This window comes from Brienomyrus brachyistius, chromosome 13, assembly GCF_023856365.1.
Source record: "Brienomyrus brachyistius isolate T26 chromosome 13, BBRACH_0.4, whole genome shotgun sequence".
Classification (NCBI taxonomy): domain Eukaryota; kingdom Metazoa; phylum Chordata; class Actinopteri; order Osteoglossiformes; family Mormyridae; genus Brienomyrus; species Brienomyrus brachyistius.
Genome location: NC_064545.1, coordinates 2960659 through 3104837, shown reverse-complemented (window position 1 = coordinate 3104837; position 144179 = coordinate 2960659). Strand labels below are relative to the sequence as shown.

Genomic DNA, 144179 nt, shown 5'->3' with positions numbered 1-144179 from the left:
CGGTATTGTTCCTCTCTCTCATATACCTTTTGTTCCCACCCCCTAGAAAGCCCAAATAGGAAGAGCTGTTGTTTATACAGCCTGTATTACACTTAGGTTATTTTTTTCTTGTTCCTAAACATTCATTCACCTTCTGTTTTGAGAGCAATGTCATTAAGAAAAAAGTTTCTGTTGGTGGACATAATAGAGTGAAATGCTTTCATGCCATGGCTGCATTATTTGACCATGCAACTCTGACACGGGCATAATGATTTTTTTGTCTTTATTTTGAGACTTCTCTTTGGCATAAAAACATTTCTATTCAGACTGTATACAGTTCTGGTCAAAATTATTGCCCCCCATTGAATTTTACATACTTCATGTACAATAACTCCTGAAAAAATTGTGTAGTGGAATGAAGTCTAAACACATTCATATGTTTGATACTAAACAGCACAGGACAGAATGATAATAAACTTAATTAGAGGAATAATTATAAAAAGAGAAACAAACGAAATATTTTCATTCAGCTGTATAAAATGAAATTGGATTCAAAAACTACAAACTGAAAAGTAAACCAAAACCTACTTTTTTTAACATTAAAACAATGTCTTAAGACCACTAACTAAAAAAATATATAATTTTCAAGTAAGAAATAAATGATCTGTCAAATGCACTTCGACTTAGGTCTGCTTAGGTCAACAAGCTCTGTCAATCACCTTCTGTCTTTCACAATGTCCTCAGTTTCTTCCCATTTAATGCATTTAAATGTCCTTTAATGGCCTGATGCCGTATTTTATGTGGTCTGCCTGCTTTTTGTCTTCCTGTTGGTATCCATCATAGTGCTGTCTTTGAGTGGTGTTCTCCAGTGAGACGTAATATGTGTACAGCTAGGCGCGGCTTTCTTTCTATATCCTGCAGACTCTTGAAATCCCTCCTTATTAGAATTTTGTTGTTTGGGATATGATCACGATGCTAGACCCCAAGTACTCATGATAAATATTCATTGGTCAAACGTATTTAGCTTCTGTGCCATTTTCACTGTAATTTTTCACGTTTCACTAGTTGATAATGATGGTCTTATATAGTTGTAGCTTAGTTGCAGATGAGATGTTTTTGGCTGATCAGATAGACTGTCATTGTTGTCAAATACTGCTTACAGTATGCTATAGCTTTGTTTATTGTCTGTGTTTCAAGAAATTCTAATATTGGGACCATACATTGACTATTTCATCACAAAGCTCAAACACAAAGGTAACAGAAACACACCCCCACAGCATTATGTGGTCATTATTAATTTCATTATCTATATCCTGATGAATACAATTAAAATTGGAATCAAAGAACATTCATAAAATAACACAAACTTCCTTTCAAAGGACTTCAAATTTCAGAGTTTGATTCATTACATACACAGTTAGTACAATTTACAGTGAAAGGCATGGTTGCCTAGCTCCAGGCTGTGGAAAATAGCAGACATAAGTTTCAGAGATGAGACACAAACAAGACATCACGTATTACAGATATTACACATTAAATAAAATTAGCACATCTATGGTGTTCAAAATCTGAAGTAAGTCAGTCCGATGTTGTGCAAGAGTTCATAAATAAATAAGCATGTATATGAGTAATTATATTTGTAGATGTGTGGGTTAAGTAGGCTGTAGCATATGTTGGTGTGCAGAACCAAACAATGTCCTCATTAAGGATCTGTACTGTCTGGGGGAAGAAGGTCTTCCTCAGCCTTTCTGTACTGGTCTTCAAGCAGCTGTAGCATTTATCTGACCTCTGCACATTGTTGGCACCATTGTTGGGATGGCTGGGATCATTAATAACCTTCATGGCACTGGACCTGCATCATCTGGTATAAATGTACTGGAGGCCAGGAAGTGCAAGTCTGATTGTGCGCTCAGCTGACCATACAATTCTCTGCCAAGCCTTGCAGTTCTGCTGTGAGCTGTTCTCAGTATTGAGTTGCAGTCTGAAGCATCTAAAATGATATAGACTTTGGTAAGCCTTCCTCATTATGGAGTCAATATGTAGGAATCAGTTCAGGTCCTCGGTTATGGGAACACCGAAGTACCTGAAGCTGCCCACCCTTCTCCATTGAAGCACCATTGATCCTGATGTGGTTGTAGTCCCTGTTATTTCCCCCAAAGTCCACAATCGACTCCTCCATCTTGTTTACAATGAGGAGGATGCTGTTGTCCTGGCACCACAGTGACAGTTTATTCATCTCCTCCATTTAGTTTTGCTCATTGTTATTGTTGAACAGGGATACCATGGCTGTATTTTCTTCAAACTTGTTGTTAGAGTCGAATGTGACCTTGCAGTCGTATACAGCAGAGGGTTCAGGACACAGCTCTAGGGAGCCCCAATGTTGAGGGTGAGGGTCAAGAAGGTGTTTTTTTATTTAACAAACTTTTTAAACTGCTTTGTTAAAGGTTTTTTTTTTTAAGTGTGCACACAATGTGTGCAACACCAATGGGGCCTTGCTTAAGACTGTTATAACTATTCTGGGGGTGCTGAACACGGACTGATGCTGTGATCTGATCCCAGACTTCAGACTCACTTGTCTCACTCAGGAGACAAAGATGGGTGATTTGAAAAAGACAATTTCTAACATGGAGAATAATCAAGTACAACAGTCTGTCTGTGTTTCCATTCCAGGTGTTGGTAGAAATTAGATGTCATGCTAAAAAATATTAAGTGGTACCTTAGGTGGGGGCAGCGTCTATGACGTCATAAGTGGGAAGGGGCGTATACCTTATTCCGATTTGTCGAGGGGTTATGTCCATATATGGTATCATACATGCTTATTCCACGTGTTGCTGGTAATTGGCCATAGGGGTTTTGTCGATATATGGTATCATTGATGCTTATGCCACGTGTTGCTGATGAGGGGCCATATGGTTTGGGGAGGTAAGGGTTGCTGTTAAACTTTAATAGAATAAAAATACATTACATGCATTTATTAATGTGTTATTTTTAATTACATTTTTAAGGAATAACAAAAAATATAGCAGGATGAATGCAAGACAGCGCATACACGCCCAGTGGGCGTTCTGCCCGCAGTTAGGAGTAGCCACAAGCGTCCCTGGCACTTGGCATATTTTAAAATAAGAAAGCACTTAAACTCATTACATTTAACTAACATGTTAAAAGAAGAAGAAAAACTTTAGCAGTATTTTATGAGGCGACATTTTTGTACTTGCCACTTTTTCAACATTTCGTTTTTTCTGACATTTAGCTAGAAGACAATGGTGTTGTGGATCATCAGGTTTTTTTGCTGTGTAGATTATGTTCAAAATTGTTTATCATATGTAAACAACCGGCGGCCGGCCAAACCAGGGCAAGACCCCACCAGGCAACCACCAAGGGTGAGCCAGTACCCACCCGAGCATCCAGCCCCGGACATCGAGAACCACCAACACACCAGTGGCTGGGGGCCCCATCCACCAGCAGGGAGTGTGGCGGGGGGGAATAGAGCCTGAGATGTTATTTCGGGTGGAGTCTAGGACCCAACCTGACACATGCGTATAGACAAACAGGCACACACATATACAAGCATACGTTCCCACCCTCATGCACACATAAACAAATATTTACACATTCACCCAACATTTAGACACACAGAAATGAACGCTGTACACATACTCTCACTCCCCATATATACTCTATGTGGACCCCTATTTTTTCCTCTTGCGAGGAGACCAGAAGACCACCCCGGATCCCGCAGCAGCCGAGAAGCCCACCAACCCAGACCCCGACCAGATGGCCAGCTCTTCCTCTCAGGCCCCAGCTCCAAATGGTGAACAGAGAACGGGGGTGTGAAAAGACTCCATGCCCCCCTTCGCTCGTTCAGATGTGGTGTTGGTGCGTGTTGTTCTAAAGTGCTTTTAAAACAAGGGAAGGGCATGGCGCTAACCACCCCCTGCCGACCAACAGCTGGTGTTAGCTCGGCCCCTCCCCAGAACCCTCAATGTCAGGGACGGATTACGGACTGGGCCAGCGGGGCCACTGCCCAGGGGCCCTTGGGGTGCAGGGGGCCCATGGGGCCCCTAGCCCAAAACAATTTGCAATGCTTATCAACAGTGTATTTTCGTTTGTCTATTTTAGAGGGCCTACATTCTTTGATCCTCTGCCTACAAGGGCCCCTGACCCTATAGGGAGGGCGTTTGGCTGCCAAGGACCCTTGAATTGTAGTGGTTGTGGTGGTGGTGGTGGTGGTGGGGGGGGGTGGGGGGCCCTCTCGAACGTTTTGCCCAGGGGCCCACACAACCCATAATCCGTCCCTGCTCAATGTCTATGTGCGATTTAAAATCTGATACTTATTTTGTTTTTGGAAATCTGCAACAAGAGAGCTCCTATTTTATTTTATAAATCCATTTAACAAGAATCGCACAACATCCTCCTATTTTAGATGCGTTTTTTTGCAGCATTCAAGCTGAACGCTAACACTGCAAATCAGCTTTTTTAGCCATTCAGTGTGAATGCAGTGGCTTCTGCCTGCTGTGACATCATGTGCACACCCTTTGCAATATGAAGAGCTTAAGAACATGAAGCAACAACTACATAGCATTAGTAGCGCAAAGTTTTGAGTGGTGGAAGTACTGTTTGGTGGAAAATCTCACTAAACAAAGAGTATGTGAGAGACAATGCAAGTAGTATGAAAAAAACAATAGTTGATTTGGGAGTCACTAGCTTGGGCTGTTTTGCACACTCGCTACAGCTTGTGATGCACAAAGGGCTGCTATTACAATGAAGTGTAAGCGATGCTGTTGCCAGTGGGAGAAAAATTGTGGGGCATTTTAAGCATTCGCCAGTTGTATATATTCTCTTGGAAGATATTCAAATTGAACTGCAAATGCTTCAAAAACGCTTAAAACAAGATGTACGCTTCTAGTAGCCTAATTAAGAAAGTTTTTTTTGGCAGACATTTTTAAATTTGTAATTTTGCAATTTGTAGAGTTCTGGTATCAGAAGGTGTTGCTGGAAACACATTCAACATACTAACTCATTTGAGACAAATGTGCGTATGACCGCAGCAAAGCAGAAACCACCTCTGCAAGTTAGTCTTCCCATGACATTTAAGGTGCTTTTGCCAAGAAATTCAGGTCAGACTGAAAAAATAATATTGCTGTAGGGGTGTTTATTGTTACATACTTCGTAGTAGAGACCACAGGATTTAGATGGAATATAGTTCATAATGATTTTACGATGCAGTCTTACTTTATAAAATTTATTTCACATCCATCCATCCATCCATCCATTTTCCAAACCGCTTATCCTTACTGGGTCGCGGGGAGTCCGGAGCCCATCCCGGAAGCAATGGGCACGAGGCAGGGCACAACCCTGGATGGGGGATTTATTTCACATATTTATCTTTAAAATGTCCAAATAAGCATCTCTTAGGTTTTTTTTATTCAGATCTGTTGAGAGATACATTGCCTTTGGTTTACAATAGTTCCTGTGGTTATGTTTGCTGTTTTAAAAATAAACAATTTCAAAACAAATTCTGTTTTTCTTGCTATACAAAAGTGTATGGAATTATGAACCCCAAACAGAGGTTTATACCAAACCATGAAACCTTACAGCCCCCTAATCAATGATTTGCAATATTTGCATTTCAGGGTGTTTCTTTTTACTGGATATCTTGCATTGAAACTGCTTACGGTTTTTGTACACCAAATGGATAATTGCTGACTTGGCATAATGAGGATGTGTGTTGACTGTGTGGGTGCCTGCTTAATGTTGAAAAATACTGAAGCTAATAAGAAACAGGCTGCAGACAGACACTGTGGGTGGAGTCGGGAAGGTTTTTCAGAGTCACTAATGTTCCAGTCCCAATCAAGACCAAGACTATTTTAACGATGTAATGCAAAGCATAAAGCGAAATGTGCAACTAACATTTTTGGGATTGTCCAAATTTATTGTGCTATTTTAATGGCAGAAAAAACGTATTTTGCACCAGCACAAGGTGCAAAAAGGTTCTCCCAACTCTCTTACAGTAATTAGTCAGAGGGAGGGTGACCAGATAATCCATGTCAGGGAGGACACATTGAGCTAGGACAGGATTTTTAAAATACCATTTTAATTAAAAGAACCTGGATCTTAGTTAAGCACCGAGTTCATGCTGCATGCTGATTGGTCAGTCTCCTATAATCATGCACATGCCACTAATGTAAATGTCAAAGTCAAAGTAAGTCAAAGTAAACTTTATTGTCATCTCTGCTATATACTGTACAGGTACATAGAGAGACAAGATGATGTGGCTCCAGTTTTTTTCAGTGCAGACGAGAGAAAGACATGTAACAAATAGGCACGTGGTAAACAAAGTAAATAAATATAAGGTATACAAAAAAATATACTATACTTGGAGATAGAAGTAGATTTACAACAGAGGTTACAATAGTTATATATGGAAAATGTGCAAATAAGTGGCAGAAATGCAAAAATGCTTGTAGCAGAGTTCGTGTGTAAAGTGCAGATGTGCAGGAGTCAATTTGTTAGCAGTCCGGGTGTGTGTGGGGGGGTAAGTGTGTTCAGGAGTCTAATGGCTTGTGGGAAAAAGCTATCCCGCAGCCTGGAAGATCGAGTCCTGATGCGACGATAGCGTCTGCCAGATGGGAGGAGTGTGAAGAGTCCGTGTGAAGGATGAGAGGAGTCAAGCATGATGCAGGAGGCCCTCCTGATGCAGCGCTTGTTGAAGATGGGAGAGACGCACTGATGATGTTCCCAGCTGCTTTTACGATCCTTTGAAGCCGTCGGTTATCGGAAACCGTGCTGTTTCCAAACGAGACGGAGATGCAGCTGGTCAGAACGCTCTCTATGGTGCCCCTGTAGAACACAGTGAGGGTGGGAAGCTGTCTCAGGAAGAGGAGACGTTGCTGGGCCTTTTTGGTGATGGAGGTGGTGTTGGTGGTCCAGGTGAGGTCGTCTGAGATGTGAATTCCCAGGAACTTGGTGTTTTTTACCATCTTAACCGCGGGACCGTGGATGCTGAGTGGTGTGTGGCTGGGGCGAGTTCTCCTGAAGTCGACAACCATTTCCTTGGTTTTGTCCACATTCAGCGACAGGTTGTTCTCACTGCACCACGTGGACAGCTGCTGAACCTCGTCTCTGTACGCCGACTCATTGTTGTTGCTGATGAGCCCCACCACCGTCGTGTCGTCTGCGAATTTGATGATGTGGTTTGAGCTGTGTAGGGCAGTGCAGTCATGGGTCAGGAGTGTGAAAAGAAGTGGACTGAGAATGCAGCCCTGAGGAGCACCTGTGCTCAGTCTGATGGTGCTGGAAACGCTGTTGCCGATTCGGACAGACTGAGGCCTCTCTGAGAGAAAATCCAGAATCCAGTTGCAGAGTGAGGTGCTCAGTCCCAATCCGCTCAGTTTCACACACAGTCTTTGTGGAATGATGGTGTTGAAGGCTGAACTAAAGTCAATGAACAGTAGTCGCACGTAAGAGTCTTTATTGTCCAGATGAGAGAGGGAAAGGTGAAGTGCGGTGGATATGGCGTCCTTGGTTGACCTATTTGTGCGATAGGCAAACTGTAGCGGGTCCAGTGATCGGGGGAGGTTGCTCTTCACCTGCGACATGACGAGTCTTTCGAAGCACTTTATGGCGATGGGTGTCAGAGCGATGGGATGGTAGTCATTCAGGCAGGAGACTGAAGACTTCTTTGGCACTGGGATGATGGTGGTGGATTTGAAGCATGCTGGGACGATCATCTGGCTCAGTGATGTGTTGAAGATGTCTGAGAAGACCTCAGCCAGCTGATCAGCACAGTCTCTGAGCACGCGAGCAGGAATGTTGTCTGGACTGGCAGCCTTCCGTGGCTTGACTTTGGCAAAGGTTCTCCTCACGTCGGCTGCAGGCAGAGAGATGATCTTGTCAGTGATGGGAGGCATGGCTTTCGACGTGTGTGTGTTGTTCAGTGCTTCGAATCGTGCATAGAACTTGTTCAACTCCTCAGGAAGTGTGGCATCTCCCTCACAGCTGCTTGGTGCTGGCTTGTATTGAGAGACAGCCTGGATGCCTTGCCATAAACTGCAAGAGTCTTTTGTGTCCCTGAAGTGGTTGTGGATCTTTTGTGTGTGTGCTCGCTTTGCCTGTCAGATGGAGCGAGAGAGGTTTGCTCTGGCTGTTTTAAGAGCAACTTTGTTCCCAGACCTGAAAGCAGCGTCTCTCTCTCTTAGCCATGCACGCACCTGTGCTGTGAACCAGGGTTTATCGTTGGCTCTGGTGGGCATGTTCTTAAGGACAGTAACATCCTCTATGCACTTGCTGATGTAGCAGGTCACAGATTCCGCAAACTCGTCCAGGTTGATGCAACCATTGAGCGTTGCTGCCTCTTTAAAAACATCCCAGTCCGTGCATTCAAAGCAGTCCTGGATTGCTGAGACAGCTCCACTGGGCCAGACTCTGATGGTTTTTTTGGAAGGTCTTGTGCGTTTTAGCAGAGATGAGTATGTGGGTAGTAGCATCACTGTCGTGTGGTCAGAAGAGCCGATGTGTGGGTGCACTGCTGCTTTGTAGGCACCACACACGTTAGTGTAAACTTTGTCCAGGCAGTTCTCCCCCCTCGTAGCAAAGTCCACATGTTGATGGAATGTGGGGAGAACTAACTTCAGGTCTGCGTGGTTGAAGTCGCCAGCGATGATGAGAGAGCCATCTGGGTGCACAGTCTGGTTCGGCTAGTGCCTGGTTAGCATTCACGCTAGGTGGCAGGTACACGGCTATAACTAGCACCATGGAGAATTCTCTCGGCAGGTAGAACGGACGGCACTTTATCACCAAAAACTCTATCTGTGGTGAGCAGTGGTGACTCAATTCAGCAGAGTTTGTGCACCAGAGTTTGTTAATGTAGACGCACACACCGCCTCCGCGGCTCTTACCGGACAATGAGGCTTCTCTATCGGCCCGATAGCATGCTAAGTCCTTTAGCTGGATGCCCGCGTTCAGCCACGTTTCCGTGAAAATAAAGATGAGGCAGGTCTTTATCTCACGTTGGCTTGCCTGCTGGAGCCACAGATAGTCCATCTTGTTGTCCAGTGAGTGGACGTTGGAGAGGAGGATAGATGGAAGTGCCGGTCAGACGGGGTTAGCTTTTAGCTTTCCTCGCTTTTGTTTACGTGAGGAGCGCTTGCATTTCAGCCAGCTGCGCTTCGCTGCCTCGCCTAGGATCTTTAGGATCGCTCTAGGATCTCCAACAGTAGATTTAGTGGTGGAATCGTGCATTTTCTTTCAATTTGGAGCAGGATGTGTCTGTCGTAGGTGATACACATCGTGATTCGATCACAAATAAAACGGAAAGTAGAAAAAAAGTTCAGTAAAACTCTGAATTCACCGGAGCTGTTAGCCGCTGCCTGCTCGTGGCGCCGCCATCTTGATCCCCCATCTTCATGTGTAAGAGCTGGATGAGTTTTTCAATCAAACCAGTCAAAGCACAAGAAGAAGTAAGCTACTTAGCCAAGCTAAGAACAAACATCAATGACAGACAAGGAAAACTGGGGAGACCAGGACTTAAATACACAAGACTGATTGAAAGCAAACGGACACAGCTGGGTACGATCCGGGAAACACACGTGGGTAAGCAGGGGGCGTGGCACACAGGAGGAGCGGACGAGCCGGGCATGACAGAACCCCCCCCCAAAGGCGCGCTTCACCGGGCACGCCAAGGAAGGGGGCGATGGACGGGACGAGGTAAACCAGGACCTGAAAAACAAAAACAGAACCCATCAACTCGGGACCGGGAACAAGACGGAGACACAGAACAAAGCCAGGGACAAGACGTAAGACAGAAGCTGACAAAGGGACGGGAAGGCAGAGAGACAGATCAGGAAGGGAGAAACAGAGGGAACAGGAGGAACAAAAGGAGCGGGAGTGACGGGAGGGAACGACGGGAAACCAGGAGCGGAGCGGGGCAGAACAAAGGGACCAAGAACAGGGGACAGCGGGACAGAGGCAGGAGGAGGGACAAACACTGGCGGGACCGGGGCAGTAAAGGGAGAGAAGGAGGGGGAACTAAGGGGAGCCCGAGGGAGCCCCAGCGGGCGACGGGAGGCAGCCGGAGGGGCCGCAGGCGGCCGGGAGGCCGGAGCCGGAGGGGACCTCGGAGGGGTCGAGGAGGCAGGGCGAGGGACCCGCGGAGGGGCCAGGGAGGGAGCAGGAGGGAGCACCAGGGAAGGGGACGAGGGAGTCGGAGGGGACCCTGGCGAGGGCAAGGCGAGGGGGGGAGCCGTCGTAGGCGGCGACGTCCTCCACCACGCAGGAGCAGGTGGACCCGCAGGTGACAGAGGAGCCGCCATCGGGGAGCCCGCAGGTGACCGACCAGGCCCCGGAGGAGGGAGCGAGGCCGGGCGACGAGGCCTCGGAGGGGGACCCGCAGGCGACGTCCGACCCGGAGGGCCAGGACCCGCAGGCGCCCCCCGAGCCCCAGCGCAGGCGACGGAGGGCGAGCCAGGGGGCAGGGCGGGAGGGACCCTAGTCCGGCATTTGTGTCCCCTCCCCTTAAGGGATCACAGACAGAAAGCCCCGCGGCCGGGGCCGAGCTTGCCGGGGTGAGGGCACCAAAGTCACAAGTAGGGTCCCCGAGGGATCCCATTCAAGCTCCTCCACCTCCAGAGAGGGAGGAGCTAAGATCGAGTCCTCTGGGACCTCCTCGGGTACTAGGGCAGATGGGACAGGAGTGGGGTCAGGGACTTGGGCTGCAGCAGGCGGAGGGACAGGAGCTGGGGCTGCAGCAGGCGGAGGGAGCGCCTCTGGGGCTGCAGCAGGCGGAGGAAGCAGCTGCACAAGCAGTGGCGACTGCGCAGGCGGCTGCGCGGAAGCGGGGTCCACGGGCAGCGGCGGCTGCACCGGAGCGGGATTCGCCGGCAGTAACGGAGGGAGCTCCTCCACACCGGCGATCGCCGGTCTCCTTTTCCTCCTCTTCTGGCGCCTGGTGGAGGCGGGAGGCGGCGCAATGTCTGCAAAAACACACGGCGAAAACACCGGCTCCCGCTCCAGGTAAGGGAAGAGGAAGGGCTCTTCCTCCTCGTCCTCACTTCAGGGCCAGAACATGGATACTGGGCAGGTACCTCACTGGAGCGGCCCCCGGGCTGGAGACCGGATGGGTACCTTCTTTTCCTCCGGAGCGATCCAAAGCCTGGAGAGCGAGCAGGCTCCCAGGCGGATCGGCTTCTTCGGGATCCTCCTCCCTCTCCGCTTACTGTTCTTTTTTGGGTCTGTCATTCTGTCACGGGCGTGTGCAGGACGGGCTGGACGGACGATCGCTCAGGAAGCGCGAGCGATCCAAAAATAGACAGGCAGGCAGGAATCGGGGCGAACGAGGGTTTAATAGGGATAAAGGGGATCTCACGCGAACAAACATCAATGACAGACAAGGAAAACTGGGGAGATCAGGACTTAAATACACAAGACTGATTGAAAGCAAACGGACACAGCTGGGTACGATCTGGGAAACACACGTGGGTAAGCAGGGGGCGTGGCACACAGGAGGAGCGGACGAGCCGGGCATGACAGTTGTCTTTTTTAGTTTTGTTTTAAATAAGATGCCCCCCAGTTTATTTAATTACATTTAATAGCTGTAGGAACTAGTGAGTGGTATTTAGTAACATACATCAAAAACATCTTCAACATTCCAATATGGAAGGTAACCGACAAAGTTTTCAAGCAGATTTCATAAAACAAGGCACCGCAAGGAGTCCGTTCGATTCTGAGATGGCACCATAGCCCTGGCTAGGAACTATAGTGAGCGGTATTTAGCTACATACTTCAAAAACATTTTAAAAACTTTGCAGAATAATACCTTTTAGTTATTTTAATAATTTAAGGGATAAAAAACATTTTGTTGTGTTTGTCAATGTGTTATTTTAAGCAAATTCGTTATTTTCTAACAGCAAAAGCCCTGTCATCATGTTTTAGGTGAGAAATTAAATGATCTAGCATTATATGGACTCCGGGGCAGCAGCCCTGGATAGGAAATATTAAGCAGCATTTCGTAACAAGCATCAAAAACACATTTTTAAACATGTTGACAGAATAAAGACTTAGTTATTTTAATAAACACACTTTATTCAGTAAATGTTTGTTTATGCTCATGTGCACAAACACACACACTGGTGGTCAGGGGGCTTTAGAGTTTAACTTTCGGTCTGTGAAAGTATAGGACTGCAATGTGTATTCAGACCCCCAAAACATACTAACTTAGTTGTTCACTAATTTATCTTGAAAAAAACAGACAGAAATAGACTTGTAAATTTTAAAGAAAAGACATTAACTGTTTTTGTTAATATTTAAAGGTATACAAACTTCATTTGTATCGGACATGCACACAATAATGCACGCAAGGGTTGGCCTTAAGAGTTGGATAATCAAACTCAATCAAAAAACACCAGACATATATAGTTTTATGTTTTTTATTTAAATGTGTAAGGATCGTTTTGTTATAGCAAAATTTGTAATTAGTATGAGTGTGATATAAATCATTTATGCAATAAGAATTGAGGAAGAACCTAAATAGCAGCTAGAAATGACTGACCAGGCAGGCAGAAGTGTGCTTTTCTTATCTCACAAGCCATGGAAGGGTGGGATGGGGGGACACATAAGTGTGGGGTAGGAACTGTGGAATCAGGCAGGGGTGTAAGAATTTAGGATATATTTTTATTTTAAAGAAGGTGGACATGATTATTTAATTACATTTAATAGGAACTAGTAAGCTGTATTTAGCATCATGCAGCAAATACACGTTAAAAACATTAAAGAATAATACCTTAGTTGTTTAAATAAAGACAAGGTGCCCCTGTCATGCCCGGCTCGTATGATCCTCGTATGTGCCACGCCCCCCTGATTATCCACGTGTGCTTCCCTGATTGTACCCAGCTGTACCCTGTTGTCTTGCCTATTTCAGTCCATGTCTTGCCTTAGTTCTTTGTCCTTCATTGATGTTTGTCGAGGTCTGTGCTAGTGCTTTGTCCTGCTCCTTAATAAATCCCCAGTTTCCCCCGACTTGCGGCTCCTTGCCTGCTTCCTGCTCGCTTGCCTGCCCGTGCGATCACCTGCTTTAATCCGTGACCGTGACAGCCCCATGACCCCAGCTTATATCATCTACAAGCTTGATTTGAGATGCTTGCTGGAGTACCATGTTAAGTTGACAATGGTAACTGACCTGCAGCCTGCTTGATAGTTAATGAAACATAGTCCAAATTCAACAGTGTCAGCAGTCATCCGCTATGCAGGGAGACTAGAGAGTGACTATATTATTATTATTATTATTATTATTAATAATAATAATAATAATAATAATAATAATAATAATAATAATAGTAGTAGTAGTAGTAGTAATAATAATAATACATTTTATTTATAATGCCCTTTACATCACAAGATCTCAAAGGGCTACAATTAAAATAAAAGAGACAAAATAAACAGTTTAACGACCCGTTTATCCGCTAGCGTTATTTGTAAGAAATTTGACAGAATAAAGCCTTAGTTATTTTAATAAACATTTACTGAAAAAATTTATTTATTCATGCTTATGTGCACAAACACACACACACACACACCGGTGGTCAGGGGCCATATAATGCTAGACCATGCTCACCTAGTTAGACACAATTGGCAAGATCTCAGTCACCCTTTTTGCAAAACTCGAAACACATTCTCGTTCATCAAAACACATTTTGAGCTATGGTGAACTTTGATGCAAAATGCAAAACACAGGCGACAGAGGTTAAGCGCAGCCAGCACACAGTAGTCATTTAAACTCAATGACTCAAAACTGTTCACACACATTTCTAAACATTTGAAGAAGCCAAAGGGTGACTAGAACATAGAATATGTGCCATAGGTGAATAGGAGCTGAATTTCGACTTCAAGGTACAAATGGGTCACAAAGAGGATTCTTTCTTTCCGTGAATCTGGCTTGGCAGTTGCACAACATTTTACTGTAATATGCCTCTCATTTGTTTATTTTTTGCCTTTGTTCTTTACAGTAACTTTTCTGGAGTACTGAATACGGCAAACGTTACATATTAGTCATCAGTCATAACTGTACAGTATACAAATATTTTTGCTAGACAACCATACTTTTTTATATTATAGTCTTACAGTTTCTAGTTTACATTTCTAGTTTACTATTTTGACTGGTAGTGTTTTCATTTTTTTGTGAGTTTAGTTTGAAATTTAGGGTTTGTGCTTAGTGGATTGATTAAAGGAGAGGAGATTTTAGGAAATGTGTTTTAGCAATTCAGAAAAACTGTAAAATGTCAAGGCATATCAGACTACTGGGTGAAAGGCCTCAGTCTCCAAAGGGTTACAGTAAATACTTATTATGCTATGTTTCTTTAATGTTCCTCTTTTTGAGTCTGGTATTACGACAAAAAACGCCCAATCTATCTATCCAATGCTAATTTATCATTCCATCCTCTTTGTGCAATGTAGTGACGTAAAGTACTGTCAGCAAAACAGCATGATACTACCACCACCCTGCTTGACCATTGGTTCAGTGTTCTTAGGTTATGAAAACAACCTCACCCTGATCCCCTGCAAACATATCTCTTTTCATTGTGGCCAGGCAGAGAAGTTAATGACACATTCACACGTCATTGTCACTGCCCCCCACCCCCACCCCATGAATATGCAGCCATCAGCAGCCTTTCAGACTGTTAGCCAGGCAGAACACACTAAGGAATGTGTCTATTTTATTCAAGCACAGTACAGAACCGTATGTTTTTTTGTTTTTAATTTTCCACTCTGTCCACCTCTATTCTCCACAATCAACCTTATTACTTTGTTTCGGCCTGTAATTAGTCTGTTACACACATCTTGGGTCACTCTCCTCTCCCAAAATAACTCTTGGACACATTGCTGGTTTGTACCTGGCTTGGCCTCCTTGCAGATGAGGTATTTCATCATGTGCCAAACAAGCTCAATGGGCTTTAAATCTGTTTAATTTTCATATACCACACTGTCCCTCATTGCTTGACAATATCAATCTTATTACTTTGTTTAGGTCTGTAATTATACTGCACACATCATCAGTCCGCCTCATCTCCAAAAGGTGAAATAAAATACAAAATTCTAATTTCATCAATAAACTGACTAAAAACACATTTTGCTAGTTTTAGGCCATCTTTGCCTCACAACATAAACAATTTCTTAAATTTCACAGGCCATTTATTACAGTGTAGTCAGTTTATTAATGAAATTGAAATTTTGTCTAAATATAAGAAAATTATACTTGCTTAGATTTTAATTTCTTGCAGTGAAGTTAAGATACCTGAAATCAGGTGTACTACCTGATTTCAGGTAAGTCACTTCAGCTTTCATAATCACTGCTCTCCCTGGTGGATGGATAAATCATTGCAAGTACTTTACACAGAGAGAGGCAAAGGGTGGATCATGCCGGCCCCCTTGCTCATTACATCATCGTGGGGGATCTCATTATAGTCAAGGTCCCACCCAGAACCCAGCAGGGGCCAGCCAAGGACCAGCCAAGGCCCCATCATGGAAACTGGGGAAAATTCAAGTGGCTACATCTGTATTTCCTAAAGGGTTTTATCATAAATATAATTGTCAAGATAATTAACAAAAAAGAAATCTGCCTGGCCAGCATAACTGTGAAACTCATTAATGAGGCTATAATTATCTTTCCTTCTGTTCCTGGTTTGCGACCTATGTCTAGATTCTACATGACAATCAACAGGTGTAATGATGTGTGAAACCTGAGTTATGAACTGATACAATAATAATCATTAATTGATTAAAGCATTTTAACAGTCATGTGGAATAGTATAAGATTCAACAGAATAATATTGTCGCTCCTTTTCCTCTGATCAGCTTTTAAACAAGGAATCAACGCTGATTACAACTTTAGCTAAGCATTCTTATGCTGTGCTGTGAGCTCAGTGTTCATGTTACAAAAGCAGGATATCAGATTAAACAAGGTGAACAAAGGGAATGTAAACAATTAGTAAAATCAGGAAACCTGTGTGATATAGAGTGTACTATAGAGTGTCATAATTACAGTGTACAGGACTTGAAAAGGTACGGACATATTGAAAGGACATTATTTTTATTATTTTAAGTGTGTAAAAGAGGAATAGATGGGTTGATTATGGAAGTTCCCATGATTCCATGCATGAATTATGGACACAACTTCCTCTTTATTGCACTACTGAGCTGGAAACCAGCGTTTTTGAGTGGTTACAAAAGTAAATAATAAACCAACATGTAGGATCAAAGCTTATCAATCATGTAATGTAAGGACATAAAACTTATAGGTCCTGCAGGCCCCAACTCTGATCAGCCTGCATCAGTCTATTTCAGAGCTCCGCTGGCCCAGGCAAGACTGGACTCTACTCGTCAAACCACCCCTTTTAAGGAAGGCAAAGGCCTGCCGGCTCCTGAGAGACTGGATAGGAATAACTGGAGCAACACAGAAAAAGCAAGACCTTTCATCCCCGGAGTGACCGGAGTTCCACAGTCAATCCACAGCAACAACAGCTGTCAGTCTCCATACACTGATACCTTTTCCACTATAAACAGGATAACTCACCACACATAGATGTTAGGGACAAATACACTCACGTTTGGTCTCGTTTGAATAGGCATGAGACGAGGAGTATTATACTCTCATATTTAAGGCAGTATAACTTTCATCAAGGGAAATATAGAAACTTTGGCTAAACCCACCAAAATGAGAGAGCCTCTCACATGGTAGAACAAGGGAATTACGACCACCCCCTAAAGTAATCTGATTGGCTGGGGACTTGAGAACCAAGGTCAGCAATGCCCCTAAAATTAACCATTGACCGAAATCGGTCAGTCTTCAGAGACATGCCATCATCTGGTTGGGATACTTAAGGATGGGCCTCAGAAGAAGTCGGGGAGTCACTCTGTAATCAGAGCTCCCGCAGAGAACTGTGTGAAAGTCCATCTGTAGTCAGATACTTTCCACAGAACTTTGTGCACTCTCAGCTGAGGAATGTGATTGTTTAATATTGTATTTGTCCAAATGTATTTACAAGTATGTGGCCACATGTCAATAATTGTATATTGTAATATGTTTAATAAATGTTGCCTTGATTACTTCATGACTGTCTGATTTGCTAACCTTTTATAAACTTTCCAGATTGGACTTCTATCCTTATTAGGACGAAAGTGGTAAATACTATCTTGCAGCCTCTGGGTTAAATCCCCTTTATCCGGGTCCCAAACTCGACTGCCCAAGTTAAGTTAGGTGGATACCAAAACCACACCTCTGGAGTTCGCACACGCTCAGTTATGGGCCGACTTAACCTCTGAGGTCAACACATGCTTATGAAAGGTACCGGTCTACCCTCTGAGGGGCGTACACACTATGTTCCTAGGCACCGGGTATAGTCCAGGAGACGCTCACATGGTAAGACAATGGGCGGCATCGGCGGAGTCCCTGAGACGAGCCAAAAGTAAACCTCGTACAAACTACCGCAATAAAAGGTGCGTCTTCACAGCCGCTGAGGTTGACACATGTTATGATATGGGCTGCCCCCAGCTGAGCCTCTGAGGTGGACATACATGTGGTTTGGGTAAACATCGGCTTAATCTCCGAGGCACCCACATGCTCAGTAATTGGCAGACACTGAGCCTTTGGGGAATTATATAGGTCGAGGGACCTGAATAATCAGAGGCTGACATTGTCTTAAATGGTGGCGATTTCCGTGCCTTTAAGACAAACCCTGTGGAACAAGCCCACGGATCGCCCTGTCAGCCGAGGCGAATCTGGTGGACTCCTTCGTCAGGGGTAAACTACAGTTGGTAATCTAAAGGAGAGTCTCAAAGTAATCCGAACAACATAAACGTCAAGACAATACACTGAAATAAAGGTCTTTAATAAAATGGAGTCAGATATATGTCTAAAAGAATATCTTGTATATTAAAAAGGGTAAGTAATTCCCAGGAGCACTTGGAAGGACCAACACACATTCACAGCCTTCGGCTGCGCCATTGGATTCCGCCATTGGGCCAGTGGGTGGCTCCCTACAGTAACACAACAATGTTGCCATATCTCTGCCTTCTACGGCTGATGGATGGGAGGATGACATAAAAAGGCCTCAGATACCTTAATATTTTTATTAGTGGTGTAATGGACAACCACTAAATAAAGGACCACCCCAAAGTATGGCAGGCAAGTGAACCGTGGGCTAATTACAAAGTTGTGAAATGCAGTTTTAGTACCGCTATTATATTTTCCATGATAATTGTTCCAAAAAAATGTTCCAAAATCCATGACTCAAAAACCGTGATCCAATCAGGCACATGACTTTTGTGATCCGTCGCACTCCTGATATTTACCTAGCTACTTCATCGAGTTTGTTGCTGCTGACAGTGAGGCGATGAAAAATGTTTAAAGCTCCGAGGCATATCAGTGTCTCCACAGCAAATAGGTTTGACGCATTTTGTTAAAGGACGTGGGAAACAACTTTGCCTCCATCGGTTCCTTTTCAAGAAAATGACATGAACATAAATAGAGCGTTTTTGGTGGTCACATACTGTAATAAATAAGTTAAGCTAAATATGTTGCTTAGACAGCAATGCTTTGATCATGTTCCAAAAATAAATAACTTAAGTTTAGGTGCTTCAGCCAATTTCATCTCAATTCATCATCGTTTTGCATGCAAATTGAGTTGATGGGAAATGTACAAAGATTGACAGAGAACTTCTCTCTTTATTTTTGGAACATGATCAAAGCATTGCCTCACTGATTAATGGAAAGATATGGAGCAATCATAGCTTAGCTAGCAAAATGAATGAATAATATGCGGTACTATGTTCCAAGTGCAAATATTGGTAACGCTGAATACAGCCAGAGTGTTGCATTGCCATTGATTAATCATGAAGTGCCTGCATTGATCAGGTTTTTTTTTTTTAACTAATTGGAGTTAAACATTATGACTGAATTACATGGCTGCAGAGTAGGGATGTAACGATACACTCAACACACGATTCGATATGATTCACGATTCTGAGTTCATGATACGATTTTATCACAATTTTTTTTACAGAATGAGCTGCAGACAAATTTATTCAGAATTATTCCTTTATCTTTCTAAACTGTGCAAAAGGTGTCTACTTCTAAATAGTCCAACTGAATAAAATTCTGTTTAAAAACAATCCCAAATCAAGATAAATAAAACATTCAAATAAATAAACAGTAACGCTTTACATTAATTGCACCTTCATAATGTTTTTATGTTGCATTCATAAAATGTTCAGTACACCATCATAATGTATTCATTAAGTATTCAGAAATCATTCATAAACATTATGCATGTATACCTTTACATCCTAACATCCCTTAACAGTGTTAATATAAATAACAAACATTGTATAATAATAACAAACATTATAATCGTATAATAATGTAATGTTTGTTATTTATGTATATTATGTATGCCCAGGATCGGCAAATCCCAAATACCCACTGTATTATGAAAACTGGACCATTGCCCATTTGGGCAATTCTAAATATGTATTTGTGCCAGGAGTATTTGGTGAACATTTTTATGAGTACTGTGGTTTATTGGCCAGCTGCGAATTTAATTACTTTAAAATTTAAAGTTAAACTGTTTATGTAATTACTTTATTTTATACTTGTCTTCTATATTTTAAAAAAAAACATATTCTATCTACCAAAAACATATCTTGCCTGCAGAATGATATTATGTTTGTTAATCCCCTGTAATTGATCTTTGCAGTGTCTTCTGATATAGTTTTGATATGAACAAGTCTTAAAAAGCCCAGGCATGTGACACAGTCTAGTAAAATGTAACTCCAGGTGATTTGAACACAGGTTAAAATGGACCGGCAAACAGCAGAACAATCCGCTTCAGAGCAGAAAGATGTGCTTTTCCATTCCACCAGTCTGTTATGTTGAGTGCATTGTAGAGGTCACTTGAAGCATCTGTAAAGAGTAATTATGTGAGAAATAAGGAGGAAATAAGAAAACGTTAGATTAACTAATCTCCTACATCTCACTATTCTAAGATGATAAATCCTCATAGCAATGCACTGAAAATTTCTGACTTTGAAATATGTTTTCCCCATGCACAATAACCTTCTTCCTATTCTCTTATGGACCTTTTGCAAAATCCTTGCATGTAAAGCAGCTTGGAAAAAGCTTTTCCAAGTTCTTTTGAAGATATTTCAATCTAAAATATGAATCTGGGAGTAACTTTGTAAGACTCAAAAATCAGGATCATGCCACAAATGTAATTTTTTATAAAATGCAGTTTTAGAGATATGTGGTCATTATTGATAGGTGTTAAAGTATAACTCATATAACCTTTCAGATTTTTTTATTTTATTTTCAGTCAAAGCTAGATTTCCATTAACTTGCATACTTCCTTTGACGACTGAATACATCATGTGATCATTGACATTAACTGAAAGTAAACCAAATGTGCATGATAAATAGGATATTAAGAGCCACAGAAAGGAATGTGAGGTACAGTTATGTGTTTTCCTGATGGCCTGGGGAAAAGCACCATGGGAGGGAAAGTGAAGGGGGAAACAGGAATAAAAATACCTGTTCAGGCTGTGGAACAAAAACGATACATATGTCGACTAAAAGAGAAAGGTTTACATAGTATCTGTAGTGTTCTCTGGTCCAAGTGTTACTACAGAACTGTACATCAATATAAATGGACCCAGAAATAAAGGTCAAGTGAAGTGAGTCAAAATGAATCTGGATGGTCACATGATTTTCATGGATATTTTGGGAAATCAATTTACAAGCATTGTATTAGTTTCTGCAGTTTGCTGTAATACATATATATGACCCTTGTATGCAGAAATATCAATACTCCCACAATGGATGATTCTACTGGTATAGAGAGATGGTATCCTATCTTTTACTCAGACCATATTTCTTAGGAGATTTATGTCTTATTCATTCCTGCCTCAGTAAAATGTCACCTTGAGTTTAGTTTACATACAGTAGAACACTGAAGGAAGTATATCCACTCAGCAGTATGATCCTAATTGATTAACTTTACAATCCACCTTTTCATTGGTTGCTAATATGACCTATATTTAAATATATACTTTTACATTTTTAAAAGTATTAAAGTAACAAAGCGTTCTTCATTCTGTCAAGATGCCAGATATTTTAGCAACATTACATATATGTATTCCTTACTCATTTCTATGCATCAGAATACTCAGGTGTCAGTGAAATCTGTCCTAATTTAGCAAAGGGAATATAGTAAATTATTAATGTTAGCACTTTTGCAATAATACAGTTCCTTGGATTGCACAGATTTTAGCTGCGGAGGACATATTCTTCTGTTCTCTTTAATAAAAAATAACTTGCATGTAATGCATTGGCTTTAGGTGCAGCCTTAGAATTTCAAAACTAGCAATGACACAGACGGGTTAGGCAGATAATACTGTGTCTTATCGACTGTGTCTGGAGGGACTTCCTTTGATGGGAACACAAAGCCCATTCGAAGCAGCCGTCAGCGTCTTCCATGAGATAAATGTAATTCGTGGAGTACCTCAGGTAGCAGCTGGGGCAGTAACCACCCATATTGCTGGCTTTATCCACAAGGGTGTACTTTGGCATTGGGCTCTTGATCACATCGACAAAACACAACCATTGCAATTTCTATACTTACGATTCAAGTGCCTGCATTTGCCAAGGGCTCTTGGTAACATTGACAAAACAAAGTTCTTTTTCTGTGCATCCAAGTTAAAGGTTATTCCATTCATTCAGCCTTTCCAGCAAAGCCATCTGGCTGTCCCCACTTTAACAAATGCAGAACTGACACAAATTAGTTTTCTTTCCCCCCATATCTCATTATCAAATACCCAAATATAAAGTATAATAAAATGACATAAACCATAAGTTCTCAAATTCAAAATTGCCTTCAATGTTGCAATCATCAATTAGCACTGCACTAATGAGTTCATACTACAGTAGCAGTTATGTTACACAACCTGTTACACAATTGTGGTAGTATAATCGTCATTGAAGGTTTATTGCTGCGTTCTTTGATAGCCATTGTGATTTATATCATAAGAAAAGCGCAATGCAATATGTTTTTCATACAACAGCTTGTGGTTTAACAACCATAAGGTTGGTTTCTCCAAGGCTTTTAGCTCTGTGTTGTTTATGACACAAGCTGCCACAATAAACTTAAAAACAAGCTTTTCTTCTCTTTGAAGATGATTCGGAATGCATTACCAAATATTAAAATACGCACAATACATACAAAGTACTTACAGACTATGAAATGCTACATATTTTAAATTGTACATGCATTAGAATATGTAGCACAAAACATCCATTTTGTTGATGAAATTCATTATGCATTTTCAGTACTCATAATGCAGATGATAGCTTGTATGCGCTACTAAAATGGTTTTACAGCTGTATTCCTGTGCATTTATGATATTGTTGACAGAATGCAAAGGAATTCTTGTGTTTACATAAATGTGACTTTGATCTCAAAGGTCTGTCCTTCCAAATATAGATCCATTCATCCATTTTCCAAACTGCTTATCCTACTGGGTTGTGGAGGGTCTGGAGCCTATCCCGGAAGCAATGGGCACGAGGCAGGGAACAACCCAGGATGGGGGGCCAGCCCATCGCAGGGCACATTCACACACCAGACAGTCACACAGGCACACCTATGGGCAATTTAGCAAGTCCAATTAGCCTCAGCATGTTTTTGGACTGTGGGGGGAAACCGGAGTACCCGGAGAAAACCCCACGATGACATGGGGAGAACATGCAAACTCCACACACATGTGACCCAGGCGGAGACGCGAACCTGGGTCCCAAAGGTGTGAGGCAACAGTGCTTCACTACCTATCATATTTATCTAGTTCTGCAATGGGTCAGTGTCCCATCCTGGGTTTTTCACTACCTGGCGCCTACAGATTCCTAGATAAACTCTCTTCGATTCTGTAGTGAACAAATGGGTATAGAAAATGGATGGATGGATGGATACATATTTACCTAGCTATTTTGTGTAAGCACATGGTAAACATGCATGTTTTTTGCACAATGTATGATTTGTGATGCATTGGATTTAGTGTCACAATAATAAGATCCTTTCAATGAAGGGAATATAAAAAGAAACAAATTAACCAATATGTGATATATCTGTTATTGGTAATATCATGAGCACTTAAAATATGGAAGCTATCTTTACAGAGAAAGACAATTCAAATGCAATCTTTAGTCTTACCATTCACCAAAGATTGTGTTACCATGTTAAAACGTGTAAATTTAAAATGTAGTTTTCATTATACATTGGATTATTGCACATTATTTAATACTAATATCAACAAATCAATCAATGTATCAGCATTTATATTAACATTAATATTTAGTATTCATTGTTTAAACATTACTATTGTCAAACATGCTACTTTCACAATAATTTTTCTGGTTTTTAAAACAAATTGCAAAGCTGTCTTTATTATGTTAGTTTATATCCATCCATCCATTTTCCAAACTGCTCATCCTATTGGGTCGCGGGGGGTCCGGAGCCTATCCCGGAATCAATGGGCACGAGGCAGGGAATAACCCAGGATGGGGGGCCAGCCCATCGCAGGGCACACTCACACACCATTCACTCACACACCATTCACTCACACATGCACACCTATGGGCAATTCAGCAACTCCAATTAGCCTCAGCATGTTTTTGGACTGTGGGGGGAAACCGGAGTACCCGGAGGAAACCCCACGACGACACGGGGAGAACATGCAAACTCCGCACACATGTGACCCAGGCGGAGACTCGAACCCGGGTCCCAGAGGTGTGAGGCGACAGTGCTAACCACTGCACCACCATGCCGCCCTAGTTTATGTTAATTTATATTTAATATGTTATACAATACACAGTTAATTAAACTAGTAGCAATCGCATTTGTGAAGTAAATATTTATTGCTATTATAAAGTTATAAAAAACCAAACTGCAGAAGCTACAACTAATCAGAGGCAGTTGTAGAGTGAACAAGAAATATTTCAAGTGTTTTTCAAGTTTGATTTTGTTAAATGGGGCAGCACGATGGTGCAGTAGTTAGCGCTGCTGCCTCACAGCAAGAAGATCCTGGGTTTGGTCTCTGGGTCGGGCGTAGGACTTTTTCTGTGTGGAGTTTGCATGCTTTCCCCATGTTCGCGTGGGTTTCCGCCAGGGGCTCTGCTTTCCTCCCACAGTCCAGAAGTGTGCATGATAGGTTGACTGGTGATTCTAAGTTGGTCCTGTAGTTGTGTATGTGCCCTGTGGTGTGTTGGCAACTGCCCATGGTTGGTTCCTGCCTGTGCCCATTGATCCTGGGATAGGCTCTGGTCCCCCCCCATGACCCCAGTTGGGATTAAGTGATGATGGATGGATTTTGTTAAATACGCTATTTAGCAATAAAAACAATATTAATGGATTTTGACTTTAAATTTAGACTTTTACTGGGGATGGTGAGGTTGGTGGGAAGCTCCATGGGTTACATTAATGTACCTGTGACCCAATAGACAGTGGTTCAAATCCCAAGGTCAGCAGAATGATTTCAACCTAAAGTCCGTTAACCCCAAACTGGACTATCTGATACTGTGTTCGCAAAAAAATAAATGCTGCTTTGGATAAAAGCATCTTCTAAATAAATATAAATAATATATATCTTTTAAATTGGCTAATTTTTCTTTTCTCTGTAAGCCTTCTGTCAAAGAACATGTATTATGATTACAGTATTTTTAGCAGATCATTTTTGTCTCATCATGAAGATTGTACCGTAATCCCCTTTTGCTGTTCATTTACTACAGTGAAAGCATTAACCATTCCTCAGAGGACCCATCACAGTCAGTAAAGCACACGTCATGAGAATGTGTGGCGAATGCCTTTCCTCAGTAGCCATAACAACACACACACATCTTCCCTGCAGTGGCAGTCAGGTGCAGTCTCTGTTGATGTACATTATGGGTTACTATCACACAAAATGAGGTACACTGGTTTTGGCATATCATTCTCAAACTTGTCAAACTGTCAGCTTACATCTCACCATCTTTCCATGGTTTTATCTTTATTGTGATACTTATATAAGAGGGCTATAACTTTCTGAAGGAAAGCCTGAATGTAGGTCAGGTTTTTTTTTTAAGATATTGAAATATTACAGTGTACAATGTACAGGCTATCTATCTATCTATCTATCTATCTATCTATCTATCTATCTATCTATCTATCTATCTATCTATCTATCTATCTATCATGGGTGTATGATGATACAATACACGGAATACTCTTATGTGCACATTTTACTTATGCAGCCTTTGCAACAGGATACTGTTGACAACTACCAAATGTTTGGTCTCTGCACATGCCTTGAATGAATAATCTTGCTTCCTGTCTGGCCTGGACTTGCTTGTAGTGCATCTTCAGAATGCTAAGGTTATGAAAAATTTCTCGTATTAATATTTTTTTCCGGATTCACTCATTTTAAGTTTGTATAATTAATTGAGCTAGACTTGGAAGTTTCTTTGTTTTCTATATTAATGGATAGAAATGGATAGAAATCTCAAATGGGGGGTAGCATGGTGGTGCAGTGGTTAGCACTGTTGCCTCACGCCTCTGGGACCTGGGTTCGAGTCTTCGCCTGGGTCACATGTGTGTGGAGTTTGCATGTTCTCCCCATGTTGTCGTGGGGTTTCCTCTGGGTACTCCGATTTCCCCCCACAGTCCAAAAACATGCTGAGGCTAATTGGACTTGCTAAATTGCCCATAGGAGTGCATGTGTGAGTGAATGGTGTGTGAGTGTGCCCTGTGATGGGCTGACCCCCCATCCTGGGTTGTTCCCTGCCTCGTTCGTATTGCTTCCGGGATAGGCTCTGGACCCCCCGAGACCCAGTAGGATAAGCGGTTTGGAAAATGGATGGATGGATCTCAAATAGATACTTCTGGGCCATAATAATGTGTGCTTTAATTTATGTGTCTGTGGGGAGACAGAGGAGCTAAGAATGGTATAATCTATATTACTTGACCTGTTAGCACCTGGTTGTCTTTGAATAGATTTGGAAAGGAACATACCATTTGGAAGACATACAAAATGGACCATAATTAGACACTGTCTCTCATCCAATTTAACACCTAGGCATTTACCTGCATTACTACATTCTCTTCCTAAACAAATGGGAAAATCACTGAATAGTAGTGAGCCATCCAAATACTGCAGCAGTTTCAGCAAATGGTAAGTGGTAAATGATGTACTTAGCAGCACCGAATGCTCTGTGTCTTTATGGGGAAGATATGATGCAAAGGGGAGCTGTTAAGATGCATTTACAATATTGATAATTTATGTGGTGTGATCGATTGCATTTATACAACTTAATACAGCTCAACTTGAAATCATTTGCAATCATACATTAGAAATTACAAAGTTAAATTTGATTTGGAAAATACATGCAGTTGTATCTGAGTGAGTAAGTAGTTTGATGGTGATTTAAAAAAAAAAATCACACGTAATCCAAGATGAGTTATATTACTTCTGCAATTTATCTTCCGTATGCTTGTGTGCTTGATTTGCTATACATCTGTCTAGTTTGTAAGAGTAAAAATAAGTATATTTACTTAAGTGCGGCACTTTTAACAGATACCTAGGCTCAAAGTCTTATATACATTTCATGGGCAAAAGTATTGGGAGACCTGGCCATTACACAGAGAGGAACCTTTATGACATCCCATTCTAAATCCAAAGGTATCAATATGGAGTTTATCTCCCCTTTGTAGCTATAACAGCTACCACTCTTCTGGGAAGGCTTTCAACCAGATTTTGGAGTGTGTCTCTGGGAATTCTTGGTTAAGACAAACAGTGTCTTTTGTGCACTGGGGTACAATCATCCTGGAACAGAAAAGGGCCTTCTCCAAAGGGTCTTCTCCAAACTGCTCCTACAAAGTTGGAAGCATACTGTACAATCGTCCAAAATTTTGGCAAAATGCAGTCAGGCAGGTAACATTCTACTGGCATTCACCAAACCCAGACTCATCCATCAGACTGCCAGACTGAGAAGCATGATTTATCACTCCACAGAACATGTTTACATCATTCCATGTGATGCTTGGCATTTTGCTTGGTAATGAAAGGCTTGCAGCTGCTTGGCCATGAAATATCATTCGATGAAGCTCTCAGTGCACAGTTTTTGTGCTGGAGTTAATGGCAGAGGAAAGTTGGAGTTATTGAGTCAACAGAGCATTGGCGACTTTTATGCACTATATACGTCAGCACTCGGTAACCCCACTCTGTTACTCAGTGTTGTCTGCCACTTCATGGCTGAGTTTCTGTTGTTCCTAAATGCTTCCACTTTGCAATACCACTTACAGTTCACCATGGAATATTTAGCAGGGAAGAAATTTCATGAACTAACTTATTGAAAAGGTAGCATCCTGTAACAGTAAACCTGACTGGATGGCTAGATGCTTAATGTTATATACATGCATATGAATGAACCACTGAATTCACTGATTAAAATGTGTATTCCAATCATTTTGTCCATATAGTATTGTAAAAGAGGGTCACTTACGGAAAGCTTCCGGGAACAGTTTAATGTGCCAGTCGCAAGTCTGGAGGTCCAGCGTGCTGAACCACATTGACCCAGCGATGTAGTTCAGTGTGTGATCGATGTGTGGCAGCAGAAAGGAGTCTGTTCTCGTCAGCATGTTCAGCCATTGGTAGTTGACGTGGAACCACCATGACCCATCCATTTTGACGATGAGGACAACTCACAGGTTGTCGGACGGCTCTATGACTCCTGCCACTGCCATCTCTCTGATTCTCTGCTCTGCCGCTTGTCGCTTCGCTAGGGGCAGTCTGTGTAGACGCAGGCAAATGGGCGAGTGTCGCCCATGTTGATGTGGTGCTACACCAGCGAAGTGGGTCGGCAATCCTTTTCCCTGGTGGAAAAGATGTCTTGGTACCAGTCTAAAAGAGATTTGAGTTTGTCCCACTGTTCCTCCATCAGGTCCCGGCTGCTACGCTGCCACACCTCCCATACAGCTTGCACTGTCTTGCAATGTTACTTTGTTCTGTGATCGGGAGAGGGCTTGAGGCTGTGTTACTGGTGTTCTTTCCCCAGATGCTGTAGGTTGTTCCCTTCCCACAGCTACTGTCTGCACTGAGGTGGAGGGCTGCTCCTGGCATATGGATGGTGGCCCACAGTTGAGTCAGCAAGTCCAGACCGATGATGCAGAGGTCAACAATGTCAGCGAACCTGATTATCATTTGTCCGGCCAGTTCAAAGTGCAGCTGCCTCTTCCCCCTCATGCTGTGCGCACGCCAGTCATCGACATCAACTACACATCGATTGTCTCCCAGCCGACTGGCACAACTCTGGTGGTACCTGGTAGTAAGCTCGGGCGGATCAGGATGATTGTGGACTCCATGTCCACCAGTGGTCAGAGGTGTGTTTCAGCTACCAGGCAGTCAATGTACAGGCCCGTTGCCTCACCAAGCCAGCCCACTCTAGGTGCAACTGTTGGGGTTAGACTGGAATGCATTGCGAATGGAGTCCCCTGCCCATAGGGCCTCCCGCCCAGCGTTTCCCAGTTGCTGATTGTGGTGAGGGCATTGCACCGGTCTGGGTAGGTGGCATCTCGGCCATGACTCTGTGTGGGTTACGAGCATGCATGCACTATCCCTCCTCACCATCAGAGCACCATCAGTGTGTTTACTTCGGCACACTCTGTCTGAGGGTGAGGCAGGCAGAATGTACTGGAACCATCAGGTCTCCCCAGGAAGGCTTGGTTCCCAGGGTTTCCATCTGTTCTTCTGGTGTTTCCCATCACTACCACGGGAACCCTTGCTCCAGTTATTGGAGATTGTCAAAAGATGACTCCGATCCCACTTCTGACACCAGTGTGAAAGTAGGTCGCCAAACCGTTTGTTTCTTGTAGTAATCAGGCTGAGATGGTTCTGAGTTTAACCACTTGGTGGCTTATATCGTGCCCATGCAATTCATACTCACAACACACTCGCACTGCCCACTGTGCCTGTCTCCCCACTTACTCCTAATATGCTCAGTGGCTTTGCACACACAACTGGAGCAGTTTGCTCATGAGGAGTGGGCCAAAATACTTGCTGAGAAGTGCAGAAGTCTCATTGACAGTTACAGGAATCGTTTGATTGCAGTGATTGCCTCAAAAGGTTGTGCAACAAAATATTAAGTTAGGGGTACCATCATTTTTGTCCAGGCCTGTTTCATGAGTTTTTTTTTATTAATTCTGTTGAAGCACGGTTGAAAATCAATGTCTGACTTTTATTAGTTAAATTTCATAGAATTTTTATTTATTATTACTTTTGTCAGATTAAAGTTATTTCTGTGACCATTGTGAGTTTTTCTTTCATTGACTGAAGGGTACCAACAATTTTGTCCATGTGTCTACTTATGTGTTACACCCTGCATTCCTCCCTCCTCGTTTTCTCCCTAGAATGGCTGTGACGAGCCACACCTGTTGCTTATTTGTCAACCTCTCGTTTCAGCCCTCGTGTGGATCACTATAGCTGCCTCTCATCTGCTCCCTCATTAGTCATCTATAAGAGTATCTCCCTGTCCTGTGCTCTCCACCTTGGTCATTGATGTCATCCTAGTACTGTATGTCCTCCACTGCCTTCCCTTTTGCTAGTTGTGCCTTTTGTTTGACCCTGCATGGTCTGTTTTGTTTGCCCTGTTCAGTCCTGAATAAACCCCTTATTGTTTGCCCTTACTTCTGTTCCTGCCTCCCTTGTGTTTGGTGTTGTGACACATGTAGATGATGTAGGTTACATAGAATCATCCAGCCATCCATTTCCTGAAACGCTTATCCTGTTCAGGGTCACGGGGGGTTTGGAGTATATTCCGGAGGCTACAGGCAGGGAACAACCTTGGATGGGGCATCAATACATAAAATCAGTAAATAAATAAACAAACAGAATTTGTGCGTGCAAGTGCATGTGTCCGGTATTTGATTTTTAACAATGCCTTCTCAAACACTTTCTTTACTTCTACACTTTACTTTACTGCTACTGCTGATTGGTAGAATTTCAGAGGGAATTCTAGAGTGTGCAACACTCCCTTAAGATGGAATATTTAAACCACTCCCTTTTCACTCACCCACTCTTATGTCATGTTTGCCTCCTGAACCGTCAGTGTATTAATACTAAAATATTTTATGTTGCAGTGTGACTGAAATATGCATGATGTTATCCTAGAGAATGGGGATGGAGAACATAGCTCTTTCAGTTCAAGTAGTTGCAGCACTTCAATGAAACAAGCCTGCTTGTGCCCCGCTTCAAATAGGTAAGCAAGTGTGGCAATGATACAGTTTAACAGTGTGCCACGCAGACTCCCTCACATTTGGATTTCTCAGCTCAGACCTGTTATGAATACTTCTGTATTTAAAAAAAATTAATTTAACTGTACTTGTACTTTACCAAATACAAAGGCAAAGTTTGATTTGTAAGGAAATGAAGACTACCATGATAAGCCTGGAGGCTGCATCCTGCCCAATGTTTTTCGTTCTGGTTTGGCTTTTGGACTCTAATTTTTCTTCTGCTCCAACGTCCTTTTCCCATTACTCTATTAGCTTCTATCTTGCATTTCTTAGCTTTTCTTTTTAAGGTAATTTATTACAGCATTTTACAAAAGGTATACAAAAGATATACAAAATATACTGTAGATTTGTTATACCATGTATAAATTCTGGTCATTATTTTCACATGATTTATTTTTATTATTTTTATTATCTTCATTTCTGTGTATCCTTCCTGTTATCCTGCTAAATCAATATAGCTGTAATGATGAGAGAGAGTGCAGCTGTGAAACGAAGATAAATTTCCGAATTGCAATCCAAAAATCAGCTAGGTCCGATCCTGCAGGGTAGAAACCACACTCTAGGGAAACAAAAAAGACAGACGGGAAAGGTTTTGGGTTGGGAGGTATAAACAGGATTACATCGTTGCGAAGGCTGAAGCATCTGATTGGTTACTAAAAAAAAACAAAACGTATACTCATCACGGGGTATGAGGGATAAGGGGAATTAATCAGCACATGACATCACCTCCCAAGACACTCCTCAACCCATAACATTATCTAGCTAAGCCAACAAAATTGGGCACCAGGAGTGAAACCACAGATAACTGAACAATTTGCTGTGGAGCGATATCAATAATTTAGCAGCCTCAGAAGACAAGCTCTGCAATGAAATAACATAATTAAAAATGGGTCTCTGGAGAATACTTAACACATGCGCTAAACGCTAGACTGCATTTACTTGTTTTGCAAGATTTCATATAATTTTTCTGGCTGTTTTGCTAGATTGTCCCTGTGTAGCAACTTTATTAAATGCTGCATCTTTGTTTTTGTTTTTGACCTCAGTGTTTTAGGCTCTAAAATGTCTGTTAATGATTCTCTTTTAGCTTGGAGCCAAAATTGATCTGGGGAATAAAAGGTACCAATATATTTCTTAATTTAATTCAGACAACTTTATTGATCTCAGTTTAGGGTAACACTTGTGTAAATGAATAGAAAATAAAAGTCAGAAGACAACGGAGTGTAGAAGAGGTAAAGAAAAACACTGTTCAAGGTCAGTTAGCTGAGAAACACCTCTAAGTATGAAAAAAATAAACCTGCCAGTAGTTTCTTCTGTCATACCATCTGTAACTCAGCCCCCTTTTCAGCCTCTTTCAGACCTGCCCTCCGTGATCTATTGACCAGTAGCTCTTGTAGTTACATCTGGCTTTGTGGAGGGTCACAGTGACACATTGTGTCAGTACTGATGTACTTGGGTGACTGACAAAAGACAATGACAAATCAACAGTGCACACGACATCACCAGCAGACTTGTTTATGATAAATGTGTAGGTCATCAGTCCAGATTTACATACTGAGACAGAGGCACATCCTTCACATCTGCTGCAAGAATCTTTTTATTTATGATTCACATGCTACAAAGGTGCCGCGACCCGGTAGGATAAGCGTTTTGGAAAATGGATGGATGGATGCTACAAAGAATGTATTAATTTGTACTAATCTCTATGCTGGGAAGATAAAACACCCCAGTGGTAATGTTTGATACCTGTAAGGAGCATAGCCTACACAGAGAATTATTATGATAACTGAATGATAAAAATGACACCAATTTTTGTCATTCACTTCTCATTTTACAATGATGAAATCAAAATCCAACTATCACTTTATTTCCTTTTAAGGTTTCTTAGGGTAATTATGCATATACTGTATGATTAGTGATATATTTTATGTGTTATCAGCATATGGATGGAAGATTATTTTATGCTTTCGTATTATACTGCCTAGAGGTGAATTGTATTCAGACAGTCCCCAAGTTACAAATGAGATCCTTTCCCTAAGTTTGTATTTATGTTGAATTTCTAGTTACAGTAAGTAGGAAAAATGAACCAGTAATTAATGACGATAATATTTATTAATATTTTAATTATTTATTTGTATGATTATCATTATTATAATTACATAGTAATAATGAAATTAACTGCATATGTTGCTATTCCATAAGTACTTAAATAATTTTCACAGGTATTGATTAACCAGACATACGGTAGTATGCTATTCGTCGAGGAAAAATTGGCAAGCGTAAGGATATGAGTGACAAGGGCCAACTTGCGATGGCTAGAGGTCTGGGTCAGGGCATCTCCAAAACGGCAGGTCTTGTGGGTTGTTAATGGTATACAGTGGTCAAAACGTACCAAAGGTAGTCCAAAGAAGGCCAACTGGTGAACCATTGATGGGGTCATGGGTGTCCAAGGCAAAGGCTAGCCCACCTGGTCCAGTCCCACAGGAGATACTATAGCACAAATTCCTGAAAAAGTTAATGCTGACTATGATAGAAAGGTTCCAGAACACACAGTGCATCATAGCTTGCTGCATAGCCACAGACCAGTCAGAATGCCCATGCTGACCCCTGTCCACTGCTGAAAGCTCCTACAATGAGCATGCAAGCATCAGAACTGGACCATGGAGCAATGGGAGAAGGTGGCCTGATCTGATGAATCACATTTTCTGTTACATCATGGATGGCCAGGTGTGTGTGCATCATTTATCTGCAGAAGAGATTGCACCAGGAGGCACTATGGGAAGAAGGCAAGCCGGTGGAGGCAGTGTGATGTTTTGGGCAACGTTCTGCTGGGAAGCCTTAGGTCCTGGCATTCATGTGGATATTACTTTGACATGTACCTATGCATTTTTACAGACTAAGTACACCACTTCATGGCTACAGTATTTTCCTAATGGCAGTGGCCTCTTTCAGCAGGATAATGCTCCCTGCCTCACTGCAAAAACTGTTCAAGAATGGTTTGAACAACATGAAAAAGATTTCAAGGTGTTGACTATTGCCTCCGAATTCTCCAAATCTCAACCCAATCAAGGATCGGTGGGATGTGCTGGATAAATACGTCCAATCCATGGACTCATCAGGTCTTGTGAAGTACATACTTTGATGGGTGGTTTTAATGCTATGTCTGATTGGTGAATATACAGGAGAGAGAGCAAATCTTGGAGTCAGAGCATAGGGTTAGTCATTTATCCCTGATTTTTCAGGGCGTTAAGGGCCTAACAGCAATGGAACTCTTCTGCTGAGCATGGAATTCAAACTTGGGATCTTCCACTCAGGCCTCTAGGCCTAACTTGCTCGGGCACACACCACTCCCCAAAAAAGAGGTGCACCATTCCCGGTGACACTACAATACTGGGTGGATGCATGCCATGGATAGGGAAAACCCCCTCTCTTCCGGTTCCCTCTTCCAAAAATCTATTTAATATGTGGTCCACTTTTAGCCAAATGGCTGAGAAGCAATTCATATTCTGTAAGGCAGTTTCAGTGTATTTGCCAAATTACATCTAAGTTAAACAGAAACATCATATGCTGTTTTTATAAAAAATATATTTTACAAAATAAGAAACAGTACACATATATAATTGCAATACATAGACTCTTTCATTAATAATACTAATTTTTAGGTTAAACACAAAAAATCAGGGACATATGTAAAGGTCTAATGCAACTGTAAGAATTACTAGAATGTAAAGTGTAAAGTGAGTTTACATACAGCTTCAGTATTTCATGTATGTTAGAAAAACAAAACCTAATAAAAGCAAAGAGGAAATTTACATGTCATTTGTTTACTATAATACAGGCCAATAAGTATGTATCGGATTGTATCGTTACATATTCAATTATTTACCACATGTTTCATGCATTACTTATTGAATGTCCAGGTTTCTTATAACAGAACCATATTACACATTTTGTGCTTAATTAATATTACCGCATGTAACTCTAATCATTTGCAGCTTCAATCAGATTAAAAGAAACAGCCAGTCTATTTAAGTCAGCAGGAAAAAAAACAAATTACTACTATGATGTTTTTTCTCAAGAGAAAAGGTAACTTGATTTTTTACAAAAAAGGCCTCATTTTTTCCTTTATACTGATAATAGTTATATTTACTCAATATAGGCAACAATTTTTCATGTGCAAAACACACTCATAATAGATGAATTCAAACTGTTCTATAAAGAAAGCCAAACAGCTTTTCCAGTTTATTTAACAAATATGCTGCTTATTACAATATGAAATTATACCTTACATTACATTTATTAAATCCAGCATCATTATTATTCTTTATATCATATGTATTTCAATAAAATTGAGATTTTGCTCTTTTTTGCTTGTTATATTGTTGAATTTATTTAAAAAAAATGTTCGTTAGGTTCTCCTGTGAAACTCACACTGTTCAGTACCTCCACACTGCCCATATCTATCCTCCACCTGATTAAGAAGCATCTAGATCCCCAAACTTTTGGCGGCCATAATGAACATTGATTCTAGACACTCCACAGATTCTAAATTTACAAACCACAAGAATCATAAACCTCCTACAACACATTCAGTTTGCTTTAATATTAAAATGTATTGGATTTTTAAGATTATCAATGTGATACTTTTCACAAAGCATTAGAATGTATATTTTTTTCCTTTTATGTTTCTTATCCTGTTAAATCTGGTACAGCAACTACATAAACAAAACTGATTCCACAGATCCCAAGTCAAGTGTCTTTTTCATTGTCTGACATCAAGTAGAGCTCTTCCAGTATTCTGAAGTGCGGACCCCACTCTCTGAGGTAGTCGTAATTTTGTTCTGAGTCTGCAGAAGCTGTTTCCAAGGAGCTTAATGAGCCAACAATAGAGCCCCTCCCTTCGTATCCATAGACCTGGATGGAGTCATAAGGGGGAGCTGTAGGGTCATTGTCTGCCTCACGAAGCCGCGTGCTGATGAATGCATCAATCTCGACACCATTGGAATCAGAGTCTTGACCCTGCCGGGGAATGAACTGCAGGTCTGGTTTGATGTCCTTTCTTGGCAAATAGCTGATGATCCCATCAGGATTCTGCAGAGTAGCAATGTCAAAGGCCTCTGTGTCTTCTTCACCGCCACCCTCGTCATCATATCGGATAATGTTCTCTCTGACATCATCTTCATCTTTAACAATCAGTGTTTCATTTTTATGGCTACGGAGTGTCACGTAAAGAACAACTATGACTGCATATCAAAACAACAGCAAGAGGGTTAGATTCCATTGGAAAACCATTACGCTGTAATTATGTGGACAAATTGTCATGTGTGTCATATATAAACTTATATAAATCTTTCTTGAAATATATATATAAATATAAATATATCACATTTAGGGAAAATTATTTATAGGGACATACCTAAAAATAAGATCACACAGAGAAGAATAGCAATCAAGGCTCCCATGCTTAGTCGAATAGGCAGCACAAAGGCCTCCACGTTGCAGGACTGGATGGCACCATCCTTGCTGCAGCTACACACTCGGATAGTAAGTGTGTTAGTGCTGCTCATTGGAGGGTTTCCATTGTCATTTATGATAATGGGCAGGAGGTACATTTCTTGTTTTTGCCGCTGGAAAGTGTTGTGCTTTGTTAGAATGTTTATGGAATTGTCTGAAAAAGTAAGATAAAAAAAAAATTGTCTGAAACAGACGATACAGCACAGTGATACAGCAAATTATGGCTTCCAAAACACTTGATCCAGTAAATAGTCTACTGAAAACTATATATTACGTTACAACATTTTTTAACAGTAACAGTAGTTTGAAACAAAGTTTAAATGTGCCATCTTCAAGACTGCAGACTGCAGGTGTAATCCCATAAGTCTGACAAAATGAAAATATTTTCTATAATCCTCCATTGGTATAGATCAGTTTCTGTATGGTAAGTATGTCAGGTGGAACAGTGGAAAATATGTTAGAAAATTGGTAAGGACTTTGACTACAAAAAATGGATAAATTAGCACATTTAATGTCATACTGTGAAATTAATTGAAACAGGCATTATATATATCACATCTTAGTTGTTTGATAGAATGATACTTGCCATATTGAGGGATTAAATAGCTCACAACTAATACATCTCATAATAATAATGTAATGTTATATAAGGTTATTCAGTTTGCTGATTGTAATTTTATGTAACTTTAAATCCAGAATCTAAGAACAGTATATACCTGGGTTTGTGGAAACTCAGAACTCTTTTATAACGATAAATAATTAAATTGTTATTATAACTATGTGACAGTTAAGCATGACCACTTCAGCTGGTGTCAACACAGGATAGCTTTCTTATGTAAACTTCTTTGTTTCACCACCATCACGTTCTGAACTCTAGGTTTTGCATTGAAGTTCCCCTGGTCAAGTGCCATACATTTTCTATAACACCTTGTCCTATTCAGGGTCACAGGAGGTCCGGAACCTGTCCCGGAATCTACAAGTGTAAAGCAGGGAATAACCCAGCATGGGGCACCAACCCATCACAGGTGAAGTAAGTGTTATTTTTAGGATAAAATATTTTAATGCAGGGAAATATTGTGAGCCAACCTTCAGAGGAGCAAGTGTTTAGGGCTCTCCATCTGTTAATTGAGTTAACTGCCTGTCAGACACACACTGCTCCGTGGGACTTTGAAACAGGTTCCATAATCCCTAGATGTCTCAGCCCTGACCCTTTGCTAAGGAGCATGACAGTACAAGGATTTCATGATATCAGAACTTATTACCTTTGCCTTGCAACAAAGACAAGCACAATGAATAATATATCTGCTTAAACCAACCTCAACTGTCAGATACTTTTCCCCTTCAAATCAAGACCTGCACACTTGCTGCATAAGCTTTGAAGATTAGTTGTTGATATCATCCCACATTAATATTCACAGCATGTTCATAAGCTTTAGACGTGTTTCCAGCGAGATTACAGGAAGCCACTGATATTATAATTTGCTTCCCAATTGCATTGTTTTAAGAGTTTTATGACATGAAGCTTTATCTTGAATTAATGATTATCAAGGGCATTATAACCCCCAAGCATTCCATACAGCAAATGAGAAATGGGATAGACAATAGCAATAACAGTGGATTAACTACTGTAAGGATAAATATGTTTGCTCGTAAACAATATGACAAACTCTGTTACAACTCGCAGGCAGACTTAAGTGCAATTATGTTCTCTAGCATTAAACTCTTACCCATACACTTACCCAAGAAGTGTCTCATGCAAAACGTTTTTAAATGAAAGTTATAAATTTTTACATCTTTCTCAAATTGACTTGGGTGGAAAGAGGAAATAATGTGGGTTAACAGTCCGATTCCAATAAAACAAGTACATGTTTTCAGCCAAGTAGTCACTTCCCTTTGGCTTTTATAGCAGATTAAGGAGCCAAATTAAGATTTTTTTTTTTTTTTGCTGAGAGCTCCTTAGAAATTATAATGCACCGTCAGGCTGTGGACAAAATCTCTAGCATGTGTTAATAGAGGAAAAAAACATTAATTTGGCCTTCCAATTATGGGATTTAGCAAACACATTGAGTACCATCTGCTGCACTGAAATTATGCCTTTCTATACATCAAGCGAAATGACCTACTGTGTGTCCTTTGATATACCTGGTAAAATGTAATGCTAATATAAATATCACAATGCATGCTGATGGAACAGCCACAATTTACCTATATTGTTTTTTATTGTAAAATTTGGATTGTTTGAAGCCAGTCTATAAATGAAAATGTGTCCATTAATTGGGTCATCTTTGTCAATGGCACTGACCGTCTCTATCACCTGTGGAGAAACACAAGAATAACATATATATGTTTTATTGTTTTCCATAACTGTGATGTTTTAACAGTACTATACAAGCAACAATATAATGATAAAAATACACTGCTCAAAAAAATTAAAGGAACACTTCGAAAACACATCAGGTATCAATAGGGAAAAAAATCATGCTGGATATCTATACTGATGTAGACTGGGTAATGTGCTAGGAACGAAAGGATGCCACATCGTTTGATGGAAATGAATTCAGACAATCCAAAAATCAAAGTAAAAAATTATGTCCATTTTGCCAAAATTTCATTACAGTAACTCATAATGAGACCACGGATGGTGTCCTGGGGACCTCCTCTCATATCTGGACCAGGGTATCACTGAGCTTCCGGACAGTCTGAGGTGCAACCTGGTGGCATCGGATGGATGAAACATAATGTGCCAGAGGTGTTCTATTGGATTTAGGGCAGGAACTGCCTACATGCTCTCACCACATGAGGCCGGGCATTGTCAGGCACCAGGAGGAACCCAGGACCCACTGCACTAGCATAGGGTCTGACAATGGGTTCAAGGATTTCATCCTGATACCTAATGGCAGTTAAGGTGCCGTTGTCTAGCCTGTAGAGGTCTGTGCGTCCCTCCATGGATATGCCTCCCCAGACCATCACTGACCCACCACCAAATCGGTCATGCTGAACAATGCTGAAGGCAACATAACGTTCTCCATGGCTTCTCCAGACCCTTTCATGTCTGTCACATGTGCTCAGGGTGAACCTGCTCTCATCTGTGAAAAGCACAGGGTGCCAGTGGCAGACCTGCAAATTCTGGTATTCTATGGCAAATGCCAATCGAGCTCCATGGTGCTGGGCAGTGAGCACAGGGCCCACTAGAGGACGTTGGGCCCTCAAGCCACCCTCAAGAAGTCTGTCTCTGACCAAACAATCAGAAACATTTACACCAGTGGCCTGCTGGAGGTCATTTTGTAGGGCTCCAGCAGTGTTCATCCTGTTCCTCCTTCCACAAAGGAGCAGATACTGGTCCTGCTGATTGTTTAAGGACCTTCTACGGCCCTGTCCATGTCTTACTGAGTATCTGCCTGTCTCCATGCCCTTGAGACTGTGCTGGGAGACACAGCAAACCTTCTGGCAATGGCACGTATTGATGCGCCATCCTAGAGGAGTTGGACTACCTGTGCAACCTCTGTAGGGTCCAGGTATCGCCTCATGCTACAAGTAGTGACACTGACCGTCGCCAAATGCAAAACTAGTGAAAAAACCGTCAGAAAAGATGAGGGAAAAATGCCAGTGGCCTCCACCTGTTAAACCATTCCTGTTTTGGGGGTCGTCTCATTGTTGGCCCTCTAGTTCACCTGTTGATAATTTCATTATCAACACCAAAGCAGCTGAAACTTATTTTTAATAGTTTAATAGACTTGTTAAAAGTTTTTTTTATTAAAAAGTGTTCCTTAAATGTTTTTGAGTAGTGTATATAATACTACTAAGATCACACATATATAACTAACAAAAAAAATAAAAAATGTTTTGTCCTAGAAATTCTCAGACAGATAACACATACCCTTTGTAACAAAAGACAGATATTTTAATTTTAAATAATATTTTTAATCACAAAATGAACATTCTTATCCGGAGTGATGGATATAATCAATACACAAGTAGAAAAAGCTTTTAAAAACACCAAAAGGGGCTAGCAAGATGCATTTCTGAATGACTAGTAATATTATTGCATTTCACAATTTTTTCCCACTACGTTTCCTTTTCTTTTGTTTCAACCAAAAATGTGGTTTTCTGTTAAATTGACAAGCTATAATTTATGATGAGTAAATATGCTTGAGTAGGTGAAATGAAGATCAAGCATGATATCCTCACCTGACCAGGATTTCCATTTTCACAGAGAAACACCTCCTTCTCTTTGGCAAACTGAGGTGCATTGTCATTGATGTCTAAAACTTTAATGGTCACAGTAGTTCTAGAGATCTGACTGTGGTTTCCTGAAACACAATGGAATAAATTAATGAATGATTGAGTGAACATACAAACAAATACATATATGAATGAATTAGTTTCCTGGAACGGGTTCATAGTTGCAGTGAGAAAAAATTCTGTTGATTATTCAACATGGTTGTATTATCTGCTCATATTATCCAAAGACATTTCTGAAAAAAAAATGAAAATGGGTTAAAACAAACAAACAAAATATCAAATCTTAGGCATGTACAACAATGTATTGCTGCCACCATGACAAAAAATAAACAAAGCCCAGTTGCTCATTATAACAAGATATGTATCTCTCATTATGGTGAGAAAAGCTTGTTTTATGTAAACATTATCTTGTTATAATGAGATATGTATGTTTTTATAACAAGAAAAAGGTTTCATGGAGGCTGAGTGGTACATACTAGGGATTCACAAATTTTCATCGGTGTGCTGGCAAAAAAAATCACAATGCAATTGCCCTGATTAAAATAGTTTTCACCCGATAATATTTGTAATGAACTTGGAACGCATTGTTTCTAATATCTGTGTATTGGTAGAATCTGATCTATTAATTTGTAATTACTAGTAGAGGCTGTGATGCCTGACCCGTCCGCTCCTCATGTGTGCCACGCCCCCTGATTACCCACGTGTGCTTCCCCGATTTGTTTCCAGCCCCGTCTGATTATGTTGCCCTGCTTTAATGTATTTAAGTCCTGGTCTCCCCTGTTTCCATGTCTGTCATTGACGTTACCTGCCGTTTGTCTATGCCTGCGTTTCCGTCCTGCCCGTATCCCAATTAAACCCTCGTTTGCCCCGTTTACCGCCTTCCTGCCTGGTCCTTCCTGCCCACCTGCCTTACCCGTATTCACGTGGCGTGACAGAGGCTCTATGCCTTTACTATTTAGAAATGTGGCCAATAATTTTTGATCAATAATTTTCCCATTATCTAAACTGTTTCTCAATCATGCTCTCTCATCTTTAGTTCTCCACTGCTGTCAGTGGCCAATTCTCTCTCTCTCTCGCTAAGTCTTGCATGTTGAATTTCATTGTCTTGAATCAAATCATGTTGAATTGCACTGAATCGCAATAGGGGTGAATCATATTGTATCGCATTAGTAGTTGCTTCAGTAACACTTCTCAAGAGGTACAAATAATGTAGTAGTACACTCTTACTTAATGTATTAATTAACCAGAAACTAATCGTTAGTTATGTACTTTCCCCATGTTTGTTCATCATTAATTGGTAATAACAATTTGTGTACCATGCAGTTACTTTGCTCCTGATTTGTAGTTGAGTAGTAACTGGGTTACTAAGTGATTTGTGCCCCCTCAAGTAAAGTGTTTACCATTGCTTCATATGTATTTTGAAAATATCGGATTAGTAGCAATGCATTGTAATGTGTACTGCATCGGCCTTCAGTGATGGAGATGTGCATCCCTAGTGTATAGACAGATTTTTTGTTTACAAACATTACTCTTTGCACCTGCATCCAAGGGGAAAAACCACTTTGGCAGCCGGTTAAAAGATTAGTCAGCCATTGTCATCAGCGCAGATTTCTTATGGCAATATACCGGAACCACGATGGGGAAAGTCAAGATGTAGAATGGTAGACTGTATTTAACACCAACGTGCCACTGAACCCTACCACTGCACCTCTAGACCCAGGGTGGCAAATGAATGAGTTTCAGCCCCTCACTCACTCGCCATCCTCCTATTTCTTCACCCTTTCCTCACTACAGCCCATCTCTCCCCTGCTTCATCTTCTGTCCCCTATGCTATAGAAGAAAGTACCTCTAAAATTTGAAGCCCCACTTCTCCCCATCGACTTTGTATCCCTCTGAACCAAGTAAGTATAGAACTATGGAAGTTCAACCCAAGCATGGTCTGGATAGGATGAACCCAAGGGTGCTCAAAGAATGTCTGCTTGAATGTCCAAAGAACATCCAAAGAATGTAGAATTTTTCAACACACATTGACCCTTTCTTTGAGCATTCAGAAAGTATCAGTACACATGATGTGTGACCCACAGCCCCTGTGGATTACAGATTTTAACATATCATAAAAACGATCGAAAGGCTATTATTTAAACAACTCAATGCTTCAGTCAAGGACCACTTGGACCCTCTCCAGTTTGCCTGGTGCATATAGTGATAGACAATAAAATGATCTTCGTGCTCCACAGGACCAAATCCCACATAGTGTATGGTCACAATCATATTCTTTGATTTCTCCAGAGCTTTCAAAAAATCCACACTGTCTGACTGCAACTCAAGGAGGTACAGGTTGGTGCCCCAGCAGTCCTTTTGCACATCACTCGTATTTCAAAGAACATTTTAATTAATTCATTACCAACAATAACTTCATTTATAATTATCATGATCATTGATTACCTAACAAATATGAATTAACGTCTACTTATTTATTTATGTTTAATTTTTTTGTTATATTTCTATTTTCTTAGCACTCCTGCAATGTGCTGAATGTGGTGCTGTGGTGCCAGGAATCTTTTCTCTTTCGATGCAGTGCGGAAGAATTATTCAATAGTCTAAGGGCTCTGTTTTCCTTTAATTGCATAAGACAATATTTAAATCTTTGATTTGAACAGTAATGTGCTTGTCTTTCTAAACCTTCTAACATTAATACTTCTAAAAATGAAACAAACAAAAATGAAATAATTTGTTTAAGCTTTATTCCCTAGTACAGTCGACCATACAAGGCATATTAAATAGACTTTTGCATATTTTCATTTTCTATAATATGCTTCAAAGACTTTTTCCCCAAGTATTTCAGTTCCCTTGATCCCAAAGGTTATTTTATCTCCTTTGAACACTTGCATGATTGTATAATATTCTATGAATGTGAGTATTTGTTTATTGCAGAAATCTTAATGCACTTTCTTTTTATGTTTTTGCGATACAAATTGAACTACTGATCTGTTCAACTCAATTACTGCTCAGGGGATAAAGTAGCAGTTTGGAATGTGAATCCAAACACTAATTCCCAGAAGCACGGATGCATTCAAACAATGCTTTAGCTTGAAACCATTGGAATACATTTAAGAAAAAAAAGAAAAACAACTTAAAAAGCATACTTACTGACTTCTGTTGCTGTCACAGTGATGTTATGCCACATGTCCATCTCCCTGTCCAGTGGTTTGGCCAGCATTATCTTTCCATTGTCAGTGTTTATGTTGAATTGCCTTTCAAGGTCTGTGTGACGATCAATTAAGTATCTGCCAAATAAACAGTCTTGTCAACAGTGATTGTAAATTGTGCATTCACTTCACTATTCAATTAAAAATGATTCCCAAAGTTCCTCCACCCCACCCCACCCCAACATTCACTTTTCATAAGGTTTAGCCCACAGTTATTAAAGTTCTGAGCAACCAATGACTAACTTTGTCTTTGTAAATAATATAGGCTTTTGACTGCCTAAATACAATATTACTCATGCCAATTTCGATAGAATAAGGCTAGTAAATTTTAAATGCACCTTCCTCAAGCCATCATTTTGCCTTTCCTGTAAATGTGCTTCTATGAAGTGTTCCTTCTCATCTCATAATGAAGCATAAAGGATTTATGCAATGCAGAATTCAGCATATATAGTGTAGGGTTATTCTGCCACACATCGTAAGCAAAGATACTAATCTGCTCACAGTGTATTATTTTAAATTGGGCAAATGTTTTCTTTTTTCTCATGTTTCATGTAGAACAAATAATTTGAACTTGAAATTGCTGGGAAAAGGCATACAGTTTACATTTTAATCATAAGAACAAGTATCTCATCTCAGTCTGATTTACACAGAATAGGCAAAGAGCTTATACTGTACAGCTTCTGGTATAGAGAAAAAAATAAAACAAAAATTAAATTAAACACATGACTAATTACCACAGCTCAGAATGTTCCAAATGTGGAAACATCATCCATGACAGTTTAGAAATAGAACAGAAGCTGTAAACTAATCAGTGTATTGTCACGAATGGATATCTCTCTCAAGACATTAAGCAGACAGCAGGAGTCACTAGGGAGCTGGTTCCAGGAGAATGAGAATATTTAATTCTGGCTTGGTAGTTTTATTAACTTTCTTTGTGACGATAAATGATTTTCAAACTCAAAAAAGTAGCAACATTTTCTAATGGTATCATTCGTAAATAAATAACTGTACTCACATGCTGAATACCTGCAGTTTTTTTTCTCTAAACCAAAAATATTTCTGGGAACATATACATTGCATCTCCTCAAACTTATACAATCTCTGTATATTCCATAGACTATATGTAATGACCTGCCCATCATGTCTGCCTGACCCTGCTGCCTCCTCCCTGTCATGGCCCTGATGAGCCATGCTTGTTTGTTGTCCCTTGGTAGTCTTTGTATTTAAGCACCTGTTTGTCTCGTCAGCCCCAGTCCGGTTATTAACTTCTACTTTCCTGTTGCCTGTGTCGTTCCCTATACCAGTCGTCCCATTTTGACATCTTGTGGTCCTATTTGGTTAGGTATTTTTCAGTTTTTTTGTTAACTTTACCCTCGCACTCGAGTCCATTGTTTCGCAAGTGACAAAATTATTCAAATATATGAACATTCAGTAATGAGCAAGAAGTGTACTTATAGATTATAGGAAAAATAGATGACCGCATTACATGTCTTACCTTCTCATTGGACAAATATCAACATAGAAGAAAATCAGGATTACAAAAAAGATAAATCACTAAAGAATGGAAAAGTGGCCTAGAGATAAATAAATTGATGGATAAATAAATGTGAAAACAACCTTCTAGTTGCCAGAAACAAAGGTTTATATTTTACAACTATGACAGATAACTGAATAATATGCAAAGCGTATTCTACAAAAAAGGAAATCATAAGTGATATACAGTAGGAATTCATAGTATGCAGTCTTGTGTCTGCAATTGTTTGTAATGATTGGTTATATTTTTTATTTTATTAAATGTTATATATTTTTCTCCTGCTTGTTGTAGTTCCCCGTTTCTGATCCCCCATGAACCTGTTTACCCTCTGTGACGCCCGGCTCGTCCGATCCTCGTGTGTGCCACGCCCCCTGATTACCCACGTATGCTTTCCTGATCTTGCCCAGCTGTGTCCACTTATTTTCGCCCAGTCTCGTCTATTTCAGTACATGTCTTGCCTTAGTTTCTAGTCCGTCATTGATGTTAGTGAGTCTTCGAGCTGTTCTTCTATCCTGCCCGTCCGGATCCTTTAATAAATCCCCAGTTTTCCCCGACTTGCGGTTCCTTGCCTGCTTCCTGCTCACTTGCCTGCCCGTGCGCTTACCCGCCTTCACCGCGAACTCTGACACCCTCCCTGTTCAATGAAAACCCGTTTCTAATTCGTCAACATGCCTGCCCTCAAGTCCTTCGTCCTTTCTATCGTGACAAAAGGCTTCTTGCACCTTTATATAACATTGTGCCACTCTGTGAATAACGTTGAAATAAAGATCCAGGAAGCCATAAAACATGTAAGCCTTCATTCAGAGACAGATGTGATATGAGTCAATAAATTGAGACAGTGTACTGTATATCTGGCACATTATAGAAATCTTAGACCAACCAGAAAATTAATTTGATTGAAGTTGCACCATTAGTCTACAATTATACTCAGTGATTAGTACATTGCTGGAGTCACAATCATATTCTTAATGATTAAGTGGTCAGTGGAATAACATCATTAACATCTGTACTTCGGAAAAAACATCATTAGCATCCGCTAAACATTCTTTTAACATCCATGTAAGCAACTTTAATGATTAGTAGGTGGAAAAGAGAATATACAAGAAAGAATATTTAAGGATATTTAAGTTACGAATGCACCTTATCCACGAATATGCTTAAGGATGCATTTTAAGGATATTGCTTTTTGCAAAGAGGTTTGAGAGTCAGAGTTGTTATAAGAATACAATACAATGCATTACAAAGAAAATGTTCATTTTCTTTTTATTTGAAAAGAAAGTTCTCTTATCAGTGTCACCCTAAGAAATTTCACTAGCTTTCCCTATTATTTTATTGGAAAAATGACTCAAGATTATGAGGAATTCTACCAAGGGAATTTCTGTCTTCTGTTTGAGGTGTCTAGCTGTTTATCACTTTTACAAAATGAATGGCATACAAATGAAAGTTCAGCCTGTGTCAAATGTGTGTCACAGAACATTATCCTGTAAACCTCTTGGGTCCTTTTTGTAGGCTTCAAGTTTATTTATTATTGTTATTCATAGTTCAGAATATACTCCACATGTTCAGTTGTTTTTACTGAAATTAATTTAATAATTTTAATAGTCTTTCAGTGTTGGAAATAAAGCCTCATGTCCATGAAATTAATTTTTTTTTCTTTAATCAAACTTTTAGCCAATTTATAAAAAATGTGCATATATATTATTACTTTTTGCCTGATTTAATTGCATGTTGTGTGTTTTGAAATACTTTATTATCTTAAGAGAACAAAAAGCAGATGTTTCTGGCATGGCACATCTCAAGAACGATGTAAGTCATAAGGGTGAAGAAGATCAGCAGCAATTATTGGGAAAATACTGAGGCTGTGTAACCAGAACAAACTGGCACATCGATATCCTGTATTTCTTACTGCACTCAGTCATCTGTATTATATCAAGTCTGTTTAGTAATGCCCCTGAACCACAGCAAGTCACTGGAGAGTTCATGAAATGCCAAAGTGAAAAGGAAAATTGTCTGTATAACCTTCACTAAAGGTGCCCTGATGATATTTCTTAATGCAAGTCAAATAACAGGGATGCAATTATAGATGAGTCACTCACAGTATATTTTCTTTTGTCTCCTGAATTATATTATGTCTGATTATCGTAGTCAGGGTCAGGGCAGGGCAATGGGGGCTGGAACATATCCAAGGCAACACAGGGCACAAGGCTGGGTTACACCCTGGACAGGATGCCAGCCCATCACAGGGCACAAGGCTAGGGTACACCCTGGACAGGATGCCAGCCAATCACAGAGCACAAGGCTGGGGTACACCCTGGACAGGATGCCAGCCCATCACAGGGCACAAGGCTGGGGTACACCCTGGACAGGATGCCAGCCCATCACAGGGCACAAGGCTGGGGTACACCCTGGACAGGATGCCAGCCCATCACAGGGCACAAGGCTGGGGTATACCCTGGACAGAATGCCAGCCCATCACAGGGCACAAGGCTGGGGTACACCCTGGACAGGATGTCAGCCCATCACAGGGCACAAGGCTGGGGTACATCCTGGACAGGATGCCAGTCCATCTGCATGTTTTTTTATGCCTATGAATTTTTAAAATGCATCTTTTCTTTTAATGAAAACACGATCTTACATTTTTGTTTGTGTATGAGAAGGCCTGTGTATGATTACTACTGCCGCAAATTACTCACCATTGTAATGGTATATGTTATATAGACCTGGTAAGGAGCTGTATGTATTACTGGGATTTTCTGTATTTATAGGTGAAAAGTCATGTCTCACCTGATAGAGCTATCAGAGGAATCTGGGTCATGGGCAAACACCTGCCCAAGGATTGTGTTAACGGAAGCATTCTCATGGACCTGCAGAAGATAACCAGCTGACGAGAATACAGGTGGTTCATCTGAGTCCTCCACTGTAATCTTCACCGTGGCTGTATCTCTGAAAGGTCCTCCACTACTAAATCGAGGGTCCATTATAATGTTGGTCGCCTCAACCTTCAGAGTGTAGGATTTTTTGCTCTCGAAGTCCAAGGGCTGTTTTTGAGTGATGATGAAAAGTTATTAATTGTAAAAAGAAGCGCAGATTTTTAAAAAAATAATTAAATAAAAACAAAAGCAGAAAAAAGGAGAGAGAAGGTGATATATTCACTGATGATGAACATACTTTATACATCTATATAATCAAGCATGGTGATTACAGAATCATGTTGAGTGTTCAATCTGGTCCTCCTCTTGAATGCTTATCAGGAGTGAAAAGATTAGTGAAGTACACATAATTCATGAAAACCCTTCATCTGGAATTGGGACAAGTATAGTGAAATTTACATACCATATCTTCGTTTTTAAAACACACAAACACAAAGGTGTGAAGGTCTGGGGGGCGTCGGGGTAGTGTTACTGCAATATGACTATTAATTGAATCACGGGACTCAAATCGGTAGCCTCTTAATTATAGGAACATAAACCTAACCTGGTGAGCCACAGACCACCCCAAGTATTGGCAACCCAGTTCTGAGTCTGAAAATTGTGAAATTAACACACAGTGCCATTTATTAATATTTCATTTTTTGTAAAAAAGGGTTCCTTTTAGTTTCACTTGAATCATTGTGAAACTTCTCAGTATTTTAGAATGTTTGTTATCAATAGCAATTTTAATGTTTTGTTTTAAATCCTCCAAAATGTGTCAAGTAACTTGGGAGCTTATTAACACACACTGACATTCTTTCACTTTTTTTGCTAATATACAAATGATCTCTATATTGCTTTTGTAAACTACAATATCTGTTTCAGTTTGTCTGTGCACTAGTTAGTTGGTATGTCATATTAGTAATATATACAATGATTTTATTTTTATGGGCAATAGACATCAACAAGTGTTTTATATACATACACACACACACACACACACACACACACACACACACACACACACATATATATATATATATATATATATATGTGTGTGTGTGTGTGTGTGTGTATTATGTGTGTACATGGATTCAACCAGAGGGCCAAAAAGTAATATGCATACTAAATGGCACCATGACTAATGACTCAATTCAAGTTATTCTGGCTCCAATCTGAAATCTTTGTGAATAGCTCAGGGCTGGACTCAATCTTAAATGATCAATAAATAGTGGTGCTTCACAAAAATTCCAGTCCAACCTTACAATAAGGTTACATTTAATTAACTTGATTTCTTTTCTATCACTGTATAACTTCCACACTTCTTCACCTGCATGAAATCCTCTTAGATTTTTTTTTCTTAGAAATTGTGCTTGAATGTTTTTTTTAGTTTAATTTTATCTATTTGCAGCCTTAGTTCTCTCCCCTCATGTTTCTCTGCAATGTGTCACTCTGAACAGCCATTGTTCCAGGTAGACCTATAAATACTACAAGGGTCTCATTATGTCCATCTTGTCTAATTAGCATTCATGACATTCCAGCACTTCTCCCAATCACCCACACTGGGATGAACTGCAGAGCCTGTTTCATAACATACCGTTCATAACAAGTTCAACGTGAACAGCCCTTGACCTGCACGGATCCAAAGATTTTCATTAGGATGCCTGGGCTCATCGTGTACTTGCTTTGTGTCCTCCTGTTATGCAAGGAGAACTTTTTCACAGTATTTAACTCCCTTGAATATAGTTACATGAAGTTTTTACATGTTCAATGTATTGGCATATGAATGAGTACGCAGAAGGCATACTAGGGAACATCAAAGATGGATTTGGTCTGCTAGGAGAACAGCAGCACAACCATTCACAGCCCCACAGCGGCCTGAGTAGTTAAAGATAAAAGGATTTGCACCCTGAAAAAAAACTTCTAACTGTGCCTCTGCAACCTAGTTTATATCAACGTTTTTAACTTTGAGGATCTTTCATAATTTGCTCCAAATATTTGATAAGAGTTTACAGATGTTTGCTGCAGGCTCTCCAAAATGTTGCATTTTAAGCTTACTGTTTGGGACAATTGGTGTCAGATGGATTACAGAAAGTCAGTAGACAGTAAATGCCCTCCATTTGTTACGTTCATATATGACTTTTTTTTCTTTTTTTCCTCCTCCAAATAATTATCTGTTTATGATACAAGACAGTGTGAGTGATGGCTATAGGTTCAAAGAAAGAAAGCCTGGGGACTGGTTCAACAAATTTCTACAATTTCTTTACCCATGTAGCAGACCTTACTCTGGTCTGTGACAATGCGCATTATGGCATGATGGAAAATGCAGCCTATTTTGGAACTCTGGATTGAAATGATACTCAATCTATACCAAGGTTTCATCCTGTTTTAATTCTATGTTTAGAACAGTAGCTAATTCATGCAGTTGAGCAGAACATTATGCATGAAGGCCTAGATTAATCTGTGAAATGGAATAATGTCTAATAACAAATAAATTGCTAGTATTTTTGTTATTTACTCACATTATTATTTACAGCGATTCTTACAGTACAGAGTCCTGAATTTCACAGAAATGTTTATTCCTATGAAAGTTATTATGGAATATTCATGATAGCTGAGACTTTATGAGGCCTGAAAAAACCCATGAGTTCTGCAATGATTCCCTTCACTGTGGAAATCTTGCCAGTGTTGATAATCAAAAGAAGTTTCTTTCAACATAATAACATTTTCATTGGTTGATCAAGTGGAAGTGTAGCTCCAGATGCAGTCAACCATGACAAATGTAGAAATATTTAAACCTTCTCCAGAAACAGATAACGTGATCTGTAACTGTCCACAGAACTGTCCGAGAAATAATATCACCATTACTGCTTCCAGTAATAAGTTGTTGCTATCACATTCTACACTAGGTTGTATTGCTTATAATCATGTTATCTGCAAAGTATATTTAAAAATCAAAATTTCAAGCACTGATATATAAAAGAATAATATAGCAAAATGAGAGCTTGAAAGGGACAAAAGTGCTCAGTATGTGGCTCAGTGAGTTTGGACGCTGTGTCTGTGATCTGAAGGGCGTTGGTACAAATCAGAGTAAGCAGAGTGATGTCACCGTTGGGCCCCTGTGCAAGGCCCATAACCCCTAATTGCTCTGCTTTCGGTTGTACGGCGCTCTGGATAAGAGTGCCTGCTGAATAACAAAATTGTACATGATTTTTAAAAAGGTTATTGTAGGATGTTCCTTCAAATCATTTTAGAAGCTTATTTCATTCCTTGTTAAATGTCTTTATATTCTGAATTTGACTGATTCTTATTAAAATAATTCTTCAATCCTTGAAGTCTTCTGTTCCGCAATGGGGTTAGAAAAGACATTGAACCAGCTAAAATGTTTCTTAGAATGTGTGTACTCATGCAGTTCCACTCTTTGAAATGATAAAAATGTGAACACTGTATTCATGTTATGTAGCTTAATTCATTTCTATATTTACAAATATTTAAATAAACTAATAAACACATCATAGTCCTAGTAAAAGTGAATATGTGATTAACCGTGTTGATATCATATACACTACCAAAAAGTGTGTTTGCATGTTCTAGAATCCACATCGCTCAGCAATATCTGTGCTATGATGTGGGTAGTGCCAAAACTTAGAATTTACCTTCTTTAGCTGAAGAATTCCCTCTTGTGTATAAGGATCTGTGGTTATCTCAAAAACATCCTTCCCATCTCCATCAATGATGCTGTATGCTGATTGTGCATTTTCTCCAATATCCCTGTCATTTGCCTTCACTCTCCCTCCAGACTTCTCCAGGCCAAGATCCTCTGGTATAACAAATTCATATATACCTGTCAGGAACCGAACCACAGACAAGAATCTCAGTAACGTACGGTGCTTTACTTCCTGTAAGAGCTTCAACAATTGAACATTTATAACTCCATAAAATGTATTGCACCAGTACATACATCATATGTAATATAATATCATATATTATATAATAAATATTAAAAAATATATGTTATTAATTAAATATATATTATTGTGAGCACCCCTCCCCCCCGATGTGTTTTTATACACAACAAACATTGTCATTCATCTCCCAGATAAGCGGCTCGGTATGGTAGAGTAATTAATGCTGTTATCTTTATAAATGGGAATGACCTTACTTTTTGAGAATTTGGGTGGGTTATCGTTGACGTCGCTCAGGGTGACGGTGACTGTAGCTGTACCTGACAAACCTCCCATGTGCCCCCCCATGTCCTTGGCTTGAATGACAACCAGGTATTCTTCCCTCATTTCTCGATCCATCCCATGAAGTGCAATTTTAATAACAGCTGAAATTAAATGAGGTTCTTACACTCCAGTGTAATGTCTCATCCAATATAAAAACCACCACCACGATGATAATATGTGTAAGATGACAATAGTATATTACATAATTTCATTAGTACTGAAGTATCTAATGAAATATTAAAATACGTTTAATACATATTAATCATATTAAAGTTACTACAGGCAGTTGCAGGAGAACACTTGCAAAGACAGTATATATCCCTCCATCTTCCAATCACCTGTACAAGACAGGGTTGAAGGTTAGATTTTAGTGCGGGTCTTTCTATTTAGAGGCTTTCGGTCAATTTACTGGACAGAATTCGCCACTGCTGACTCACCTTGCTTACCCTGCCATGTTATTCAGGCTGTGGCGTGTTCTGTGTTCTGATATTTTCAAATGATCTTGTGTACAGAGTGTGCAGAGTATTTACTGTGTTGTCACAGAGATAAATTTAAGACTCCCTGTGTAATATTGCAGGGGCCTGCAAATGTACACAGTAAAGATAAAAATCTATTTCATCAAACAAGCAGAAACTCCTGGACATAGAGATAACTGAGACAAAACTAATGATTTAATATACTAGTATACATTATGACATTACTGCATGCATGCAGTATACACACACACACACACACACACACACACACACACAGTACTAATACCTTACTATAACCAATTTAGTTTTCTTTGATGCAAAATCAAGAAAAAGTAATAGGCGAGAATGTAGCCAGTTCCTTGCACACCATCATTGTCATAAAAACTGAACCAGTTTTAAAACCGAAAAGAGAGAGGAATGACTTCCTTCTGTGCATATCCATTCTATCACTCTAATCTTTAAATATTGCCTGCTATTTATGCAAAACCATGACTATCAAACTGGAAAGAAAGACAAAACATTCATTTCCTGTCCATTAGCTAAGTGATGAACTGGAACACGACATTTGCTCATTAATCATATGTGATTAATTTCCTGTGTTACTGGAGGCATCAAATAGAAGCTGGTGGCTGTTTCATTAACATTAATTAAAACATCTGCCTCAAATGAAAGATCCATCAGCAGTTACTTAATAATTGTGCATATTATGTTGTGGTAAGAGAACTTGTGTTAAAAGAGAAGTTGTTTTCTTTGGTGTTATTTGTATTGCATGTTCCCCAAAAGCACTGTGAGTTCTCACTATTTCATCTATTTAATTATATTTATTGGTTTGTGTGTGTATTTGCTATGCAGGTAGGTATAATATATATATTATTAGTTTCTTCCCATATTAGGAAATGACATATCTGAATGGTTTGTGATTGTGTGTGTATGTGCGCATGTGTGTGTGAATTATGTTTATTTTACATTGTGGGGAGCAAATGATCCCTCAAACCTGTTATCCCCACAAAGATCTGTAAAATCAAAAAACCAAAAATGCTAAAACTCTCTTTTTTTTTTCGATTAATTATGGTTATGGTTAGGGCTACGTAGGGGTTATGGTCATCATGTTGAGTTTTTCCCATAGAAATGAATGGATAGTCCCCATAAAGATATAATTACATACCTCTGTATCCCCACAATGAAATAAAAACCTGTTATTTTAATGTTGTGGGTACGACTTTTAATAAAAAATCAGTGTTTGTAATCAAAAAACTTAAAATGCCAAAAGTCTCCTATTTCATTTGCTTACTTATGGGGTTAAGGTTGTCATTGGTAGGATTAGGGTTTTGCCTATAGAAATTAATGGACGGTCCCTGCACAGATATGAATACAAGCATGTGTGTGTGTTTGTGTCCTGTGAGTAGGGAGTACAATGAATTGAGTTTCCATGTTTGCGCTATGTTTTCTATTGGTACTCAAATAAATACATTTTATCATTCAATCATTACTTTTTAAATTTAACAATTGTTCTAGGTCACTGATCTGAAATTAACATTGATATACAGATGTGTTTCAGTGTCTCTTTTCAGTGAAAACTTTCTGTCTTTCTGTTCATGGTGTCTCATATGGAAAACTTGAGGCTTGCAAGAAAAAGCTGAATCTAAATACTTAATTAGGGTATGTTTGTCTCACGCAGGCACTGACCTGTGTTGGGATCAATTGAGAAATAGGGCTGGCCCTCCAGAATACTGTAAACCAGCTTGGCACTGTTTCCATACACTGGGTCATCTGCATCTGTGGCTGTTACCTTGGTGACCGACATACCTGTGGATAAAAGAGCCTAAGAAAGATCAAATAAAACCAAATGTCCTAGCAGACTCCGAAAATATGAAACCATATCTCTAGCAAGGCAGGTAGATTTTCGTCTCAAATCCACAGAAAGCCAGCTTGCTTAATTCACTCACATTTCACTATGCATAAAAGACCCTGTTTCTTTTTTGTTCCGTGGACCAGAGATGACAGATTGTGCGTAAAATGGAGTGAGTGTGAGAAAAAGAGTGAGAATGAGAGGATGAGCTGACCATAAGTATTCCTGGGATGACAGGCCAAATTACTCAAAAACTTAAACTTGTTGCTTCCCTGTTGAAGGACCTTTACTTTGACTAATTTACTAGTTTACTTTTCAGTTGTGGAACATTTATATTCAGCAATCCATACACGTCAAGTTTATAAAATCTTGTCCTGACTTGAGTGCATTAAAGTACTAAGCATATATTAAACTGAAAGGAAGCTACACTGTTTTTCCAAGTCAGATTTAAATGGCTGGCCTGGCCTGGAACTTCAAGTTTTATGGATCCTGTTCATGTTTGCTGAACACTACAGATGGGTCTGTGTACCTCAAGCTATGGGCACATAATACCCTATTACAGCCAGTTGTAGCACATTTCACTTTTTTCATCTGCCTGTCTATTCACTCTGTCTGCACGGCTACCATGTGTGTGTTGTAACACATTATATAGCAATAGCTTCCTGTGTCAACAAATGACGATTTTGGCCCTACATCCATCTAGGCCAAATCACAGCTCGCTACAATGTCTATGCATATCATGGAAATGTAGCATTCAACTGCGGTGATGAATGAATCCATGATCAAAGTATGGACTACCGAATTCTAGTATGGTCTGGGTTATCTGCAATTTCTATGGAAATTAATTCTTTCAGACAATTAGTCCGTTGCCTATTGCTTTTTCTCCCTAGGCATGGAATTGCATGCCACTAGGTGTCAAAGTCAAAACCCACTCATGTCTTCAGTTCTGCTTTGTGCCTTTTCAATTTGGTCCTTTGCCTGTTGAGATCCAGATGGTTTAAAAGGAAAGACCACAAGCATTTCTGGTTTCACCCAAAGGAACAATACCCTGTTTTTGAATTTTGAATATCAACAAGTAAAAATGCCCCAAAATGTCTGTTCTGCACTAGCAAAACTGCTGATTTACTAGTGAATTGGATTTTAAACTTTTAGTAAGGCATGACATGCTAAGATAAAATGTATTGTCTCTTTAATGATTTTCTATTTCAATAGAACACCTCACCAAGAATATTATATCATACTAGTTGTCATAAGGGGTGTCGTTAAGTAATAGCATCAATCAATTGAGATTGTCACTGGAGGATCATCCTTAAATGAAAAAGGTCTGAGCTATAATTTAAACATGGCTTTTATTTTCACAAATGCAATAAGCATGGTATAATGAGCTTGACGATGCTGGAAATATATAGTGTGGTAAACATCTAGTCAGGCCATGGCCATCTGTTACCCCTCATTAGATCCAAACAGTCTCAGCTGGGGATGATTGATAGCTGGAAATAAAAGATGTCATAAGGGACACTTTTCTCCAAAGTGGCATACAGTTTGACCCGTTATACTGTACAACTGAATTTTGGAGTCAATGGCTAATGCAATATATAAGGTAAGGATAACATGTTTTTTATTGATGCCATGGAAAAATTCTTTATGGATACATATTTGTAGTGTTACCCGTATGCCACAACAACAGCATTAGCAACAAGAAAAACAACAAAAATGACAATTTGGTAACACTTTACTTAAAGTACTCATGTATAATGCATTATAGGTACCTTTATATATGATAATGTATTCATCTTATAGAGACCATTATAATGCATTATAGTGCATTATAGATGGGAGATCCATAGAGCATTCATAATGTATAATAAACAGGGCTATAATGTGTTATGCCTTATTATAAACAGTTACAGCCATATTTATAATACTTTATGAATGCATTATAATGCATTATAAAGATATCTATAATGCATTATGATGACTGCTTTAAGTGAAGTTTTATCAACAATTTTAAATGCATTTCTAGACTTTTGCTTACAGCATACGACATCCTGCAGATTACTCAAATGGTCATTGTAGCAATGGTTTTAGACTCTTTTCGCGATGCATAATTGAGGTGGTGGTGCATGGCTCAGTGGGATAGCACACTGTGTCTGTGAAACAAAATTTTCTCATTCAAACCCTCTGGTTGGGATTTGGGTTCTTGAGTGGTTACTTGAGAAGCTAAACCTGGTTTGTGTATGTCACTTTGGATAAAACGTCTGCTAAAAAATGCTTACATTAAATTAAAACTTTGCAATTTTGTGAGAAGCCATGATAGCAACATAAGACTATAATGTTTATTTCAGTCATTTTCATTGTGTTTTATTACAATCACAAATCCTACAATGGTGTCAAGGGGACACTACGGCCTTGCTCCCTCAGGATTGAGGGTTGATGGGTTTGAATTCCTCTTACGCTCTGTGGAAGCTTTTCCTTTTGTGTATACCATAGCTTTGGATAAAGTAGTTTCCATATAAATTTTTTATCTTAATTTTGTATTCGCATTCAGAGTTTTCAGTAACAGAATTCACATTTTGTCATAACAGTAAAAACCCATTATAGTGGACTCGCTTATAATTGAATATCGTCTATAACGGACGAGGTCCGCTGGTCCTGGCCGTGCGCGTTTAAGAACATGCAGAAAAAGCATCGGATATAGCGGACTCGCATATAACAGACAAACAACTTGGTCCCCAGGGTTACTTTTAGCTGTAGTTTTGTTCGGCTATAACGGACATGCAGACTCCACCTACAAGGCGCGTGGCGTGCCGGTGATATCCAGTGCAGATACATAGTCGGGATTATTAATAGTCATGATTCTGGTCAGGTATTTGCAGGATTACTACATGTATAATATAGTAATCTATACCACAAGTGTACCTGTGCTGGGGTGTGGCATGAGTAAATGGTGTCCTGTAGTTGTGTTCTGGGCATACAGCATATATCGGACTTTGGAAATAATGGACTGTTTTGCCAGGTGCCTTGAAGCCTGTTATAACTGGATTTCACTATACCATAAAATAAATAGTCATAATTATGTGGGTGGCTTGTTGACTAGCCACCTCGGTTGTGTGATGAACGTGATGACATAGGGGTTGCGTGTGAGAGAAAATATGCTCGTTCAACTGTCCCTGTCCAGGCGCCACTGTAACAAATTTATCCTGCTCGGTGAGAACTATTGCACTATCACACACAACCCCGCAGGGTCATCACAGAGGTGTCCATATTATATAAATAAAAGGACGGACACAGTTTCAGGGAACCACCAGAGTACTGTACACACGTGGCTTCTATTCCATCTTCAATTTTCACACGCAACCCCTACGTGGATGGAGAAAAAATATTTATCAGAGAGATTATGAGGTATGAAGCAAGAAAAATTAAGAACTAGGAAACTTGTTAAACTGTGGGAGGTTAATTATGATTCATGCTGGAAGTTAACTGTCATATCAAGTTTTAGGCTGAATTATAGGTACTGTAAAAAGTAATTGAGTGGCAATTCCCACAATGCATTGGTGATAGGAAAGATTTCACATAGGCTACAACAGCTAAACTATCTATGAATGTGTCCTTCCCACAATCCATGGCTACGTAAGATGACCATCTACCTGTTAATGTCTGCAGCAACCAGCTGCAAGGACCACAAGTAGTTAAGAACCAGCACTTACACCAAGCAGAGACTCTAAAGTCAGATGGTGAAATTATATGAGTCTGTAGGGTAATATTAAACAAAAACATAGAACAATCCATCCATCAATCTATCTATCCATCCCTTCATCCATCCACCAATACATCCATCTGTTTTCTATGCATGCTTGTCATGTGCAGGGTCATGGTGGTCTGGAAGAATCCCAGAAGCTACAGGTAGAAGCAAAAACATATTATTAAAATTAGTAATGGATCGATAAGGATATTTCTGGCAGATACCGGTAGACGATTATTTCTAAAAGTGACACCGATACCGATTGTTTGGGAGGTTCCTTCTTTATCGGAACAGAAACGTCTCACTGTCTGGCCTTGATGTGAGCAATCAAATTTGTTGTGTTGAGATGTATTTAATTAGATCCTCAAATTTTAGCCGGGCAATGTTTGCAAAATGCATTTCTAAAGTTGCTTTTTGCTAATGTTAATAAATAAATCCACAAAGCAGATATATTTCTAATTGTTTAGTATGCGGGTGTGCAAAGCAATATGGGCCACCAATTGAAAGGGAATTATTGGCAGTAAATATCAGCCTTCACAGCTGTTCCTGTGCTGAGAGGCTCAGGTGGCCTCTCGCAGGCGTGCCAAATGGGCCTCCTCCTAGCACTCATGGAGGCCCTTCACCAGCTGGGCCTCCAGAGTGCAGCACGCCTCAGCCTCCCGCAGCTCGCAGGGCTCCTGAGCCAGCCGAACCTCAAAACCGTGACACGCCTCCTCCTGACTGAGCAGTGCCATCCCGTGGCCCGACTCCACTGCCTCGGCAAGACTTCTCTGGCAGTCACACTTTTACTCCCAGCTGGCCAGCTTCGCCACGCAGCTGCTCCAGCTTCCACCGCTCTTGCTCTGCTGACTCCCACAGCCATTCGCAGTCCTGTTGGTCTTGTTTCTGCTGCTCGTCCAGCTTGCAGCTCTCCCAAGTTAGGCAGACCTCTCAGTTGCAGCATGCCTCCTCATGACTGAGGAGAGCAGGTCGTGCTCTCTGCTGGGGTCACACTGCGGCTGCCAAGAGGAGAGAACCCGATGACCTGTGAGTAGTCGGAGTCTGGAGTCCGTGCCTGCCTTGCTCATTTGCCAGCATCGACTCTGCTGAAGTTCCGCAGGTTGGTAGGAGTGGCTTGAGGTCATGCTGCACATGTCCAGGGCTCTCCAGTAGAAAAGGGCGGCACCTTCATTGCTGTGTCGCTCCTAGCTCATCCGCTGGCAGGTGTGAGGGAGGCTTCCGGGCAACAGCGTAGCCAGTACCCCTGGTTGTCTTATCCCCAGCAACGCTTCCTCTTCTGCTTCGTCACTTCACAACCACCCTCAGATCTGCCAGGCTGAAGCGAACTTGCCAGAGGATGATAAGGAGAAACTGCTCCAGTAGCACCAGTGGGGCCACTTCTGGCATCCCACTTCTGACACCATTGTGATGCTTGGCTGACCGAGGTATCGTGGCAGTGACAGCAAAAAACGAGATGAGATGGTTCCTCACGAAGTTGCTCTTTAATGTACAACACAATAAGGAACTATACACAAAGGCAAATGTGGGGAGGTTGCACACTCAACAAGAAGGCTCACACACGGTCGTGTAATTATACAACACTAGAGAACGTCAAGATGACACAGGTAATGGGACAGTCAGGAGCACAAGTAATTACACTATCAAATACATACAAGGGCTATTTCCAGGACTCACAGCGTTATATACAAATCTCGTGAGGATGCCGGAACACTCAATGCCCACCTATGCCACAATATACTATAATGTCCTTCAACACACAAAACAGCATGCAGAGAGACACACAAACCCTGTGGTAGAAATTGCCAAGGATGAAAAACAGGAAAAAATACTGACTCATCACCTATATTCTGATTAGGATCAGGTATAGGATTTGTTTTGAAAGAATAGCCTTCACTTAAAGCTGGAGTGTAGATGCAACCTATCACAAATAATGCTGGCTTTTGCTTCAGCCCTTTTCTGGTTGAGTCTGTAATTTCTGAGACCTACAGATGGTCTTTATCTCACATCTGGAATACAACAGCAGCCACCAGTATTTTATACACAGGGAAAGACCAATGTGAAACATTCAAAAGCAGCTTTCATAGAATAAAAACACAACCGTGTGGGAAAAAAACAGAATAAACATAAAACACTAAATACTGTGCATTATTATACATTGTTAATATATCAATAATTTTTCATTTTTTAATTATAATTTATCAAATCCAGAATTTAAATGTAACGTGCAACAAATCTGTGGCTTTGTACTGTCTGTGGTTAATCATAGATTCATAAGTCATTGCATTTGAAATCATTTCAGTACTTCATGTCTAATTTCATGTAAGAAAATGTGGAACTGAAATGCGACCTTGTCCATTATGCATGAAACATGCATACCCCGATTAGCTGTAACATTAGAACCACCTGACTAATACTGTGTAGATCCCCTTCGTGCCGCCAAAACAGCACTGACCCATCGAGGCATGGACTCCTCTGAAGTTGTCCTGTGGTATCTGGCACCAACATTTTAGCAGCAGCTCCTTTTAGTCCTGTAAGTTGTGAGGTGGAGCCTCAATAGACCTATTTGTCTTGCACATCAAAAGTCAAAGTCAAAGTCAAAGTAAACTTTATTGTCATCTCTGCTATATACTGTACAGGTACATAGAGAGACGAGATGACGTGGCTCCAGTTTTTTTCAGTGCAGACGAGAGAAAGAGACATGTAACAAATCAATAAATATAAGGTATACAAAAAAATATACTATACTTGGAGGTAGAGGTAGAGGAGGTTATAATAGTTATGTATGGAAAATGTGCAAATAAGTGGCAGAAGTGCAAAAATGCTTGTAGCAGAGTTTGTGTGTAAAGCGCAGATGTGCAGGAGTCAATTTGTTCGCAGTCCGGGTGTGTGTGGGGGGGTAAGTGTGTTCAGGAGTCTAATGGCTACTGGGAAAAAGCTATCCCGCAGCCTGGAAGATCGAGTCCTGATGCTGCGATAGCGTCTGCCAGATGGGAGGAGTGTGAAGAGTCCGTGTGAAGGATGAGAGGAGTCAAGTACGATGCAGGAGGCCCTCCTGATGCAGCGCTTGTTGAAGATGTCTTGCAGCGATGGAAGAGACGCACCGATGATGTTCCCAGCTGCTTTGATGATCCTTTGAAGCCGTCGGTTATCGGAAACCGTGCTGTTTCCAAACCAGACGGAGATGCAGCTGGTCAGGACACTCTCTATGGTGCCCCTGTAGAACATGGTGAGGGTGGGAGGTGGGAGGTTGGCTCGCTTAAGCCGTCGCAGGAAGTGGAGACGTTGCTGGGCCTTTTTGGTGATGGAGGTGGTGTTGGTCGTCCAGGTGAGGTCGACTGAGATGTGAACTCCCAGGAACTTGGTGTTTTTTACCATCTCAACCGTGGAACCGTGGATGCTGAGTGGTGTGTGGCTGGGGCGAGTTCTCCTGAAGTCGACAACCATTTCCTTGGTTTTGTCCACATTCAGCGACAGGTTGTTCTCACTGCACCACGTGGACAGCTGCTGAACCTCGTCTCTATACGCCGACTCATCGTTGTTGCTGATGAGCCCCACCACCGTCGTGTCGTCTGCGAATTTGATGATGTGGTTTGAGCTGTGCAGGGCAGTGCAGTCATGGGTCAGGAGTGTGAACAGAAGTGGACTAAGAGCGCAGCCCTGAGGAGCACCTGTGCTCAGTCTGATGGTGCTGGAAACGCTGTTGCCGATTCGAACAGACTGAGGCCTCTCTGAGATCCTGCAGATGCTGGATCAGATTGAGATCTGGAGGATTTGGAGGCTAAGTCAACACATTAAACTGTTGTTTCATGTTCCTCGGACCATTCCTGAACAGTCTCATGATACTTCACTCACCTCTAATCCAATTTTGGTAAGTACTAACCACTGCATACGGGTAACACACCACAAGACCTGCCGTTTTGGAGATGCTCTGACCCAGTCCTCTACCCATCACAATTTGGCCCTTGTCAAAGTCGCTCATATCCTTGCGCTTGCTCATTTTTCCTGCTTCCAATACATCAGCTTCAATTGCTGAGGCACGTAGTGCATTAAAATCACCAATGCTCTGTTGACGACTCAGTAATTGTAGTGTTCCAAACTTCCTCTGGCATTAAATGCATCACAAAAACTGCGTGCTGGGAGCTTCATGGAATGGGCTTCCATGGCCGAGCAGCTGCATGCAAGCCTCACATCACTAAGCACACAATGCCAAGCAATGGATAGACTGGCCGTCACTAGACTCTGGATCAAGTGTAAATGTATTCTGAGGAACGACAAATCACACTTCTCTCTCTGGCAGTCTGATGAACAACTCTGGGTTTGGCTTCCAACTTTCTGGGAACAGTTTGGGTAAGGCCCTTTTCTGTTCTAGCATGACTGAGCCCCAATGCCCAAAGCAAGGTTCACAAAGACATGGTTGGGTAAATTTGGTGTGGAAGAACTTGATTGGCCCACACAGATCTCTGAACTTCATCACATATGTTTGCGATCAACTAGAATAGAGATTGTGAGCCAGGCCTTAATGTCCATGATTAGTGTCTCACCTCACAAATGCTCTTCTACGTAGATGAATGGGCAAAAATTCCCACAGACACACTCCAAAATCTTGTGGAAATCCTTCCCAGAAGAGTGGCAGCTGTTATTGCTGCATAGGGGGGAACAATTCCATATTGATGCCTATGGATTTATAATGGGATGTCATAAAAGTTCCTATAGGTGTAATGGCCAGGTGTCCCAATACTTTTTTTCCATGTAGTGCATAATGGCACCCTTGACAGGTACCACTGTATTGAGATAATCAATGTTATTTGCTTCATTTGTCAATAGTTTTAATGTTATGGCTGATTGATGTTTTTGCCAGTTAAAAACCAGTTAACCCACTACTACTACACACTGCGGTTGAACTGTATTAACTGGAAATTAATGGCAGAGATTTTAAGATTAGAAGACTTATTGTACAAGCTATTTATTATTAGATCTAGGTCGTTGTAGCTTTGTTTTTAAAATAACCTTATTACTCTTCTGTTTTCCTCTCCAATTTCAGTGTGCACTTTGTGCAGTCCTCTGACTCAATGATAAATGTGTTGTGTACTGCTTGCCAGAGTTGCATGTATAACATGCATCTTTGGTCTGGATCCCAGAGGACAGAGTTTATGCTTCTGAGCATAAAGGGCTTGTTTAACTAATCAGTTATAACATTTATTTATTAATGTGCGTTCTTCTTGGAAAGTGAGCATGTTCTTCAGTAAAGCATATAGCACAAAATAAAACAACAATCTATGATTCACCAGTGGAATTGACAAACAAATACAGGAAAAGATATGAAACACTCAGAGATGCATGCGTGTGCCGAACCCTGAACAGATGATGCAAATACTGAACAGATCTGGCACATTTCTGTGCTTCTGGATAAAACATTTACTGCAAGTAAGTGTCTAAATTCATCCCTTTTAAAACTTGTTAAAAACTGCACTGTATAGGATGAGGGAGGGGACAGACTGGTACCTCAGAAATGCCAAAGATTCAACCAAAAGATTGGTAACGGTATGAAGGCTGGGTCTGCAATGTAACACACTCATGCAAATAGACAAACACTACAAAAAAAGACAAAAAAGGTGCACTGTGACAGTCAGTTGACTCCAGAGATGGAAGGTGAATGTGAATGACATCTGCTTATGAATCTTTTTGTATACTACTCGTACATTTATCATACAATTTACATTAAGCATTTGTGGACAGACACATTATAAACAAACACTAACCGTATGACCACTATGCCCATCCTATGATATATTACTGCGTACATAGTTGAGAAATAAACTATCCAGATTCCCAAATGATCTAAAATAGAAACAGTTAAAACCATCAAGACCATTCACAGAAAACAAGTATTTTTACTACCCTTTAACCAAACTTAAGAGGTGTTTTGGGTCCATTACTCAGTAGAAAAATGTTTCAGGTCATGTATACCGTTGGCTTTCTTGCTTGAATAGCCTGCTTCAGATCATGACATGATTTCAATGGGACTGAGGTCAGGATTTTGACTTTCAAAGTATAGAATTTCTGCTGCCCTAAGCTGCTCTGTTATTGAATTTCTCCCATGTTTGAATCATTGTCATGTTGCATGACCCAACTTCCCTTGAGTCAAGAAACCCTGACATCCTGCTGTAGAAATTTCTGATACAACATGGAGCCCATTGGTCCCTCAATAATAACTGTGGTCTGTCCCTGCCCCTGAGGAACCGAACAGCCTCTCAGCATTATACTCACTCCAGCTTATTTAACAGATTGGATGTGGTTTTAGTGCTGGCATACAGTGTTCCATTTTTTTCCACACAAAACAATGTGTACATTTACCAGACAGACCAGCTTCTATCTCAACTGCTCATAGAAGGTTATCCCTCATTATGATTCCACATTATTCTCCTTTAATGATCATTATCCACTCCTGGTGACAGTAGCAGTGACTTTACTGAATTTCTTCCATTTGCAAACTCTTTGTGTAATTTTGCACTGGTGGTGAATGAAATCTTTAGAAATAAATTTATAACAATTTCCAGGTTCATAAGCTTCAAGAACTACACATGAGGTTCTCTAAGATCTCTTTTAATTTGGTCATACTGCACATGAACAAAATTCTCTTGTGAAGGGCAGGTAGCCACAGCTGTGTTACTTTTGTTTTTGGTCAGTGTTATTCAGATCAAATTTTAATAGCCATTATTGAAGGATCCTACATACACACTGCACTGTAAAAAAATTAAATAGCATACTTTCAGCATCTTTTATATTTCAGGATTCAGCCCCATTTGGGATTCAACAAACTTTATTACCCACAGTTGAAAATCAATGTTAAAATGGCTGTCATTTTTGAAGACTGTTTTTTTTTTGTTTGAGTCTTCCTTTGTATTATATATACAGTATCACCCCTATGATAGCACATTGCTGCCATTATGACAAAAATAAACCGACTAATAAATAAATAAAAGCAGTTTCTCATTATACTTGCATGTTAAAATGTCAAAACCATCTCGTTATAATGAGAAAGGCAAATTTAATTTTTGTCACAGTGGTAGCGATATGCTGCCATACAGCCTGCATTGAACAAAATGCACAAGCTTCTGTTCTCCTTCACTGTCTTTTAAATGCATTTTATCCTTGCCTGGTCTTTTCTGGTCCTGGAGCCAATCTGATTAATTCCAGAAATGAAAGGAGTCAAGTCAATGTTTGCTTGGAGGTCTGGTTGCAGAGGGTAAGGCCACCCCACTTATTTGAAACATTTTTGTCAAATTAAGCATTTTTTAAATATATGTTCCAGGAAAAGACTCTCTCCTGTAAAGGTTTTCATTAAACAAGAATAAATGACACTGGTGACTGAATGTCTTGGATGAAAGCAGCCCTGCTGTCCAGTCACATTTTAGTGGGTCCTTTATAGGACTATTATTGTGTTGCGTCTCAGTGTATTTGTCGTGTTTTGTTCTGTGACTGTGTTGTGTTGCAGGACATTCCAGTGACAGCGGTGGTTAATTGTTCTTGTTTCTGCCATCGTGATTGACTGTATAAAGGGGCGCTGTCCCCTTGAAGATGGCTGCGCTCTTCCATTAATGATGCTCCACCCAGCCACGTTCTGTTGTCATGACCGGTTGCTGCTTGTGTGAGAGACAGGAATGGCCATGTGTCTTGTTATTTGGTCTTATCTTTCCGTCTTTTGTAATACAAGCCATCATTCGTATTATTTGCAATAAACCTTTTGTTTTACTGGTCATTTTGTTCATCGTGTGTTGGAGGTTTTTCGCCATCTCTTTTTCTTTGTTAAGGTGTCCTATCCCTAGACTGGCACTTAACAATTGTAGCAAAATTATTTACAAATGGGTATGGAGACTGAATCTCAATACGTCTGTGAGTAATCAGATTTTAAAACGTGTAAAAAAATTGTAAATGCGTACTGAGATTTGCGTAATCAGATTTGTATGCGTTATGAGATTTTCTACATGTCTGGACAAATCTGTAAATGCATGTATAGATCTGTGAACGTGTAGAGATAACTCTCTAAATGTGTGCATAGCTGTGTGCCAGAAAAACAGCAGATCTTTTACCTAACCACTGTAGAATAAACATCTTAAATCTGCTACAAGTTCATATAAATTATATGGAAATGTTTATTTTCTAGAGAAGAATTTCTTTTGAAGATAATCTATCTGTATTTTTTTATGAGGTTAACATGAGTGTACTTGGCTCAGCCCCTTGGCTCAGAATCAGGTAGTGCCCAATGGCAGAAGCCAGTATTTTCAGTAAATATACACTTGGTATCAGGCATGAAGATTTTTTTTTTGTAATTATAATAAATAAGATGTAATTATGTATTATAAATAAGACGATAAATAACATGTAATTTCCAGATTGCTGACAGTGAGTTTTAGTCCACTAAGTAGTAGCAATACTAGCAATATTAAAATACGCACTCCATCACGGAAAAATATAACTGAATGGAAGGAATATGCATAATATAAAACACTTGCAAACACAAAGTAGAAGCAGGTGAATATATGGAATTGGCTAAGAGAAATTTTTCACAGATATTAGCAAAAACTTCAGTATTCACCTTTTCTAATACAGTATTTGTCCGTGTAATAAATTATATTCAGATTTACTTTACTTCGTTTACGTGTGTTTAACCATACTTGTTCAATACCTTCTGGGAATCGAATGTGTAGTAGAATGCATTGGCATGTGACCCGGCTGTCTTACCCACTTGAGACATCTCTGGGACGGTGGCACGGTAGGGGCCTTGGGTGAATTCTGGTGCATTGTCATTGATGTCCTGAATTTTGATTGTGAATTCTGAAGGTGGCTCGAGAGGTTGGTTCGTGTCCCTGTTTATGACTTGTGCCGTGAGTGTGTATTCGGCTTTCTCTTCACGATCCAGTCTCTTCATCGCATGTATGTCTCCTGTCTTTTCATTTATGGAAAAGATTGTCCCAGCTCCCTCGCCTGCTAGAATGTACTTGATGTTTTTGTTGCCGGAATCCAAATCCGTGTGGAGCTAAAAGAGAAGAATGAATTTAGAATAAAGCTAAATTAAAACAGGATTATAATATCAAAATAATTACAGCACAATAATTAAGACTCAATCAGCATATGTGATGACCTGACCTATAGCAGCAGTCTTGAAAGCTAAACAAAGGCAAATATGAATAACAAACATGCATTAAAGACACCTGAAACATTCAGACATCAGATTAAAATTTAATTTTAGGTCTTTGATTTAATATCTGTCTGCTATTCAAAAGTTGCTGTTCTGCAAGACCTTAACGATATAGCTGTTTCAGCTGTCCATCCATCCATCCATCCATCCATCCATCATATCCCGCTAGATCCGAGATCGGGGAAACCCAGACTTCCCTCCCCTCAGCCACTTCATCCAGCTTCTCCGGGGGAATCCCGAGGCATTTCCAGGCCAGCCGAGAGACAGACTCCAGCGTATTCTGGGTCTTCCCCGGGCCTCCTCCCAGTGGGACATGCCCAGAACACCCAGGAGGCATCCTAATCAGATGCCCGAGCCACCTCATCTGGTTCCTCTCAATGCGGAGGTGCAGAGGCTCTACTCTGAGTCCCTCCCGAATGTCCGAGCTCCTCACTCTATCTCTAAGGGAGAGCCCAGCCACCCTGTGATGGAAACTCATTTCGGCCGCTTGCACTCGCAATCTCGTTCTTTTGGTCACTACCCACAGCTCATGATCATAGGTGAGGGTAGGAACGTAGATCGACTGGTAGATCGAGAGCTTTGCCTTTTGGCTCAGGTCTTTCTTCATCATGACAGACCGATGCAGCACCCACATCACTGCTGACGCCGCACCGATCTGCCTGTGATCCCCCTATATTTGGAGCACACCCTCCGCTCCCCCTTCTTAAAGAGGGGGACCACCATCCCGATTCCATTGTTCCCTCACTCGTGAACAAGACCCTGTGACATTTAAACTCCTCCACTTGGGGGAGGACCCCATCCCCGACTCAGAGAGAGCACTCTAGCCTCTTCCGGCTGAGGACCATGGTCTCAGATTTGGAGGTGCTGATTCTCATCGCAGCTGCTTCACACTCGGTTGCGAACTGTCCCAGTGAGAGCCGAAGGTTACGGTACATTGACGCTAACAGAACCACATCATCTGCAAAAAGCAGAGACCTAATCCTGAGGTCACCAAACCGGACACTCTCAACACCCTGGCTGCGCCTAGAAATTCAGTTCATAAAAACTATAAACAGAGTCGGTGACAAAGGGCAGCCCTGACAGAGTCCAACCCTCACTGGAAACGAGTCCGACTTATTGCTGTCCATGTGGACCAGGCTCTGGCACCGGTCATACAGGGACCGAACCGCCCTTAAAAGGAAGCCTTGCACCCCATACTCCCAGAGAACCCCCCACAGGACTCTCCAAGGGACACAGTCAAATGCCTTCTCCAAGTCCACAAAACACATGTAGATTGGTTGAGCAAACTCCCATGAACCCTCCAAAACCCTGCGGAGAGTACTGAGCTGATCCACTGTTCCATGGCCAGGGCGAAAACCACATTGCTCCTCCTGAATCCGAATGCTTCCTCTCCAGACCCCCCGAATAGACCTTACCAGGGAGGCTGAAGAGTGTGATCTCGCTATAGTTGGAGCACACCCTCCGGTCCCCCTTCTTAAAGAGGGGGACCACTACATCGGTCTGCCAGTCCAGAGGCACTGCCCCCGATGTCCACGCAATGCTGCAAATGCGTGTCAACCAGGACAGCCCCACAGCATCCAGAGCCTTAAGGAACTCCGGGCGGATCTCATCCAGCCCCGGGCCTGGCCACTGAGGAGCTTTTTAACCACCTCAGCAACCTCCAACCCAGAGATAAGGGAGTCCACACCCAAGTGCCCATACTCTGCTTCCATGTTGGAAGGTGTGCCGGTGGGATTGAGGATGTCTTTGAAGTACTCCCTCTACCGACCCAAAACGTCCTGAGTTGAGGTCAGCAGCACCCCATCCCCACCATAAACAGTGTTTATGTTGCACCGCTTTCCTGCCCTGAGCCGCTAGATGGTGGACTAGAATCTCCTTGAAGCCATCCGGAAGTCGTTTTCCATGGCCTTGGCAAACTCCTCCCACACCCGAGTTTTTGCCTCAGCAACCACCGAAGCCGCATCCCGCTTGGCCTGCCAGTAGCTATCAGCTGCTTCTGGAGTCCCACAGGCCAAAAAGCCCTGATAGGACTCCTTCCTCAGCTTAACGGCATTCCTCACCACCGGTGTCCACCAGTGGGTTCAGGGATTACTGCCGCTACAGGTTCCGACCAACTTATGGCCACAGCTCCAGTCAGCTGCCTCCACAATGGAGGCACAGAATATGGCCTATTCGGACTCAATGTCCCCCTCCTTCCCTGGGATATGGGAGAAGTTCAGCTAGAGGTAGGAGTTGAAACTCCTCCTGACAGGGAATTCTGCTAGATGTTCCCAGCAGACCCTCACTACATGCTTGGGCCTGCCAGGCCTGGCCAGCTTCCTCCCCCACCAGCAGAGCCAACCCTGCACTAGGTAGTGATCAGTTGACAGCTCCGCCCCTCTCTTCACCCGAGTATCCAAGACATGCGGCCGCAAGTCCGACGACACGACTACAATGTCAATCATCGAACTGCGGCCTAGGGTGTCCTGGTGCAAAGTGCACATATGGACACCTTAATGCCTGAGCATGGTGTTCATTAGAGACAATCCATGACGAGCACATTAGTCCAATAACAAAGCACTGCTCGGGTTAGGATCGGGGGGACCGTTCCTCCCAACCACGCCACTCCAGGTCTCACTGTCATTGCCCACGTGAGCATTGAAGTCCCCCAGCAGAACAAGAGAGTCCCCAGGAGGAGTGTGCTCCAACACCCCTTCCAAGGACTCCAGAAAGGGTGGGTATATTAAACTGCCGCTTGGCGCATAAGCGCAAACAACAGTCAGGACCCATCCCACCACCCGAAGGCGAAGGGAAGCTACCCTCTCGTCCACTGTGGTAAACCCCAATGTACAGGCGCCCAGCCAGGGGGCAATAAGTATGCCCCCGCTCGGTGCCTCTCCTCGTGAGCAACTCCAGAGTGGAAAAGCGTCCAACCCCCCTTAAGGAGAGTGGTTTCAGAGCGTCGAGGTGAACCCGGCTATATCTGGCCGTAACTTCACAACCTCGCGCATCAGCTCAGGCTCCTTCCCCGTCAGAGAGATGACATTCCATGTCCCTAGATCTAGCTTCTACAGTTGAGGATCAGACCGCCAAGGTCCCTGCCTTTGGCCACTGCCCAACTCACATCGCGCCTGACCCCTATGGCCCCTCCTATAGATGGTGAGCCTACTGGAGGGGGAACCCACGTGCCTTGATCGGGCTGTGCCTGACAAGGCCCCATGGGTGCAGGCCTGGCCACTAGGTGCTCGCCATCGAGCCCCACCCCCAGGCCTGGCTGGGGGGTGTGACCCGCGGCTGGGCAAGGGGAACCGTGAATTCAATATCTTTGCAATATCTGATATCCAATATCAGTCTCAGCTGTCTTCTTAGTTAATGTTAATATTGAGTATTAAGTGAATGGTGTCAAAATCCCTTTGCTTCAGGTCTCAGACATGTGAGTAATATGGCTGAAAAAAACAATTGCTGTACTTGACAGATGGTGGTGATATGCACACATATATAAGTGCTGGTGCAGTGTGTGGGGAATGTGACATCACAGCTCATAAATATTCAGTACGGTGCAAAAGAAAATATTTAAAATTATCAATCAGGATTGTAAGTGTATATTTGTTCAGAAAAAAAACACGTAATTTGTATGCAAAGTGACATAAACATAATAAAAACTACAAGAATTTCTTATGTTCTCCAAATAGTTATATATTGTTGAATGGCTAAGGAAACACCACTTCAGTCCCCAAACCTCTCCTCAAAGGCATCCCAGCCCTTTAATGAATATGTTGCATTTCTTCTGCAGCTAACTTAATTTGTTAAATGACTCAGTGATGTATTGATTAGCTGAACAAGGTGTGTCACTCGTCAAGTCAAAAAGACATTGTTGTATTGGATGGTTGCTGGAAATACTGGGGTGACTTTAGGAGAGGCTTTGACAAGGTGGAGTTGGCACGCTTTGGCAGACACAATATCATAGTTTCACACCAACATGATGATCATTAAACATATTTTTCTTTGATCGCCTAAGTCTTTTTCACACACCATGCATACATAATTCTTAGAGTTTATTCTTTTAAAACTTCCATAGAAGTGTGGTTTTCACCACTGCTATGTGTCCAAAGTTCCATTACAGGACACATTTTGCATCTCAGAGTTGTAAACAAGCATTCTGCATTCCTCTTCTAAGATTTGTCAAACACGATGGATATAGCGGAAAATAAAAATAGTAAAAGAGAAATAGTAAAAAGAGTAAGAAAGAAGATTCATTATTTGGCAGGAAAAAAAGAATCAGTTACTGGGTTATATGGGTTAATAAAAGCTCAAATGCTTTTCCCACAGTTAAGTCATTGATATTTTTCTCGTAAATGTGTCAGGAGGCAGTGGGCACATTGAGCGCACTTCCCTTTGATTCACAACCTGCTGAATGGCTGTTTTGCATAATGTGAGCTACATAGCTGTTCAGAAACTTTAAATGCAAATCTGATATCTCCTGAAATATCTGAATATCAATGACACAATTACAGAAAGTAGCATACTTTTTCTACATGTTTGGTGTACACTAGATGCTTTTAGTCCTAACCTGTGCGATGAGAATTATGCAGAAGGGCATTACTCTGATTGTTTATATAGAGTGAAATTTAAAAATAAAATAAAAAATAAAGCACATGTGGTTATGCAGCAGTATGCCACAGGTGCATCTGTTAAAAAGAAAAAAAATAGCTGAGTGGGGTTATTTACCACAAGAAACCAGGCTATCTATAAAAATAACCAATTACTGCTTGCATCAGTTCATTAGCTGGCCTCTAAGTCGAAAGAAGTTTTAAATCACATTGCATATTGGCCAAGATTACAATTCTCTGGTTCATGAATCTCATCGCTGAGGGAAAATGGACTATTTTACACTTCGATCCTAGTGGGGTGGTAAGGGCTTTTATTGTCTGCTCTAGAATAATTTCTCATTCCCTGTCAGATTATGGAACCTAGAAAAGTCATCAGTGTCTGCTTAATAAGACCTATGCATCCTCCATCCTGTGGGTTGGTGCCAGAATAACTTCACCATATTACACGAAATATTAGTGATTTTGCTTCTTGCCTTGACAAAAAAAGAACAAGAAAAGTTTCCGTTATATACTCTCACCTTGAATCACTATTAGATTCAACTATCTATGTTCTAACGACTTGTCCTGCTCAGGGTCATATGGTGAATGATTATTATGATTTTTTAAAATCTTTGTACATCCTCTTAACTGTGAGGAATATGGTTATTATGCTGTCAAAATGTTATACATTCCATATGGCCACTTTTTTCCCCTGTTATATTTGTAATTTTAATCAACTTGCCAAAATGCAGGTCTGGAAAGAAAATATGTACAATTATGTACAGCAAGATACTGAGGCCTAAAACTACCTCTTTCAGACAAGGAAGCTTACATTAAGTCACTCATGAGGACCTACGTTCCATCTTGCCCTGTATAGTTAACAAGAGAAGGTCCTCATATAGAAAAGAGTTGTAGCAGAATTGATGTGTTCTGTTCGTGGCTGGACTATTTACATAATTAAACAGTAGTAATTACCGGCTAATATCACATGCGAATATTCTATATAAGGCCTGGTAGACGTTCCATTTCCGGTTTACCTGATCTTCACCATCGTCACAGGTATGGAAGACTTTTCTACGTATTTCTACTTTTCTGGTGTACTGTTTTAGCCAGTTGTTTATAGTCACTGCTCATGACTTTGTAGCCTGCTCATCCTCTTAGCCTGGATTCTTTGTCAGAGGCTACTATCTCGTGGACCACTGTCGGCATGGTCACACTTTTTTCCTTTGCAAATTAATTGCATCATACTTCCTGTAGTTAACAGGCATGTTGTTTTAAGTAATAGCTGATACTAGCAGGATATTCATAGGTTTGTCGCTTCCTTGAGTTAAGATGCCCCAATTCGGCTTATAGCCTATTACGGCGCTAGTTTTACACTTTTTACGATCATTGCTTTTAACCTGAGGTTATAAAACACAATTTTATAAAACTGCAATCAAAACTAAAACTGTCTCTCATATTTTGTTGGGTAAGGTTAGGGCTGGGTGGGGGTTAAGGTTGTCATAGCTGAGATTATGGTTATACCCATGGAAATGAATGGAGAGTCCCTACAAAGATATGAATAAAAGATGAGTGTGAGTATGCCTTCCCTCCCTCGTCTTTGCAGCTGAGAGCCCCAAGTTGGTGGCCTGATTTCTTCAAGTCGGCATATCTGTGTGCCAGTACATGATTGGTTTTGGCTTTTTACCATTCTGTGGATGTGTGTGCACATGTGATTTGTAGTGTCTTTTGTATTTGAGACCTCCTTTCTCCCATCTAGCATGACTCTTAGACTTCAGCTCTAACTATTATCCTTACCTCTTCTGAATGGTATGTGGATTGCGATTGACGGACTTTTATTTGTATTTTTGGGTTATTCTGTACATTTAGTAAAACTATTAGTGGATGGAACTACACCTCTGGCTTTATAGATTACAAAAGAACATAAGAAAATTACAAACGAGAGGAGGCCATTCAGCCCATCAAGCTCATTTGGGGAGAACTTACCTAATAGCTCATAGTTGTTAAAGTCTTATCTAGCTGTGATTTAAAGGAACCCAGGGTTTTAGCTTGCACTACACTAGCAGGAACACTATTCCATACTCTAACTCCACGCTCTGTAAAGTGCTTCCTCAGATTCATTTTAAAATGTTCTTCTGCTTATTTTCACTTATGGCCACGAGTTCTAGTATTTAAAAGTAATATTAAAATAACAATTTGGCTGAAAAGCATCCAGACCTGTTAGAATGTTATATACCTGGATCATGTCCCCCCTTAGTCTCCTTTGCTTGAGGCTAATCAGATTCAGCTCAGCTAACCTTTCCTCATAAGACATTCCTCTAAGACCAGGAATCATTCTTGTAGCCCTACGTTTCACCTTTTCCAAGGCAGCAATGTCCTTCTTAAGGTATGGTGTCCAAGCCTGCACACAATATTCTAGGTGGGGTCTTACCAAAGCATTATATAATCATAGCATCACCTCCCTTGACTTAAAATCCACACACCTAGAGATGTAACCCAACATTCTATTGGCCTTTTTTGTTGCTTCCCTACACTGGAAAGAGCGGGACACAGAAGCATCAACATACACACTGAGATCTTTTTCATAATCAGCTCCCTTTATTTCAGTGGAATCCATAAAATATCTGTACTTTATATTATTGCTCCCAGCATAGATTACCTTACATTTATCTATGTTAAATTTTATTTGCCAGGTATCAGCCCAGTCGCTAATTAAATGTAGATCCCGTTGTAGCCTCTCCGCTGCTAGATCAGTATCTGCTACACCACCCACCTTGGTGTTGTCTGCAAATTTATCTAGTTTACTGTATGTATTGGTGTCAATATCATTAATGTAAATTAGGAACAGTAGTGGTCCTAAAATTGAACCCTGCAGTACCTCACTATGAATGCAGGCCCACTGTGCCTCTAATAACTACTCACTGCTTCCTGTCAGTTAACCAGTTTCACGCTGCTACAGTTCCCGAAATCCCTGCAGCTTTGAGCTTAAGCAAGTGCCATTTAAGGCCTTCTGTAAAACTAAGTAGATCACATCATAGGCCTTTTTGTGATCAATTTCTCCTGTAGCTTCCTCAAAGAACTCAAGTAAATTCATTACACAGGATCTACCTCTCCTAAATCCATGTTGGCTATCCCTCAGAATATTATTTGCATCCACGTAATCTACCATTTTCACTTGGATTATACCTTCCATTATTTTTCCAGTAATGCTAGTTAAACTGATTGGCCTATAGTTTGCTGGGTTACTTCTATCCCCTTTTTTGAATATGGGTGTTATATTAGCATGCTTCCAATAAGATATTACCACACCCGCAGATAACGATTTCTGCAATATTAAAGTTAAAGGCTTGCTAAGAATATCCCTCATCTCTTTTAAAACTATAGGCAAGATGCCATCAGGGCCCTGCGATTTATTTATTTTGAGCTTAGCTAGGCTTAGTACCACATTAGCCTCAGTTATACATATATCGGTCAAAGACAATGCTGTATTCGTACTAAAAGATGGTAAGTTACTCATGCTCTCTACTGTGAACACCTGTGTAAAATAATCATTAAACTCATTTACTATATCAATTTCATTTTCAGTTATAAGACCCTTACTATCCTACAAATTAGTGATTTAAGATTTTTTTTAAATATTGGAAGAAACTTTTATTGCCATCCTTAGCCTCCAATGCAGTTTTTCTCTTGACATTCCTCTTAGAGTCTAATTTTGTTTTTTAACTCAACCTGTAGACTTAGATACTCCTGCTTAGTTTTTAAATCATTAGTTAATTTCCATTTGTGGAAGAGAGCCCCTTTCCTCCTGAATTTATTCTTAATTTCCTTAGTAAACCACCTTGGTTGTAGTTTCCTAGATTTAGTTTTGCTGGAGCTTAAGCAAGAGCCATTTGTGGGGGACAACATCAAAGGTCTTAATGTACCTGGATGCCTTTTGGGGTGTTGACATTGGTTTGATAATTCCTAATGTGGCTTAGCTGATGCCCTACAGCACAACTGTCTGCCACCAAGTTATCCTAGACCTTTTGTTATGCATGGTTTCTCAGTTTTGGAACTTGCACTGTAACTACATCTGATCTGCAGTGTCCCTCAAGACCTTCAAGAACTGTCTTAAGACTGAACTCTTCTGGGCACATGAAATATTTATTCAGTATAAATTTTCATCAAATTTTGGTTTAAAAAGACATATTAATCATTTAATACCAGCTAAGCCTGTTCCCCAGTCAGAGAAGTTGGATAATGTTAAACGTCTGATGGATGATGCTCTGAAAAAGTCAAAGAACATTTCCTGACTGTGGTGGCAGCTTTGTCAAGGTTAGTCAAGTACCCGTTTAATTTCCTCCTTCTTTCCAGACCAAAAGATCCTCGTCTTCTTATTCAGCAGGTCCTTCAGAGCTCTTGTGATCCACAGTTAATGGGAAAACGATGTACTTTCTTGTATGTAGAATGGACATATAGTGGAATTTTGTCAGATCTGCACAGTGTAGCACGACAACAGAGTTATATGCCATTGGCCAATAACTATTCCAAGGTCCTGTGCTTCTTTGTGATACATTCCACAAACTGGCAATGGCGGAAGAAGGCGAAACATGATTTAAGGCAATAAATTGCAATGAAAGCACAGAGATGCTCAGTGGTGTATCACCTCCATTGTGACAAAATGTATCACCTCCATTGTGACTGCAGTGTTTGCTGAGGGGCCACACACAACCAACACTAGGGTACGTGAAAACGCATGTGATGTCTGTCATCCCTCAGCTGTCCATTTATCTTTACAAAAAGAAATGACCAGCTCCCTTCCTTCTGCTTGTACTTCTGTCCTCACACAATATGAAATATGTCCAGTTGCTTCTGTAACAGACATTCCCCCAAGGCTCCTGTACTGTTTTTATTTAACAGTGACCTTGTATTGCCCATGATGATAGAAAGCACATAAAATCTGTGCCGGACTCTTGCCGGACTCTTGCTATCTCTCCCTGGTGGCATCGCACCAGTTCTGTCAGCAACGTTGGCCTTGTATTGTGGGAAAACAAAGGACACAGATCCAAGCCATCGTAACCAGAAAGTAAGACGCAAAAGTTACAGCATACTTCGTGCATGAAATCAAAAAAACAAAAAAAAAAAAACAAGACACAGGAGCTGTTGTTGCAGGAAGTTCCTCCGAGCAGCACATGATGTGAGGCTATGATTCAGTAAGCTTTTATTGTATTATCTATACCAAATGAAACTGAACAGAAAAGCAGATTCAGTGGGAACCCTTCCTGATTTTACCATAAACTGCATTCATTTGTAATTCGTTAGAGGAAAATGGACATATGGACTGTGTTATTGGAATGCTTGTGTGATTGTGATGGCTGCTTCTACAGCCACACAGTTAAGTTGAAGGGAGGTATCATTTCATGGTTTTTATGTTTGTTTAGTTGTAGCATATTGATAATTAATATTTGATTTAATTAATATTTAATTAATTAATTAAATGATTTAAATATTTAATTATTTTGTTTCCTTATTTAACACATTTACCCAGTTTGCTGGATGAAGCGCGCACATTTAGTTAACTGTGGAATAATGTGTCTTGAGTTTAATTGTGTTTCTTTTTGATTTACCGTGCGGAGTACTGAAGGGATTCCCAGCTGTTCCAGGCAAAGAGGTGGCCAATATGGAAGCTGGACTAAAAGACAGGAAATTGGACAACTCCAACTGGTTGTTTGTTGGGGGTGGAATAGTTTGGTATTTAGTTTTATTTTATTGTTTAGGTATGTTTTTGGAGTTAATTTGATTTTGTTTATTTTGATTGAAGCATTAGTTGATTGTTCTGTTTTGATCTATTTGTGGTATTTGTTATTGTTACGTTTTTTCTTTTGTATCTTGTGGGTTGGCCAACCAGTATATATAGTCCTTATGGTGTCTTGTTTGAGAAGTCAGCTTGTTGGTTTAGTTGTATTGTTAGCTGTGGTGTGATAAGTTGATTTTCTTTGTGGGCCCAGGTTTATTTCTTTTGTTAAATTGTTTTCTTTTTGTAAATTAAAAAGGATTTTTTTCTAATTTAGCTGTGTGCCTCATGCCTGCCATCTCGGTCCCTCACAGTGATGTATGCTATATCCATGTAAGATTTTTACACTTTTTATAGTATATTCCATATATCATATTTCATTTTTTTTTTGTTTATACAGTATAGTTTATGTCAATAATATTGTAATGCTGACTGAACAAAGTACGACCCCGAGCCTCTGAAAACCTTTGTGGATTGCTCTTTATTCTGAATATGACAATGCTAGCAAAAACTGCCAGTAATGCGGAGAATGCACTTGGGGTATAACCAGGACATGTGTGTTTACATTATGATGACACCCTGAGCATGTGGGGAAAAACAGAAGGTGACTGAATCAAACACAAGTCAAGTAGAATCAATCAAACTAAGTCAGACACACACTCACATGTAAAATGAGAACAAGTTCAGCACTATAATATGGCTCCCTTTCAGTCTCATGGTGTCATTTTTATGCAAGTCTTGTTTGAGGCGCACAGTAAGACTTTTTTCATTCATGATTATTGGATTATATCAAGTATGATACATGACTTAATGTAGGATTAAGCCAATTATACTAATTTTACTCATTCTAATATATAACTAGTATAAGGATATTTGCAGTCCATTTAATTAAGATTTAGATATTTTATACAAAAGAAGAACTGCTTTTAGTTGGTTACGTAAAGAGTCTTAATTTTTACTCCTGGTATTTCTAAAACAAAAACCTACCCACTAAAAAGAGGTAAATCCAACATGAAAAAATTGCTATTTACTTCCAGAAACACCAGTCTCATCAGCAACATTGTTGCCTGAAAGAAATATCTGACAACACTGATAAAACAGGAATTTATAAATATTGAATTAGGAGTGGGTACCTATCACTGGGCCATTAGAGGATATTGATGATGATATAGCTTCTTTCTAGCCATGACTGAAGGTGGAGGTCCAATGTCACTTAAGGACACGTCTCAAAAACAAGAATTGTTTTTGGTTTTCAATAATACCTGCATTCATATCAGATTAAATTTGTCAACGTAAAAGTATATTGAGGAAAACAATACCAGCTCTAAGACAGAGTGAGTAAGACAGAGTGCTCCATTTATGATCTGACAGTTATAAGTATCGCTGTTGTGTTTCTGTGTCAATTGAATCAATAAATGCATTACCTTTGTCTTTCTGGCCATGCAGTCTAAGGAGAATATTTAATTAAATAGGGAAAAATATCAATTTCTTTGAAGACGTTTCATTGTTGTAGAAGCAGGACAACCCAAACTCAATTGCAAATATCAGCCACAATCTATTTTTTAACATTCTGCATATATTATTGATAAAATTTGAACAGTTCCAAGAAAAATACCAAAACAAAAATCAGTATGAAGACAAGGGGTCTTGATACACAGCTAAAGCCTTAATCCACAACTAAGCACCATTCAGAAATATACACAGCACTCTCTGGGAAACTCGAGTGTTGCAGTTATTGAGCACAATCAACTTTTAGAATCCAACTATTCTGTCTACATTGAAAACATGTAAATATTGATAAGTGCTTTCTGGCATGGTTAGTTGTGGTTTGCCTGGTGATGCTTTCCACTAGATCTCCACTAGATGGAGTCACAAGCAGGTTAACAAACAGCCTTAAACATTTAACAACATTTAGATATTTAAATCAATGTCAATCAATGGAAGTAGAAATGTCTGTATATCACCTTGATTATATATGGAAAAAAGATTAGATAAGCCTAGACTGGAAACAGTGATTCCTTCACATCTTTTGCTTGAAATATGACTAAAGATATGATAATCTTAATTGTAAAGATAGTGTCTCATTATGGCAGCCTACAGTGTTTTGGAAATTGAGAATCATATTCAGCACCTTATTAAATGCTGACTGGTTACAAGTGTAGGTTATAAGGCCAAACATAAAAAGACTGTTGCCGAAGCTCATGAAATCTTTTCTAGCTTGTAATGCTGCCAGTAACTAGCTTCTAATAAATATGCATTGTGTGAAATCTTAATCATTAAAAACTGTGTTATAAGGTTAGTCATATCTGTCATCTTTTTTATAATAGTTTGGTTATAGTAGCGGATACTGGCCTAGACTCCAAGTTTCCATTACAAGAAGGCCTGTCACTTTCACTTAGTTCAAGTCAAGTGAAAACCTTTTTTTAGCTAAACCGGATTTTGTAAGGTCCTTGTGGCACTATGGTAATTATGCAAAAGGAAGCTGTGGAGTCTCATTGCACTTCATCTTCCTTGTTCACTAAAAACATGGAAAACATTTTCTGTACTTGATGACGTTGGAATCTCTCTGTTTTCTAGGAGAATTGGAATATGTTTTCCCTTCAGTGTCCTGTTGTGAAAAGCAGACCCTAAAAACCATGATAAATATCCCTAGAAAATGCAAAATATATGGGTCAAAACAGGATAACAGAACTCAAATTCATATGCTAACAGAAAATAAACTGAAAGGATAACAGAACTCAAATTCATATGCTAACAGAAAATAAACTGAAAGGATAACAGAACTTAACTTCACATGCTAACAGAAGACAAATTGGGATGCTAACGGCACTTACACTGTCACGCAGATGACACTTAAAATAGCATTATTATAAAACTGAAATTGGCACAATAACAGAACTTTAATTTTCATGCTAGTAAAACTTAAATCGGCATGCTAATAAAGCCTAAACTGGTGCGTTAACTGAACTTAAAGCACAAGTCAGGATGCAGGAAGAAATTTCGATCCAGCAGAACAGGGCACAAACTCTAACCACTGAGCAGCTGAGGTCACTTCACAAATGGAAAATAAATCTAATACTGAGCTGCACAAAGCCAAAAAAAATCACTGGGACCGCAATCTTGATCAGATCACTAAAACACAAAAAAAGAGAAGTGTCCTTTCGATCATTCATTTATTAATTCTTTCATCTTTGATTTATCTTCCTTATGGCATGATAGGAAACCCGTGAAACACGTGCTCATTCTTTTTGCACGTTATTCTCTGTGTTCACTGAAAACATTTCTTGTATTTGATGAAGGCGGAATCTCCATCTTCAGAGAATCAGTGCCGTATAAGTTTTCCCTTGAATGAGCAACTTCAACAATGCAATTCAACAATTGATTGACTGATTAATTCAACATCCATTTAATTAGACTGATTACATCTTTCTTGTTAGCTGTTGTTTGAGTTAAGTGTGCCAGTGGTCTAATATATTTGCCTGTGACAAGCCTGCATTTGTTTTATATTGAGGATACCAAAAATAGGGTGTTTCACTTTGCTGCTGCACACAAATGAGGGGTGATTTTGACCTAGTGTCTCTAATCGGGTCAATCAAGACACTGTCCCCTTTCATCTATTTTCTGATGCTATTGATAAGATTGTAGTCATTACCCTTGTTTGCTTCAGTCACACTGCAGCATGAGTCACATTTCCTATACTGCTATTTTTACAACATGTGTTGTATATTCAGGATTTTCCTGAGATTTCCAAATAAATGACAGAAAAAATAGCAATTTATTTTAACGTTTTCAGGCCAATAAAAAATATTATTTAAAAACAAGGTCTTAATAATTCTACTGACCCAGAAAATGGACCAAATTTGAAAGCCAAATAAGCTGCCCTCTTGTGGAATACTGACCCACAGATGTGCCCTGATGCAGGTCTTCATTTGTGCCGACCAGGGTGCGGATGAAAGTCACAGCAAAAACACTAACCAATTTTAGACTGTCTATTGTTTCTCTATCATATCCAGAATTTTTCAATGTCCATTCAAACATTTATGTTCATTTCCGGCGCAGGATCTTAGGTGTTTTGCAATAGGCGTACTTGACCGCTCTTGTGTTCTTGCATACCCGTTTCACATTATCTTTCATTGCCAAGTCTAATGAGACCAATTACCTTCATTCTCTGCATTGCAATCTTGTTCTTGGGAGGCAAGTTAACAAGACTGCTCATGCCAAGACCACAAGTATGATCTTTGCATTCTTCGTATTGAGAAACATCCCTTATCTAGTACCCAGAAATACAGGGTTATAGGGGGGGGCTGGAGCCTATCCTAGGCAGCACTGGACAGGTGAACATACTGAACAGCATGTAAGCTAATCACAAGGCACATAGACACAAAATGACACTATGGGTAATGCACTATGGGTGATCCAATGCCTATACATCTTTGGGCAGGAGGGCAATATATGCTTCAGGTAGCAAGACGGCATACAGGCACGCAAACTGCATACAGAACAAAGGCAGGATTTAAAGCTCAAATCCTATAGGGTCCCAGAGGGCAAAAGTACTACTCACTGAGCTACTAGCTCTCTCAAAAACAGCCTTTGATTTTTGTTAATTCATTCATTTAAAAAATTCCCTAAGAAAAATCACCCCCTTTCTTATCTCTGGAGAAACACTTAATCCCCATTATGTCTTTGTTCCTAAAAGTACCCCTGGAGAAACAGTATTAAAAGGAGACTTTAAAAGTGATACATTAGGTAGAAATAATGAAATATCATTTTAGGCTGAGGCTTTTGTTCACAGAAATCCGAAAAAGCAGCAGTTGAAGTCTTACCATAATATTTTTTCAATATATTCTGATTGTGAACATCCTTTCCAAGGTCCTGCAGAGATATATTTTTGTAGATCCAGAAGATGCCTTTGTCAAATGGTTTTAGAAACTGTTTCTCCAAAGAGTGTCATTTGTAGAGATGGCAGTGATCCAATACCCACTATCGGTATTGGGCCGATACCAGTAGAAAATGTTGGCGTGACTCGTGTACCTTTTGACTAGAAATGGTTAGTTGGCGTGTATCAAGATATTTTTATGATTGATTTCTTTGTAATGTTAAGTTTGCAAAAGACTGCACAATTTGCACTTTAAGAAATATTTCTGCTCATTTCTGTGACAGTTGTTACTGAATATAACAAAGAAGCAGACTTGTGTAAATGATGTTGCCCGTGGATTTCTTGTTTGAGCAACACGACCATTACATATTCCTCTTCTTAGCAGACTCATGCAATGCCACTACAACAGTAAATGCAAATAGTTTACCATGTTATTTGAAATGAATTGATACGAATATCTCATTTAATGCTTAGTAGTTGACAAAGGGAGAAAATATCATATTGGTATTTATTTCGGCAGAAAATCATAAATTTAATATTGGTATTAGGATTGGACCAGAAAAAAAAAAGATTTTGTGTCATTTGTTTCTAGTTATTTGTATTATCATGATCAAACCATGCTCATGACCCAGTAATAAAGTTCATAGCCCAATTATAATTTGCACGTCTATTTTTCACTGAAATTGCATGAAAATGCACATTTAAATTAGCATTAAAAATACATTATTAAATTACGTAAATAGGTCAAACAAAATTCAGCATACATTACAATATCTGCAAAAAGTTAATTTCAGCAGTTTATTTATTAATACAATTCATAAATTCTAACCCTTACTAAGCATATTTTCAATGAACATCCAACGAAATGCTAAAAGTTCAAATAAAATATGTCCCTGTTATCAGATCAAAACCAAAATTAATTAGTAATTAATTTTTATGAATAAAATCTTTACCTGGACTGAAATAAACATTTAATAAAACATTTTGTGGGTGGAATTTAAAGCAAAAGTAATTATCACATGATAGAAAGTCACAGTGCTGTGTAAACCAATGAAATACTGTACAGAAGTACTTGGAAGGCGAAGCTTTGTTGAATAACCAAAGGCCTTCTGGGTAAAGCATTGTGGGGACTTCTATTACAATTTCATTAGGATTTACATGCTTCATTCCCACTAAACCTGCTGGCTGTACTTGTTCCTACTACTATTATTCCTAATAGTATTAAAATACAATCTGTCTGCACGTACATAAAAATTACATTTCGTTTCAATTGTGATTCTGCTTAACTAATCAAATTTCATATTTTTAATTTCATTCTGTGTTTCCTTAACCATATTCGTGTACAGTTTAATTACAGTTATGGGGGTATCTAGGGGCTATCCAGTCAACTGTATTACTTCCAGAGAAAATCATAAGTACAGTTTTGTAATAAGTCTGAAAGGAATGGAAATGCTTCCTTCATGCATATGTTCTTACTATATATTGTACAGTTCCAGTGAGAAACTGACAAATTAAGGTCCTATTATCCAACCCTCTGGTCTTAGAAAATACTGAAAAGAGAACAGATATGGCCGATACAAAGACATATTTTTCGTTAATAGTCAGACACTGACACAGCAAATGTGATGTGTGATAGTGGATTATGAATGAGATAATTACAAAAAGCCATTACACTGGTAAATCCACAATAAAGGAACTGTATGAATGATTTTAATAGCTTATTGACTTCCAGTGCATCATAAAGCAGGGTCTATGCTGTTTTCAAGGACAATGCTGATACAAAGGCTATTTTGCAATCATTTGCAGTTCTTATGTCCCCAGTTGCATTTTGTGGATTAAGTGGCTTAAGCAACAATCTAAGCAACATTTCCAACACTGATAACACCACAAAATTTCACATATAAAACTTAAAGAACATAGCCCATGTAATCTCTGCTGAATAAACATTTATGGAATGTCCTTTTTTCGTATTAAAATGCAAATAGTGTTAAAACAAGGATACTTGAAAATATCCAGGCAGCACCAAGAGAGACTGGATAGATGGACAGGAAGAACTCTTGTAAGTATAAGACTGCAGGGGGAGTTTTAAAGGTATCATCAAACTGGAGGTGGGGTTATAGATTTTATGATTAACCTGGTTTTCACAATCCAGTATTGATTAAAAAAATCCCAAGATTGCTCTAGTTAATTTATGTCTTTTATTGTAACTTTGAAAATATTGTCGCTGTATCGGTCCTCTTGTCATATAGATGGTGCTACTTTCTCTCTCGTCTGAAGAAGGGTTGCAATAGTATTGGGCAATCACCTCGTGTACCCATCTTGGTGTATTGTCAGTCGTGGTAGTACAGTACTCCAAGCACATGAATGCAAACAAGTCAAGTAGTTTTATTCTCACACCAGAATGGCCAGTCGTTTTAGCTCTAATTCATGTCTAGAGGATATCATAAATTCAGTTCTAACTATTTAGAACACAAATTCTTTGTATTAGAAATTCAACTGTAGCTAGTTATAATGTGCATTTCTGATACTCGCACACAATCTAAAGATCGAATTGAATTGTAAGGTCAGAGCTAATGCCGAGCCCTAGACATATCCATATGTTCCTTAAATAAAAAGACTCTAATTTGTGTTTTGGCACATATCTTTATGTCAAACTGGCATATGAGTTGTAGACTTTAGATTTTTATTTTTAGGTATTCTTTTCAGTCAGAAATCTTTACTTGTGCTTTGAAAAAGATCAGTTTTATTTTTTAAGAACTATACCCATATGTTTCTCAAATAAAACGATTTTGGTATATAAGCCTTTGGTCTTTAGTGATTTTCACAGTTTGTTTCCAGTAACTCTGGATTTGTGTTCCATTTAGAGCTTTTTAAACAATCTCTCCAAATTTGTAAAGCTACTAAATATTTGACTGATATTGAATCGATGTAGGGCATCTGTGCCAATGCCCAGCCCTACTATCTGTTTATCTGTCTGTTTGTCTGTCTGTCTGTCAGTCAGTCACAGTGAATTGTTAGCATGACACTGCTTTTGGCCTATGGGAAAACTAAGCTCTATTATGGTAGAGGAAATCGATTCTTTGGATTTATCAGTTCTACAGTGTATGAAATAATATTGTGTATTTTTGTTTTTCAAATAATTCCTTAGAAAAAAAAAATATACTCCCATGAAATGTTTTAATTTTTTTCTCCCAAGCAAATCAAATGGGCATCCTGCCTTCAGAGGATAATAACCTGCAGTCAGTAATATGTGGTAACAGCCAAGGTGCTGTAAAAGTAGCACAGAACATTTTGATTGACACTTGTGGTTATTTATGCCATCTATCTTTCATGCTTCCAACAGTGCATTACATCACAAGTGTCACGGTGTTGATGGAGCTAAAATAATTTGCATAAACAAATGTCCTGAATTAGAAAGCCATCCGCGTTATTCCTCTCCTCCTGTAATGTAAGCCAGTAACTCATAATTAACTAACAGGTGTTCTTTTAGTTAAACAAAGGAAAAAAAGTCTGTGTGTATGTAGAATACAGATAATAGCATTAATGCTGGGGGGGTGTCCATTATGCATATGCGACATTTAATTACAATAAATTAATCAGTTAAATGAAAAAGAGTAACCAGAAATTATCATCTGAAAGATAAAAGTAATAAAAATAGGACAATACTTTTATCACTGTACACAAACGAAAGGAAAAGTGATGTGAGCTGAAATAGTACCAGTTAAAAACACTGTCTGAACATGCAAGATAAGTAATATGATTCTCCCTTATTTCGGCACGTGTAAGTACATCATTCGTTTTATGTACTGCTTGTGTTATGGGCCAAAACGAAAGGTCTAATATTGGCAACACTGTTCCAACAGTTACATTAAGGGATGAACACTGCAGAAGACATGGGAACCTTTGATGTCTCTGGCTTTATAAAAAAACGTAAATTAGATCTTTGTTCTAAGAAGGACAGGTCACTGTTTCTCTGAGCCATCTTTCTCCACAAGGAAAGTGTGCAGCTAAACTAGGCTCCACAGGCAGGCGACTAGCAGTCTGGACCACACCAGATTAAACCTCTTATTGATGCCCCAAAATTAAATTCTGTAATGGTATTATATTGTATGTTAGTAATTGTGTCTCTTATTGCAGATATATAAGGCACTTCCTGAACATCTTCTGCAATGTTCAGCAGTATCAGTCAGGCATCAATCAGTATAAATACTGTCCTATAAATACGACTGCAGAATAAAAAAGAAGCTATCCTCAGTCACAATATTACAACAGAATAAAAGATGATGAAATTACACCAATTTGCTTGACCTGCATTTCAGGAGAGTAATGCTCTGTGTATGTGCAAGTATTCCAATATACTCGTGTAAATATGCACTTCCTATATTTATTTTTATCTTCTATAACCCTATTTCCAAAAAATATGGGATGTTGCGTAAAATTTAAATAAAATTAGAATGCAATGGTTTACAAAACAAATAAACCCATATTTAACATGGAAAAAGCAAAAATAGAGATGACAACATATCAGACAACATATCAACATATGAGATTGAAACTGAGAAATTTTATTGTTTTATGACAAACGCTCAGTCTGAATTTGATGCCAGCAACACTTTTCAAAAAAGTTGGGACAGGGGCATATTTACCCCTGTGTTGCATCACTTCTTCTTTTAACAGCACTCTGTAAACGTTTGGGAACTGAGGAGACCACTTGCTGGTGTTTTGAAAGTGAAATGTTGTCCAATTCTTTCCTGGTGTAGGATTTCAACAGTTTTGGGACTTCTTTATTGCATTTTTCATCTCATGACGCACCAAAGGTTTTCAATGGATGACAGGTCTGGATTGCAGGCAGGCCAGTCTAGCACCTGGACTCTTCTACTATGGAGCCATGCTGTTGTAGTATGCACATAATGCACTTTGGCATCGTCTTGCTGAAAAACAAAAGGCCTTCACTGAATATGATATTGTATGGATGGCAGCACTAATGCGCCCCCATACCATCACGGATGCTGGCTTTCAAACTGTCCGCTGATAATCTTGATGGTCCCTCTTCTCGTTAGTCCAGAGGATGCAGCGTCCATGATTTCCAAAAAGAATTTGAAATTTTGATTCGTCAGACCACAGGCAGTTTTCCATTTAGCCTCAGTCCATCTTAAATGAGCTCGGGCTCAGAGAAGTCAGCGGCGTTTCAGGAACATTAATCTTATATCTTTACACTATTTGCCCACATAGACTTTCACAGAGTGGTGAACCTTTCCCCATTGTTACTCCACTCAGACTTTGGGAGGCTCCTTTTATACCCAATTGTCTTACTGACCTGTAAGCATGGGAAACAAGCGCCACATCTCCAGGAGCATCTTCAAAAACAGAATCTCTGCATTAACATTGCGTCCCCTGTCCGAGCCCCCAAACAATGGATGTTGCCATCTTCTCCACCTCCAATATACCAAGTCCCGCATCTCGATCACCACCCAGACCCTGGCACAACATCCCCATAGCTTTTTATGGCGCTGCCTGAGGGAAACTAAACAAAAATACCAACATAAATCCCTTACCTAAATAACAAAACATAAACCCCATAAATCATAATACCCCCATCGGGTGGGACACAGCACTAGTCCTTCTTTTTCAAGACCTCCGCAATTCACCCTGACATGCTGTCAATCAACTTACTAATTCCTAACTGATGGCAGCCCATTCTTGCATCATCAGTGCGGGGAGTTTGTCAGACTTTGTCGGTTTTTATTTGTCCACCTGCCTCTTGAGGATTGAGCACAAGTTCTCAGTGGGATTAAGGTTTGGGGAGTTTCCTGGCCATGGACCTAAAATGTCAATGTTCCTCGAGCCTTATGGCACAGTGCTCTATCATGCTGGAAAAGGCGTTGTTTGGGAGAAGTTGCTCTTAGAGGATGTTTTGGTACCGTTCTTTATTGATAGCTGTGTTCTTATGCAAAATTGTGAGTGAGCTCACTCCATTGGCTAAGAAGCGAACCCACACATGAATTGTCTCAGGATGCTTTACTGTTGGCATGACGCAGGACAGATTGTAGCGCTCACTTTTTCTTCTCTGGACAATCATTTTCCGGAGGCCCCAACCAAGGGGATTTATCAGAGAAAACGACTTTACCCCAGTCCTCAAGAGTCCAATGCCAGTACCATTTGCAGAATATCAGTTTTTTCCTGGAGAGAAGTGGCTTCTTTGCTGCTCTTCTTGACACCAGGCCATGCTCCACAAGTCTTCGCCTCACTGTGCGCGCAGATGCACTCACACCTGCCTGCTGCCATTCCTGAGTAAGCTCTGCACTGGTGGTGCCCTGATCCCACAACTGAATCAACTTTAGGAGACAGTTGTAGCGCTTGCTGGGCTTTTCCTGAAGCTTTCTTCACAACAATTGAACCTCTCTCATTGAAGTTGTTGATGAGCCGAAAAATGATTGATTTAGGTGCAATCTTACTAGCAGCAATATCCTTGCCTGTGAAGCCCTTTTTGTGTAAGGCGATGGTGGCTGCACTTTTCCTTGCAGGTAACCATAGTTAACAGAGAAAGAACAATTATTTCAAGCACAACCCTCCTTTTAAAGCATCCAGTCTGCAATTCTAACTCAATCAACATGACAGAGTGATCTCCAGCCTTGTCCTTGTCAACACTCTCAAGTGTGTTAACGAGAGAATCACTGAAATGATGTCAGCAGGTCAGGTCAGATGCAAAGCTTTTCTGGCATAGCTGAAATACAGTGGAAATGTTGTTTTTGGGATTAAGGTCATTTTCAGGGCAAAGAGGGACTTTGCAATTAATTGCAATTCATCTGATCACTCTTCATGACAATGTGGAGTATATGCAAATTGCCATCATAGAAACTGAGAAAAAAATTGTGAAAATTAATATTTGTGTTATTCTCTAAACTTTTTTCCACGGTTATAGTTGACAGATATTCAACCAGGTCTTTTGCTTTAGCATTACATGACTTTTCCAGTGTTTTATTGCCCCTATCCCATATTTCTCTGAAATGCGTTGGTGGCATCAAATTGAGATTGAGCATATATTTGTCATAAAACAATAAAATGTCTCAGTTTCAACATCTGATATGTTGTCTTTCTTCAATTTTCAATTAAATACGGGTTTATATGATTTGTAAATCACTGCATTCTGTTGTTATTTACATTTTACACAGCGCCCCAACTTTTTTGCAAATGGGGTTGTAGTGGAAGTAGTAGCAGTAATATTATTATTAGAACAATAATAGCAGCATGGTGGCCTCACACTGCTGGGACCAGTGTTCCCAGGGTTCACGTTTCCAACAGGGTTCTGTGTGTGGTGTTTGCATGTTTTCCCCGTGTCATAATAGAGTTTCCTCTGGGTACTCTGGTTTCCCTCTAACAGTCCAAAAACATGCTGAGGTTAACTGAAGTTACCAAATTGCTCATAGGTGTGCATGTGTGTGTGAATGGTGTGTGAATGGTGTGTGAGTGTGCCCTGAAAAGGGTAAGTGCCCCATCCTGGGTTATTCCCTGCTTTGTACCCATAGCCACCGGGATTCGCTCATGAACCCCCGTAACCCTAAATAGAATTTACAATACAGACAAATGGATAATGATAAAGCATTTGAATATTCAAGTTCAAGTTAGAGGTTAAAGGTTAGAGTCAACATCTGCAACTAGACATACTGAATGTTTGATTCTAATCAACATAAAACTCACTATTTTATTCTCTCTTTCACCATGTCTGTCTTTACTGTAGTACCCAGAACAGTTCAATCCAGACTGGTGAGGAAGTCTTAAGTAAATTTCTGTAGTGCCAAGAACATCGAGGAAATCTACAGGAATAGCATTTCTACAAAGATCAGTCATGCAATGTTTGGCATTTTGTTGTAGAGCTCAAATCAGTGTTATAATATTTGTCATACCAGACCACAGAGAATAGTGAAACTTTTCTTTTTCTAAAAACCTTGTATACAATTTTACAATTTCTGTTTATCATTTTCAGACTTTGAAAAATTGACACTTCTTGTATTGTGTCTTGGGGATATGTGGAACCTATTGTTGTAATCCTTTGTTTACATGTAAAATGAATTGGTTCTAGATGTTTGTTTTTTTAACCTATGTTGCGATATACAATAAGGTGACATACAGCTACTGTATATGAGTATTCACATTTACCTGTATGCATGTATATATTAAATTTTTTACTTTGTGTTCGATAACTTAGTGAACCTCTGCATTCTGTGTTCAAATTGTTCAGGATATCCAAAGAAACTGCCTTTGTTTCTAACTAAAGTGTATTTGAATTTTAAAAGGATTATAGTCTCTGTCAGGGTCAGCTCCTGTTGTCCCAGTCTATTCTTTTCCCCGTTGTCCTAGTCTGTAGTGTTTCCCCTGCTCCTTGTTGGCCGCATGGCTCAATGAGCTGCGTGTGTGTGGCTATCTGTGAACTTCTCTGTCATGTGTTTGAATCCCATCTCCTCTGTTTTTGTATTTAGTTTCATTTGTATAAGTTTTCCTAGTTCATGTGTGTGGTGATTTGTATTTGGTTTTGGTTAAATTATTTGTGCCCATGCTTATGTTATTCCCCTAATGTAGATTCTGTTTCCTTCTGTCTGTCAGTCTTAGTTTTCCCCACCCAGTTTCCTGAGTTAATTAGTTCCACCTGTTGCCTGCCCTTGTGTGTTTCCCTGATTGCCTGTTGTCCTGCACCATCTCCAAATGGTTAATTGTCTGTCTCACTCCTGCTGTCTCATTATCCAGTTCAGTTTTCCTATTTAAGTTCCTGTTCATTGTTTGTTGTAGTTTTGTTGTTAGATGTATGTACTTCGAATGTTCTGTTACCTGCCTGCCCCACCCCCGCTGTTGCTCTACCCCCTTTTGGAAGTTAGTTTGCTTATCCCTTTTAGTTCTGACCACCTAAGGTCTGTTTTTGTTTGTAGTGTTTTCTGTTTTGTTAAATAAACCCCTTCTGTTCCAGTGAGCCACTAGTGGATCATCCACATTCTCTTTCCAACCTGCACCATGCCACGCCCATGCTCCAAACCCACCTGGATCCGTAACGGGTATGCTAAATTTCTACACTGTATTTGATTGCGTCTTTCAAACAAGTTCATAACATATTCTTCAAAACAATAATTTTCTCTCATTTTACATTGAAGGAGCAGAGGCATGCGATGAAACAACATTAATGCATGACCCAGTCTGACTTTGGAATCAATGAAGGAAAGATGACTTTCTTTTGATGAGAAGCGGTGCTTCATGCACAGTCTCCCCCTGTTCTTATTCTGAGCTGCTGCACCAGGTACTCGTAGATGTGCTGCGCCTGCATTGTACGTTGCCAGATTCCCAGAAGGAACAGCGGACAGCAACTATACTTAATTCGCAGACCCGTTGCTGCATGCTGAGCAAGGGGATGCACCACTGGAATGAATATCTGTGCAATCATCACTCCAGGGAAAAAATTCCTTGCATAGAAAACACTTCCAGTAGCATTGGTATCGCACTCTGTGTGTTCTGTGGCTGAAAACATTGTCCAGGAGAACATATAGTCTTCATTTATTCACATTTCTATAATGATGAACAACAGTTATATGTGGTACTTTTCTGTATCCAGGTGTATCTGGTTGTAGGGGGGAAATATGACCCCGCCCACCTTGTGGATGGTACAATTTAGAAATCAGTTTTCCTTCATTTATTTCACTCATCAATTATTTTTGGGCATTTTATCTTACTTACTACAAAGCTGTATACTTACTTGAAACCATCAAAATATCAACTAATAACAGCTTATATCCTGCTTGTTAATTTACAGCACTGACCACCTTCTTTTTTTAGCACTAACGATGATTCACAATCATCATCTGTGCATGTTAATGTCTACGTCATATCTGGGACTGATTTGCCAAAAATTCAATTTAACCCTGCCCTTACTGCCATAACATGCTTCCACTATGATGCTGAAAACCATGAGAAGTTTAGAACAGCCATTCATTGAATTATATTAAAATTGTATGGATGGATGCAGGGTCAGTTCCCCCTGCCGTGCCCTGCCCCAGAACAGTTGTGACATCAGTTACAGTTAGTTTATTTAGGAAGTGGTTGAATCCAAAGTGATGCACAACTGAGAAGGCAGGGTCAGACAGTCCCAGGATACCTAGGATTAAGGACCTTGCTCAGGTGCCCAATGGTGAAATCACTCTTGGATTTGAGCTGACAACATTCCGATGACAAGCACAGTATTCTAACCCTCTGAACCAAATCCCAGATCAAATCATCACTTTGCTATCAGGCAAAGCACTGCTTGTAAATAGCTTGCTCTCATACAGTTGCTCGACTAGGGATTAGGATTATGGTTAGGATAGAGCAGTGTTTGCCAACGCATTGATCACAACGTACAACTAGCCTTCTGGGAGCCAACAAGTAGCCCGCTTAACACTTACTAGAAGTAAAATTGATTTATCTGTCGCCACCCTACCTTCCATATGTTTCTTCTTTGGGAAATAAACATTTGTCATGCAAATCGCATCCAAAATAGCTGCAGTCTGATATATAATAAACACAGCACAAAATAAGTCTATAGTGATTACATTTCAAAATCATGAAAATTATCTAATTTTTTCATTTGCTATTACCTTTAAAACTATTTTAACCTCTGGAACTTTCAATATCATTCTTTTGATTGTGTTCTTTAACAAGCCAGATTACCCTTGTTACTTGTGTATTTGGCTAAATGGTTGTATCTTATAACACTATTTCACCAGTGGCTAGAAAAAAGAAAAACACTTAATTGATGCCAGTGATTTAGAGCTTGGAGTAAAAACACTTCATAGAGAATACAGAAGAAATGTAAATTAACAAATGGTTCAGGGTATACTATTATATTGCTGAGTGTTTTTTTTTTTCATTTTTCTTTATATATGGTAGAAGCACTATTGCTCAGTGTTTGTGTGTGTCACACCTACAGGATGCGTTGTCCTCATCCAAGTGTCCCTGGTCTCCTTACGCAGTGTACCTTATGGGGGATTTGTGAAGGGTGTCCCCCTACTTTTGATCCTTTCCTGACTGGGATACACTCCAGCACTCTTACAACCCTACATTCTGCTACTTTCTGAAATCGATTTCTTAATTCTGTCAGCTGTAGTATTATCTGTACATTAAACATGGTATGTACAGCTCATATGCAGACCCTAAGTAGAGTGCATAATTGGCATGGATGAGTCAATTCTGAAACCATTTTGATGGGCATTGTCAATCTGCAGAGGTGATGATAATTCAGTTGCTAGACAGCATATTATATGTAATTGTTCTCAAGTACTGGTTAGGAGATGTGGCAGACTTGTCCTCTGAATGCTCATTTTCATCAGCATGACAATGGCTTGATCATCAGGATCTTCAGGAGCATCAACACCGTTTTCAGATTCTATTCATTTCAATTCTGTTCCAAGTGTTACTGTCAGAGTCTCTGGGCATGATGTTTCTGCACTTAAAACTTCAGACCTGTTCTAGTCACAGAAGAACTAAATTCAATACCATGGCAGCTGACAGATAGTTGTCAAAGTTTTTTTTTTTCTTATATACAAAATTTAGGAAAAATACTTCAGAGTATTCATTGCCAATGCATACACGGTACACTACACTATTTATTCCTCTCTTACTGTTGTTTGAACCTTATTATACAGGTGGTAAAACAGCATATCAGTCTCATAGAGGCAAAAAGTTACGCCACTTACAGTACTGAATGAACAAAGATATTTACCAATACTAATTACTTTTCAACATAAATAACAATAAAAAAAATTCTCAGCTCTCAGATTCATTTAGGGCCACACTGCCTATGCCTGTTTTGCAGGTGTGCGATCCTAGCAGGAAGCTCCCTCCCCAGGATCATATTCCCAGTACAAATCTGAGGCTCCAAAGGGGATGGCTGTCATTCATTGTTGCTATCAGTGCCCCACCCCCTACACAACATACAGTTTTCCATACATGCTAATGGTTTCTGTCAATGGCATGACATAAATAAGGTAGGCCTGGTGACTGATGAGACGAAAGGTAAATTTATAATTAAACATCTGAATCCAAATCAATAAAACAAGACATAGAATGAATGTAATCTTTGCCTCAGATTTTTTCTTATAATCACCCAGCAACCATGACAAATTTAATCTTTGTCTGAGATAGTTTCAATATGAACTCAAATCCATGAGTCTAATCTTTGCATGTTTTTCCCTATAATCAATCCACAACCACAAACACAACATGTTAATCAAACTCTCCCCTTCGACTTTGATTTGATGATTTTATTTAACCCTAATTGTGTGTGATGGCGATCCAAACATCATGATTAGGGACTGGGTTTCTCAATAGAACATGAATCTTACCTGCAGGGTTGAAGGTACAATATTCAAAAGTATATTCAAAATCAATAAAAACAATACTGCTCTACTTAATATGTACTGTAGCAGTGGATAAGGCATAAGTCCACCTTATATTTTAATGCTGCCATCTTATTAAGATCTGATGCATTTCCCCATCTCTAAGATTCAGTAATTAAGTTCATTATTTCGAACTTTATTATTTCGAAGTGTAGCTTAGTGTTACATGTGTTGTACATTAATTCTGAATGGGAGTTTCACAAGGTGGAATGTAACTGCCAATTTTCGCTATATAAGGAAGGCATCTATGTTAACCCCCACTGCACCCCCTACAGATCTGTCTGGTGCCTGTTTACCAGGATTGAGGAGTAAAATTGCTTTTAGTCATTGCTAGCTGAATTGCATGGTGTTGCTTCTTCTGAACTGTTGAAAAGGATCAATAGGTTATGCAGTTAATGGTTTAATCTTCAGATAACGGGGGAGGAGGGGGTTGAAGCAGAACATACAGAGTGACAGTCATATAGTTTAAAAAAGTAAATAAAGTAGTAAAAGAAGTACAGTGAATTGATACTGAAGTGGGATAAAGTCATAACTACTTCGCAGAATCACATCTAGCAGGTACTGTCTGACAGATAAACCACCATGAATATTTCACTTGTTCCACCAATAGTCAATGGAATACCTCTGAGTTTCAAAATGAATGAATAATTGATTTTTTATAGTGTTCATTGATATTTCGGGTATTGTATATGAATACATTTTCTTGAATTTGTTTTGATACGTTAAATACATAGGTATGGAGGTAACATAGGACCAAATATTTTATTTATATTTCAGTTTCAGAGTGCTTGGTGAAAACCCAGTTTTTAAGCCAAAGGCAGATTTTCTTGCAGTAAAGAATGTTGGCAGAGTGATTCCGTCGTTGGGCCCCTGAACAATACTCTTAACCCCATAGTGTTTCACAAAGGATAATCGTAAAAAAGTTTGTTTGGTTCTCAAGCAAAATGCACAGTATTGTGGAGTTTCCATGTGGCCAAATAATCAGAAGCTGCTGTTCCCTCTTTCATTACGATAATAAAAAAATGACTATAAAATACATCCACTTCATTCAGCGTATAAATGCAGAGAGTAAAATGTATCTACCCCCCAGGTTGATCATTTAATTAGCATCCAAAAGTGTTGGGTATTAAACTAATAGGTTTGCAGTATGTGGTGCAGGTTTTATACTATAACAATTTGGAAGGTCACAGACCAATGCTGATTATGGATGTCTACATCGATTTTCCCATAGAGAGCGAGGTCAGTAGAGTTTCTAATCCTGCCTGCATGAATCTCCTGCTGAAAACTCAAAAACATTTGCTGAATTAATCTTTCCACATGATAAGCAAGCTTAATACCCCACCGACAACTGGAATACCAGAGTACTCACCCTGCCAACTAGAATTGGATCGGGGCCAGAAAACTCCTCTAGCACAAACATTTGGTTCCAAACCCATCCTCTCTTGGCACGGCTCAAACTGTTGTGTCCTCCGCCAGCCCCCTGTAGATCCATGACGAGTCCAGCTTGTAAAATATTCGACTGATTGAGGAAGGGGGCCGTGCAAGCATAAGGGATGCACATAATCCATGTAAGCATCAATGAGGTCCACACTTCTCCCGGCATCTCCTCCACCCGTTATTTATCCAATGTTGTTATTCACAAAGAAGGAAGAAAAATACTACTTTTTATTTCGAGTTTCGGCCTTTGGGATCATGGCGTGTGATGAAGATCACTCATAAGGTACGGAGCATTTTTAAGAGACGGCAGGGTGCATACAAACTTCTCAGAGGGCCTTCCATTTGTTGGCTCTGCAGCCTGCGCACCCTAGATAACAACAAACAAAAAGCCCTTAGTGAATACAAGGAGGCATTAGTCAACAATACTCGGCCATGAATGACCATAGAATCAGAAAAGGGAACATCAAAGCTCTACAGGCAGATCTGCACCAATGCCATTTGTAAGAAATCGAGATGTTATTGTAGTACACATATAAACTAAGGAAAGGACAGTAATATAGGTATATAAATCAAAAATAAACTGACACTCTCAATTTATTTGTCTTTAGTTAAACAAACCCAAACTGAAACCCAAGAAAAAATGGCTTTGTATATTGTTTTCCAATATACATATACATTAAAATATTTAACCTAGATATTCTGTGGAGTTTTTCATGAGTATTTTGGTAAACTGGTATGCATATACAGTATTTACCTTTCACCTGTTACTACTAATGCATAGATTCTGGGAATATTTCTGAGTTATGTTTCTGACAAAGTCTAGTAATGGTATAGAAATATTGAATGATTAAATCACTGATTTCCCTCCACACATATGAGTTTTCACTCTATAAATATTGTAGTGTATAATAAACACACTGTGTACAAGGTATACTGCACATATTATTAAATTGCATAAATGAATGTACTGACTGGAGGAGTTAACACAAATTCACCAAACAGCTGGGGAAAGAGGAAAACTATTAGCCTAGCTTTGTCTACATGTTCATCTTTTTCTTGAACTCATTTTTTAATCACTTTTCTCTCTGTTCCACAATCTCTGTGCTTCCGCCCCCCCCCCGACCCAACAACCGAGTTCCATCCTCCTGACCAATCTAAGTGCTAAGAAGGTGGATGGATAGACATGAAATAGACTACAGAAAGTAAAATGTCATTCATTGTTAAAGTTAAAGGAACTGTCCATATGTGCAAGCACTTGATTCAGAGAGCTTATACGGTCTGAATCCAAACGGTAAACTACTACTACTACTAAAAATATATAATAATAATAATAATAATAATAATAATTATTATTATTATTATTATTATTATATACAGTTGCCTTGTGGCTCATATAAAACCTAAAGGTGTAATTCATAGGTTTTTCCTTCAGAAAAATAATGTGTTTATTGGCGAGAAGAGCAGACTTATGCTTTTATGTAACCAGTAGTAGGCGAAAATCGGTGTAGCACTTGAGTATGTCATCATATAATTCATAAAGCGGTAATTAATCCGAAGAAAAGGATACTGTCGCCGTCACCCCTGTGAAAGGCGATGAGGTTAAAATCTGGACTGAAGGAAAGTGATGCTGTTATTATGTTTCAAGCACCAGTTGAACGGCAAGTTTCATAGGGACATGTCCACCTTCTTAGTGGCATGTCGTGTGACAATGCATATATTCAAAGAGAAATGTCAAAGGCACAAAGGACATCTCCGGTGTCAAACCTTATATGTATGAATCGCTTTAAAGAAACAGGCGATTGCACGGACTGTAAATGCTCTCCTTCACGTATTCACATATAAAGATTGAATAAAATAATAACGCTACAGGTGAAATTATCATAATATTTAACTCACTGACTATATTAGCAGTCGGTCTTCAGTAGAGCTTATATGAATATACATTCGGTGATTAGATATTTAGAAAAATAAACTATACGTTAAATAGATAATCGCATACAATAGCAAAGAGTTCTTTCTGAATCATGCCACTAAAAGGCTGCAATGCACTTGCTGAGATACTGGAGGGTACTTACTGTTCAGTGCCGGTGACTGCAACACGGAGAAAACTGAAGTCATTCCATCAAAACTGTCAATAGTCAAGATATAAAGAAAAAATGGCAAAAGTAAACAACGTAGTTTCACGTTTTTCCTGTACTTAATAGCAAGCCTGTTGTTAAGTGAAGAACGGAGAATTTAACAAGCAGAAGCGCTCAGAGCAGAGTCTGCTTTCGCACTGTTTACGGAGAAGAGGCTGGTTTAGCACTTGGAAATGACACTGCCACCTCATAGCCGGGGAATACACAACTTTTATAAACCAGTGGATTGCTTCTGTCAGTGATACACAACTGCGTTTGTTAATGCAGGTCTGTCGGAATAAAAATTGCAACATATCTCGAAAACTATATTAAGCCTACTTTATACCACAGGTTACTTTATAAATAAAGAATGCCAACCGAAAGGCTAATTGGTAAATTATGTATGCTAAAACATTCCAAATGTAATTGCATGGACACAATAAGTATTTCCACTTTTGCAGTATTTATTCCATGTGAGACAAACGACTGAATATTTAGTTTCCTGCCTCTCAAATGTGGCATTTTGTATCTGCGGTCTGCGATTTTAACTATACTTCTGCAGTGTTGTATGCAACGATGTGATGCAATATGTTTTAATATCGTTTTTAAATGTTGCTTAAATTGTGATATCTATCTATCTATCTATCTATATATATATATATATATATATATATATATATATATATATATATATATATATATATATATACACAGCATGTGTGTGTGTGTGTGTGTGTACATATATATGTTATTGCATCCACACTTTTTTTCAGTAAAGATATAATTTATGAAACACGCTTTTTTTTTTTTTTTTTTTAGATCGCATTAATTCCCCCAGCAGGGAAATAAATAAAGCCGTTTTTTTTAAAAAACCACCGGGATTTGTAGTTTGGGCGAGAAAAGTACAGCTGTAAATATTACAAATATCGTTGGTTTTACCTTTAGCCACTTCCACTAAACAATAGTAACATTTTTGTGATTTAGGACATCATAATGAGAAAAGAGTGCCAAACCATTGGTGAACCCATTCCAAACAAGCGAGACCAGCTGACACAGAAATGCAATGCAGAGCCCTCTAGCGTACGAAATACTGCACGACACGTCATTAAGGGATAATGGAGATAGACGTTTTAAAACTTCGTGGGAATGTGTGTGACTTACGAGTAGAGAACAATCACAGTTCAGAAAACCTCTTGTTGTGAAGTTATTTCATAATGTAGTGCAGAGGTACCAGCGGGCAGCGCAGCATGTTGAATTGATGCCAGTTGTAAATACACTGCTCAAAAAAATTTAAGGAACACTTTTTAATCAGAGTATAGCATCAAGTCGATTAAACTTCTGGGATATTGATCTGGCGAGTTAAGTAGTGGAGGGGGATGTTAATCAGTTTCAGCTGCTTTAGTGTTAATGAAATTATCAACAGGTGAACTAGAGGGGAAACAATGAGACGACCCCCAAAACTGGAATGATTTAACAGGTGGAGGCCACTGGCATTTTCCCCTCCTCATCTTTTCTGATGGCACTAGTTTTGCATTTGGCAACGGTCAGTGTCACTACTGGTAGCATGAGGCAATACACCTGGACCCTATACAGAGGTTGCACAGGTAGTCCAACTCCTCCAGGATGGCGCATCAATACGTACCATTGCCAGAAGGTTTGCTCCCAGCACAGTCTCAAGGGCATGGAGACAGGCAGATAATCAGTGAGACATGGACTGGGCCGTAGAAGGTCCGGTATCTGCTCCTTTGTGCAAGAAGGAACAGGATGAACACTGCTGGAGCCCTACAAAATGACCTCCAGCAGGCCACTGGTGTGAATGTTTCTGATTGTTTGGTCAGAGACAGACTTCATGAAGGTGGCTTGAGGGCCCAACGTCCTCTAGTGGACCCTGTTCTCACTGCCTAGCACCATGGAGCTCGATTGTCATTTGCCATAGAATACCAGAATTTGCAGGTCTGCCACTGGCACCCTGTGCTTTTCACAGATGAGAGCAGGTTCACCCTGAGCACATGTGACAGACATGAAAGGGTCTGGAGAAGCCATGGAGAACGTTATGCTGCCTGCAGCCATGACCGGTTTGGTGGTGGGTCAGTGATGGTCTGGGGAGGCATATCCATGGAGGGACGCACAGACCTCTACAGGCTAGACAACGGCACCTTAACTGCCATTAGGTATCAGGATGATACCTTGAACCCATTGTCAGACCCTATGCTGGTGCAGTGGGTCCTGGGTTCCTCCTGATGCACGACAATGCCCGGCCTCATGTGGCAAGAGCATGTAGGCAGTTCCTGGAGGATGAAGGATTTGATACCATTGACTGCCCCCCACGCTCGCCTGACCTAAATCAAATAGAACACCTCTGGGACATTATGTTTTTTCCATCCGATGCCACCAGGTTGCACCTCAGACAGGTACAGATCTGAGAGAAGATCCCCCAGGACACCATCCGTGGTCTCATTAGGTCCATGCCCCGACATTGTCAGGCATGCATACAACCACATGGGGGCCATACAAACTACTGAGTATGATTCTGAGTTACTGTAATGAAATTTCAGCAAAATGGACTAGCCTGCCACATCATTTTTCACTTTGATTTTCGGGGTGTCTGAATTCAGCCCTCTGTACGTTGATAATTTTATTTCCATCAAACGATGTGGCATCCTTTCGTTCCTAACACATTACCCAGTCTACATCAGTATACTGTAGATATCCAAGCATGATTTTTTTTCCCATTGATGTCTGATGTGTTTTCAAAGTGTTCCTTAAATTTTTTTTGAGCAGTGTAGTTCACAGTAATCGCTTGTGTTGTTGTAAATGTGCTGTGTGTTATGTCATGTATATTGGTTATTGTTGTACGTAGTGTGTGTCTACAGTATATGTGCATGCGCCCACCATGTGTATGAGTAGTAAACGGAGCAATGAGCATGGTGGGCAGTGCGACTGTGTGTTAGCAGTGGTACGGCTGTAATAAATGCCAACTGGTGATTAAACCTCGAACTCTCTCAGCTGTGCAATTATTGAGAGCATGGCTCAATGACCCACTATTACAATGCTGTCAGAAGTGGGAAAGAAGTCATCATATGACGATCTCCAATACATCAAGTAAGGTTTCCAGCAGCCGTGGTGGGAAACACCCAAGAACCACAAGATGATGCTGGGAGGCGAGAAGCCTGCCTTCCCAGGAATACCAGATGGTGCTAGCACTATTTGCCCGCTCTGCCCACCGGCAGAGAAAGCAGAAGCAAGCACGCGGGTACATGAGAGAGCAAGGCCGGCAGGGAAACTCCTGCACTATGGAGGGAAGACACTTACCTGGTCCAAGTGTGTCTGGCCGCCCAGCACAACAGCTGGAGCGAGAAAGAGACGGCGGTTTACCTAGCCTTGGCGCTAGAGGGGGACGCCCTACAGGATCTCCTCAGCTTGGCCCCCGGAGAGCAGCAAAATCTTGCCGCCATGGAAGAAGTACTGGAGCTGCGTTTCAGCCGGCAACAGTCCGTGAAAGCTGAAAGAGCTGAGCTGGCGAACCAGTGAAGGTGGGAAGGAGAGACCCGGGGCATTCACCGCAGACCTCCGCATCCTAGTGCGTAGAAGCTACCCGGACTTCCCCGGTGCCGCACAGGAAGAGCTGGTATGGTCAGGCACTAACACCGGGGCAGCTGTGCCAGCAAATTCAATTTCGGGTGCCGGCCATGCTCGCTGAGGCTATAGCGGAGGCAGAGAAGGCTGTGGAAATCCTGTCCCAATGGGCAACATCAAGTAGGTCACCAGCCCCATCGTGCAGAAGTTGCACCTGCGTGCCCACGGGCCCAGAGAACAAGGCGGAACAACGTGTGTGTGCGACTGGTATAGAGTCAAGGCGGAGGAACTGCCCGCCAGCCACTGCCCCGCCCCAGCACCACGCTCCCGCTCGGAACAGCAACAGGGAAACACTGGGTGGGTGGCGCTGTAAGGGGGGCGCAATACATGCTAGTCCAACCCCAACAGCTGCATCTAGCGTGGGCCAGCTTGGCGAGGCTATGGGGCGGGGCAGCTGCTGCCTGGTAGAGGAAACACCCTAGTGAGACCTGGTGGACATGGGATCCACCCTCACCCTGATCCACCCTGGCATGCTACCAGGCAACAATGAAGCTGTAGCAACCGGCTGGCGGACAACTGACGTACAGTACAGTTGACGTCAGTGACTGGAGTGCGCACAGCCATGAGGGAGAAGAGGAGGCTATGTGTGCAAGTGGCCAGATACACCGTAGTGTAGGAAGTGTGGCTTGCTGACATCGCCAACCCCTGCATCACTGGGCTGGACCTACTGACTTGACTAGGGGCTATCATCGACATGCCGGGTGCAGCCCTCCACCTTGGCGCAGATGCCCCTCCAGCATGACAGCGGCTGCTGGCGGTGGAGAGTGAGAAAGACTGCTGGCCATGAGGAGGGGATTGCCCGCAGCACTCGGAAAAAGAGCAACACCGACACAGCCCCAAGTCCTGTCCTGACTGCAGAACACAGCAACATCGCGGCAGGGACATCTCCTGAGACGGTGGGAGCTGTACAGGAAGTGTGGCAGCATAGCAGCTGGGATCTGATGACAGAACAGCAGAATGAGCTCCAGGGTCTACTGGACTTGTTCCATGACATCTTTGACGCCAGTGACAAGGACTCCTAACCCACTTCCCTGGTGCAGCACCAAATCGAAACAGGGGATGTCCCACCCATTTGCCTGCATCCACAACAATTGCCCCTAGCAAAGCGGCAGGAGGCGGAGCAGAGGATCAGAGAGATGGCAGCAGCAGGAATCATCAAGCTGTCCGACAGCCTGTGGATGACTCCAGCAGACCTCGTCACCAAAAAGGATGGAACATGGCGGTTCTGCGTCAACTACTGACAGCTGAATTTGGTGACAAGGAAGGACTCTTACCCGCTGCCATGCATAGACGACGCATTGGACTACATCGCTGGGTCGACGTGGTTCAGCTCTGGAAGACCACTTTCTCCATCAGCTATGGACTACGACACTTCCAGTTGATGCCTGTAAAATGCCTGGTCACATTCGAGAGGCTCATGGAGTGAGTCCTATCCCACATCCCCCAATCCAAGTACATCGTCTACCTTGATGATCTCCTGGTCCATGCTGCTAACTTTGCTGGGTCTATCCGGAACTTATGGAATATGTTTTCCGCAATTCGGCAGGCAGAGCAAGTGCTCCCTTCTCCAGCACCGGACACGCTACCTGGGCCACGTCGTCAGTGGGGTAGGCATGGCCACCGATCCTGAAAATACGGCAGCGGTGCAGGACAGGCTAACCCCGCGTAATGGGAAAGAGGTACTGTATGTTGCTCCCTGGGGCTGGCATCTTATTATAGAGGCTTTGTAAAAGACTTCAGCATCACAAAACTGTCGCACCATCTTACAGAGAAGGGAAGTGGTTTCACATGGACGGATGCCTGTGCTGCGGCTTTTAACCAGCTTTGCACAGGGCTCGCCGATGCCCCCATGCTAGTGTATCCAGACCTGTGTCTCCCCTTCATCTTGGACATGGATGCTAGTAACGTGGGGCTATGCACTGTGCTGTCGCAGGCAGGGCCCGAAGGGGAGTGCGTAGTTGCATACTTCAGTCAGACACTTAGCCGGCAGGAGCGCAACTACTGTGTGACCCAACGAGAACTGCTGCCTGTGGTACAGGCATGTAAACACTTCCGTCCCTACCTCTGTGGCCAGCGGTTCCGGTTGCAGATGGACCATGCATCACTAGCGTGGCTCCTGAATTTCCGCAACTCGAAGGGACAGCTGGGCCACTGGTTGGAGATGCTGGCGGAGTATGACATTGAGATCCAGCACTGCCCCGGGAAGCTGCACGGAAACGCGGACACCCTTTCCTGCCGCCCCTGCACCACCGAGAGCTGCCGTCACTATAGCGGGGTGAAGGAGCATTCCCCCGGGGTAGTAGCCATTACCCGCACGGCACCCGGTGATCAGGCCCACCAGGAGGTAGATCGCCAGAAGCTCACCACGGAGCAAGGCAGTGACACCGTGCTAGCCAGGGTGAGGGAGTGGATGAGCAAGGGCAGGCAATTGGGCTGGGAGGCAATTGTGGCCTCTGATCTGGAGACAAAGGGCTACCACTCCCAGTGGGACACCCTGGAAGAGTGTGAGGGGTTATTGTACCATTGCTGGCGATCGCTGAGCTGCACTGGGGAGCTGCTGCAGCTGGAGAGCATCGGCTGCACCCCCACCACCCTCATGTTTGGCCGTGAGCTGTGGACCCCGGTGTTCAGCTCACCCCCTGAGTTGGAGCTGCTGGTGACACTGGGGATTGGACTACCTGCGTCAGCTTCAGAAGCAGGTTCATCTCGTGCACAAGTTGACCAGGGACCATCAAGGTGCAGCCACGGCCAAGCAGAAGAGGGTGTATGACGTCCACTGCCGAGGACAGGCCTTCCAGCCCGGGGAACTTGTTTGTGTGTACTGCCCCAATGGGAAGATATGGCAGTGACCCAAGCTCAACAGCCACTGGAGGGGTCCCAGGGAAGTCCTGGAGCGAATCTCCAAGGTGGTATACCAGGTACAGATGTCAGAGCACCGCAGGACAGTAGTGCTGCACCGTGACCACTTGGCACCAGGCCCTGGCCTACTTGGAGCAGCTAACACCAGGACCAGAGGCAAGTGCCCTGGCAGCAGGTATTGGTCAGGAGGGTGGGGGACTTGGGGGCCCGCGATCGCAAAAGGATTCGCCACTGCTCGGTGCGCTTATGGGACGTTGTGGGGGTTCCGGGATGAATAACCCCCTAAGGGGGGGCAGTGTAGTGCAGAGGTACCGGCAGGCAGCGCGGCATGTTGGACTGGTGCCAGTTGTAAATAGTTTGCAGTAATTACTTGTGTTGTTATAAATGTGCTGTGTGTTATGTTATGTATATTAGTTGTTGTTTATTGTTGTACATAGTGTGTGTGTATGGGTGTGTGCGCCTACTGTGTGTACTGTATGAGTAGTAAATGGAGCAATGAGCACGGTGGGCAGTGCGAATGTGTTTTTGCAGTGGTACGTAATAAATACCATCTAATGATTAAACCCCAAACTCTCTCTGCTGTGGAATTATTGAGAGCACAGCTCAATGACCCACTATTACAATATTTTCTGTTTTTGTCTTTGTGTTTATTCTCCTTCTGTCCCATTACTGTTGGTGGGTTCCTGTTGATCATGGTATGCAGTACGCAAGAAGGGGGGTGGGGGCGGAGGGCGGTCAGACGTGATTTTAGCCAGGAAAGAATATTGGCAAGTACAGAGATGTCAAGTCCGTGGTTTTCCCGCCCAATTGGGCTATTTTGAAAACATAATTGCGGGTAAATATTAGGAGGTCGCGAGTTGCTATTTCAGGCTGCTTTCAAAATGTCCTGCGATTAGGGGGGAAAGAAATTTGTTATTATGAATTCAAGTGACTCCCAACAGTTTCTGATTTTGTCAGCAATTGAATGTGAGTGTAAATTACCTATTGTGTCCTAGAGGTCTCTTAATGTTATTGTAATTCCATACAAATATATGATGAATAAATATTTCAACAGCATAATTACTGAGGAAAACTATTTATCATCCACATGTATTACATGCTTACTTATTTATCTTGGGGTGTACTTTAAATTTCTCTGTGCTTGAATAGTTGTCGAGTTTATAGTTATAAAAAGATTTTTTTCACAGTACACATTGTGATGATATAACTTCTTGTACACCAAAGATCACATCCATAACAGTATGTTTTTAATCTTGTTATGGATATTATTGCAAAAAACTCAAAAATCCACACTGAGAATTTAATATCAAATAGCAATGTTAACATAGGAGTATTTTATGGTTTTGTGCTATTACAACTTTACATTTAAATTTTTATTTTATTTTTTAAGGATTTTTTCCGTATTAGGTACTAAAAGAAATTATATGGATCATTTCATTAAGTCTGTGAGTCAGTGGTTAGGAATGCCACTGTTTTTGAAAATTAAATAATGTCTAACAAGTTTTCTGTCATCCATTCTGATGGTACATCTGTGATGAGTCCTTGGCATTTTCCGTGTTCAGGTCCTGCATTATACTGAAAGCCATGACCTTTAAAGACTTAGAGTTAAAAATAAAAAAGCTTTGAGATATTTTTCAGAACTACATGCTGGGGTCCACAGTGTTGCCTTACATGTCTAGGACTATGTGTGGATTTTGCATGTTTTTTTTCTCTTTGCAAGAAGCTCAGTAAAAGTATTTAATAAAACAATACTATGATTGAATTGAAAATATATAATGTTATATAATTTATGCATGAAACTCATATATGAAAATGACAATGTAACTAAATTAACATGTTATGATGCTCATATTTCTCATTACAATATTTAAATTTTCTAGTTATGTATAGGTCTATGACACTGAATGATGACCATATACCTGTAATTTACTGTTAAATGTGTAAATGTGGCAAAATCACCAAGAGAAAGAACGATAGGTAGATAGGTAGACAAGGGCCTACCGGTAACGTCTCAGGCTTGGTCCCCTCTTAGGTGTGGGGGGCAGGGTTGGGCTTTCGCGGCGAATCCAGCAAGCACCTGAGGAAGTTCAGAGTGGGCTCTCTAAATGTGAACACCCTGAGAGGTAGAGTATGCAAGTTGGTGGAAACTCTCACACACAGAAAAATGGTAAAGGAGACCAGATACCGAGGTGGACACTGTTGCACTATAAAGGGTAAGGATTCCAAGTACAAGCTCTTTTGGTCTTGAAACAACAGTGGTACAGCTGGGGTAGGAGTGTTTGTAGCAGCAGAATGGATTGAAAAGGTGTTTGAAGTGCAGCGTGTCTCTGATAGGATCATCCTAGTGAGGCTCATAGTAGGCCAGCGTGTGCTCAGCCTCCTGTCTGTTTATGCACCTCAGAGCGGTCTCAGTGATGTGTCAAAAGATCAACTTTATGATCAACTATGTGCTGTGACTACCAAGATCCCTGCATCTGACTCCCTGATTCCATGCGGTGACTGGAACGGCCATGTCGGAAGTACTGGCACTGGCTTCAAAGAAGTGCATGGTGGTCTAGGGTATGGCAAATCAGACCCTGACACAGAGGATGAGATGATCTTGGAGTATGCGCTAGCATTTTATCTGCTTGTCGGCAACACATGCTTCAAGAAAAGAGACAGCCACTTAATAACTTACAAATCTGGAAGTGCAGCGACACAGATTAACTTCATTCTGTTTCGTAAGAGTATGCGCAAACTTGTCACAGACATGAAGGTAATCCCTGGTGAGGAAGTTGCTCTACAGCATCAGTTCCTAGTTTGTGACATGAAGTTTGACATGCCACCCAAGGTCAAGTGTAAATTCACCCCCCGCTTGAAAGTCTGGAAACTCAAGGATCATGCAACTTGCAACAAGTTCCAGGAAGTCTTTCAATCACATGTGTCTGCCTCAGCAGGGGATGCAGAAGCCACTACCGAGGAAATCTGGGCAAACCTCAAGTCAGACCTGCTGAAGACAACCGAAAAGGTGTGTGGCACTACCCGATCCCACCAATGGCGACGAGAAACTTGGTGGTGGAATAACCTTGTAGATCAGTTTATCAAAGCTAAGCGGCTGGCTTTTAAGGCTTGGAAGTCGGGAAAAGGTACAAGAGTAGAGTATGACACGGCCAAGCGAGCAGCCAGACGTGTAGTCCATCATCCTCGTCATGATGCAGAAATGCAGATCTACGAGAAATTAGACCCCAAGTCTTCAGAGGTGTACCGCCTCGCAAACCAGATGCAGAGGGAGAATTTTGACATTGTGGGTGATAAGCCAGTAAAAAAAGATGCAGGTGAGATGTCCATGAGCCAAGAAGCAAAAGAGAAAGCCTGGCTAGAACATTATGAAAGGCTCCTTAATGTGGAATTTGACTGGGACCCAGAACACCTAACCGATGAACCTCCAGTAAAAGGGCCACCAATCCCAATCACAATTGATATGGTGAAAAAGGCCATCTCCAAGATAAAGACAGGTAAGGCAGCTGGACCATTGGGAATAGTAGTGGAGATGATCAGAGCTGCAGGTGACACAGGTGCATCCATGATCTGTGACCTTGCATCCTCAATCATTCGTGACGGCAAGATTCCCACTGACTGGGAGCAGAGCTTCATTGTCTGCCTCTACAAGGGCAAGGGTGATCCTCTGGATAGGGGCAACGATCGTGGCCTCAAGCTGACAGAACAGGTCATGAAAGTCCTGGAGAGGATTGAGGACAACCTCATTAGACAATTGGTGTCAATCGACGACTCTCAGTTTGGTTTTGTGCCAGGCAGAGGTACAACGGATGCAATATTCGTTGCCCGGCAGCTGCAAGAGAAATACCTGGCAGTTAAAAAACGGCTGTACATGGCTTTTGTAGACCTTGAGAAGGCTTTGATCGCGTTCCTCGGAAGGTTTATCTGGTGGGCACTGCGTAAACTTGGTGTGGAAGAGTGGATTGTGCGTCTAGTGCAGGGGATGTATACCAATGCTCGGAGCCGTATCCGTGTTGGTAACAGCTACAGTGAAGAATTTTCTGTAAAGGTCGGAGTCCATCAGGGTTCGGTACTCAGTCCTCTGCCCTTTATCATCGTGCTTGAAGCCCTTACACGCAAGTTCCGTGCTAGAGTTCCCTGGGAAGACTTTATGCAGATGACCTGGTTATCATTGCTGACTCACTGGATGAATGTGTCAAGAGGCTCCTGGCGTGGAAAGAAGCTTTGGAAAGGAAAGGACTAAACGTGAATGCAGGAAAAACCAAGATCATGATCTGTGGTATTAGTCTTGACCAACTTCAGCACTCTGGCGAATTCCCATGCGCTGTCTGTCGTACAGGGGTAGGTAGCAATAGTATATTCTGTAATGGCTGCAAGCACTGGGTGCACAAGAAATGCAGTGGGCTCAAGCGCCTGCTGATTGATCCTAACTTCAGGTGCTCAAGATGCCTGGGAAATGCTTGCTCACTTGATGGCAGACCATAGAGTGAAGTTCAAGTTGGACCTGACAAGCTGGGGGTGGTAGGTTCCTTTTGCTACCTAGGCGACATGCTTTCAGCAGCAGGTAGATGTGATCTTGCAACCACCACGCGTGTAAAAACTGCGTGGAAAAAGTTCAAGGAACTGCTACCAGTTCTCTCATCATGTCACCTGTCATACAAGACACGCGGCCGAGTGTATAGTACCTGTGTGCGGAGCGCTATGCTCCATGCTAGTGAGACCTGGGCACTGACCATGCCAAACCTTCATCGCTTATAGCGCAATGACAGGGCTATGATCTGACAGATCTGCAACATTAAACGAGAAGATGTGGAAACTGTGCGGTCAAATGAGCTGCTATCGCAGCTTGGTCTCGAGGACCTAAACCTTGTACTAAGGGAAAGAAGACTTCACTGGAACAGTCATGTGGAACGTTCCAGCGGCACAATCAAAGACACACTTAACTTACAAGTTGTGGGAAAGCATGGAATTGGCCAGCCAAAAATGTCATGGAAAAAGTTGACAGAGAGAGACCGCAGAGAGTGGAAGCTCTCAGCTATAGACCCTAATGACAGAGGCCACTGGAGATCTGAGGTGAAATCTGCAATATGTGCAGCTATCCAGCTACCTGGAAGGGGGCCCACTGGTGTGGAGTATGCCCCTGCACCTGCACGTTAAATAAAAAAAAATCCGATGATGATGTGTAATTTAACTTGAAATATAAAATATTGATATTTAAGTAGCAGGTGGGTGCGATCCCTCTTTTCCATGTAATAAATCATATTCCATCCATCCATACATTTTCCAAACCGCTTATCCTACTGGGTCGCGGAGGGCCTGGAGCCTATCCCGGAAGCAATGGGCACGAGGCAGGGGACAACCCAGGATGGGGGGCCAGCCCATCGCAAGGCACACTCACACACCATTCACTCACACATGCACTCCTACGGGCAATGCAGCAAGTCCAATCAGCCTCAGCATGTCCTTGGACTGTGGGGGGAAACCGGAGTACCCGGAGGAAACCCCACGACGACATGGGGAGAACATGTAAACTCCACACACATGTGACCCAGGCGGAGACTCAAACCCAGGTCCCAGAGGTGTGAGGCAACAGTGCTAACCACTGCACCACCATGCCGCCCCATAGATCATATTTGCTTGTACTTGTTGCTTGTACTTGTTCTCATTCAAAAACATTAAACAACTTTTTGTTTATATAAGCTTGAAATACATTTACAACAACCAGAAAGTTAAGATAATAATTTGGGGAAAAAATATGCATAAATTCTAATTCAAGCTATACACATATGCACATTTCTGTTTTATGCAGTTAGACTATTTATAGTTATCCTGAATAAAGAGCAGGAATCCATCAGTAAATGAGCAGCTGACATCTCATGTACATTTCTTTGAAGGAAAGGAGTGCCAAAATAAAGACTGCATCTCTAGTATTTAGATAACAAATACACTGTTGCAGTCACCCCTAGATCAATATGCCCTTATCCCTTTTCCCGGAGCTTTTCAGCGGGTTAAGGACCTTGCTCAAGGGCCCAACAGACATATAACTAATCTGCCAAGAACAGAATTTGAAGAAGCAACCTTCCGATCACAAGCAAAGAGGCCTAACCCACTGAGCTACACTGCCCCACAAATGTCCAGCTCCCCTCTTTCACACTGTCTTGTGTTTTTGCACTTTAAGTATTGTGAGTCCGGCTTGAATGCTTTTATGGCAAGACTATGTGCGTAGCACTGCTGCCTCACACTAACAATGCTGGGGGTTTGAATCAAGCCTGCACTCTCTGTGTGCAAATTTTGCATATTATACCCATGTATTGTGGGATTTCTATGGTTTCCTCCCACTGTTCAAAAACACACAGTAAAGCTAACTGGTGTCTCTAAATTGCCTATAGAATATGATTGTGTATGTGAGTAAGTGTCTGCCCTGCAGTGAACTGGGAGCCCTTTTAGGGTGTACTCCAGCCTCATTCCCTGAGCTGCCTGGGATGGGGTCTAGATGACCTTGATCAGGATAAGTGGCGAGGTGGATGGATGAAAATTTCTATGGCAGGGAAGATAAAGGGAGAGAATAAAGAAAAAAAGCTTCTAATTATGAATATGAGCAAAGTAATTGAAGGGGCACCAGATTGTTAGAGGAGGCGAGAGACATGCTCCAGAGGTCTAAAACTTATTGGTCATAAGTTCTACATTAAGGATTCGTGTTTCATTAGACACACTTACTTAGAAAATTCTTTTAACTGTGGGCTCTCTGGTCCTCCAGGAGCTGGGGTCAAGCATGACATTTCATACTTTCTTGCCATTGCTGGGAAGGCTTTCCACAAGAGTATATGTGGGAATTTTTACCCATTCATTCAGAAGAACATTTGTGAAGTTTAGGCACTGATATTGGATTTGAAGGCCTGGCTCTCAATCTCTGTTCTAATTCATTCCAAAGGTGTTCGAGGCAGTTGAGGTCAGAGCTCTGTTCAGGCCAGTCAAGTTCTTCCACACCAAACTCACCCAACCATGTCTTTATGGACCTTGCTTTGTGCACTGTTGCACAGTGAAGCTGAAACAGAAAAGGGCCTTCCCCAAGATGTTCCTATAAAGCTTGGAAGCATAGAATTATCCAAGATGTCTTGGTAAGATCAAGGATTAAGAGTTCCCTTCACTGGAACTAAGGGGCCTAGCCCGACCCCTGAAAAAAAACAACCAAATACCATTATCCCTCAGGCAGGTCACTTTCTCCTGGTATCCACTAAAGCCAGACTCATCCATCAGACTGCCAGACAGAGAAGTGTGATTACTCACTCACAGAACACGTTTCCATTGCTCCAGAGTCCTATGACCGTGTGCGTTACACCACTCCATCTGATGCTTGGCATTGTACTTGGTAATATGCCGTGAAGCTTGCATGCAGCTTCTCGTCCATGGACGCACATTCCATGAAGCTCCTAGCACACAGTTTTTGTGTTACGGCTAATGCCAAAGGAAGTATAAAACTCTGCAGTTATTGAGCCAACAGAATGTTGGTGACTTTTACATACTATGAGCCTCAGCACTTGGACGCCCTGCTCTGTTACTTTACATGGTCTGCTAGTTAATGGCTAAGTTTCTGTTGTTCCTAAACACTTCCAGTTTGCAATAATACCATCTACAATTGACCATGAAATATCTAGCAGGAAATTTAACAAACTGACTTACTGAAAATTCAGTATCCTATGATAGTACCACACTTGAATTCACTGAGGTTTTCGGAACAACCCATTCTTTTACAAACCCATTCTTTTACTTTTGTAAACCTGACTGCATCTATCTATCTATCTATCTATCTATCTATCTATCTATCTATCTATCTATCTATCTATCTATCTATCTGAGAAGGTTATTTAAAGACTGCTTCATCATATTGTGTGAGACTCTGACACTTACTGATTATACTGATTACCTTAAAATTGTGTGTGCTGGTTTGCTTTCTCATATTATCAGTCTGTGACAATGGTGAAAGACTGCACTGATATTAATAAACACGTTTGGCACTTTTACTGAACAATTTTAGCCATTAAGTAAATTGTAGAACATTATTAAAATTGTTTCAATTACAGGACTAGTAGATAGTATGTCCATTAAACTGAAGATAAAACCAACTCTTTTACATCCTTTTTGTTTGAATTGCTTTTGAAGAACTGAATTACCTATTAAAAGGCCTCAGTTTTTCTTTCCATAGAACACTCTATATGAAGTATAATCAACTGAGACTAAATAAAACGTTAAACTGGAGGAAATGCTAGCAAAATGGTTCCTGAATTCTTTGCATGTAGTAAAGTAATTACTGTCTTATGCAAATGTGTATCCTACCTCTCTGGGCCTTATTCCTCAAACCTGCTGGGCCAGCTCATACTGTACACCCTGAATCTCATTTCGAAGAGAAAAGTGATATCAACATTCATTTACATTTACAGGAAGTAACACCAATAAGCTTCTGACAGTTTAATTTGTTTGTTCATGTGTAATTGCAGTACAGAAAAACTTATCGTCCGTGAAGTGAATTTTTCCTTCAGCGTGTCAAATGCATCCTGAGATTTCTGAAACCAGACAAGATTACATGGGGCATCTTGAAGATGACTAATGGACAGGATAGCCACAGTGCCTAAGCTCCAAATAAAATTACTCCAGAAATCGCCATTGTTCCTTATCACAGCATGTTGTGACCATTCAGTAATGTCCAAAGGATAAGACTGTTGTTACATGGAACTTCCACATCTCCCATTTCACAACAGTCCATTCTTCGGTAGGAATTACGGAACCTGTCACACACGTTGAACATCAGTTTCTTCATCTGAAGAATGTTTATGTATATAAACTAGATGGACAATAACAAACTGATGGAGCCCCTCTACAATCATCATTAACAATGACTATGAACATTGCATAAGTACTTCCCAGCCTATAAGACATAACCAGCTACTCATAGTGTCCTATGGTATTGTGGAAGTCTTCTTTTTATTTACTTCCTGTGTACAGATTAGATTGTTGACATTATGGAGGTCAAGCTTGATATATACTTTATTAATAAAACCTGCTTGGTAGTAGCCAAAATAAGAGGATAAGGGTAGAAGTAAAAATGACATTGAGGCCACACTAATCAACACAAGGGCACAAGCTTCCATCCTTCTTCTCCATCTGCTCATGCTGATGAAATGGAGGGCTCTATAAATCCTGTAGTTTGAGCCTTGGTAATACAGTGGTCCATGACTCGTGTCTTTGGAACCCAATAAGGATAGATATGTCCCAATAACATATATTTCTGGCGGAGGTACATTTGGAGCCCAGTGCTTTCTAAAGACAAAGGGACAAGAATATTTCTTCAGTAGCCTCATCTTCAATGCCACTGCCCCCCCCCACACAGCAGGAGATCAAGCAGGGGGTGCCCCAGGCTGTCCGCTCAATTATAGACGAGGACAAACCTAGCAGGTGCTTAGATGTGTTTATTAACTTGAACTGTATAGCTGTGGTTGGGATCAATATCATCAGGATCAGAATTCAAAATGAAAATCCATTAAACACACGACCATATCAAGGTGCAGGCCTCATGTATCCAGCTATTAAAATGTGCCCTTTATGTTTACACGTGTTCATTTTTTCTGTGAAGCTTTATCTAATAAAAAGTAATTATTTTTTCATTATGTATTTACTTGCCAGTATAAAAAAATAGTTTTACACAATGTGAAATAAACTACAGTAGTACAGCACTGTTGCAAATATAGCAAGAAACTAAACTCACATTGGCAGCATTACACTCGATTAACATTACCATGTGTCGACAGTTTTGTGAGACATTTACCATGAAAGCGTGGTATCCGCCGTCTTAGTGATTTAAACCCGCATACAAAATATGGTCATACTGTATATATTTCCCTCACATCAAGTTACTACAATTCATTAACAAAACTTCATGCATAACTAATGCACTTAACTTCATTACAAAACCTTTGGGGATTTCACCCATTTAAACAATCATTTCCATCAGTCACAAGTTATGATAAACTAGATGACTCTGTGCTACGTCCAAAACCTTTACACAACCTTTACAAACATTATGGGCTTAATTCAGTACAAGACATTGGTCCAGGGAGATATTTATGAACCTCTTTTTGGAAAAAGAGCAATCAGAAAGCATTGCCATGTGTTCAGAGTAGCCACAGATTTTTATCTGTAGCATTCACTTCTGCATGCTCGTATACTCCCCCTATGATGTGCCATGTAGTGTACAGGAGCAAACTGTTTACATTGTGCTGAATTTATAATGAAAATTGTTACAATTAGTTTACTGTGAAAAAACAAAATATAAGAAGCAACAACATATCCATGCAATTAGTAAAGATATATCATAGTTCTGCACATTTGCACTGTCTTTTAATTATTGCTCCTTTTTAATTTTTTTTTTACAAAGGATTTTAGATGAAAATCCAAGGTCATAGCTATAACCTGGTACTTGACATTCTATAAAGATTACAAGTCTTCTGCCTGCTATGAAATGCCCACATTTGTCATAAGTGCATGTCACTGAGGCCACCTGAATTATGCAGTGACGGCTGATTTATTACATTAACATAATAATATGCAACGTTATGGGATAGAGAGAACAAACAGATGCTAGGATAGAATAGATTTAAGATAGGAGAATCAAGCTTGCTGTCACCGATCATAATGAGCCTTAGCTGGGCACCTAACAGTCAAATTTACAAAACAGAATTTTCGGGCGCCAAAGAACATTCAACAAATTCAAAATAAGGATCTTTTATTTCAGTGTGTGACAAGACTTTTAAAGGAAACTGTATACTGCAAATTGGTACTTGACATTGGGAAATATGTTGATGTAATAACATGCCTAGAATATAAGGGCACATCCACGGACACACACATCTAGAAATGAGGACTAGACCCACAAAACAATTATACCTGGGGTTGTATAGGGTTATAAAACATGCATCACATCTTCCACTAATCCATCAGCTTATTAGAATCACCATGCAAGGTAGGCATGACATCTGATTGGCACTGAATCCTAAATCACAAACCAGTAAATCAAGAAACTACACAGCTATATTTATATAGAACATTCGTAATGAATATGTAGTATACATGCATACAATGTGTACATGTGCAATAGTGTTTAATTTACAAACCTTAGAAGATATATCAAGGGTACAGTGCTTCAGTAGGCATTACCATAGCCTTACAAGTCAAGAGATGAGAATTTTAATACTGCTCTGTGTGTACATGCCACACCAGTGTTCATGTAGGCTTCCGTTGGTTTTTCCTCAAAGTCCGAAAGTCTTGCACTTCCTTGGATTGGGTCCTGGCTCAAAATGACTTTGTATCGGACATGCAACGAATTCAGTGTTTTCCACAGGTGGATGAAAATAGAGAATTATAGAACATGTCTGTCTGTGCTATTTTCCCTTGTACAGTATGTGGCAAGATATCTGCAACAAACCAAGACAGGGCAGATGTACCCTCTTTAAAAAGATGTTACGTGCCGTAAGTGTTTGCAGAAGGTCCTGCGAGAGTCTCCGGACTTTTCGGCCTCTTCGCCATTTGCCAGTTGCTCCCTTCAGCTCCGCCTCCCAGACCTGGCCATGCCCGCTGTCTTTATCTGACGTAGGATTAGCTTAGATTGGGTTTCGTTCGGTAGCGGTGTTTTGTTTGTTGTTTTGGCCATTGTCACTCCCGGAGTCTCAGGGTTCCCACGCGTCCTGAAAAACCTGAAAAGTTATTTTCCAGTCATTGAAATGACCTGGAAACTGATAGAAATGGCCAAATGTCCTGGAAATAATCTTTCTTGTCCTGGAATTTTATTTATGTTTTCGCTTTTTAATTTTTCTGTTTGAAACAGCTCGCTGTTCCTAAGTGATGATAGCTGCGCAATGTCTCCACCTACTGAGACTTGTATAGGCAGTGGGTTGTATTTAGTTACATGCGTGATACATCACGATTTGTGTGTAGCGGCCATTTTACCAGGGAATGTGGGAAATGTCCGTCACACAGATGCATAAAGTTCTGAATTTCTTTTCAATGTTAAAGAAAGTTTCATATAAACTAAATGTACAGTATAGTGAGTGATAAGGACTATGAAAAGCTGTATTTTGTTCAGTTAAATGGGACTGAGGTATTTCTTCGTATCATTTGAAGGAAGTAATTTACCACCAGGGGCGGAGCTATAGGCAAGGCGGGTGGGGCCACCGCCCCTGGATGGTAGAGGGCCCACCCCAAAGCAAAAAGAGGACCCTCCCATATACTAAATACACATAAAGTTATACTGGTATAATTTCTCTGAAGCTCTTCACAACTAGAACATAACATTTACACTGTAAATTTAACTGTGACGTGATTTTTTGTGTAATTTTTTTTGTATACGTCCTTATTATGGTGTCATTTTTAATTTTTAGAAAAAAAAATCAGTAAAATCCCTACAACAAACTTAAAATATAATATATAGTAATGATTTGAAGTCAAACTAAGCTATTCCTTTTGTATTTAATGGTTTTCCATTTGAGGAATCAGCAAAAAACTGTTGTGCATGATGGGTAGGATCTAAAGGCTGCCTAACGTCCTCATCTGTTTGACGATGTACATCAAGACTAGGAAGGTGCATGCCTGGCTGCGTTTGTTGGTCCAGAAAGTAATTCAATTTCGCCATTTAGGCTACATTCTTAAAAACTGCTTGGATATACCCCGATAATATGCCGTGGACCTTTTAATTTGTTTGTTTGCAATTTCGCCAGGTAGGGTACCTTATTTAAACTGAATTTTGTTAGATTACATATTTTGGGATGTTTTATTGTAGTCTTTGTAAACATGTATATAGTTTAGCCTAACCCAGTCACTAGTGTTGTAGTCAAGACCGCCTAAACCAAGACCAAGACATTGCCAAGACCGGAGGGTATCAAGACCAAGACACTGCCAAGACTTGAGGGTACCAAGACCAAGACACACTAAGGCGAGACCAAGACCAAGGCTGGTCGAGACTAAGACCAAAACCAAGACTGAAAACAGACTAGGGCTAGATCGACATCACACTACTCAGATCAACTGTAGAGAAAAAAGGCATTGGTGTAAAGTGTCATTACTCATTAAATCAAATTCATGTTATCCTTTCAATTATATTGTCCATATGTCTCTCATTTAAAATTTCCCAGATTTGTCACAGTTAAGAAGGACTGATGGAAAATAATATTCTCAGCAATCCTCTCCTATAACCATTTTATCAGACCTCGTCAAGGGAAAGAGATGGGATGTACCAGAAAGATGTTCATATTAAGTCTCTTATACCAGGGACAGAGGCCTCAGGTAAGCTATGAATATGGCTATGTAATGATCCCTTGCTTTGCATTGAAGAGAATGAGCCTCCAGATTGACTTGCACCTCCAAGACCTTTTTTGCGTCTTGCTTTCTAATGAATATAAAATGCCTAATTTATTTGAATTACAACTATGCTATAGACTATGTCGTATCCATTAATAGATAAACTGGAATTGTCCCACGGTAATCTTTACACTTCGATGTCAACATCACTAAAATTACTTACCATATAGCATATGGTATTATACAGTATTGCTCAACACAATGCCCATAGACAGATGCTATATAAAATCTATGATGATTTATTATGTCAAATAACACCACTATAATAATTAAACAATACACCCACACAGCAGTTTCCGTCAAAGGTGGTTCAACAAAATCAGCATACAGCAGAATGATTCTTTTTCTGGGACGTTTTGCAAATATACTCTTTTTACTCTGTATAGCCAAAATTAATTGCTGCTGATTTCGCAGACATTTCTTTGCAGACTTCACTATGATGCGATGTGTATGATGTGTGTGGACTGTGAAGTGCTGGCAGTGTCTGTTGAGAAAATGTATACAATGTAACGTTAAAATAGATGCATCTGACTGGTTGCATATGAATTGAGGCACGTAATAAATAATGATACTGTTCTCTGAGGATGCGCTGCCAAATAGAGTCAAGACCAAGACAAGACCGAGACCAGTTTCAGTTTTGAGAACTACAGCACTACCAGCCACTTAAGGGAGCAAACCAGCTCAACTAGGTGCCGGTCCCAAGCCCGGATTAATGGGGAGGGTTGGCGTCAAGAAATAAAGAGAGTGTATCTTTACTGCATCACTGATGTCAAAATGTGGGAAATATGTAGTTGTATAGATAAATACATTAAAGTAGGTTAATGATTCTGTGCTGTCTAAATTGTATAAATATTTTTGAGGCATAGCCAGACAAATCTCCTCCTGTATGAAAAGGTTTAGAAAACGCAATTTAGCCACTAAAACTTTTTGTGAGGGACAGTTGAATTTTCTCATTAAGTTTTTTGTGATCCTGCACCTACACTTTAAAATTCGCTTCAGCGTGGCCACATACATGCATGCGTGCGTGCGCGGGGGGACCCGATCGGTGTTTTGCCCAGGGGCCTTGTGTGCAGGTGTTCTGCCACTGTCTACCACACAGTTAACCATAAAGTGTAAATGCAGGCGCAATGAGGCACCGTAACGCTTTCTTAAATTATCATAATGCTAGAATTGCCAGCTTTGTCTTACAGTAGAGTGACAAACATAAACTCAAAGAAACTGTTACTTAGATATACACTCAAAAAATACAAACGGGACCAGCGACTGCGACGCAGATGATATGCAAAGTTCACCAGTCGATACTTACACAGGCTCAGTGGCTATAAAAACTCCCACGATTAGATGATAGAAATGAACTTTGTCCTTAGGAACAAAACTAGCTAGTCTGATTTATCGCTAATGAAAGTTTCCATATATGATAAACCACAAGATGCCACTGCCTGAGCATGTCTGTTGAAATTAACTTAATTTAAAATGCCACTTGTCACGATCGGTGCCGGTTGGGACAGGCAGGCGAGCGCGCGAGCAAGGAGCAAGCAGGCAGGCAGAATTTGGGGAACAACGGGGTTTATTTTGAGAGCAGGACGGAAAACGAGCACTGACATTGACAACATCAATGATGGACACCGGACACAGGCAAGACTTGGACTCAAATAAACAGGACAGATCAAAATTACTAGACACAGCTGGATACGATTAGGGAAGCACACGTGGATAATCAAGGGGGCGTGGCACACACGTGGATCGTACGAGCTGGGCGTGACATAACCCCCCCCCCCCCCCCAAAGGCGCGCCTCAGGGGAGGCGGCGGACGAGACAAGGGGAAATCAGGACCGGGAAAACAAGAAAAAAAACCATCAACAGGGCACAGGGAACAAGACGGACAGACAAAACTGACATAGGGGCAGAAGCCAAGACAGGACCTGACACAGGACGGGAAAGGCCGACAAACAGAGCAGAAAAGGGGACACGGAGGGAACAGGCGGGACAAAAGGGCCAAGAGTGAACGAAGGGGACACCGGGGGACGAGGAACAGAAACAGGAGGAACAAAGGGACAAGGGACGGAGACAGGAAACCAGGGAGAGAAGGAGGGGGAATAAAGGGGAGCCCCAGCGGGCGACGGGTGGCAGCCGGAGGGGACGCAGGCAGTCGAGAGGCCGGAACCGGAGGGGACCTCGGAGGGGCCGAGGAGACAGGGTGAGGGACAGGCGAAGGGGACGAGGAGGGAGCAGGAGGGAGCACCAGGGAAGGGGACGAGGGAGCTGGAGGGAACCCTGGCGAGGGCAAGGAGAGGGGGGAAGCCGCAGCAGGCGGCGAACGTCCTCCGACACATTGGAGTGGGGGGACCAGCAGGCGACTGAGGAGCTGCAGTCGGGGAGCCCGCAGGTGACCGACAAGGAGCCGGAGGATAGAACGAGGCAGGGCAACGAGGCTATGGAGGGGGACCCGCAGGTGACAGCTGACCTGGAGGGCCAGGACCCGCAGGCGCCGACCGAGCCCCAGCGCAGGCGAGGGAGGGCGAGCCAGGGGGCAGGGTGGGTGGGTGGGACCCCAGCCCTGCGTCTGTGTCCTCTCCCCTTACGGGACACAGACATTACGGTCCTAGGCCGGGGTCGAGCTCGCCTGGGTGAGGGCAGAGGAGTCACAGGGGTAGAAGGGACTGGAGTCGGGCCAGGAACGGGAGCCACAGGAGGCACAGTCACTTCAGGCGGAGGGAGCGCCTCGGGCGTGGGCGCGGGAGCTGCAGGCAGAGGGAGCACCTGCTCGGGTTGCGCAGGCAGAGGGAGCGCCTGCTCGGGTTGCGCAGGCAGAGGGAGCAGCTATTCGGGTTGCGCAGGCGGCAGCGGAGGCGGCTGCTCGGGTTGCGCAGGTGGCAGCGGATGGGGCTGCTCGGGTTGCGCAGGCTGCAGTGGAGGCGGCTGCTCGGGTACAAGACCCAGGACCTCCAGCTCGGGTGGTGTAGCATGGCCCGGAGCTCTCCGGAGCTGGATCAGCCTCTTGAGGCCCTCTGCTAATCTCTCCAGGTCGCCCCACGGAGAGGCAGGAGAGAATGCGGCAAAGTCTCGCTGCAGCTACGTGGCGAGCTGGTCCTCCTCTGGGGAGCCCTGTATGGCCGGTGCATCTATCACTCTCCAGTATAGTCCCTGGAGGGTGAAGAACTTATTGGCGAGGGCAAGGGGTGTAGCCGGGACCTCTTGCGGGGGTGCAGCAGCTGCAGAAGGCAGAGGTGAAGGGAGCGCCTCGGACCGGGCAGCTGCAGCAGGCAGAGGCGAAGGGAGCGCCTCGGGCGCTGCCACCGCAGGTGGTGGGACTGGCAGGTCTGGAGCAGGCGAGACGGGCGTGGCCTCTTTAAGGATCCGGCGTACTCGCGGCCCCCCTTGTTGGCCAGTCGCTCTGGCTGGTAACAATACCGCTCAAGGGGCGGCGGCAGCTCCGCGGTGAGCGACTCCGGTTCCCGGAGCAGGAGGGGTTCCTCCTCGAAACCCGTCGGGAGCCACATCTCGGCTAGCGAACAGGCTCCCAGGCTGATCGTCGGCGTCTCCGTCACTCGCCTTCTGCGCCTCTTCTTCTTGTTAAGGTCTGTCATTCTGTCACGATTGGTGCCGGTTGCTATCGCTGGGCGAACGGGTGATCGCACAGGCAGGCGAGCGCGCGAGCAAGGAGCAAGCAGGCAGGCAGAATTCGGGGAACAACGGGGTTTATTTTGAGGGCAGGATGGAAAATGAGCACTGACATTGACAACATAAATGACGGACACAGGCAAGACTTCTCAAATAGACAGGACAGATCAAAATAACTAGACACAGATGGGTACGATTAGGCCTCCTTTTCATTTATGTGTACCTTGGACAATGACGTAACTTATATTTGAGTTTTGACCCTCGTTGCCCTAGCTTGTCAGAAGCTGACAGGAGAACAAGAGAACATCAGTTCATCACTTGAAATTTCTGCTGAGTGTATGATTATAAGTATGACCACAGTGCATATGGTGCAACTGACAGTTTTGTTATCCTTTGTTCCTAGTATTCTTTCTAGTTTAACCAAGTTTTCAACTCAGGAATTGATGGCAAGGCTATCATGATTTAAAATGGATGTATTTAGCTTCTTTTCACACAAAGATAAGTTCTTTATTATAATCTTTGTCATTGGCCTATGCAAATTCTACAGCTGCTGTATTCCCAGTAAAGCTACCAGTTGAAAGTTAACTCTAACTTTCTGTTTTGTCACATGACAATTGTTGCATTTATTAGTGTTATAGGCATAATACACATGATATAGGCAATAAATTGACTTTATGCCGTTTTGTTTAATACAAACATTGTACATAAATTTATTTGATACAAACAATGACATAAAATGTAATATGCAATATGCAAGTAACTTTTACTGAAAGTAGGTCACTATGGTAGCCTATTTCATGCTGTGATCAACAACTCTATACTGAACATTATGGAATTGCTCTGTATATACTAGTATTTGGATAGTTTTCCACAATGCAAGAGGCATTTATTTCTTTAAATGAGTTTTGCAAAAGAGGTCAAACAACTCCATTATACATCAATGCATTAATTGGTGTTGCCTTTATGTAATTTACCATATCGGTGCCACTAAGTCCCTGCATAATCAAAGAGAAATTAAAATGGCATTAAGCCTGTGACTGAAGTGTATAACTGTATGACCAGATCCTGTCATGAATTTCCGGGAAAAGCTCCTGGAAATGTCCTGGAAAATGATTCCTTAAAAAGAGTAGGAACCCTGAGTCTATTACACCTGATGTTTGTTAAAGTGTCTCTGAAAAATAAAAAACATAAAAAATGATCCGTCTTGTTTCCCGCATCTAGTTTCTCTATTCCCGCTTGTCTCGTCTCCCCTTTCTCTTTCGTTTTCTGATGGTCTCCAACCCTAGACTGGGGACCGTAACAGAAATTGGGGGCTCATCTGCCTTTTCCGGTGTTTGTCTGGTGGATTTTTTTTGTATGGGGGGGGGGTGTTGTAGTGGTGTTAGTAGTAATGGCCCAGTTCGACCTCGTCGCTTTCACCCTTTACCCCACACTCGAACAGTTTGATAGGTGCCGTAAAGACGATCTGCTAGCATAGCAGATTTCTTTGAGGTTTTGGTTCCTGCTGAAGCCTCCAAGCGGGCTATTAAACAGGTCCTACAGGACGAGCTAATTTGGCAGGGTATCCTACCTGAGTTGGGAGAGTCACCGAGTGCTGCATCCAGTCCAGTGCAGGTGTCCACTGCGGCGGAAGCCAGCGGCGTTGATCTGGGGACAGGGACCTGCATGGATCTCGGCGATCCTCGCTCAGCCTGCTTCTCACTAAGGGAACTGGAACTGGAGATAAATAGGCAGGGGTACCAGGCTCAGCTACTCCATGTCTGGGCTGTGGAGATTGAGACTGATCCTGCATTACGAAGGATGAGCATGGGTGAACAAAAACCTGTGCCCCTTCCACGTAAGGTATACTCACCGAGTACGACCCTTCAAGCCGGCCTGCCCGCCCGTGACCGAGCTGGTGCCCTAGACGCTCCTTGATCTAGCCTCCATTCTCTCTCAGGTTCGCCAGTCTCCCAGGATATTGGAGTTGGAAATTCAGGCTTTGATGTCAGTCGTCATATCGGGCTTGTCCCTATGTTTCGGGAAAATGAGGTGGACGCCTATTTTTAAATTTTTCAGCGTACCGCTACGACTGAACTGGCTTAGACATCTGTGGTTACTGCTGCAGTGTAAGTTAATAGGGAAGACACAGGACGTTTGCTCAGCTCTGGCATTAGAGCAGAGTCTGGATTAAGAAATCGTAAAGGTTACTGTTTTAAGGGCATATTAACTCGTACCAGAGGTCTACCAGCAGAATTTCAGAAAGTTACGTAAATCTGCCAGCCAAACGCATGTTGAGTTTGCTTGTGAAAAGGCATCACTGTTTGAGAAATGGTGCACTGCTAATGGTGTCTTTAACTTTGATCAGATAAAAGAGCTGATGTTGTTAGAAGAGTTCAAAAACTGTGTTCCCGATCGCGTTGTCGTGTACTTAAATCATCAGAAAGTTATTTTTCTGTCTGAGGCCACCACACTTGCTGATTAATTTATGTTGACACATAAGACTGTGTTTACCCCAACTCCTCTGCCTCGTAGACTTGGTCCCTGTCCTGTAGCGCCTCCTCCTTCGTCCGCTTCGTCTCCACCACCTGTGGAGAAAAGAGAATGCTTCTATTGCCACGAAGTAGGTCACATCATCTCGGTTTGTCCCGCGCTGAAGTGTAAGTATGCTCGTACTGTCTCAAGAAAGTGCATGTTGCTGCCCGCCCCGATTGTATTTCGCTGTCACCTAGTGCTATTGAACCCGCCTTCCAACCGCTTGTGTTCCCTGGATCTGTCTCGCTCGGTGAAGATAAGGTACGACACCCTGTGACTATCCTGCGGGATACAGGAGTTGCACAGTCTTTCTTAGTTGAAGGGGTTGTACCATTAGATGGAACTACTTGCTGTGGCACAGAAGTATTGTTGCAGGGAGTCAATTTGTGTGTGGCTGCGGTTCCTCTGTACAACGTTTATCTGAGTACTCCTGACTTTTCGGTATTTGTACGTGTTGCGGTCCAGACCCAGTTACCTGTTCCGGGTTCAATCATCTTCTATCATGTTCATTCTGGGGAATGACATCGTGGGGGAGAGGATTGTTCTCCTACCTTTCAGGTGGTAGTCCCTGGGTTATGTTGGGATTATGTGTTGTCCCTTGCTCACGATCACCTGTGTTCGGGTCATCTCGGTATTAGGAGAATGTTAACCTTGGCACATTTTTTTTGGCTTGGTGTTAATGATGATGTAAAAAAGTACTGTAAATCTTGTCATGTTTGCCAAATAGTCGGTAAGCCTAATCAGACCAATATACTGTCTCAATTACGTCCGATACCTGCAATCGGTGAACCCTTTGAGCACGTGCTTATTGTCTGTGTGGGCCCATCGCCAAAAATTCACTTGGGGAACATGTACTTGTTCACCCTCATGTGTACCGCCACTCGATTCCCTGTTCGCAGTCTCAGGACCCCTGTAATAGTTAAGCATTTGATCAAGATTTTTACTACTTTTATGCTTCCTAAACATGTGCAGTCAGACCAGGGTACCAATTTCAAGTTAAAACTATTTGCTCAATCGTTCGCAAATTGTGGGTGTATCATACAGCACCTACCACCCTGAGAGCCAAGGGGCGTTAGAACGATTTCACCAATCATTTAAAAATATGCGTCGTACTTTCTGTTTGGATGCAGGTAGAGAGTGGGATGAGGGAGTGCCTCTTCTCATTTTTGCAGTGCGGTCCAAGAGTCAACTGGGTTTAGTTCTGCTGAACTGGTGTTCGGTCACACTGTTCGAGGTCCCCTGAAGGCATTACAGGAGCGTCGTCCATTCCAGGAGTAGGCGTCGTGTCTCTCAGCAAGTACTCCCTGGAGAGTGATGACTTACACCTCGGTAGAAATTGTCTTCCCTGTGCACGCCTACCAGAAGCTCTGCAAAATCTTACGTCCCGGCTCAGCCACTTACCTCAGTCCGCCCAAGCTGACATTTCATCTTTAGTAGGATGCTTCCGATCCCTGTTCGCCGATAGCCCTTCACGTACCCCTGCTGGGGAGCATGATATTGATGTTGGTGATCACGTTCTCATTAAGCAGCATCCCTATCGGGTCAACCCCCGGAAGAGAGCTTTGTTATCTCGAGAGACCGCTTACCTGGTAGAGACGAGTCTTGCTGTTCCCAGCAGTAGTCCTTGGTGTTCCCCGTGCCTGCTTGTTCCCAAACCGGACGGCACGTTCCGGTTCTGCACGGATTATCAGAGAGTTAATGCTGTGATTCGTCCAGATGCTTGCCTCGCATGGAAGACTGTCTTGACCATATCGACTCTGCAAAATACGCGACTAAGTTAGACCTATTAAAGGGCTAATGGCAGGTTCTGCTAACACCCCATGCTTCAGACATCTCTGCGTTTGCTACCTCTGACACCTTCCTTCAGTACACCGTTATGGATTTCGGTCTACGTAACGCCTCAGCTACGTTTCAGAGGTTGATGAATAAAGTGCTTGGTGACATCCATAACTGTGAGGCTTACCTAGATGATGTAGTAATTTATTCAGACTCGTGGGAACAGCATGTGAGTTCACTTGAGCAGGTGTTTGTTCAGTTGCAAAAGGCTTTGCTGGTGCTCAACCTGAGGAAGTGTGAATTCGGACAGGGTACAGTTAGTTACCTTGGGAAACTAGTCGGTCATGGTATGGTAAAATCCCTAGATATAAAGGTCCAAGCTATCGGGTCAGTCTCAGCTAAGCAGACTCCATGGGAGTTAAAACGTTTCCTGGGAATGGCTGGTTATTATCATTGTTTCTGTCAGAACAATTCGGATATGGTTGCACCCCTTACTCAGTAGCTTCGCAAAGGGGCGAAGTTCGTTTGGTCCCAAGAACTTCATTAATAAGGAAATATAATCATTAACAATAACAACAACAACAATACAAGGGCTATTTACAACTGCACACGGGGCGTGCTGGGACATGCGCCTCGCCGGTGCTACACTATGCATTTTACATAGTTTTTCATTTAAATATATCTTCTAGCAGTTTATTTCTAAATTACTTGTCTTAGGTGTGAGCTCATTAAGGCAACCACACTCAGTTGGACCTAGTTAGGGGAATTCTTAAAAGAGGTATGCTTGTGGTAAAGTTTTTTTTTTTTTTTTAAGGGTTTGGTTAAAGGTTAGTTTTATATATTACTAGCAATGTTAAGATTTTATCAGCAGTTTAGTTAGTTTGGTATTATGTTCCCTCACATATATTTAGTAACAGGTTTCTCATTATAAAAATCTTCTGGCTATCTTTTAGAATTTCAACATGGAGTACAATACATAAAAACCAGAATTGTCTAACCCTAAATTTTATAATCCATATTAAAATTAAATAGCCCTGTGAGGAATCGGTTTAAGCACTATACACTTGTATTCCATTTGTGTTTTGCACTACAAATGTGTAATAAAAATAATTCATTAATGCTGATAATGCCTTGTACACTACATTATGTTACCAACCCACAACACACATCTGACGGCTTTGTAAGAGCCTTTCTAATTTTCCCAGCTCTTGACGTCGGTGTTAATTAGATTCATAATGTCTCTGAAGAAAAGAGGCTAGAATCTCCCAAGTAGCTCTCAGGGCTATAGTTAAATTTTCATGCTCCTCATTTAAAATTCTGTCCTGTTACTGATGCAGGTGTTGCACTTTCTTTTTGAATGGCACCTGAATGCTAATATTGCAGTGTAATAAGGTCTTTGAAATATGAAGCAGTCATTCGCAGAATCCTAATGCCTGAATCCCAATAGACTCCCGTCACAGCCCTCATTGATACAAGATTCGTTGATGTATCCTGTTTTGTTCCTCTACTTTTTTTCTCAAACTTTTCTTATCGTTTAGTGATTGGTTTCTTTTTTCATGTTCTTGATCCTTGTTTTTTATATTCATCTCCAACAGACAGACTCAGCTATTGGCAATACAATACAGTATGTTTCACCAATTGATCCCCTACTTGTAAATCATACAAATATGTAAGAATCATCAGTACATTTAAATTTGAATTTAATTATTAAGTGTGTATTAGTTTCCCGCCTCCAGCTCTACGTGTAAATGTGTCTGTGTGGGTTTACTCTTGATACTTTGGTTTCTTCTCACAGTACAAAGATTTGCCAGTGGTTCATGCATGTGCAATTCCCTGCCATGGACTAGCATCCTGTCCGTTGTGCTGTTTTCCTTGGGCTTTCTGTTTCCCGGGGAGGTGCTGTGCACTGCAACTCTGTATTGGTTTACATTAGTTGTCAGTTATAATCATTAAAAGAAATAAACACTTGAAATGTACAGTATCAGTCTGTGTGGAATGAATGTATACATTATACAAGTTTTACTTAGTGAATTAGTGAAATAAATCAACTTTTTGAAGATATTCTAATTATATGACCAGCACCTGTATTGCAAACTGAAAATCCTGAGTCCAGCTGAGTCTTATTTTCCAGTGTCATTTAAGTATAGATATTTCAGGATACAGAGCACTACTGCAGTGTCTATTAAAATACACAAACAGACAGAATGACGTGTCAGGCCAAAGGAATCTGTGAGTGTTTTCTGATAAACTATGTCTCTAGCCAAGGTTGTTTTGAGAATTGGATATTCAGTGACAATTAAAATGAGCAAACACTTGAAAAAAAGAGGCATCTGTGCCAAGTTGCACTTTAGGTTAAATGACTGCAACAGTTCTGAAACCAACCAAATGGCTCTCTGGTAATAGTCAGCATCCAAGCCAAATGTTCAGAATCAGTGATCTGTGTCATGGTGGTTCAGCTTTTATTGTATTCCCGAACACCACTCTCTCCATTAGTTAGCAAAAAATGTTGTTCCACTCATTGCTTACACTTATATTATGCACTGTTTATCTTGTAACAGAAAACATTTTAAAGTAAATCTGTAACTTTTTTTCATCATCAGTGGCTTCCCCAAAGAGCTATTAATAATTTCCCAAAGAAATATCAATGTGCAACATTCTGGTTTTACTTGCCCCATTAAGTTTGTTTTTTTTTTTTGTAAAAAAGCTGATTGGTTTATTTTTTGGATGGTGACAAAATGAAGCAGATTAAGCAGTCTAGTCTTTCAGAGACAACTACCAGCACAGATTATATAAATTCTATTGCAGTTTAAGGGAGTAAAAGGGGAAAAAAACAACTCTCCCCTTTCTTGGGTTGGTGAATAGACAGGCCTGGGCAGTGAGAGCTGGATGTTTACTATGACGATAATGGTCCTTTCCAGGGGCATCAGGGATTCCATAGGTGTAAGGATCCAATGCCCACAGCAAACACTTGAAAAGAAAACTGTAATCCTGACATGAAAAGAAAGTAGACCAAATAAGTGGATTTGGGAAAGGATAATTTTTGTTGGGCTCTATAGAAGGACTTCAGTCCTAGTTACAAGAAATAACGCAGAATGCACCAATCGGTACCTCTACTTCGGAATGGAATATAGTGGATGAGAGGAACTGATCAATATGCAACGTTAGTCATCTAATTCCTCCTCTGAAGTTGGTCATAGACACCAGCATGGCCATCCATCTTCCAAGTACTTATCTTGAGCCTGCTTGCGGGAAGCCTAGAGTCTAACCCTGCACATGGCACAAATCAGGGGAATGACCCTGGATGGGATGCCAGTCCATCACAGGCCACATAAACAAACAGCATCACACATTATGGGCAATTTAGCGATGCAAATTATTCTAACTGTGTGTTTCTGGACTGAGGAAGGAATGAAAGAGAACATTCAGACACGCCACAAAAACGGAGTATGAACAGGACTGAAACCTCCAGCACTACAGGTGTGAGGCAACAGTGCTACTAGTGAAGCTTCTTCATACACGCAGATGATGACAAATTATGTGAAAGAGTGTGTGTATGTCAAGTCTTGCTTTGAATCCCACAGCGGGCTCTGTTGTTGTACCCTTGGAAAAGATACTTATCCTCCTTGATTGAAGTGTCAGTTAAGCAATTAAAATTTAGCAGAAACATTATGTGCTACTTGACAGTTTAGTTTAATTATCAGAAATGAACTCTGCAGTTCTTGAAAATCCATTTTAACTATATTTACATTTTTAGCAATGTGTCGGGGTCGTACTTTTACTAAAAGACAATAAAAAGCATAAAACAACTGTCATGCTGAGTGTCATATGAACAAGTGAAAATAAATCATTGTATGACCAGAAATAACTTTCATGCTGGACTCTGACACATTCCAATATAAATGCATAGGCACATACATTGAATAGTAATTTTTTTATCAATGTTTATCTTTTTAAAGGCATTTAAAAGTATTTTGTAACATCTCTGAATAAAATAAAGGAACATTCCCTGTTATAAAAAAAGAATTAGTCTCAAATTACCTCATGAATAAATTACAATATTTTACTATAAATTTCATTGCTAGTTAAATATTTTTCAGTTTATAGATGATCATTCTGCCTGTACATGTTTACTCTATACAGTCTCATATTCTGTGACAGGCAAGGAGGCACAGGAGACAAGGGTACAAATAAATACGACTGGGGGATTTACAATGTGGGGAAATACACAAAGCAACTGTGGTCACCAATTCAGGGGGGGAGCACCTCTTCCCCCAAAATACGCAGGAATAGGTCATTTGGGAGGCAGTAGGTCCTTCATCCTCTAGGCCTCTAGGCTATCCATCCCTGGGGGCAGCAAAAGCATAAATTCGGCTACCTTTTTCGTTTGCCTCAACTAGGGAAAACAACCCCACCCCCTGTTTGGAGCAATCAACACCTCGCAGCTGCATCCTGTTAGCAGCTGTTAGCACCCTCCAGCGCCGACCGTGAGGAAACCACGGTTACTGTCTGCCTGCATGGTGCTGAATGGTTGTTGTTTGTGCATGATGGATTCCTGGGGGTTCATTGCATCACCCTCATATACAAGCAAACATGCATTTTTTACATTTTGCTTATTAAAATTACAACACATGAAGATATGTTATACAATGTAACACTCAATAAGTACACCTTCATTTGACTTTTAAAACAAACATGACACTATTCTAGTCTGTTATGTGCCTTTCTTTGCTCATGTGTATTGTATTGTTTCGCATATTTCATGTGACTATGGTAAATCATTTCAAATGCAACCTTTTATCCAATTGTTATTTGCCCATTAACTTTATGAAGGTCGACATGACAATGCATTGCTCTCTCCAAAAATAAAATACTCAAGCATTTTTCTCAGCAGATTTTTCATCCTGTCCTCTGAAGGTAAAGGTCACAATGTATCTCACAAGCCCATAGCTCCATTAGATCTCCTTTCAAGGTTTCGAGGTAATCTCACAGTAACTGCTAGTGTATGTGAATAACTTCTTTATACTTACAGTACAAGACCAGGGATGCTCGAGTCCTGACTATTAGAATAACACATCATAAGGTCTAAAGTTTCTGTGATAGCTTGTCACACAAGGTGACTTCAGTGTAAGGTTCTCATTTTAACATCCCAGCTGACTCTGGTGATTAGGAGAGATTTTATATTGGCAATGACACTCTGATGACACGTATCCGGTATAAATATTACACAGATCCTCAGCGAAGCACTACCCAGCGCTCTTTGATGGTTTTTTTTTAACCTGCCTTTGATATTTTCAAATGTCAGGCCAGTAATTGAATAGGTCAGAACCACAATATATTAAATATGGCTTTGTGACTGATTAAAAGGGAGACGCCGGCCACCTCTCGTCAAATTACACGTGCTGTGTAAACAACCATAGGTGGCATCTGTCATGGGACATCAGTGATGAGAAAAAGTGACAGAGCCTCCGGGGGATGATGGAGCACATGTTCACAGACTCAGATGAGTCACAGTTTAGTAAGTTCTTTCAATAATATGAGTGAAGAAACCTCCAAGCAAAACATGATCGTTTTATTATTAGAAATGCTGCTTCTATACTGGGAATTGACTTGGAGCCCATGGAAGTAGTCATACAGGGAAAGACAATTATCAGACTGCCAAGCATCATGGACAACGAATCACATGTGCTGCATAATTCCCTGACCAAACCAAACCAAAGAGCACACTCAGTAACATACAGTTGTGTCTAAGAAGCCTTACCTGAGCTCTTCCCTGCCAGGTGTCATTAGACTCTACCATGAGTCTCTCTCCTGACCGCATTTACCAGACCAATTACTATATAAAATATCCATTGTTTGCCCACCCTGTTTTTACATATTGTACTTTGTGATCAGTTGACTTTCCCTCTCTTTGTACTACGCCTTTCATAGGTGTATTTATGTCTATGATTTCCAGCATGCATTTACTCCAAACAGTTTTCTAAGCCTTGTTTCACTATTTTCAGGATATCCTATTGTCCGGATATTTTTGTACTACTTTGCAAATATTCTACGTAAGTGTTTATTTTGAGAAAAACAATAAAATTCATGAGGAACACATTAAATAATGTGCTATTGTATTGTTTTCAGTGTAACACAGGTCAAAGAAAATTTAACAAAGTACAGTTTTCAGTTTTTACAGATTTTTATTTAACATACCATCCCAGCTTTTTCTGATTTGGGGTTGTAGGTTAAAAATGCAGGAGACACCTAGTCTGCTTCAGTGGAAATTTTCAGCTTCATATAAAGAGCCTTAGACACATCAATCTTTACATTAGAAAATGTAATACTATGTACAGCAGGGTTCTCCAACTCCATTTCTGGAGAGCTACTATCACTTGGCTTTTGATGAACCACACCAGTTCCTGGTATTTACCTGAGAACAGTTGTGGCTCATCAGAAGCCAGGTAGGATAGAAAACCTACTGGACGGTAGCTCTCCAGGACCGGAGCTGGAGACCCCTGATGTAGAGGGTGATTTCTACAGCATGCTGTATACTGCTCAGGTTAAGGCTATTATACAGATGAGGAATTATGCATGGATGATTTGGTTGACAATGCTAGCGTGGCCTGTCAATAAAATGTGCTGTTATTTTTTTTCATGAACAACACAGCCCATCAGTGTGGACTGCATACACTTATTTCTGTCAAACTCTCATTTATGTTTCTTATACTCTGGTTGAAGTAATATGACTGTGTCACTCTCCAGAGAAATTCAGCTCATCACTTTCAGCCTCGGTATTTTCTCCTTAATTTTAATTAGACCCATTGGAATAGTAGCTATGGTTCTTGGTCTGCCTTGATATATACATACATACATAGGAAGATATATATATATAAAATGTGTGTCAGTGTGTGTGTGTGTGTGTGTGTGTGTGTGTGACAAAGAGAGAGAGAGACAGTGTGTGCTTTTACTCATGCTAGAAAAGAGGATTAGGGAGGCAGGGTTTCTGAGACTGAGATGACAAACCAATGTTATAATAGATTTCAGCATTTCATATTTCGTTACATCTTAAGTAGCTACATGAAGGGAATTATGTTCCTAGACTGTTTTTTTGCAAGGTTGGGAAAACCTTGAGGAAAGCTGCTTCATAGTATTTTTTATAAAAGGTAGGATCAATTTGATGACAGGATTACTGTCATTCTGTTCACCCTGTTAATCACTGCCTGTGGCTGTATTTTAATTGATGAAAGTTATATTTTAATCAATGAAAGTTTTACAATCTTCAAAATAATATAAACATGAAAAATGTAACCTTCTATCCACTCTTGAATATGTTACGTTAATATGCATTTTTTTTTTACTTATGTGGATGGGAGAATCGACCCCATAGTTTGACAATGAAAGAACCTTATTTTATCTGCTGAAGCCATTTGTTAATATGTTTATCAGTAAATATACAGGAGCACTCATAGGTGTTCCCTCCATGCTTAGTTTACTTTTATGTAGTCTCATATCACCTCAAATGGTTGATTTACTGCTCAGTGTAAATGATCCTCAGACATAAACCAAAATGAAAAGTGTCTCTTAAGCACCCGGTGTAGAAATGGCGTCTTTAAGAGATGCTTTTGTCTTGCTCCAAACACTATATTGCCACATCTCTTTAAAACTTACCCACTCACCTTGAAGTGTTTTTCTGTTGCCATGGTGATATACACTACCCCTGACAGATTGTAAATAAAATATAATGATATTGGTAGACAGAAAGAAATTATCCTGACTTAGTGAGTAGATTGCCCATACAAAACACGTAATATAAATGCTGACCCATTTCTAAAGGTAACACATATTGCCTGGTAAAATATTGCCACTGAATGCCAAAAGATGTTATCACGTTCACTCCTTTTCAGGGAAAGATTCTTAAACTTCTATTTTGCTGTTGGCTGTGTTAGTCCAGAATCAATTGCATGAGCTGAGAGTCATTATAGTGACAAATACAGTATCAGGGTAAGTGCTCTGGTTTTTCGATGCAACCACAGTTTATGTGTTTCTTTTCTTTTGTGATCAAAAAAAAAATACTTTTACAATGTACTTTACAATGTGTGTCTTTTCTGTATGATAAGTATAGCATAGTAACACAATTTTACAATTTTTAGGAATCTCTTTAATACAGGATACAATGATACAGTAATTAGATTTAATTGGTTTCCTCAATATAGACAAGAAGTCAGAAAGAGACGCAAATCGTAAGCAGAATATTACAGCTTGCATGTTTCAAGCTGTGATGTGTTTTGTTATGGCCCAAAAGACCTTGTAAAGAATTCTGCAATGACTTGTTTTACTGTTTGTTTCTGTGACATGGCAAGCAAAGTGTCATAGCTGTACGTCTACAGTTCAAAGTACTTTGCCATTTTCAAATATTGATATCCTTCCTCTTAAATAACCACAAGTATTTTCAACATTGATACCTGTTACGTGCCGCTGCAAGCTCGGCTGCGCCCACAGGTCTCGTCTGCAGCATGCCCTCCGTTCAACCTTTGCTCCGCCCCACCAACCAGACCCCGCCCATGACTTGCCCGATGCACCGTCCGTCACTTCCGGTGTTCTGACGATTTGACCTACTTTGTTGAAGTATCACACCATAGCTTATTTCGACGGATATATCTATTGATTGGTGCTACCTTATCGAAAAATCCGACCTTTATAATACACAGGGGTAGATCATCTCGACGGGGTAAATAACACTATATAACCATCCTACCTTTACATGCCTATCGGTACATCAGTAACACATTTCCAAGGACTGAAATATACTGCAAAGCTGACACATTATATATAGTATAACAAAATTAACTATAACTATATTACATACTGCCATGCCCGGCTCGTCCGCTCCTCGTGTGTGCCACGCCCCCTGCTTACCCACGTGTGCTTCCCCGATTGTACCCATCTGTGTCTGCTTATTTTGATTAGTCATGTCCTATTTAAGTCCTGGTCTTACCTGTTCCCCTGTCCGTCATTGTGGTTAGATGTGCTTCATGTCTCCTGTTCTTCGTTCCCTTATTAAAACCTTTAGTTTACCCCGCCTGCCCGCACGATCGCCACTCGCTTCTGCCATGATCGTGACACATACAGCATTATAAAGTATGTGTCATATTTTCTAGTGAACATATTAGGTGAAACTTTTAAGGTCCGTAAAGCACCTTATTTGAGGGTATTTCAAATAAAAAAAAAATAGCACATCATAGGAAGATTAAAAAGCCTTTAATTTACATACATTAATGAATAATAAATAAAGCACCAACAAAGACCAAAGAACAATACTTATTTATCTAAACATTTTTTACAAACATATGCTAAATCAACTTTTCCATTGTATTTGGCACATTCATAATGTGCCCAGCGACTGCACATATCACACTGCACCTGAAAAATAAAACATAAATATTAGTCCATCCATCCATCCATTTTCCAAACCGCTTATCCTACTGGGTTGCAGGGAGTCCAGAGCCTATCCCAGAAGCAATGAGCACGAGGCAGGGAACAACCCAGGATGCGGGGCCAGCCCATCGCAGGGCACACACACACCATTCACTCACACATGCACACCTATGGGCAATTTAGCAAGTCCAACTAGCCTCAGCATGTTTTTGTTCTGTGGGGGGAAACCGGAGTACCCAGAGGAAATAAGTATTAGTCTGAACATAGAAACAGTAATAATAGTGACTGATTCACTTAACTATTTGGTCCGATGTGGCCAAGCAGGTCTAGAAGCAGTTAATATGTTACTTGTTAAGTTATATTACTAGACCCCAAGATCAAAATTATGAATTAGTGAAAATGACCATAGTTGGATATTATATTATTGTGGGTAACAATAATATTGTTACCATTTCAATTGTGCTTTTGTTGGGATCATCTTCCATCATGGAACAAACAAAGCAATAATCCTCTGCATTGCCTATAATCACAGTTGTTCTCATTAGTATATGAGCTTTAACATCAGTCATTTGATTAATTTTCAGTATTTTGAAAAAGCAATAGTAGTGTTGGGTGTAACATACTGCTGTTATTCAAAATAAGAAAGCAATCTTCACTCAATATTTAATTTCCTTTCAACTATATTATTGCTAGTATGCTAATATTTGCGGTTTCTGACAAAATAATTCTTCAAGCAAACCTAACTTGAAATTTGAAAGTGTGTTGCATCATGTTAGGTTTTCCAAAATGCAATATCAAAGATGTAAATCATAAATCATTACAAACAATATTGGACCTTAGAACATTGGGATGCTCCTTTCACATTAGCAGAACTTTTGCAGAAGAATTGTTATGAGCTGTATGATAAAATATATTACTGTATGTGAATAATATCGTTGTATCACCTCTATATTCAAGGAGAGCACAGGCTATGTCCATCCTTGCAGTTCTCATGGCAGACTCACTGCTTAACACATCCATTAGCCCTCCTTTTGTGAGGTAGTTCTCCGCAAGCTGTAAAAGAACCCTTGAATTATCTTTCCTAAACATAATGTCCTGAATATCTGTAGATTCATGACTGCTCACATGTACTGTAATACAAACACGTTAACTTATTTAACTTAAGAAAAAAACCTTAAAACTGTTATCACGATTTTGTAATATAGTGATTACACATTATGACATGAATCAACCCTGCAGCATTTTTGACCAGCTTTAGTTAAAAACCTCAAATCATAAAGAAAGGCTTATAATTACCTTCAATAGCAGAAGTCCACGACTGTGGGAGTCTTTATGCTTATTCTGCTTGTTCAACACAGATACAGAATACATTCTAATAAAAGGGAAAACTGGCAGCAATTGTAAGCCAGACTCTCTTCGTAAGTTTTATTACCTACAGCTACGTAGAATCTTTCGATCATAGCAGCCTTCCTTTCCCTCTGGATCAATGAGACGAATGACCTTCTCTGACATGGTGATAATCTAAAGTGTTGCACATACACAAACAACATTAACTGTACTTTGAAAGTATTTTGCGTCTCTTCCACAATGAAAACATGCAAAAAGATAACAAAAAACAATGTATCAGAAGCATCCAGTGCACCCCAAAATTCACTGGACATAGCCAAATGTCCTCATCTGGCAGTTTCATCTGTTTAAAAGGTTTTAGTGCAAGTTACGATTAGATCTAAATGATGTATGTATTACCTGCCACCTTGTATATGTATTACCTTCATCCCATGTCTGTATTGTTCAGCAAACTTGAAACCACCGCTGACAGCAGGTGTACAGGTTTCTGTTAAAAACACATGAGTTTTGGTGTAATCGTTCGAGAGATGGTATTTAGATTAATTTTATGTATCTGTTTCATTGCTTAATTAAGTATTTTTTTCTGAATTTGGATTAACCCAGAATTTAAGGGGTTAAATTCTGTTTCGGGCGGGAGCGTCTCTGGTCATGTGAGAGGGAAGAAAAGAGAATGGTGGGAAAGGAGGAGAAGGTGAAGAGTGTGTACGCAGGGGACAGACAGTTTCCAGAAACTGAAAAAGGGATGGACTGTCTTATCTGAGAGCCTACTTTCAGGAGCTGCCTCGAAGGGGATAATCCGGACAGCGCCCCAAGATACCGGAGAAGCTTGGGGTTCCTCCGGCACCGAACAAGTGCCAACTCACCACGTCAAAGCAACAAAACAGGCAAAACTCCAATTAGCCTCAGCATGTCTTTTGACTGTGGGGGGAAACCCCACAACGACATGGGGAGAACATGCAAACTCCACACACGTGACCCAGGCGGAGACTCAAACCAGGGTCCCAGAGGAGTGAGGCAACAGTGCTAACCACTGTACCACCATGCTGCCCCGTCACTGTAATATGTAGCGCATATATATATATGAAATGCAAAGTGAGACAAGGATTCTCATCATCAGGATTTTAATTCAGGATAATATATACCAATATTATTATTTTTTTTTTTACTTTTTATTGTGAAATATACAAAGTGGCAGTTGAGAGTTGAGAGTGTAATGAACGTCCTTTCAAGGATTAAACTGGCATGTTACTGCAAAAGATGAAGAGGATTTAAGCTTCTTAACTAGTGTATTACATTGAGGATCTGTGAGTCATTACAGATCTCACAACAAGGGAAAACCGAGTCTCCAATATCTTGAAAAGATTTTGGTAATCAGTCTTATTTGCAGTTTTCTGTTAATATCAATACATTTTGTGTTACAAGGGAATTATAAATCACTTAGGCATACTCCTCAATAAGGCATTTATACGTAAAATCCTGATGATGAGAATCCTTGTCTCACTTTGCATTTCATATATATATGCGCTACATATTACAGTGATGGGGCAGCATGGTGGTACAGTGGTTAGCACTGTTGCCTCACACCTCTGGGACCCGGGTTCGAATCTCCGCCTGGGTCACATGTGTGTGGAGTTTGCATGTTCTCCCCATGTCGTCGTGGGGTTTCCTCCGGGTACTCCGGTTTCCCCCCACAGTCCAAAAACATGCTGAGGCTAATTGGACTTGCTAAATAGGAGTGCATGTATGAGTGAATGGTGTGTGAGTGTGCCCTGCGATGGGCTGGCCCCTCATCCAGGGTTGTTCCCTGCCTCATGCCCATTACTTCCGGGATAGGCTCCAGACCCCCCGCGACCCAGTAGGACAAGCGGTGTATGGATGTATGGATGGATATTACAGTGACCCTGCACTTGACCCTGCACTGTGACCCCCCCCTCCCCAAGCTATTGAGAGCAAGACAGGGTCAGCTAAGAGAAGCATTCCAGTGTACCTGTACTTGTGCAAAAAAGTATGTTCAGTTTTTTACTCTTATTTTGTTCTAATGCCTGTTGGATGCTCAATTTGCTTCATCAGTCTGAACTAAGCTTGAGCCAAGTCCTATATAATGTAACACTAAAATAAATGGATTGAAGAGCATGTTAATATGCAGGGGAAATGTGCATGACAGAGGATAGACTATTGAATCCTTAGTGTTTAGAGATTCTCTTAATACAGGTTCCATTTTTTGCTTCACTGATCTATCACTATACAACACCTGCCATGAAAGAATGTGGCACAATCACTGAGGTAAAGAAAAACAAGTAAAAGATGCTAAACTGCTTGTGTGTAAAGTCACACTCAAGAACAAGTAAAAGGCAGAACCCCTTGTCAAAAAGATATCACCTCTGAAAGATTGCACGATGGAGCACATGTGTAACTTATTCTATCCGCATACCTTCTGCTTCAAGGAACTCTGGAGATTTACGCTTGAGGGGGACAGGAGCATAATAGGGCCCATAAACCATTGTCTTCTACTTGGTCAAAAACTGACAAGTCATATTGCCTTGCACAGCAAATTAGCGTCCATGTCTCTGATCTTCTGTGACAACTTTCAGTGGTAATCAAAACACAGCTGCATTGTGGGACACTGGCTTCAGATACCTCTGCGAGGAGGTGGCCTCAGAGAAAGCGTAAACTAAGGACGACAGCAGGGAGTCCAAAATAAAGGCATCTTGTTAATGAGAAACTGGAACACAAATTGGGATGGGGAACTTTAAACAGAAATGGCCAATCTCAGAAACTAGAAAGCCAAGAAAGTCAAAGTACACAAAACAACCCAGCAACCTAAAAGAGAATGCAGAAAAAAAAACAGGAAATACTGCCACACAACATGACCTGCCCCTGTTCTGATTTCTGACTGAGCTGCACACTTTACTTTGATTACTGCAAGATGGTTATCATCAACAACTGGCACAAGACAAGAGGTGTGACACAGTCTGGGAAAACCCTGCTTTATTTCATTTTCTAGCTGCTTGCAGCAGTTAAACATTGTCCTGCTGCTTAATATAGATAGATAGATAGATAGATAGATAGATAGATAGATAGATAGATAGATAGATAGATAGATAGATAGATAGATAGATAGATAGATAGATAGATAGATAGATAGATAGATAGATAGATAGAAAGAAAGAAAGAACAGTGGGGAAATTTGTGTGTTACCACAGCTCCAGACAGATAGCAAGAAAGAGTTACAAGAGTAGAGAATATAAAAAATACAAGAATAAGAATACAAAAATAAAAATAATATGAAATAAGATAAAACACTAATACAATAGTAGTGCCTATGTACACCCATACACAGTATGAAATATGGATAGTGGGTTGTGGAAAAGTGCAAGTAATAATAAATATCAACTATTTAACTACTATAGCTACAATTTACTATTCAGGTAGTGCTGGGCATTGGCATGTACATATATACACCCGAGCAATGCACATACATCCATACATACATACATCCATACATTATATACAGATATGCCTCTACATATACGTAAACTGTAGATGCAGAACCATATACATACACATATACATGCACATGCCCATACCTCTATAAGGTGCGTTATGTATGAAGTGGTAAGTAATGGTGACCTTAGAGGTAGCGTCTGGGTGATTCATGACATCATGATGTGTTATAGATGTGTTATATACATATATACATATATATAAACTGCATGGTCTTTGTCACCTGCTGCTTATAAATAAATGGTGAGGTGGATTTAAGGACATTTTGGCTCCTTATGCAGCATGGTATCCAAAGCAGTGCCACGTGATGAGCAGAGCACCTGCACAGAATTTTGAAATAATGTTTCCCATACAGATGATCATAGATTGGAATCAGAATGAAGAGAATTAAGGAGCCAGAACCAATAACCAAAACAAGAACACAAAAACAGTTGATGAGAACCAAACCAGATCCACAAATCAAATCTTGCAAAAAGCAGCTACCTCAGAACAATACTCAGCAAAGAGCTTCAGTTATTAGGCTACCATTACCATCCTTTCAAATAATTCATAAGTTGCTAGTTACAGATAAACTGTTGTAAAATGACAAGTAGAACCTTCTACTGCAAAAGCTGAGTCTGCCTACATGGACTTAATTAAATTATAAGAAACCTGAGTGATAAAACACTCCACTACTCAATAATTTGAACATTTTTGTCAGTATTAATGGGAAAAACGATAGACATGTATCGAAGCTTTTGTTGAGTAATAAATGTGAAATTAAATTTAAACTGGCATGAAGACATACAAGGTTGCATACCATCAACCCTCTCTTTCAATGACCTTACCTAAGAATATGAACTGGGGAAGTTTCAGCTACTTTGAAGACTTTATAAATTAATTTTAAAGTGTACATATATACACTGGTGGGGGCGGCATGGTGGTGCAGTGGTTAGCACTGTTGCCTCACACCTCTGGAACCCGAGTTCGAGTCTCCACCTGGGTCACATGTGTGTGGAGTTTGCATGTTCTCCCCATGTCGTTGTGAGGTTTCCTCCGGGTACTCCAGTTTCCCCCCCACAGTCCAAAAACATGCAGAGGCTAATTGGAGTTACTAAATTGCCCATAGGTGTGCATGGTGTGTGAGTGTGCCCTGCGATGGGCTGGCCCCCCATCCCGGGTTGTTCCCTGGCTTGTGCCCATTGCTTCCGGGACAGGCTCCGGACCCCCCGTGACCCAGTAGGATAAGCGGTTTGGAAAATGGATGGATGGATGGACAATAAATGGTGGAGCATTCGTTTCTTAATAAAAGTGTAACTGCTAGGACTCAGAGACTTTTGTTTTTGTTTAGACCCACCCTGGGGCGGCATGGTGGTGCAGTGGTTAGCACTGTTGCCTCACACCTCTGGGACCTGGGTTCGAGTCTCCGCCTGGGTTACATGTGTGTGCCGTTTGCATGTTCTCCCCATGTCGTCGTGGGGTTTCCTCCGAGTACTCTGGTTTCTCCCCACAGTCCAAAAACATGCTGAGGCTAATTGGTGTTGCTAAATTGCCCATAGGTGTGCATGTGTGAGTGAATGGTGTGTGAGTGTGCCCTGCGATGGGCTGGCCCCCCATCCTGGGTTGTTCCCTGCCTCGTGCCCATTGCTTCCGGGATAGGCTCCGGACCCCCCGCAACCCAGTAGGATAAGTGGTTTGGGAAATGGATGGATGGATGGATGGATGGATGGATAGTTCCGCCCTTGAGCCAATAGCCTGACGAGCAAAAAACTGTCAGATGGGGTGTTGAGGCATCTTTTATAATCCGCGGCTGGAGAGGCGGGAGACGGGAATGAGGCGATGACAACCAGTCCGTCCAGTTTTGGCAAGGTTTTCGTGGTGAGACATAGAAAATGTGGAACCGGAATCAGCAGTCTGGCGAAACACCCCATCTGACAGTTTTTTGCTCGTGGTCTCTGTCTTTCCTTTGCTTATTGTAGTTTCTGACCCACTGTTCCAACCTGTTTTTGGCTCTCGACTCTCACGCTATTGGATTTCGATTCAGCTTTGACTAGTGTATTTGTTTACCCGTGCTTTGACTTCTGTCTGGTTTTTGACTATTCTTATCTGTGTGTATATATTGCATGGGTGTAAGGGTTATAGGGAGTGACTGCCATTTGTTTTCTGTGTGTATGACGTTTTGTCCCTGTTTTGTGGTTAGAGAGGATTAGGATAGCATTTGTCTTTTGTTTAATTTTTCTTTCGGTTAGGGAAGTTTCGTCGGGATGTGGATAGATAGTTCACTTGGTTTTGTTTATTGTTTTGGCCAGTGTCATTCCTGAAGTTCACATTTCCCCCAAATACATATTTCTTTTCTTTTAAAATCAACCCCTTGGGTGTTATTTATTCCCCAACCTCCTTATCATCTACCTCCCTCCCGACTCCCTGTTCCCAATTTTCCGATCCTTATCATTGCTTACGCCCCTTCCCTAGACCGGGACCTAACAGAATTGGGGGCTCGTCTGGGATCATTCACACTTAGGGTATTGGGCTGGTATACTGTTATGTGCTGTGGCAATTACAGACTTTAATCTGACTTATTTTACTCTGTGTCCCACCTTGGAAGGCTTGCCTGTAGAAAGGTAGATCTGTTACAGATCGCTGCTTTCTTTGATGTGCCGGTGCCTCGAGCTGCTTCCAAAAAGGAGGTTAAAGCTCTACTGTATGATGACCTGGTATCTCTGGGTATATTGCCTGAGAGGAAGGAGGTGAAGGGTGTTGCTCCTCAGATGCCACAGTCACCCATAGCAGAGGCTAGGGGGATGACCGGTCCAGCTTTGGGCATGGATCCCGGAAGCCTGCCCCCTGCAATAGAAGACCCTCGTCTAGCCATCTCAATAAAGGAGTTGGAGCTGGAGATAAAGAAACAGGAATACCAGGCACAGCTTTTGCATTTGCACACTTTGCAGGTGGAGACAGATAAAGAGATTGCCTTAGCGCGGCTGAATATGGAGCAGCCCAAGCCAGTTCCTATGCCGCAGGTATCGACACACCCCGGAGAAGAAGGGCTCCCCAGTAAGTGAAGTCCCTGGGTTTCATGTCAGTCAGCAGGTCAATCTAGTACCACTGTTTAGAGAAATTGAAGTGGATGCTTACTTTCCTATCTTTGAACACATTGCCACGACCTTAAATTAGCCTAAGTCTCTCTGCTCATTGATGTTACAATGCAAGTTGATAGGAAAAGCCCTGGATGTGTGTGCAGCTTTGACTCTGAAGCAAAGCCTTGACTAGGAAGTCGTCAAAACCACTATTCAGTGGGCTTATGAACTGGTGTCGGAAGCCTATCGACAGAATTTTAGGCGGCTCAGAAAAACCAACAGCCAGATGTTTGTGGAATTTGCCAGAGAAAAATCCATGTTATTTGAAAAGTGGTGTACCTCCAGTATGGTCTCTGAATTTGAACAGTTAAAAGAGCTTATTTTATTGGAAGAATTGTATACCTGAGAAAATTGTGATGTATTTGAATGAACAGAAGGTCTGTAGTTTGTCCGAAGCAGCTACATTAACAGACGAGTTTGCACTAACTCATGTTTGTTTTAGCCTCCCCTCTTGCAGTCAAGGGAGGTGATGGAGTGGTCTTTACAGTTGAAACTGCAATTGAAACCCACTGGGCTGACTGCTTTGAGGAGCTCTTTAAAGCTGATCCTCTGACTAGGATGCTTGGCCCACGGATCTT

The 144179-nt window shown here is 41.1% G+C and overlaps 2 protein-coding genes, 1 long non-coding RNA gene and 1 pseudogene across 4 annotated transcripts; 1 reads left to right on the top strand and 3 right to left on the bottom strand.

Moving 5' to 3' along the window:
* Positions 1-33680: 33680 nt before the first annotated feature.
* On the bottom strand, positions 33681-33822 carry LOC125706921 (U2 spliceosomal RNA; annotated as a pseudogene).
* A 1195-nt stretch (positions 33823-35017) lies between these two features.
* Positions 35018-52035, bottom strand: LOC125705816 (cadherin-8-like). 2 transcript variants are annotated; one of them, XM_048972097.1, is made up of 6 exons: positions 51388-51525; positions 43230-43366; positions 40026-40147; positions 38043-38151; positions 35740-35991; positions 35018-35566 (listed from the first exon to the last, which is right to left on the bottom strand). In XM_048972097.1, the coding sequence occupies exons 2-6, from the start codon at positions 43297-43299 to the stop codon at positions 35073-35075; spliced, it is 1047 nt and encodes a 348-aa protein (XP_048828054.1). In that variant the 5' UTR covers positions 43300-43366; positions 51388-51525; the 3' UTR covers positions 35018-35072. The 2 variants fall into 2 exon arrangements, with proteins under 2 accessions (XP_048828054.1, XP_048828055.1); XM_048972098.1 differs by lacking the exons at positions 35018-35566; positions 35740-35991 and adding exons at positions 47607-47860; positions 51894-52035 and having other exon boundaries at positions 37979-38151; positions 51388-51575.
* A 1917-nt stretch (positions 52036-53952) lies between these two features.
* Positions 53953-98519, bottom strand: LOC125706765 (cadherin-8-like). Its single transcript, XM_048973586.1, has 5 exons — positions 98369-98519; positions 96226-96660; positions 66770-67064; positions 54123-54242; positions 53953-53960 (listed from the first exon to the last, which is right to left on the bottom strand). The coding sequence occupies exons 2-5, from the start codon at positions 96457-96459 to the stop codon at positions 53953-53955; spliced, it is 657 nt and encodes a 218-aa protein (XP_048829543.1). The 5' UTR covers positions 96460-96660; positions 98369-98519.
* LOC125705828 (uncharacterized) lies at positions 91241-93257 on the top strand. Its single transcript, XR_007381694.1, has 3 exons — positions 91241-91308; positions 91403-91487; positions 91584-93257. It is a non-coding gene; the product is annotated as an uncharacterized LOC125705828 (long non-coding RNA).
* Positions 98520-144179: the final 45660 nt, after the last annotated feature.

Excerpts from the sequence above, each read along its gene's own strand:
- LOC125706765 (XM_048973586.1), bottom strand. The coding sequence starts at position 96,459 with ATGCCGGGAGAAGTGTGGACCTCATTGATGCTTACATGGATTATGTGC. Across the intron at positions 67,065-96,225 it reads ATCCAATTCTAGTTGGCAGG|CTCCACACGGATTTGGATTC; the intron begins GTGAGTACTCTG and ends CTTCTCTTTTAG. Across the intron at positions 54,243-66,769 it reads CCCAGAGATGTCTCAAGTGG|GTATGTCGGTCACCAAGGTA; the intron begins GTAAGACAGCCG and ends TTTTATCCACAG.
- LOC125705816 (XM_048972097.1), bottom strand. The coding sequence starts at position 43,299 with ATGCTGGCCAAACCACTGGACAGGGAGATGGACATGTGGCATAACATC. Across the intron at positions 38,152-40,025 it reads AAAATGGAAATCCTGGTCAG|GTGATAGAGACGGTCAGTGC; the intron begins GTGAGGATATCA and ends GTTTCTCCACAG. Across the intron at positions 35,992-38,042 it reads TACAATAAAAAACAATATAG|ACAATTCCATAAACATTCTA; the intron begins GTAAATTGTGGC and ends TTACTTTTTCAG.